Here is a 144,179-nt window from a genome sequence, read left to right on the forward strand (position 1 = left end):
ACCAACACAAGAGAAAGGGAATTTGATGCACGCATAACAACTGGACCTGGGATTGCAGCTAGCCAGCTAGGAGAATGCGAAACATTGAAGAGCAAGAAGGAAACTATCGATCCCGACCACAACTTTGGCATGGTGATGGGTTTAATGATGCCTCTAGATTATATTGAAAAGAAGAAGATTTTGACTTATTGCCCCATGATGTTTTTCTAGATACTACATTGGTTCAATGGCGAGGATTTTTATTGGACCAGAAATGAATGTCAAAGCATTAATGAGAGCAAGATGGGACCTATTCACATAGTGAGCAGCAATGGCACAATGACGATTCATGTTTCTTTTTGATTTCATGCAGTTCAAAACTCATGTTCTTATAAACTTCTTTTGTGGGTAAATATTTTGAACTGCATGTGACTAGATGTTTCAGACGGGAAGGTTGGAGAAGAAGATAGGGTCAATTGAAGCAATTGTCCTCCTCTCATACGACCACCTAACGAAAATATAGACGGAGGACTAAAATTGTCATCGTCACAATAAAAGTGTCCATAAATTCAGTGGCGGAGCCACAATGGGGACAGTGGGGTCAGCTGCCCCCACTCAGCTCTTCCCAGTAATATATATTCATATGTAAAGATGACAATGTAATTTAGCAGCTTAGTTGGTTAAACTTTAGCTATGATATATGAAATGGCATGGGTTAAAATTACACCAATAACACTTTAGTATATTTTAGTTTTAGTTCTACCCATCCTTTTTTGTGAATCATTTAGCTAATGTAGTCCACACTATTTTGCTATAAATATTTTTATAACATTTTTGTGAAACACTTTAGTATATTTTAGTTCTACCCACCCTTTTTGTGAATCATTTAGCTAATGTAGTCCACAATATTTTGCTATAAATATTTTTATAACATTTCAAAGTGTTTTAAAATTTTACCTAACCCAAGTACAGTTTTGGCTTCATTCCTAACTATCATATAGTCTATCATAAACATTTTATTATAATTTATTAATGTATTTGAACCGTATTATAGGTGTTTGCTATTTATGCCCCTACTCATGTAATTTTCTGGATCCGCCACTGCATAAATTGTCTAATTTTGTTATGAAGGACTAAAATTGTCCGTACCACTATAAATCTATGACCAAAATCTTTTACTCGAATTTTTAATGACATAATGCACTTTGAATGAAAAAGATGAAATAATGAGTTACTTGATGAAATTAATGGTTCGAATTATCAAGATAGAGATACAAACAAGTCCTGCTATTTAATAATGTCTACGCTAAAAGATTCTAATTTTTATTGAATTAAGTCAAAATGTTATGTATTGAACCATTTTTTCATTTATATATATTTTTATACTAATTCTAATATGATAATAATATGTAGTTGAGGTCTTTGAGATATACTATACATCAATATAACAATATGTATCTTTTATCACTTATATATGAAAGGGAAAATTATAAAATGTCCACTATTTTATGCACTCCTTTCTTTTCGTCTAAAACCCCATTCTTATATAATATATATATATAAAAGGAAAGTATTTTTCTATTTAAAATATTTACTGAATGGATAAGATTAAAACAAATAGATAATATTATACAATATATTAAAGGATTCCATCTTTAATATATTTCATAACATATTTTAAAATATACAAGAATTGAATACAAACTATGATAAAATATTTGTTATTTGTATAAGTTTGCACAATTTTTATACTAATAAAATAAAATTAATTTATAATTTATTACATTATGTGTCTGCAGTTAATATATTAGCCATACGTACTTAACATATTATGTGTCTTCAATTTATTTACAGGCACACAATATGTTAATTGAATTTTTTTTAGTTTGTTTGATGGATTGAATGGTTGGTTTTATTATTTTTTTCTATAGGTTTACTTTTAAATTTTAGTTTTTTAATATATATATATATATATATATATATATATATATATATATATATATATATATACACACACGCACGTACCAATATATGTGACCGGGTACTAGATTAGCATTATAGATATATTATTTATTTATTGTAAAAACAAAATATAAATTATATAAAAATTATTTATATTATTAATAAAAAATAAAATTTTGTTCATCTCTATAATTTTCAAATACGATAATTAAAATTTACTACTTTATGGAATTGCGAAATATAATTTGAACTATAATTTGTAATTATTTGTATTTATCAATTTTTTTAATGTTGGACATAAATTTTCGTGCATCACGCGTACAAAATGCTAGTATTATATATAAATATTATAATAATTAATAATTTTAACTCCTCAAGTCCTCAAATCTCAACTCCAAGTTTTAAGTCCCAACATTTGGTGTTTTAATAATTTTTATTTTTCAAATATTAATTTATAGATGAATGATTCTTCATCTTGTCATCAACAAAACACTTCAAGTAACACTCCAAGTGAGCCAACTGAACAATCGGTCAGGCAAAAAAAGAAACGTTCAAATAGTAGACTTTCATCAAAACCGAACTGAAACGAAACCGAACTTTTCAAACCGAAACCGAACTCTATTTTAAACCGAATGGTTTAATTTTTTTAAAATCGAAAAACCGAAACCGAAAAAAACCGAACCGAAACCCGAAGTGCCCAGCCCTAGGTGCAACTACTTATAACTATAGGTGCACTTAGTATTGATGCTCAGTGTAAATTTTACATGCACCTATAATACATTTTACATGCACTTGTAATACATTTTACTTGCACTTCGATGTTCAATTATTTACGAAAATGCACCGCATTTTTAAAAAAAATCAGTGTTTCACATCCATTAGATCTGGACACGTGGACGGATATAAGGCATTTGCATATTCACACCAGAGTGCAATTATATATATATATATATATATATATATATATATATATATATATATATATATATATATATATATATATATATATATATATATATATAGGTTTAGCGGGTTTCATGTATGTTGTGTCGATAAGACTCGAAACCTATTAACAAAACATGTCTATCGTGTCAACTCATTTATAAATTGTGTTCGTGTAATCATGTTAATAATTTCAACCCGTTAATTGGAGATTTCATTGGAAGGACTATTTGCACTAACAAAATTGATACTCGTGGACTAATTATGAATGTTGTAGATCAACATTGTTAGTGCCGCAATATTCGTAGGACCAAAAATGGAAAAAAAAAAATGGTAAAAGAAAAAGACCATCATACCCTTACTATAACGAACTAATTTTTTTGGTATCGAAATTTTACTAAAGGACCATTCAAGCTAAGAAATTGATACAAATGGACCTATTATGTAAATTTTAAAAATTGTAGATCGATATTATTAATCAATAGCGTAACATTCAGTGGGACCATAAGTGTAAAAAACTCATGATATAATTGGTTTGAAGTTTTGAGTCCTGCACGCGCAAGCCCTGAGCCCATCTGAGCTATGGCCATAAACAGCGATTAAAATATATACTCCGTATATAGGATGTCAGTCACGATACATACTGTGTTAAAGGAGAGGGAGAGAGAGATTGATAGTTTAATTATTTTAACATCATATATATATGCATTCTATTGATTGATTTTGACTTTAAACAACATCCAAAGATGAGAAAGGAAGAGAATAAACCTACACTACAAGCTAATCACTAAGCCAACCCCCAACTTTTTAATCACTAAATTCGATCTAGACAAACACCTTTCTTTTGTTCTTATGCACACATGACAACTACACACAATTTTTCTTTTTTCAAATACTATCTACTAAACCAGTAACCTAAGTCTCCTATGGGCAGATGATGGATTTCATCATCTGATCTGATCTATCTCGATCACTTCAATTCATTGGCGTCGGCCAGTTTACATGACAGAGCACCCGGGTTCATTTTGAACTACTGGGTAAGCGTAGTAAGGGTGAGGAATTGCATTATGATACTCCCTCCGTCCCGAAATGGTTGTCTCATTTGCTTTTTACACGCTTTTTAAGGAATTAAAGTAAATGTTATGTCATTTCCCAATTATGCCCTTCACTTTTCTTACTTTTGGAAATAAAAGCAAAAGTCATAAGGGTAAATTGGAAAAGTAGAATGATGTTGATGTTCAATTTTGGAAAGAGGACAACATTTTGGGACAAACTAAAAAGGAAAGTAAGACATGGAAAATGGGACGGAGGGAGTATAAATTAGGATGATAAGTGAACGTCACGGTTTGTGGTGCCGGCGTCTCCGCCTTCTTCTCCTCCTTTTTCTCGGCGGAGGCGACGCTTAGAAGCTCCGCCTGCCCCAACCTCTTCCTCAGCTGGTTAGCCAGAGCCACCGCGTCCACCTCCCCCACCACCTCTAACTGCCCCTTCTCATCTTGTATACACGCCGAATCAACTCCTGAGAGGCTTACGGCAATCTTGAAAGCCTTGGCACGAGCCTTCTGGTCCTTCACAGAGATGCCGATCACTACCTTTTGCTGCAAATTAACAAACCCAAATTAAACCAAACCACACTTTTATTTAACAATTCTACTTAACATAAATATAATAAGATCATATACGGAGTATATAAATATATATATACCTTGGCCATTTTTTTTGTTTGGCAGAACAGAGGATTTAGATTTTAGAGAGAGAAATTTGATAGGGTGATTAAGGAAGCTCTACTAGGAGAATTTGAGGATGGAGATATGGAGTTGCTAGTATTATGAGTTATATTTATACCCACCAGGAGCATGAGGGATAGAAAACTCGAGAAGAAATAGTCAGCTAGTCAGTCAACAGGCTACGTAATCCAGCCAACATATTACGTCAACAAACTTTAATTCGTTATATTGGCTCTGTTATTGCGAGACAGAGTATTGTTTATTGATTTAACCACCCAACAACCTTAAAATTATTAGTTGGATTCTCTATTCACATTTCATCGTATGTACTAGAGTTGTTATTGTTGATCAATTTTATTAGAATTGGGTCCACCATAAAAGATATAAAATGGGTGTAGGGAAATTGTAGTGACATCAATTCAAAACCGTTAGGAGTCAAATCCTGATATGCTAGAAAAAGAGAGAATATTCAAACCACTCAGCCAGAAGAGATTTGGTGAGCTAAGGGATGATTTCTAAGGAAGGGAATGCATCCTATTTATATTGTTGAAGGATTTACATATGATTGGCAAACGGACGACATCATGCAACCTTCATTTTTTGTCACACATGTGTCCCATACTATTTTGCTTCCAAGACACTCTCATACATGCATAAGTGGAGCTTCCTGCACTTTAATGTATAAAATCTTGAGTGGCTTGGTGGTTGGAAACTTGTGTTGTTATATACTTGAGGGTGTGGGTTCAAACCTCATGGTAGTCCATTTAATTGACACCTCGCTTAGATCAAGACCTTGAGACTCGTTAAAAAGTCTCTTATAGATTATACCGTACCAAAAACAAAAAAAAAATAATCATTCTTTTCATAACTAAATATTTTAAGAAAAATTACACTTTCCATTCTCAAGTTTAGGAGTGAAGATAAGCAGAATAACATATTAAACTAATATAATCAGAACTGGATTAACATAACGTCAACATTTAATTAATATATGTACACATAACTTTTAAGTCAATAATTTTATATATACTTATTATATAAGAAAAAATGTTGAATATGAACACTTACAAGTACCAAATATTTATGATAATGTACGATGATCATATGTGTTTGGGTTGAAAGTGGTGTGTAAGCCTTACCCCTACGGCCATACCCCTATGTGGTGATTGTGGTGTGTATATAATGTCGAAATCCATCCAAATGTAAGTAGAAGGTCAAAATGAAGCACTTGACCAAGTCTTCCCGGCAGTGAGTTTGAAAGAAGAACATGAATGACCATCTCCGGTAGATGGATGGCATCCCCTACTCGTAGGGAAGAATGCACAAATCAATGGCGCAATTTCGGCCACATAATTACATTAGAGTCATTACTACAAAACTAACCACATCATTCGAAGAAACTTTTTTTTTTTTTTTAATTTTACTTTTTTTTAAAAAAAGAGAGAATAAATTTCATTTTCAATCATTTACTATTTTGATATTGTAAATTTAATCTTACTCTTTTAATTTTGACACATTACATCTGTAAGGCATAATAATGACTATGTTTGTCAACTTGTGGTCCCGTTAAAGTTGTTGCAGCTCGGGGTCACACTAGTGTAGCGGGAGCCCCAGGAATGGTAAGAAAGCGATCTCGCCATTGTTAAGTGTTGGGTTTTTAAGAGATGTTGATTAAAGAGCATGTTCGAGCTTGTATATACTTTATTAAACTCTTGATAAAAGCACCAATGATGAAATTAATTGACCTGGGCGATCCTAATCAACTAAGCCTGAATCGAAAACAAGGATAAAAATAGTAAAGGCAATGAAATGATAAAGACAAATAGCTTGTAATGAGATTCTTTGGATTGATGGTTGTGTATTACAAGATTGTGTAGTGAAAAGAATATGATTTTGTCTATGCTAAAACAATGCTAATTAGACGAGGCTTGGCCAAAGCCACTAAAAAACTCTTAAAAATGAGGCAGGCCTTGAGACCAAGTCAAAGCTCAATTGATTTGGGCAAGGAAACGGACCTTGTGGGTTGCTCGTGATTGCCGACCATGAGTGACCTTCGCCCCTTGCTCGGGGCTTGTTTTTTGATCATCTATACTCCGCTTAACCCTTTGCATCTTGCAGAGTCGACCTCTGATATTATGTGTTTGTTCAATATAATGAGTCATATACGCTTTGAGCCTCTTCTTAAACCGGTTTTGATATATCCATTATTATTAATCTATATTTAGTTAATTTTATTTAGTTTTAACACACACATATATGTATCTATTTCTAATTAATTTATTGATCATAAACTAAATAATGGACACAAAAACAATTGGCACGTGCATTAATATTCGAATTATTACTTTTACAAATTAAAAAAAAAAAAAAAAAAAAAGAAGACAAATATGTTCATATCCTTAACCACATGTTCAAGGAATTAAAAAAAAAAAAAAAAAAAAAAAAGATAAAATAGGTTCTCTATAATTAGAGTCTTTAACTTTAACAAATTATAATTAAATCATTCGAAACTCCGTAAAGCTATCCATCTAAGTCATATTTATCAATAACCAACAAGTTACTGATAAAGTTATGATGACTTGACATGATTTTTGTTTACATGTGTTTTTTATTTTTATTTTAAATTTAATAACATATAATTGAGCTTAGTTTTTTTCATATTTGTCACCATCTCCGCCCAACCATCGTTGATGGTCGTTAGCCACTGCCAACTGCCTGTTGGAAAATAGTAGTAAAATGGCATTTTAAGTGGCTATTTTGTGGTACAATTATTAGTAGGGTCCACTTTCGATTTGGGTCGGGTCAAAGTGAATTCAGGTTCTTCGTAATGAGATGAAGAGATTGATATATTGTACGCTCAAAACAGATAATGAATGAATGAGAAATTGATACTTTCTACAAAAAATATCTTCATGATGCTTCCTGAGAGTTGCTATTTATGTCAGTTTCAAACAATTATGAAATTGAAGTCATGATAAACAAAAGTTGATTAATATTTGCATACAATTTTTATAATCTAGGGACACCAATTACTTGGTTGCTCTGATACCAAATGAACTGGACAAACTCTGATACCAACAATTAGTGTTAGATTGCTTTAAGCATATAATTGTTGTCATCAATAGGTCAAGTATATATGATTGTGAATAATGCTACTATTATTGTATTTGTACTTTGTCTAATCACTTCTTGACATGTGGTAATCACGTGACACGGGTAATTAAAAGTTAACAAGTAAAAAAGTTAAAAATGACTTAGATGTACAATTTTATCGTGTTTGAGTACTTAATTAAATCTTTAAATTTGTTAAATACATTTAGAAAGGAGCAAAGATTGAAATTACAATTTCTTATTTTTTAAATTTATATTTATCATATGTATTCAATGATTCAATTCGATTAATAACGGGTTAAAATATAAAATAAATGGCTAGTATTTTTAAAATAATCAAAATCAAATATATTAATTTCAGTGAACTCTTATATTTATAATAAAAATCAAATAACGATTATATTGAGGGCCTAAATAAGCATGTTGAGTTTATATGAGCTTACACGTATGATGATATTTATTTGAATAAGTTAGTCCCACCAAAGAATAGGATACTTGGTTAATTGGGCATGCTACTAGCTCTATTACATTGTAGTATCTGTTCATATACTTTCTCAACCTACTGAAACACAAAGAGCCAATAACGCCTCCACTGAGGCTCGAACTTACAACCTTCCAAATGGAAGTCCAACCCGGATACCATTAGACCACATAGTCCTGGTAATTTAGTATTTATAAATATTAAGGTTTAGATTTATGTACACATAAAATAAATATTATAAATATAGTATATGATGATTATTACTAAACATAATCTGTTTGTAGTATAATGTTTATGTATATTAAATTTTGTTTTTATATGAACATATAAAATTGAACATTAGGAATCTACTATAAAGCGAATATTATAAATACATATGATAAACATTTAGGTCCTGTTTGGTAAAATGGATGTTAGCTGTTACGTGATTGTGTTAATTAGAGAGTATAAATAGTTGATAGCATTAGCTGATTGTAGAAAAGTGTTTGGTAAATTAGCTGTTAACTGATAGTTATTTGATATAATTTCTTTTCTTAAAAAGCTAATTAAAAAAGTTGTTTGGAGTAGCTTTTTGAATTTTAGCCTTTTAGAGTTGCAAAAAGTTAATTAACCAAACATTTATGTTGGCCTTGTTTGGTAAAATGACTGTTAGCTATTAGCTGATTGTGTTAATTAGAAGGTATAAATAGTTAGGTTGAGAAAGTATATGGACAGATACTACATCGTAATAGAGCCAGTAGCATTCAAAAAAAAATAGTTGATAACATTAGCTGATTGTAGAAAATTGTTTGGTAAATTAGTTGTTAGCTGATAGCTGTTTGGTATAATTTCTTTTCTCAAAAAGCTAATTAAAAAAATGCTTGGAGTCGCTTTTTTAATTTTAACTTTTAGAGTTGCAAAAAGCCAATTAACCAAACATTTATATTGATATTTTAACTAAATTAAACAAGTAATAGTGGTCAAAATTGACCTATAAGCCAATTTTTTACCAAACAGGACCATTGATATTTTAACTAAATCAAACAATCAATAATAGCCAAATAAGCCAAAATTGATTTATAGGTCAATTTTTACCAAATAGGGCTTTAGTTTAGTGTTTAGTGATGTCAAAGGTTTATGTTTGTAAACATAAAAACAAATATTATAAATATAATACATGATAAATAATATTAAATACGATGCAATAATTAACATTTAGTGAAATAAAATCATTTTGGACCAAAATTCACTCTACAATGTAAGTCCAATACACGATATAATTTGCCAATAAATATTGTATGGAAGACTTTGGACTTTTGAGTCGTTAGTGGGCCAAGTGTACAGTAAGTCAAGTCGGTGTGAAACCGCGGTGATTTAGGTTGAAGATTATATTGTGGGGCCATCCTAAATAATTGAAACGTGTTCTTCGCGTTGCCCGTTCGATTAATCAACCTTGGCACCTTGCTATTTAATTCCTAACCCCATTAGAAGACTTTGTGTTTTGTTTTTTTATCAAGTCTACTCTTGTTGATTAAATAAATGTCGCAAACAATAATAATAATGTTATATTCATATTTTTTTTCATTTTTAAAAAGAAATCAAATATGAATTTTAAGTATAAGATATTTACGATAACATCATAAAATATATAGGACCATTACTATTTTAAAACATAATATATGTACACTACAATATTCAAATATACACCATCTAAATTATGATGTATGTTGGTATAATTTTAAAATGGATGAGTATCCCGTGAGACCGTTTCAAAGATCAAGATTTGTGAGACGGGTCAGGTAAATATAAGAATGTAATACAAAAAATGTAAGGGTAATATCAAGAATAAATTATTTGTTACTTATAAGGGTAATACTTTTGAGAGAAAACGTAATATTTATAAATAAAAATATAATATTTAGAAGCTGAATAGTTATGAAAAAATGTGTAATACGAATCAGAGATAAATTAATTGATTGTTACTTATAAGAGAAAATGTAATACTTATAAGAAAAAAATGTAATACTTTTGATGAAAAATATAATACTTTTAAATCAAAATTTAATATTATGAGTTGAAGAGTTACTTATAAAGAAAAGGAATAAGGGTCAAATAGGCCACTCAATTGCACACCAACATGCAATTAGGTCATTCAACTCAAAAAGAATGCAATTGGGTCCTTGAACAACACAAACTTATGCAATTTGACCCAAAATTTACTTGTTTACCTGAATAGGAGGTTACTAATTTAAAAATAATTTTTATTTAAAATAAATATTTAAAAAAAAAAACCGCAGGAGACGAAGAAGTCTTCGTCTCCGGCGGGTCCCTTCGTCTCCTGGCCTGAAACGAAGTTACCTTCGTCGTCTCCGGCCATGGAGACGAAGGGACCTTCGTCCCCAGGCCATGGAGGCGAAGGTATCTTCGTCTCCATGGCCGGAGACAAAGGTACCCCATAGCCGACGATGAAGGTACCTTCGTCTCCGACCATGGAGACGAAGAGACCTTCGTCTCCATGGCGGAGACGATGAAGGTAACTTCGTCTCCAGCCAGGAGATGAAGGGACTGCCGGAGACGAAGACTTCTTCGTCTCCGGCGGTTTTTATTAAAATTGTAATTTATACCCCTCTATAATAGGCCAATTATCAATGTTACCCCTGAATTATTAATGGTGTAAATGTTGCCCCTCAATTATCAAAATGGTATATATATTGCCCCTCCCCTAACGGACATATGGTTAGCCGTTATATTGCACCGTTAAGTAAGGGTAAATAGGTACTTTCATATTTAACTTTTATTTTTTTAAAGTTTCCCATCCTCTTCCTTTTTGATCTTGTTTATCCTCTTTCTCTTTCCTTTCTTTCTAACCAACCCCAGAACTCGTTTCTTTCTCCTTCTTCAAATCCAAAAAACTCAAACACAATCATCAAACAACAAATGGAGTTCTCAAAGCTAGTGTTCTTGATTTTGGTTCTAACACCTGTAGTCTTTGGTACACCTGCGGGAAACTCTAATCTGTTTCCTTGCTAACAACACCCGGCCCTCAATTTTCACCGGCAACAGAAAATGACGGTCCTGAAGAGAATCTCTAACGTTGATGAAGGAGTGTTGGTCGGGGGAACCGACATCCAGCTGCATTTGTTCAACACGATTTGAAGGTCGGAGGTGTTGTTGGATCTCATAACGGAGATAATTTGAGGGTTGGTGTGCTCTCCGAACCCAATCAGGTTTTTCACGAGCTCCAGGCAGGGCGGGTTGTGGCTCAGCCAGAAAACAGAGTTGCTTTGTTCATCCATTAGCAATTTACTAAACATATTCCGAGGATGAATCGTCAACACATTCGCTAATAATTCAAGAATCTCGCAGGCCATTCTCTTAGACTGCCGTCACATATTCATTCACAGCAGTGCTATAAAAATCAAACCCAGAAAAAAAAATACCAGTACAAGAACGGTGAAAAAAATGTTGGCCGGAAAACTCTTGTTGATTGAATTCATGAAATTACCAGAAATTTTCCGACGATAAGCCCATGATGGATGAGAACTTTTGGAAATTGAGTTGTGGGTGACGGGTAGACAGGAGAATGTATTTGACCCTACCGATATTGCCGCAGGCGCCGAAGACAGAGAACTTGGACAAGACCACCAAGGGTGTTGGCTGGTTAGGGTGGGGTTGGAGGAGACAGGAATTTAAGATGATTGTTTGATGAATGTGAAGATGGTTTTTGATGGTTGTGTTGTTGGGAGCTATGGATGAGGTAAGAGAAGTTTGAGTTGAGTTTCTGGTGTCGTCTCTCCTCCAAGTCCTCCAACCGCAACGGCGAACAAAATGGAAAGGGGAAAGGGGAAGGCGGAAAGGGAAAGTAGAAAATAGGAAAAAATAAGTAAATTACCTATTTAACCTTACTTAACAGTAGAATATAACGGCTAACCACATGTCCGTTAGGGGAGGTGCAATATATATACTGTTTTGATAATTGAGGGGCAACATTTACACCACTAATAATTCAGGGGTGACATTGATAATTGGCCTATTATAGAGGGGCATAAATTACAATTTTCCCTTTATTTTTTAAAATTTTTTTATTTTAAATGTATTTATTTTAATTAAAATTATTGTAAAAAAATTATTTTTAAATTTAGTAACTTCCTATTCAGGTGAACAAGTAATTTTGGGTCAAATTACATAAGTTTGTATTGTTCAGGGATCCAATTGCATTCTTTTTGAGTTGGATGGCCTAATTGCATGTTGGTGTGCAGTTGAGTGGCCTATTTGACCCTTATTCCTAAAGAAAATTATAATACTAATGAAGAAAAATGTAATACTTTTTCACTCTTCTAAAGGCTGAACCCAAGCTTAAGGAGTGAAAATTTTTGATATGAAACACAAATTACCCTACATTATAAATCTCATATCAAGAAGTGATAAAAGAAAATTCACACAACCATGCACATATCACAAATATAATTAAAATTAGTAATAAATATCACAAATAATAATAATTTTAGTACTAATAAAAATTAGAATGGAGTTATATATATATATATATATATATATATATATATATATATATATATATATATATATATATATATATAGTGTGTGTGTGTGTGTGGGGGGGGGGGGGGGGGGGAGGGTTCAGGTGCGGGGATGGTTTCTCGTGCGGTTGACGCACCTTAGGCATTAAAACTGCGCACCTTAAGTACACAAATTACGCAACTTAAGCACACAAACAAAGCACCTTAAGAACACAAATTACTCACCTTAAGTACACAAACCACGCACCATAAGTACAAACAAAGCACCTTAAGAACACAAACCACGCACCTAAGGTTTTAAAATGGCTCACCTTAAGTTTCACACAACTGACGCACCTTAAGCATACAAATCACGCACCTTAAGTTTCAACAAATACTCACATTAAGCACAAAACTCACGCACCTTAAGTACAAAATCCACGCACCTTAAGAAGGAAAATCACACACCTTAAGTTTCAACAACTACTCACATTAAGCACACAATACACGCACCTTAAGCACAAAACCCATGCGCCTTAAATTTGACCTCGATGCAAAAATTACCAAATTGTCATTGCGTTTTTTTTTTTTTTTTTTTTTTTTAAATTTTGGTAATCCTAGATGTTGATTTAAGCAAGATCAATGAATCAGTTTTAACCGCACCTGGGCACACCAACCACATTTGAACCTAATTATATATATATATATATATATATATATATATATATATATATATATATATATATATATATATATATATATATATATATATATATATATATATATATATATATATATATATATATATATATATATATATATATATATATACTTATATATACTAATAAGAGCCCAAGAGAGTTAGGCCTATAATGGGTAGAAAAAATGGCGGTCAAATTTTTTAATCAAATGAATGGCTCAGATTGATCAGATTTATTTTTTCCTTAAGATTTCCTAATTTATCCTTAATGAATATGATTATCCGTTAACTTTTTCGTTAAATATTATCTTTTCCGTTAATTTCGGTTAGTTCACCGTTAACTTACTCATTGATTTCAATAAGAAAGATCTTAGGTTCAAACCCCATCCCAATCAAAGTTGACATAATTAGTACTCTATTTTACTCTTATATTAAATTAAAACAAAAATTTAGTAGCTACAATAAAAAAAAAATAATACATATGCATTCCTTTAATTTAGAATTATGTGTCTACAATATAATGTCTTTATTCAAAAAATTTATTTATTATCAATAAATTAAATAAGAGAAATAATTTTTTTTTTTTTGAAAGCAAGAGAAATAATTTCATTAGTTATATTGTATTTATTTTTCTGCAATATAAAAATTATTTACATTCAAATTCATCAATTGATTATATTCGCTACATTGTCCCTACAATATCTTTATTAAAAAAAATTATTCATTATCAATAAATTAATTAAGAGAAATAATTTTATTAGTTATATTATCTTTATATTTCTCCAATGTAAAAATTCTTTACATTCAAATTCATCAATTGATTATATTCACTACATTGTCTATTATCTTTTTTGTGCACTATTTTTTAATTAAATATCAAAATTATAGTACAAAATAATACTATATATTTATTTACCAAGTCTTTTATTAATACCATGAAAAAATTAAAAAAAAATATAATTAATAAAGCAAATCATATTAAGTACTTGAGGGATTTGTTGACAAAGAGAGTATTATATTCAAATCACTGAACAAATTGAAGTGAGAACTACCAGCGAATTATATCAACGGTTGATGACCTAAGGATATACATGTATTTAATAATAATAATAATAATAATAATAATAATAATAATAATAATAATAATAATAATAATAATAATAATAATAATAATAATAATAATAATTGTTTTTTAAAAAATAAAAAAAATAAAAATATATAATTAAGCCAATCATATTAACTACTTGTGGGATTTATTGACAAACAGAGTATCATAATCACACAACAAATTAAATTGGGAAACTATCTCGCAATATCCTTGTTTGGCAATTAGCAGTTAGTTCTTCAATATTAGTATATATTTAATATTTTATGCCCTAATTTTTATTTGTTCTCCCTTATGTCCCGTATTTGGTTTCAACCATACCTATACAATTATTTTATTGACAATTATAATCAATCTTGACTATATTATCTTGCATTTGTAAATTTAGAAATGCCTATTTAAATATGCAAGTTTAACATTCAATTATCTATGCATAAACAATTCCAATATAATCTTGCATTGATATATATACTTTAAAGTACTTATTTAAAAAAAAAAAAAAAAAAAAAAAAAACAACAACAACAACATTGGGCATTATCTCAATCGCGTAATGCGCGTAAAAAACTAGTATAGGGAAGGGATCAGGTGCATTTGAGGCTTCCCGTGCGGTTGGAAGCACATTAAGCATTAAACTGACGCACATTAAGTACACACACACGCACATTAAGCACACAAACAAAATACCTTAAGAACACAACCTCAAGCACGTTAAGTACAACTCTCACACACCTTAAGCACAAAACTCACGCACATTAAGCACAAAACTCACGCACATTAAGCACAAAAACACACACACTTAAGTTTTAACAACAACTCACATTAAGTACACACTCATGCACATTAAGTACAAAACCCACGCACCTTAAGCACAAGACTCACGCACCTTAAGTACAAAATTCACGCACATTAAGCACAAAACTTATGCACTTTAAAGTTTCAACATATCGTACAACAACTCATACAACAACTCACATTAAGTACGCCCTCAACTCCTCAAGCATATTAGGCACAAACCTCACGCACCTTAAGCACAATACTCACACACCTTAAGTACAAAACGCACGCACATTAACATTACACACTCACGCACATTAAGTACAAATCTCAGGCACATTAAGCACAAGACTTACGCGCATTAAGTACAAAACTCACGCACATTAATCAACCGTACAACCACACGGGAAGCACTCAGCCGCACTAGAACCTTTCAAAATATATATATATATATATATATATATATATATATATATATATATATATATATATATATATATATATATATATATATATATATATTAAAACAAAAAAAAAAAAAAAAAAACCAAAAAACAATTAGGACAACTGCTCTCACTGGCCCTCCTCTTCCTCTGCCCCTTAAAAAAAATAAAAATTAAGCAATGAGGACAATTGCTCTCATTGCCCCTCCTCTTCCTCTGCCGCTAGAAACCATTCCGGCCACCTCTTTTCCTTTTCTTTTTTAATAACTTATATGATCTAAATATTCGATCATTTATTTTAATAAGATACTAAGAGGTACGCGAGATCCGAGAATAGTAAGATTTTAGTACATTGGTACATATATATATTAGTGGGATAAATCCAAAGTCATATTCAGCTAGTGAGCTAAGGATACAACAGCATTCATACAAGTCAATCCGAAATCATATTCAGCTACAGAGCTAAGGATAAAACAGCAATATTCATACAAGTCACCATTAGAGTGTTTGAGGGAGTAGACAGCAGACAAATACAATTTATTTGCCGTGATTCAAATGGCGATGACAAATATATATGCCAAAGAGTGTTAAAGGGGTTAGCCAATCAAGATCATATTCACTTCACTATTAACCTCCATTTAAATTAGCTATGTATGTTTTATATTTGGTGGATCAGTTCATTTTAAGCTTATATAAAATATACTCCGTATTAATAATTTTTTTAGAAACTTGATTTTAAAAAAAAAATATAGAAAATAATGTTTAAATTTTATTTTTAAAAAATAATGTGTATGATTTTTAAAAATAATTTATATTGAATGAGTCAGATTTCTTGACTCTTTTGTTTTAGTGAACTCTAAATAAGTTTCTATCCACTCCAACTGAGATTGACATTCAACCTATCAAATTGACTAATTAACAACATGAAAGTGACATAGACAATGAGATGAAAAATGACGGCTTAAATAGTTTTAAGCATAATTAAACCTTTGTATTTATCCCAATTAAAGGGAATCGATTTTTTTCTTATTCGGGTAAATGAGAACATGTAAATTTCATCTAATTATTACAATGGTATATATATTGGAAATTAATATATATTATATTTGTAATGTTTAGACAAATCAAATACTTAAAATAACTTTTCATGAAATTTAATTGTAATATTTTGAATGTAACACCAAATATGTTAACCAATTTTATTAATAAAGTTGCTCTCCTCAAATATATTCTAAAATTATTTTCTTAAGAACTTAGTTGAGGAGAAAATACCAAATCACCTCTTAATAGAGTTTTTGTGGGAGTGTTGAAGGGGCAAGCCTATTGAGAATTCCGATCATTATTCCTCCATTTTATTAATTGTAGATAGCTACGTTTTCTTTCTTTTTTTTTTTTTTTTTTTTTTTTTTGAAAAGTACGTTTTCTTTCTATACACGAGAAAGAAAGAAATTATATGGCCAAACAGCATATAGTAAGACCTAGAGTTCTCTTAATTAGGTAAGTAGATGTCATCGAACGTTAATTAAATGTTAAATAAAGGAATTCTATTGGTTAGCTGTGAGTTGATCAATGCATGCAATTACGAGTTAATAAAAAACTCAAGTAATAATTTTATATTTTTTTCGAAAGCCAAAGGAAAATGTTATTATTAACACTCAAAGAGATAAGAACGGAACCAAGTGGCTTGTAGTCCACTGGTATCCGATTGGCCCCTTATGTGGGATGTCTTAGGTTCGAGCCTTGTTGAAGGCGTACATAGTATATGTGGGTTTCCCCCTTCCTTTGTAAAAAAAAAAAAAGAGATAAGAACGGAACTTCCTTTGTAAAAAAAAAAAAAAGAGATAAGAACGGAACGATACAGCAAGAAGGACATGGTCCCAAGTATTAAAGTCAGCTTGAGAGCCCGCTGCCCTAGCTAGCTAAAGTATGAGTAGACTGGATGGTTCGCTGACCTACTAACTCAAGTAATAATTGAATATAATAATAAAATTATGAAATTTTTGACTACTTGACAGTGATCTTAAATTAAATCAAAAATTTTGTTCTGATCACTTTTGGTATTCGAAAAAACTTTTGTTACTATTTCTGACCATTTTTTGCTTTCAACTTGATTTAAGATCACTTTCAGGTGGTCGGAAATTCCATAATTTCCAATAGTGATTAATGAATATTTGAGAATATTTTTTTCCATAATTTCCAATAGTGATTAATGAATATTTGAGAATATTTTTTGCACGAGATGTTGCATTACTATTTAATTTAATCAATACTATACTATTTAGGGTGTCTTTGGTTCATAGATTTACACATCAAAAATTGAAATCAAAATCATACTTAGTGTTTGGTTGGTAATTTTTTAAAACACAACTATGGGATTTGATTACCCATTTAATTAAAAACCTCATGCCCTAATTAAAAACAGATTATTCCATTTTATTAGTAATATGATTTTTAAGTTTCGAATTACTGATTTTAGATTTTTGTCTTGACTTTTTTTTTTTTTGGTTAATATTGGTGTTTTGGATGTCATTATAATAGGATCAATTGCCTTATTTTTTTTTTTTTTTTTGTATTTTTAAGACATTTATTATCATCTCATACCTAACCAAACATTAATATATTGGTAATCATTTCAATTTCACCCTACTACCAAATATGTAAAATGCTTTTACCAAAATTCATTACCATTGCTAAGTATTTAATTCTTCAGATTTGATTCCTTTGTATGAACCAAACACACTCTTAATTTTTTTTTTTTTTTATCACATTTGATAATTCAGATTTATTTTTTATTACACTTGGTTGTAAATCTTGAGCTGGCTGCTAAATAAGGGGAAGCCGGGCAAATATGTCCTTTCCTATTTACATTTACTAACCAACAACTTCAAAACATTAATTTAAGGATATTCTTACATGGATCAAAAACATTTTAATCAAAAAAATTTTCACTATCTGACATGATAATAAATATCATTTATTCATTAATTACCATGAATTGGACAAACTATTTTGTGTTGAAAAATAAATACATTTATTAATCAAATATAAATTATATTTTGTCAAAAACGAACAGTGAAAATTTTTGGTCCCAATAACATGATAATTCGTAATTTAGTTATCAGTAGCCGCCTACTTTGAAGAATGCATGCAACTGGCCAGGCCAGCAGGATTCCAACAGGTGAGAAAATAATAAATATGCATAAAGGATCTTTGTCGTCAAACTCCAGGATGTGATTTTTAACTTTAAGTGTCTTGATGAATTTTTTATCATATATAGACATGAAAGGTCTTTTACTTTTAGTAGTGGGTGCCGTGTATTAATGGGCTGTATTGCGTTTTCAAAAATAATGCCACAATAGTTTCAAAACAATAAATAAGCAAATTTCCATCTGATGACGAGAGAAATCATAGTTACTGTAAATATTTGAAACTTGAGAGTATGCATAAATAAATGTAGTACAAGTAAATCTATGACGTGCTTAACCGATTAAGAAGACGTTATCAAGAATCAAACTCGTAACTCATTCAGGTATAAGATTGTGCTCCATCCACTTAGCCACCTATTTCGAGGTGATAGGTAAATTTTATTGCTCACAAAAGGCGAAACTTTCTTACCCTGAAAATACCACATCCTGACTTGACATGATAGTGGATGTGTAAATCAAGGTTATTTAGTACTTAGTAGCCTATTAGGTTGGAGGACCAGTGTTTAGTGCCCACTACATTTGTCGGGTGTATGTGTGTAACTTCTACACTATGATTGCCGAGGCTCGTTCATGTATATATTTGCCTATAATCTATCATTTAAGAACCAAATGAGTTGTATGTGTGGGTCGACCATAAATAAATTTTATTAAGTTACTAGATGGTAGCTCATTAAAAATGTTAATTGTATATTTTTTTCTTTAAATTTATGTGTATATTAGTTTGTTTGGATTTTTTAAAGTTTAATATCTTATTTATGTTTTCACAAATAGTTCTAGAGCTTTTTTTTTTTTTTTTTTTTTAAGCAAAAGAATTTGATTATATCAAATTAAGTAAGCACGACAGCTAAAAAATTCAGAAGTACATCATTTCACACCGTACCGTACGCCTCACCCTCGCCCCATTAGCCTTGGCTAGAACATGAGCTGAGTGGTTACTATCTCTCGAATAAACTGGATCTCACATCATACAAGCATGCATGTAAGATCGAACCAACATAAGATCAGTCTATAATATCCCTAGAAAGGCCAATATAAATGCCAATAATTGTTGTGTGGTTATTTTTTTGTGTTTTTATTCCAAAACTCAATGTATTAATTAAAAGTTATCACATCAAGATTTTTATAGGCCCCTAACATGATTCTTGGAATAATATATGAAAATTTGTAAAGCGCAGCACACAGTGATGTTGAAACTGACGTTGTAACACAAACGATCTGTAACGCAGTTCGGGCAAACAACCCTAATCTGCGAGGCACTTCTCAATTTGAGAACTTGCCTAAATCCACTAAAAGCTCAATATTTAAAGTACACTGTTTGGAACCTGAGATTACACAATAGAATGATCTTTCCTACCAAACTATTGAAACCCAATCGTTATGCTGTGCATCCGTATGCACCATGCATGGTGCATACGGATGCCAAAACGACGTCGTTTTATTAAAAAACGCGCGTCTCCCCTTTTAAAAAAATTCAGGTTCGATTCCCAGTAACAACATTATATTGTTCATTCATTCTGGAATTTTAGTTCATAGATTATGGAATTATAGTTCATTGATTATGGAATTATAGTTCATTGATTATGGAATTATAGTTCATCGATTCTGAAATTTTAGTTTATAGATTATGGAATTTTAGTTCATTCATTCTGGAATTTTTAGTTCATAGATTAGATTATGGAATTATAGTTCATCGATTATGGAATTATAGTTCATCGATTATGGTATTATAGTTCATCGATTATGGAATTTTAATTCATATGTTGTTGCTGGGAATCGAACCTGATTTTTTTTTTTTAAGGAGAGACGCGCGTTTTATTAAAACGACGTCATTTTTGCATCCGTATGCACCATGCATGGTGCATACGGATGCACAGCATAATTTGCCATTGAAACCTAAACACATGTACTACTTTCTAGGGGAATTTAGTATCCTATTCTCAAAGACTCTCGTACCTCACAATTAGATGTTGAATGCATGAGGTCTACAATAAAGGACATCCCCTATTTATAGTAGCTATTCCTAACAGATTCGTGAATAACAAACTATTCCTAATCAAAATAGAACTAGAAAATCTTCAACAACAAATCCCCTTAGAACTAGTATTCTTCAATAACTATTCCTCTTAGTACTGATATTCCTTTATAGAACTGGATTCTTTTTGCACATAACTTTGACAAAATACTTTGAGTCAACAATATAGCATACATATTGGAAGGAATTTTTCATTAAATTGTTATTATGTTTTTCCAATTTACAAAGTATATATTTCATATATTTGATGTTTGAACCAAATTTTAATTATGTAAATAATATAGAATTGCATTTTATTCGAAGGCTGATGCTTACGCATATCGTGATATAATATGGACGATTTTCGTGACCTCATCTTCATTCACCGGTGACCTGTCTTTTTATGGCCAATACTTATTTCATTATTATTAGTATAATAATATAATGTTTGTCCCCATTTAAAGTGATGGATACCTTTTACGCGGCATGCAATTATTGCCCAACTAGTCAAAGGTGGCTGCAAGATGTGTGGTTAAACTTAAACTACACGATGATGCATGGTTAAAAGTGAGTTACAATAGATTAATGATCAATATAGGTTAAGGATGTTGCAAGACCACGTTAATCTTGAAATAAAATAATCTTAATTTATAGTAATTCAATTTAGATTCTCCTTTATATAATTATAAAATAAAAAATGAAAAGATGAAAATAGTATAATTTTGATAATATTTTAAAATTAAAAAAAAAAAAGAAAAGGTTTTGATCTACTTTTGAAAGCAGGTTTTGATGTAGTTAGATCAAATTAAAACTAAAATGTTAAATTCAAAAAACTAGTTGGTTAAATAAACTAATAAAATTATAAACCCGGTTTTTAAAAAAAAAATCGTTTTTCTAAATGCCCGTAACAGAAAAATATCAAACTGAATAAAATAAATAAATTTAAGCCTAACGGCAACTATATATATCGACCAAAAGAAAATTTGCGATGCCATGAGTAAGTTGTAATTGATCATCATGTGAAACCGTTTAGTCTGCACATGCATGTATTAACTTCTCTATAAATGTGTTCCATTCGTTGAACAATCTTACTTTCATATCAACATCTCCTTAATAACTTAGCTTCAAAGAAAAATTATAATTTATACCCATCACAAATATGCCAATTATCATTATCACTTAAATTATTAATGATGTAAATATTGCCCCTTAATTTTTAAAACGCGACATGTATTGTCCCTCCCATAATAGGAAGAAGGAGAAACATTGTTGTAGCCTTGTAGGTGGAAGGAGAACAAATGAAGAAAGAAAAATGGAGGTAGAAAAACGTGGTATTCGAACATGGAAAACTGTAGGTAACCACATTTACACTACTAATAATTCAGGAGAAATTGTAATATATGGCACGTTTTGAAAATTGAGTGGTTGTAAAATATTTTATATATATATATATATATATATATATATATATATATATATATATATATATATATATATATATATATATACATACATACATATATTATATGAGAATTGTTAGCCCCGATTACCATTCTAAATGGATGTTCATAGGTTTGAACCCCAATGGTGGGGGCTTAGATTCTTTGATTTTCTAGAAGTGGTCAAAGTGGAGGTCGTCGGTCAGTAGTATACTGTATACACGTTCTGAATTTTGAAGACAGAAGTTCTTCATTAAGTAGTTTAATCAGGGTCTAGAGGAGTGGTTCAAGGTGTACAAAAAAAAAAAAAAAAAAAGCTCTTGGATATAAATTGTAGAGCATTTTATACTCGTAGTGGTAGTCATAATCTTAACTTGACTTTGTGTGCATGATATTGTAAATAATTGTGGCAAAACAAGGGATTCCTTTAGAGTAATGCAACGTATTTATATAATTAAACAACTATTATTTATATATATGAAATACTTGAAAAGGGACCCAAATTACGATGTCGTACAAGACCTCTATTTTTATTGAAATGGCCCTGGTTGTAGGTAGAAGGAGAACAAATGATGAAAGAAAATGGAGGTAGAAAAACGTGGTATTCGAATATGGAAAACTGTAGGTATTTATACTACTAATAATAATTCAGGAGAAATCGTAATATATGTCATATTTTGAAAATTGAGTGGCAACATTTACACCACTACTAATTCAAAAGTGATATTGATAATTGACATATATATGAGACACATAAATTTCAATTTTTCCTATAACTTCAATTTCTTAATCTTTTAATGTAAGACATTCCATTTGAAAATATATTTATGTCAGAAATAAATTACTTCATTAGTGGAGATCATTCGAGCTAATCACAGAAAATCATGCAGATGGGAGGCAGCATGCACACGGTGGCAGAAAATCACAGAATTTGAATTTGTTAAATGAATGATTTCTTTTGATTTCAAAAAAGAAAAAGATTATTTCACTTGAACCCTTGAAGTTTCTCATAGAACACCTTGGCCACATTTTTTGTATGGGATGATAAAAATTTTGTTACCGCAATTTAAACAACAACAACAACAACAAACACTAATAAGATTCTGCAATTGAAGCGCAAACAAAAAAAAGCTATAATAGAACAACTCAAAATGTGAATCAATTTTAAGCTCCAACCCAAAAAGAAAAATTAAGCCCAATAATTTACAAAATCAAGCCCAATCCAATACTATCACTCCCAATACTATCACTCCCTAACGTTTTATATGAGTACCCCCTGTCACACAATCGAGCACGGTGAAAAAACATATAAAAGTACATTATTTTAACTCATAAAGAATATTATTTTATCCCAAAAATTTTATTCTAACACATAAAATACATTATTATAACTCATAAAATATATTATTTTACCTCATAAAGTTCATTATTCTAACACATAAGTAAAACACAAATTTTTTTTATGTCAAAATGAGTAGAATTGTATAAAGAGAAATGACATTAAATGAGCAAAGAAGCAATGAAGGCACAGATCAAGAAACTTCTCCAGAGAAGAAAAGAAAAACTGGGTGTACTAACATCAGATCCTTCATATTCTTGTTACAAAATTAGCAGAGATTTAAAAGACTTGCTGACATTAGTAGCAATAACTGCAAAAACTATTTTTAGCATTCCAGAAAGTATGTCCAAACTATTCCTAGATATGAAGCCTAATAAACATATTGCCAATAATAGATAAGGCTAATGGTGACAGTATTTGTGCAACTAATAAACACATATATTATTGCATCAGATTGATAACGAAAAGTATAAGTTACAGAGAAAGCAATAGGCAAGTCATGGAAATAGCTGCACATAACCAGTTGCTATCGCGATTCCTAAGATAATAATGGGTGGAAGGATTACAAACGCTCCAATGGTTGCGAAGAAAACCGAGTCGTTTCTTTGAGATACCTCATTTAGGTAAGCCTGTCTTTTGATGTTTCTCTTCTGTGAAATGGTTAAAAACTTTGGAGTAAACTTCTTCAAATTCTTACCCAACGGGATGTTGAAATCATCATCTCGCTCGCCAACCAACTTGGCGAGCTGATCACGAATACTCAATCCGCTTGAACCACCATCACTTTCATAGCCTAGTAAAGGATGAATATTAGTATTATTTCTGCACAATCTAAAGGTAAAATAGTTACCAACTTACCATTAAAATCCAGGCTACTTGAAGTGAGCTGTTCCAAGAGATCAAGTTGTGCACGAGCTGAAGTTGCTGACCCTATTTAAAAGGGGTGGGGGTGTTATTTCAACGATGCAAATATTCAAATATGATTAAACCTGTTTCATAGGAGTAACAAGAGAGTATGGCACCCTTTATCTACCTAATTCTACAATTCATATCTTTTCATTAATTAACCGAGATAACCCCAACCAAGTTGGTCAAGTTATTGACTTGGTAATTACAAAATTCTAAGTTTGACTTTCAGTGGAAACAGTCAAAGACCTTTTTAATTTGAGCTGATAAGCTATGAACAACTTAGACTGTATTAGCCTTTGTCAGCTAGATTACAAAGTCAGATTTACCCAATATACACCTCGATAGTGGCAACGAATTTCCCTCCTTCACTCAAAAATATCTCTTCATTTACAAAAAAAAAAAAAAAAAAAAAAAAAAAAAAGAAGTAAAATCTACTATCAAGTGTGGATTTCTGTTTTAGCACCATAAATTTTGATGGCCAACAAGTTGTTATTAAAAAAAAAAAAAAAAGTTGTTATTAACTTGATTTCTTGAATCCCAAATATCAGCTAATAAAAAGTACAAACTATATATGGGTATGGAGAGAGCTGCAACAAAACACTATAAGACCACAACTTGAGACAACAAAAACAAGATTCCAATTTCACACCCAAATACAGAGTATAAACTGCCAACATATCACTCAAAACAAGTACTATCAATTACCAAGAATCAACAAAAACGAAAAACCCAGAGAATTTAACAACTCAAAATCACCAAAAATTGGATCTTTAGACAAAACCCAGCAAGCTTACTGAAATAGATTCTGTAAACCAAACAAGATTTCCTCATTTCCTTAACCAGAAAAGTATCATAAAAATGAGTGAAGAAGTACCAGAGTAATCTGGGGGTTCCTTCTCTGTAACTCCACCTTCTGTCCCTTCAGACAAAGCCGCCGCTCTGGCAGACGATGAGAGCCAAGGCTGAGAAGAACACAGCCTGTTGAGGTCACGCTTGTGATTTGGAATCAAGAAAGAAGGGTGTTTTGTGTGAAGCGGAACTGTGCTGAAATTTAATGCCATGGTACGAGTAATATTGTTCCGGTTCTTCTTCTTCTATTTGCTAGATTTTTTGTTGTGGAAATTTCCATTGGCTTTGAGGCTGGAGATTCGTCTGGTAATTTGATAATTTTTGCCGCCTCAACTTAAAGCGGTGTCCCGAAATTTCCCATCCACAAATATATTGCTTTCTGGCCCCTCCATTGCCTTCCCAAATTGTCACACTGCCACTTGGTTTCTAGTGTCCACCTACATGTTTTACTTGATTCGATATGATTAGTTGATTAGTTTTATTTACCTTGTAACATTCTTTACTTTCAAAATTAAAATGGTAGATCACGATACATTTTAATTCTCATTAACATAACTTTATTAACTCTAATTATTATAGTAGATTTACCTTACGAAATGAATCTCGAGACCTACAATATAATTTATCATAATCTACTTTTTTTTTTCTTTTTTTCTTTTTTTTTTTGTCTACATTCTTATAATTCCAACTTATTTTCAAATCTTAACAACACCATCATTTTAACTAATTAAATAAAAATACCTCAATATAAAAGTGAACAAAATGTACACCATCTCTACTAACATTTCTCTCACATCTACTGCATGTGTCAAGTTTGCAATGATGTAGCTTGCACAGATAGACTTAATTGATTTTAAGGTGGCAGATTATAGATAAGTATGCAATGATGATTACTATAAATATAACTTATAGTTTCATATTAGTAGTAGTAATTGTATTGTTGTTGTCGCTTTTTTTTTTTTTTGGTTGCCTAAAAGAATCCCTCCCGCCGATAGCCATACGATTAATATTCCATCTCTACTGTCAGTACACTAAGTAATAAGGGATTAGCCAAATGATTTGCTCCATTCACATGGGTGGGGATCAAACCCCCAACCCAGGTGATTAGAGCACGTGGCTAAGAACCACGGTGTCGGGGTTCGAATCCCTCCTCGCCCACACCCGGCCCAAAAGGGAAGTAACTTTCCCTTTGGGGGTAGGAAAATCATGATTGGGATAGCGAACCAAATTGGGTGTGGTCTTTTGTCGAAATGAAATGGTTTTTCTTTTTATTTATTATTTATCATGAATGATAAATAGGTTAATCGTTAAACCAGTATGCCAACTTAGCGTATTTTTTTGTTTGACACCCCGTAACTCTTCCTCAGCCAGGCTTGGGAAAAATACCAGAGCAAGTACAAGTATTAGTAGCATAACAAAAAAGCTTTCCTCGTCATTAAAATGTTTGCTCGGAATTCTCGGGAGAATCAATGACTGCATCTTTGATGCATCTGATAATTCTGAATTGGCTAGTTGTAAATAGCCCCAGGGCTATGGAACAAAGGATTATCCCGGAACTAGACCGATGTAGTGTATATGTATTTATGGTTATTTTCAAATCTTGCAGAACAGAATGGGATACGATGAGATAAAATGCAATAGCAACAAAGACAAAGAACGGCTACTCGATTCCATAATTGAATCAAGTCCATGCCGGTTCCAAATTAAAATTATAGGAATGTTATGGTAAAACTTCGTTTGAAACGATGTGGTAGAAAGCAACATGCGACTTGAATGCCATGACCCGTTGTAGATTGTTAGATCCACCATTTGATATAGGAATGAAGATGTTCTTGGCTCGACATCATTTGTTCTGTTCCACGAGAACTCTTGTTGGGTTTTCATCGAAATAGTTCATGATGAAGCTCGAGTAGTTAGTTTTTTTTTTTTTTTTTTTTTTTTTTTTTTTTTTTTTTTTTTTGGGGGGGGGGGGGGGGGGGGTGCGGGGGGAGGGGGAGGCAGGGATCTAGGGTTGATGCCAATCAAAAAATTGGAACAACTTCGTAAACATATCTTCGATATAGAAAGAATCCAATTCGAAGAAGTTTCCAAAAAGTTATTAGACTTGATCAAACTTTTTCGATCCGAAGTGTATCATGCGGGAATCGACCGTCTGTAGGATTCTTTGGTATAAAGAAATTTAAAAAAAAAAAAAGTATGTTGCTGTCATTTTGAATGGAAAGTCTTCAGAAACACCAAAGTAATGTCTAAACCCAATAATTCAAAACAAACTATCAAAGGATCCCAGAACAAGCAAACGTCGTTTTAATTGTCTCAATCACTGGATCAGACGGAAGAATCCAAATTCATTTGATTTTAAACGAGACAAGCATAGGGGGAGTAAAGACCGTTCAAGAAATGAAATTTTCTAATTTATTTGAGAATTATCCAAATTGAGTTATGAAAGTAGGAATGATTTATTTTTCATTTTTATGAAGGAAGAAGCAAAAAATTAAATCAAAGTCTAATTGATTTTTTGTTCTAATTTATAAATTTCATACATAGGCAAAACCTCGAATCCTTCATTTTTCTCGAGCCGTACGAGGAGAAAACTTCCTATACGTTTCTACGGGGGTGTTGCTCGTCTACATCTATCCCAATGAGCCGTCTATCAAATCGTTGCAATTGATGTTCGATCCCGAAGAGAAGGAAAAGATCTTCGAAAATTGAGTTTTTATGATCCTTTAAGGAATCAAACTTATTTAAATGTTTCGGCTATTCTATATTTCATCGAAAAAGGTGCTCAACCTACAGGAACTGTTAAGGATATTTTAAAGAGGTCGGTGGTGGAACTTTGTCCTAATCAAGCGAAATTCAATTAAGGAAAAAATTTGGGAAATACAAAAATAGAAGATCAAAGTTAGACTTATAACTACCCTTTCTGTATTTCCTGCTCTATTTGTATATCTTTTTAAGATTTATAATTGCTTATGTTGAATTCTGTTTTTATATTGAATTGAAAAAGCCTTTATTTCAATTTCATTATGAATGTTTTCTTTTTATTTATTTTTTCATTTCTTTTTCCAGCTACACTTTTTTTTTTGTATCTAGATTCTATAGGTAGTGCCTATTAGGACTATATTATTCATATTAGACTAGGACTATATTATTCGTGTTAGACTAAGATTCTATCTAGCATCTCTATATATTCGCTCATTGTACTTTCAGACATAATTATTGAATACAACACAATTATATTCTCATCTGGTATTAGTTAGCTAGGGTTTTCCGATGGCATCGAACCAAACTAATTTCTTGTAAAGACACAACGTCACCTCGCTTCGTAGCAGTAGCCAATGGCATCGAACCAAGATACACCGTATGAGAAGCAGTCTAGTCAACGACGTGACATTGATGATCCATGTCAAATTTGTAAATGTTTTGGTCACACGGGAGCCAACTGTTTTCGGCGTTATTCAGGGGCTCCAGGTTTTCAAGCTAATGTGACCGTCTCTGGTGATAATAGTGATTCCAACAGTCCTCATCAGTGGTTCCCTGACACTGGTGCTACAGATCATGCTACGCCTGTCTCTTCTGCGAAAATCACAGACGACGTGGTCGTTCCCTATGCCGATCCAACACAATACAAGAGTCTTGCTGGTGCTCTCCAGTATCTTACGGTAACTCGTTCGGATCTATCTTATGCGGTTAATCTATTGTGTCAACATATGCATGCTCCCACTACTGCAGACTGTGTTCTTGGGCAGTAATCTTATATCTTGGGTTTGTCAGAAGCAACGGACTGTGGCACATTCTTCGACTGAAACAGAATACAAGGGACTCGCTGATGTATCTGCAGAAGTTACATGGCTCGTTTTTCTGATACATGAAATCGGCATCCCGCCTGCGTCTCCTCCTCAACTATGGTGTGATAATTTGGGAACTACTTATTTATGTGTCAATCCAATGTTTCATGCCCACACGAAACACATTGAGATTGACTATAATTTTGTTCGCAATAAAGTAGCCAAAAAAGAGTTAGAAGTGCACTTTATTTCAACCAAGGATCAACTAGCGGATATTTTCACAAAGTCTCTGTCGTCTCTTCGTTTTAACTCTCTCCATGACAAGCTTAATGTTTTGGCTAGCTAACCTTGTGCTTGAAGGGGAGTATTATGACTGTATTATTCATATTAGACTAGGACTATATTATTCGTGTTAGACAAGGATTCTATATAGCATCTCTATATATTCCCTCCCTGTACTCTCAGACATAATTATTGAATACAACACAATTATATTCTCATCGTGCCAATACAAGTCCTTTTGTTTTATTTTCATTCATTTAAATAAATATATGAATTATTCATATATTAGTTATTAGGATTTTTTTTTTCATTTTTCAATTGAACCAATTTCAATTGAAAATGGAATTTCTTTTGTTTTTTTATTGGTTTTTTTCTCAACATTTCTATTGACAACAGCGTATCAAACAAATATAATTCATTTTAGTTGTCAATTTAAGTAAAGATAAGTGAAGTGGATCTATTTTTTGTTTCAAAAAATTGTCAATTAGAAAATGTATGTGTGTGTTTTTTTAGATTTCTTTGTTCAACAGTTTGATTGAATCGTTTTTTTTTTTTATTTTTGTTTTTGTATTCGGATTGTATCTATACAGTCTCTAATAGAATTCTCCAATTCTATATTTTTTTCGGGTTGCTAACTCAACGGTAAAGTACTCGGCTTTTAAGTTCGACTAGGATCTTTTACACATTTGGATGAAGTGAGGACCATCGTTAAAGCTTGGAAGACCGCGACTGATCCTGAGGGGAAATGGATGTTAAAAATAGCATGTCGTATCAACGGAGAGTTCTGAGAATATTTCAGTCTTACTAGATCGGTATAAGGCCGTGTTCGAATTCTGAGAACATAACAAAATGAAAATCCTAGTTAGGTCGAATAATGAATAAATGGATAAGGCTAGGGCTTCAATTCAATTTTGGGGAAAGAAAAAGCAACGAGCTTTGGTTCTTAATTTGAATGATTCCCGAGCTAATTAGACGTTAAAAATCAAAATAGATTAGTGCCCACGGCGGGAAGGGGGTTCTCGCCTCACGAGTGGATTCTTTATTTTTTTGTAATGAATCCTACTTATTCTGAAATGGAGATTAGTGTGTAAAAGAAAAAGTATGTTGATAAAGAATGTTTTTATGAAATCAAAAGAGCGATTCGATTTTCAAAATAAAGGATTTCTAACCATCTGATTATTCTATTCTAAAATTCCTATAATATTAATATATAGATCGATGAAATGGAATGGGAGAGTCTAAGGAGAGTCTAGCGAATCCGTTTAAAGTTTACCAGGTTATGAGGTATTTTTTTATTCAAACTCTATTTATTATTACTATATATGAATACCTTGTTTTGACTGTATCGCACTATGTATCATTTGATAACCCTCAAAATCTTATGTCTTTGGTCCAAATCCAAATTAAAGTGGAGGAAATTTAAAGATATTTACAACCAGAGAGATCTCAACAACACAACTTCCTATATCCACTTCTCTTTCAGGAGTCTATTTATGCACTTGCTCATGATCGTTGTTTAAATAGGTTGATTTCTTTTAAAAATACTGGGTATGAAAAAAAAATTGAGTTTTCAAATTGTGAAACGTTTAATTACTCGAATTTATCAACGGATCTATTTTACTAATTCTTCTAACAAAAGTCAAATTTTTGGGCCCAACAAGACTTTGTATTCAAAACTGCTATCAGAGGGGTTTGCTTTTATTGTGCAAATTCTGTTTTCTTTACGATTCATATTAGAGCGCAAAAAAAATATTAAAATCTCAGAATTTACGATCAATTCATTCAATATTTCCTTTTTTAGAGGACAATTTCTCACATTTAAATTATGTATTATATATACTAATACCCTCCCCCCCCCCCCCCCCCCCCCCCAAAAAAAAAAAAAATCTGGAAATCTTGATTCAAACTCTTCACTATTGGGTGAAAGACGCTTCTTCTTTGCATCTATTACGATTCTTTCTCCACGAGTATTACAATTTTAATATTTTCATTACTCCAAAGAGGTCTCGTTCCCTTTTTTCAAAGATAAATCAAAGATTTTTCTTCTTCTTATATAACTATTATGTATGTGAATATGAATCTATTTTTTTATTTCTCCGTAACCAATCTCTTCATTTACTATCAACCAGTTTTGGAGCCCTTTTTGAACCCCCAACCTCATGCTTAAGGAACGAGGTACTGAACCACCACGCCAACCGCATGATTAAGGGACATAACGGTGATGCTTCCATGTGAGGAGTAGTGAATTTCACTTGTCACTCAAAATGTAACTATTAATATATTTTCTTTTCATATCAAAATATTATTCACTTTTCTAAAATAAGCAGCACAATTTCTTACACTATTTGTTTAAAAACAAAACCAACAACTTAAAAAAAATACAGAAAAAAGGAGAAAAAGTTATCCACTGTTTTTAGGAACGAAGAGAAAAATATGCATGTTTACACCAATATTATACTACTATCAAATTCTTTAAAAATATTATTTTCACTGAATTAATACCCAAAATAGTGGTTTTTTTCAATTTCGACCTAAACAACTTTAGTGGCCTAATGTAGTCCCAAACTTTTGTGTATTTTCTCAATTTAATTTAATCATCCGTTTATTATTACGTCAAATTGGTGTTAAATAAAGGAACAATTCAATAATCTCAATATTGGTCTCTCTTTAGTCTCAGTCCTACGAAATGCGAAATCCTTCTTTCTTTTACGAATTACTTCCAGACCTGGGAATCAAATTTTATATTTACTGATTTGAGAGTAATTCTGGCATTTCTGGGAGTAATTCATAAAAGAAAGATGAATTTCGTACTTCACATGTCTAGAAGTAATGAGATGCCACTATTGAAATTATTGAATTATTCCCCTATTTAACACCAAATGGCCGGAATAAAAAACGAAGGGCTAAATTGAAAATGAAAACACAAAAGTTTGTGAACAATAATTGTGACTACATTAGATCACCAAAATCGTTTAGGAAAAAATTGAGAAAAAAAAATTATAGTATTAACTATGTTCTCACTCATAATCAGTAACATGACTATACTTTTTAACTCTTTTTTTTTTACTGATGAAATTAAAAATTTGATTAATGAATATTAAAAGGTAAAAAGAAACTTTAACATTACTCTTATCAAAATTATGTGTATTAAATATGATAATCATTTTTGAAATTGAGAGTATCACATTAAATAACAAATATATGTAATAATAACAACAACCAAATATGGTAATCTGTAATGATAAGATATGTTGTCTCCATTGGATTCTAATTTCTAAAATGCTTTGGGAGTGGTGGTGGGGTTCTAGAGAGAGAGAGAGAGAGCCAAAATGTGACCGTTAGAACTTGAATGCCACTTGCTCAAGTTTCAACTCTATTGAATCTAAGGCATTTCCAAAGTATAATATTATATTATACAGATACCAACTTGAAAATTTTCATTTAATTCAATCAAATTTTATTAATTCGTGATAATAAAAAAAAATTAGTCAAGTGAGAATAATTAATAAATATAGAGATTTAATTATTTAAAACACTTTGCATTCCATTTTCAAATTTTCACCATAAATAACCGATATCCTCTTCACTCTTCAGATCAACGTAATCCAGCCTCCACCCACCTGAATCCCAACATTAAATTTCAAGAATCCGATGTGGGCATGAAGAAACCTTAGAACCCATCGCTCTCCGCCTCTCTTTCTTCCTTAAAGTTCCTTCCTTTTTTTTTTTTTTTATATCTTCTCCGAAGTCTTTCTTAGAGCATTTTGGGCATTACAGTGTGGTGTGAGTAAGTGTATACACAGAAACGGTAATGGCGAAGAGGAGTGCGGAGGAGGAGGTGGAGGTGTGGGATGATGATGTGATTACAATGACTTTGGAAGGGGAGAAGGTGATAGTGAAGGAGATGATAAACAAGGAGGACGAGTCTGAGTCTGAGTCTCATCCATATGCGTTTCATGTATCAGGGCCTCGCAATGTTTCCTCACCCAATTGGAGAGACCTCATTAACTCCAGTTGGTCAGTGCCCATTTTCAGATTTGTTTTTAAATTTTTGAATTTTTTGGGCTGAGATATTGGTATACATACATAATTACATTTCTGAGATTGATATGGTTTTGTGTTTGTGGTCCTAATCTTGGGGTTTTATGGTTTATTGCTGTCTTCTTTGTGTTAATTTTGGTTTGATTAACTATTCTTGTACAAAAAAACTAGAAAGATGCCAAATCTGAGAGTCTTGGTTCTCTTTTCCTTGCCTCTTTATAGAACCATATGAGTGTAGATAGAAGCTACCTATCAGCTCTAAGATTTTATGTTTCAATGATCATATGAGTTTGCTTCTGCTATTTGATCTTGCTTGCACAAAAGAGGGTCAGTATAATGGAGAACAGTTGATGCATTATTTGGGATTTGGTAATTGCAATTTGTCTGTTCTGTTTATGTTTTTTGATTGATCAAGAATCATGGTTTATTGTTGACAGTTTTTTTAAAGGTTTAATGGTGCATCTTATTTGTGTCATGAACTAAATTGAAGAAACTGTTTTGTTTTCTGAACTTTGGACTCCATTAAAAGACAGATCCTCTTCTTTGGAAGCAATTTGATCCTTTAGGACTAAAATTGTGGCATTTACATATACAGGAAGGATGCAAATTATAAAAGGACAGTAATTGCTTGCTTTATCCAAGCAATTTACTTGCTTGAGTTAGACAGGCAAGAAAACAGGAAGGAAGAAAACGAACTTGCCCCGAAATGGTGGATACCCTTCAAGTACAGGCTGGTCGAGACGCTGATAGATGAAAGGGATGGGTCGATATTTGGCGCGATATTGGAATGGGATCGAGCAGCAGCTCTGGGTGATCTCGTGTTCATAAGACCGAGTGGTGCACCGAGAGCTGTCTTGGCTCTACGAGGAACGCTTCTCAAAGGCCCCACGATGAGAAGGGACATTGAAGACGATCTCCGTTTCCTAGCTTGGGAAAGCCTAAAGGGATCTGTCAGGTTTAGCTGTGCTATGCAGGCGCTCAAATCGCTTATTGGCAAATTCGGGAGCAACAACGTGTGCATTGCAGGTCACTCCCTCGGGGCCGGCTTTGCTCTACAAGTGGGAAAAGCGTTAGCCAAAGAAGGTATATACGTAGAGGCACATCTCTTCAACCCACCCTCGGTTTCACTAGCCATGAGTCTGAGGAACATAGGAGAAAAGGCCGGTTTTGTTTGGAAGAGGTTCAAATCAATGCTCCCTTCGGGCTCTGAGGCTCAAACCATCTCTGAAGAAAGTGCAACAAAGCCATTCCAATTTGGCAGCTTAAAGCAATGGGTGCCACATTTGTACATCAACAATAGCGACTACATTTGTTGCTCATACACCGATCAAGATGAAGCACAGAACAGAAACCAGGGTGATAAAGAGAATACAAAACCGTCGAATGGGCAAGTTGCTGCTAAACTTTTCCTGTCATCAAAGGGGAAGCAGAAGTTTCTCGAGGCGCATGGAATAGAGCAATGGTGGTCCGACAACTTGGAGCTGCAAATGGCTCTGAATAGCAGCAGGCTGATAAGCCAGCAGCTGAAATCTTTGTATAGCCTCCCCCCTACCTCAAGACAAACAGCGGCTAAACCCCCCAAGAGTTAGGAGTGGGTAAGAATCCCAGCAAATGACTCATTTTCAATCACATTACTATAGTGTTGTTCATACTAATTCTTGTTTCACCTTATTGATTGTTAAATCAACTGATTGCTGGTGCCTGCTGTCTCATCAATTTTTAATGAAATATTTTTCCTTGTTAGTATGATGCCTTGCACTTTATAGATCATCCTAATAGTTTATACTACCACTTTAGTATGATGTATGCACATTTCGTCCCTTTCTCCAAACGTGAACAATCGTCACCATTTTCAGGCTCGCGATCATCCTTTTTCATTGTCCACCATAGTATCAATATTCTGGTTGATGAGAAAATCTTTGGCCATGATCTTGACAATCGCTTCTGAGTCCAATTCTATCACCACTTTGATCCAACCTATAGCCTTGATTAGTTTAGATCTCTTCCCAAAAAAATTGGCTCTTTGGAGAATGGTTGAGTGAGGCCAGGCCAGCACAGGGGGAATGGATGAAGCAAAAAGTAAAGGCGACTCCACTGGGAATCGAACCCAGAATCTCTGGTTTCGTAGACCAGCGCCTTATCCATTGGGCCATGGAGTCTTGTTGTTGGTATTGATCTCTTTTTTCTTTTAAACTATGTTTCATACACCCTAATGCATGAAAGATGATCCAGTCTAATGTGGAATTTGTATTTAGAATAATGCTTATTTTTCAGTATATTTTTACCTCCTATAATTTCTCCTTGATATTGTTCAATTAAAGAACAACTAAATAAAACAAGGTTGTCTCTTGGGACTAACTTAATTAGTTCAACCTTATTAATTATAGGTAATAAAAATTCTTGAACGCAAAGTGTATAGATAAGAGATATCAAATATATTTTGGGAGAAGAGATATCAAATATATCACAAGAAAAGTAAATATTTGTTGGCGTTGAATGACTAATTAATTTCTATTACCATTTAACTATTAGACTGAGATTTATGATGTATCGTCCGTAGGGATTCATTTATTTCTTTTTGCACATATCATTATCAACGTCACTCACATTAAAATGTAGTTTTTCTTTTCATCCTTGTATATAAACGAAAAAGAAATTCACTTTAAGGGAAGATTAAAATGTTTACCTCATTCAGTTTGCTTCTCAAAATCAACGTTATTTATTTCCAATCAACATTTTAAAGCATTTTGTTACATTAGTGTTGGGCGGAGGCTAGTGAAAGGTCAAGTCCAACACCAGGTGGTCAGGGATAGTTGGGCGGAAGCCTGAAGGGCTAAACCTAACACCCTACTTAAAGTTGCGCATTCGCTATAAGCTATAGTTTTTGGTGTAGTGATGAGCGCTTGATCCTAACATGATATCAGAGTCAGGTCATGAATTCGAGTCCAACACCAGATGACTAAGGGTATTAGGACTTTGTATTCTAGGCACACTAGAATTCATTCTCCCAAAGGGAACTATAATGCATAGTTTCTTTAATATAGTACTTTTTTTTTTTTTTTGAAGAGTCTTAATAGTACTTAAATTTGCTCAACTTATAATAATATATTGGTGTTTAGATCATCATACAATTATATATACCATAGGATCAAAATTAAAGTAAAATTTCATTTTGGATGTGAACTAAGGTTGTAATTAACACAGTAAATTAAAATAAAAAGCGATACAATTAAACTTTTTTTCCATTGATCATTGTGATTTGATCTCTAATACATTTTCCATTGATTAATCGTGGCCAGTGCTAACTGTACTACTGCTTCAATAATATTCCTTAAGCTTTACGAAATATTGCAAAATACGAAAATTGATACAATATGTATGCACACATTTTCCTTAACAAAGAAACTACGCCACACTTTCATAAGTTTCATTGACTTCATGTTAAATTACTTAGCTTAATTAATGTGATTATGAGAGTAAAGAGTGGGCCCATTATAATATCAGTCATTATATTATAGACCGCGGTGCACACATGCACCGCGGTAAAAAACGGCGTTGTTTCTTTAAGTAAAGAAACGACCCGCCGTTATAGTTAACGGAGTCCGCTTGTTTGGTGTATTAGACACCAACTGACACTACAGTATATCTAAACCGACACTGCAGTTATATCAAAATGATACTGTAGTTATAGTGAAATGAAACTGCAGTGTATATAAAATGAAACTGAATAACATTTCACATATTTGAGTGTATATTGTACAATGAAGCTGTAATTATATCAAAATGATCATGTAGTTGTGTTTTAATGAAACTATAGTGTATATAAAATAAAATTAAATAACATTTTCACATATTTGAGTCTATAAATATTGAATGAAACTATAGTTATATCGAAATGAAACTGTAGTTGTATTGTATTAGGCAGTTAGAATTCATAGCCTAGCTTAGCCTGGTCTTCAGCTTATATAGCTAATATTCTGTTATAGCTTATGTATATAAACCCACGCAGTGTATCTCTCAAAGTGTGAATGAAAATATATTTTTCCCAAGATATCCTCTTCAATCTGGTATCAGTTTCAAAGCCATCGTTCCTTTCCTCCTTTTTTTTTTCTTCGATCCTTCATGGCCACTGCTTCCAACAGCAACTCCCAACCGGCCGATTCTTCACCGGCCGAAGACGCACAGGCGATCACCCCCGCTGCCGTTGCAACCACCACACCGCCTTCGAATGTGCTTCACCAGGCACATCACTACGTGTCAATTAAGCTGACCGCCACGAACTACTTGTTCTGGAGAGCGCAGCTTGTGCCGTTTCTTCGGGGACAGAACCTGTTCGGTTTCGTCGACGGCACCTCCACTTGTCCACCGGAATGTGTAGTTGCGTCCTCTGCCGATGCGCCGCCGGTGGTAAATCCTCTGCATGCTCAGTGGATACAACAAGACCAATCCATCCTGAGTATGCTATTCTCATCACTCGCTGAAGAAGTCTTGTACCTCGCTATAGGCCACTGTACGTCGCGTGCAGTATGGGTGGCACTAGAGACGGCACTCGGTTCCTCATCGCGTACAAGGTCGCTCAGCTTGTTGGCTCAACTTCAGAACCTCCGACAAGGAGATTCATCCCCCACGGAGTATCTCAGCCGCGCTCAGGTTCTCGTTGAGCAACTCCATCAGGCCGGACGACCGGTAAGTCTTGGCGAGCAGAACCTCCATGTTTTCAGGGGTCTGCGATCGGAGTACCGTGCGCTGGTGGCTTCCCTCACATCCAAAAGTGCACCGTTGACATTACCTGAAGTAGCTGATCTCCTCTCCACGCATCAATATCTGTTCGCAGATGAAGCCCCGCCGGCGCTGCCCCAGTTTCCGTCAGCTCTCTTCACACAGCAGCCACCAGCGGCGAATCATCCAGAAGGTAACTGCGGTCGTGGCCGTAATCACAGAGGACAACGCGGACGTGGCCAGCGCGGACGTGGAGGAATTCGTTGCCAAATATGTGACATCCCCGGACACACAGCTTTGACGTGCTACCGGAGGTACAGTGACGCTAACGCCATTCGCCCGCCGCAACAAGCCTGGACGCGATCATCTCCTCCACGTGCCAATGTGGCCTATCAACAACCGCCTCAAGAAGATTTCAACACGGCTCCGTTCAATAATGTATGGATTCCCGACTCCGGGGCAAATGCGCATGCTACACCGAATTCTGGGGTCCTACAAGACATTGAACCATATACGGGGACCGAGAACTTGAAGGTTGGCGATGGCACAGGTTTGTCAATCCTGCGTACAGGTTCAGTTTCTATTACTACTCCGTTTCGGTCACTGTCTCTAAATAAAATCTTGCACGTCCCACAATTGCGTGCCTCTTTGTTATCCGTACACAAATTTACACGGGATAACAATGTTTATTTCGAGTTTCATCCTTATTGTTTTCTTGTGAAGGACCGTGTTACCCACCAAACGCTCCTTAGAGGTCCCAACGAAGGTGTCCTATACTCGCTCAATGTGTCATCTCCAACTGCCCTTCTGTCTGCTAGAACGTCAGCTCAAGTCTGGCATAAACGCCTCGGTCACCCGCATAATCAAGTTCTTCGTCAAGTTCTGTCTAGTTGTCCAGTTAATAATTCTGTAAACTCCTTGAATAATGTCTGTACTGCATGTCAAATGGGGAAGTCCACTCGCTTTCCCTTGTCGCAAATTAAGCATTCCACCACTTCCGTTCTTGAATTAATCTACACGGATATTTGGGGACCTTCATCGGTCATCACGACTGAAGGTTTTAAATATTTTGTACTATTTGTAGATGACTATTCAAGATATGTGTGGTATTATCCGATGAAAAATAAAACAGACATTTACTCAATATTTACACATTTTCGTGCCTTAGTCGAAAGATATTTCTCCACTCAAATTAAAAGTATCCAATCTGACCTAGGTGGTGAATACCGAAAATTACACTCGGTGTTTGCTGCTGCAGGTATCTTACATCGACAGTCATGTGCACACACACATGAACAAAATGGCCTAGTTGAACGTAGGCATCGTCATATAGTCGAGACTGGTCTGTCTCTATTAGCCCACAGTCATGTTCCACATAAATATTGGCATTTTACATTCGAATCAACTGTCTATTTAATCAGTCGAATGCCCACCACTGTTCTCCATAATCAAAGTCCGTACTTCTTACTGTTTCATAAGTCTCCGAACTATGCCTTTTTAAAGGTGTTCGGTTGTGAATGCTTTTAGTGCTTGCGTCCTTACAACGCACATAAAATGGAGTTCAGGTCTGTGTCATGTGTTTTTCTGGGTTACCCCGATTCGTTTAATGGTTACAGGTGCTTAGACAGAGCAACGGGGCGGGTGTATATTGCTCGTCATGTCAGGTTCAATGAGGATGTATTCCCCTATCAACACATCCCGGAGCTACCGCAACAGTGTGACACTAATACCGGTCATTTGACGTGGGCATGTGCCCAGATTGCACAACCTGCGGTTAATAGTGCACCACCGTCCCAGCAGGTACATAGACCACCCGGAGACTCATCAACCAGTGGGGCTCAACCAATACACTGTTTGCAGCCTTCGGCGGAAAATGCGACAGATTCCTCTTACCGGCCGACTACATCAACGTCAACTGCACCTCGTACTCGCCGAAAACGCTCCCCTACTCGGAAGCATGTTATGCACCTTCGTGACACAACGAATCAGCAGCGGCGACCTCCCAGAGCCATGATTGCCTCTGTTGACGACGACGAACCGTCATGCCATTCTCAAGCCGTAAGAAGTCCACACTGGCGCAACGCAATGGATGCTGAGTTTAATGCTCTTCTCCACAATAACACGTGGAAATTAGTTCCTTTTCATAATTCAATGAATTTAATAGGTAGCAAATGGGTGTATCGCATAAAACGGAAGTCTGATGGATCGGTCGAACGGTTTAAAGCCCGCCTGATCGCCAAAGGGTTCAACCAGGTTCCGGGTATTGACTATTCTGAAACATACAGTCCAGTCGTCAAACCAGCTACGGTTCGGCTTTTATTAGCCTATTCCGTGTCAAATGATTGGGTTATGAAGCAGCTGGATGTCCATAATGCGTTCTTAAACGGACACATTACTGAAGACATTTATATGCGGCAACCACCCGGCTATGCCGATCCAAACTACCCCAATCATGTCTGTAAACTCCAGCGATCATTGTATAGCCTCAAACAGGCACCCCGGGCATGGTTTACAAGGTTGCAAGAGTTCCTGGTGTCAGTTGGGTTCCGGCCCTCAAAGACTGACGTGTCCCTGTTTATTTATGATTCCGGACAAGTCCGTCTTTATATACTGGTGTATGTAGATGACATTCTCTTGCTAGGGAATGACAGCTCACAGGTGAAGTCCATATTGGAGCAACTCGCCGCGACGTTCAGGATTCGCGATCTAGGACAACCACGGTTCTTTCTCGGCATTGAGGCTTTATACACCAGCGGTGCGGTTTTCTTATCCCAACGACGGTATATGACTGAACTCCTTCGCAAAGCTGGAATGGACTCTTGCAAACCACTCGCTACTCCCATGACCACCACCACGGCAGCGACTGATGGTGATTTGGCGCCATTGGATGATCCGACTCTATACCGCCAGCTAGTTGGGTCCCTGATGTACCTTCTGATCACGAGGCCAGACTTGTCATTTGCGGTCAACTGGCTGTGTCAATTCATGCACAGTCCTAAAGAAGACAATTGGGCTGCGCTGAAACGTGTTTTACGTTATGTGAAAGGCACCCTCTCACTTAGTCTTCGGCTTACGCATGCAGTATCTCCAGTGGTTCATGCCTTTTCAGACTCTGACTGGGCCGGATGCTCGGTGGATAGGAAGTCAACAGCTGATTATGCAGTGTTTCTTGGGCCCAACTTAATTTCATGGGGCTCGAAGAAACAAAGGACTGTGGCCCGCTCCTCGACCGAGGCCGAGTACAAGGCCCTTGCAGATGTCTCCGCTGAGGTAGTTTGGGTTCAGTCTCTCCTCCGGGATCTTGCCTTGGATTGTCCCACAACTCCGGTGCTCTGGTGTGATAATCTCGGCGCAACCTATCTTTGTTCAAACCCAGTATTTCATGCGAGAACTAAGCACGTCGAGGTAGACTATCACTTTGTTCGGGACAAAGTCGCATCAGGTGTGCTTAAAGTGAATTTTGTGTCCACTCATGATCAGCTGGCCGACATTCTCACCAAACCGCTTGCGGTGACTCGGTTCACTGACCTGCGTTTCAAGCTTGGCGTCGTTCTCACTGACCTGCGTTTCAAGCTTGGCGTCGTTCCGTGTCCGCCTTCCGCTTGAGGGGGGTGTATTAGGCAGTTAGAATTCATAGCCTAGCTTAGCCTGGTCTTCAGCTTATATAGCTAATATTCTGTTATAGCTTATGTATATAAACCCACGCAGTGTATCTCTCAAAGTGTGAATGAAAATATATTTTTCCCAACATATCTTCTTCAATCTATTGAACTGAAACTGCAGTGGAGTTTTTTGCACTTTTGGTCCCACGACTATAGTGGCACTAGCAGAATTGATCAACAACTTTTGAACCTTGCAATTTTAGTCCATGACTATTGATTTTTTTGCACAAATGGTCCTTCCGGCCACTTTTCCGTCAAAATTCCACCGGGAAAAAAATTCTCCATTTTTAACAGGGCTAAAATTGACATTTTACTTATCTCAACAATATATATATATATATATATATATATATATATATATATATATATATATATAAGCGATTGCATTTGAGAATCTCCGCCGCTTCTCTCGCCGAAAATCTATAAAGCGAAGCTTTTCCGATGTCTTCGAATGATCCGGCAGGCGTGCTGGCTCCGCCTCCAATGCTGCTACAGAATAACCCAACTAGCCCAGGGAACGCCACGGCCGCTCCACCGCTTACTGACAGCCCTGCCTACTGCAGGAACTCCGCCGCCTGGGGCAGTAGTATGTAGCCCAGTAATATTGTATGTACTATGTAGTCAAATGTTAATTTTTTTTCTTTTTTTTGTTGAGATAAGTAAAATGTTAATTTTAGCCCTGTTAAAAATGGAGAATTTTTTTTCCCATGGAATTTGACGGAAAAGTGGCCGGAAGGACCATTTTTGCAAAAAAAAATCAATAGTCGTGGACTAAACTTGCAAGGTTCAAAAGTCGTGGATCAATTCTGCTAGTGCCACTATAGTCGTGGGACCAAAAGTGCAAAAAACTCAACTGCAGTGTATACAAAATGACACTGAATAACAGGGTTACTTTTTGCGAAAGGGTGCAAAACGGTTGTGAACAAAGAAAATTGAATAAAATATAATAATATTCAAGATTCTGGTTACATGTCAAATATCAATGCGGTGTGGGTACAAGTCTCTGGGATGTCCTCTGATTCTTCAATTGATGTCTTGAACACTCCACCATTGAAGGGCCTCCGGGTTTCAAGTGGCTTGATCTTCAAAGAAGGGCTTGAATATATAGCTTGTTCTTCTTAAAGGGCCTCCGGGTTCAAATGGCTTGATCTTCAATGGAGGTTTGGATCAATAGGCATAGGCATGATCATTAAGGAGGAGAGACTTCTACTTTCAGTATCACATTTTTATGTGATCCTGAATAATATTTTTCTAGATGATTACATCACTTTTCCTAGGATGTATGTGATTACATAGAAATGAAATGCCCTATTTATAGTTGTAGGATAGAGAGTTTTGATAAGCTCAAACTCTTTTGATATTATCTAATTAACAAATTAGATAATATCAATATTATCCAAAATATTCAAATATATTCAAATATACTTATATTGATAAATAATCAATATTTATCAAAATTTAAGTGTCTACAACGGCGAAAAACAAACACCGTTTCTTTTCATTTAACAAAAGGACGCGCAGTGCATGATTGATCATGCACCGTGGTGCATGATATAATTTTCCTTATAATATCTGCATCAAAATTTTGCGTGGAAGAATAATAGTTGGGACTTGGAAATAGAGCAAATTATATCGTGCACCGCGGTGCATAATTGATTATGCACCGAGCTTCAAAACGACATCGTTTTGTTTAATGAAAAGAAACGGCACCCGTTTCGTGCCGTTCTGCAAAAAGTAACTCTGTTATTCAATTTCATTTTGTATACACTGCAGTTTCAGTTCAACACAACTACAGTTTCATTTCGATATAACTACAGTTTCATTCGATATTTATACACTCAAATATGTGAAAATGTTATTTTATTTTATTTTATATGCACTATAGTTTCATTAAAACACAACTACATGATCATTTCGTTATAACTACAGCTTCATTGCACAATATACACTCAAATATGTGAAATGCTATTTAGTTTCATTTAATATACACTGCAGTTTCATTTCACCACAACTACAGTATCATTTTGATATAACTGCAGTTTCATTTGATAATATATAAAATAATACTTGAGGCAGTGTCGGTTTAGATACACCGTAGTGTCAGTTTAGATACACTGTAGCTTCAGTTAGTAATTAACACACACAAAAATGCGCGCTCCGTTAACGGTAACGGCAAAAGAAATGGTACCGTTTTAACCGCGGTCCACGATATAACGACTGTGAAAATAGATAATGAAAGTACACATAGTATTTTACGACAAAATATCAAAATGAAAAGATAGGTGTACTATCTCTATCTCTCATCTCTGCATCTCTGTACAAAATATGCACACTACATACAGAAGAACCTGTATTTTATGTACTCTACCCATAACATGCTCATAATTTCCTAGATCGAACTCTATATAACAACAATAATAATCTGGTTCACAATCTCACCTATAGAATATATATGGTTAAAATTTAATCACAATTAATTAAGTTACAACAATTTTACCTCGCAAATTCAACCAAATAATATTCTTTAGGTGCGATCGTGAACCGGACTGACTCGATCACCTACGTACATGATCGATGGAAGTCTGTATATGTATCTAGTACTGGATTATTGGATAATCATCGTACGAACAACATATGTCGTAATCGAACACAGACAACCCTACTTCTTGTTGAGATATGAATGGAGCGCAGACATCATCGTCGCATGATGAACCGAGAGAATTATCAAAAGAGCATAGATCCGTCGCAAAAGCCCAGGGTTCCAAATTGTTGCGCTCTGGGAACTCATAAACCATGTTGAAAGCCTCTTCCATGCACGGAATATCAACGGGGATTTCATGAACAGATGAATTATTATTGTTGTCCATACACAACTCGTCTAGGGTAGGTTCTTGGTACCTAGGATGATGATGAACAAGATCTTCAAGATTATTATGTGTTATGGGGGTGGGTGGCGTCGCCGGAGATGACACCGGAGAGCCGTTGCCGGTGAGTTGCTGGACGAGAGTCTTGAAGTTTGAAGAGTGTGTGATGTAAACTTTGGGTTTCAAGACTTTGATCAAGCTGCTTAGCTGGGGTTTCTTAATTTCAGCTACTTGACGATGATGATGATGATGATGATTCTTAGATATTTTGATGGATTTCTTGCCCATGGCGGCTTTAGTTTCTAGGAAAACTAGAGAGTTTGTGTGTCTTTCTTGGCCTAGAAATGTATGTTGTGTTTACACTTCCTTGCTTTCATCGAAGGTATCCTATGGGTTATATATATATATATATATATATATATAAGTGTATTCAAATTAGGACGACTATATTATAGAGGACTGTGAGGACAGATGTAGTGGTGTGCCATTAGTTTGTATGTCGTGTGCATGATCGAATGTAGTCGTGTACCATAATTTGTATGTCGTGTGCATAGATTTGTTAATTAATAAAGTATGAGTTCGAAACATGATGTTTACATGTATTCTTGTGTGCCATTGTGTATTAAATTGTGTGCATGATACTAATTTGTCGTGTGCCCATTATCTGTCCGCACAGCCATCTATATATTGATGTCCTCATTTGAACGCAACTATATATATATATATATATATATATATATATATATATATATATATATATATATATATATATATATATATATATATATATATATATATATAGGATTATTTTCAAATACAAACACCCCTTAAAATACAAATCTCCCTTAAAATACAAACTGTGTGCATGTAAGTGTGATAATGTGTGCACGAGCTAATTCCAGATATTTTTGGCAGTACGCTCAGTGTGCATGTAAGTATGTTAATGTGTGCACGGGCTTTGATGGATGGTTGTAATTTTTCCTCCTACGCGCTGTGTGCATGCAAGTATGTTAATGTGTGCACGAGCTTTGATGAATGATTGTGGTTTTTCCTCCTACGCGCTATGTGCATGTAAGTATGTTAATGTGTGCATGAGCTCATCTCAGAAATTGTTGGAAGTGTGCCCTGTGTGCATGTAAGTATGTTAATGTGTGCACGAGCTCAAGTTTTTATTTTAAGGGGAGTTTGTATTTTAAGGCGGTTTGTATTTGAATGCAACCCTATATATATATATATATATATATATATATATATATATATATATATATATAGGCCATGGGCGATCAAATGCTATCATGTTGTTAGGTGTAGTCATATGGTCAATTACAGACCATTAGATTAGATACACCAATGAATCACATAAATCAAGCGCGCACGTTCTCCTACCCAGGGAACTACAAGGGTAAACTCGTCATAGAGCACGGAATAAGGGAAATCACATTGTTGTGTGTTTTATTTGTGTAATTGATGCATTATCAGCCTTAATTACTTTGGTGTATTTGTAGATTTTCATTGGTGCCAAGTTCCGGTGCGGCAATGCCTTCCCGTGTGGTTAGTGCGGCCGACCAATTGTTATACAAATATACATCATCCATGTTATGAAATGCACAGCAAAAAACATACACAAATTAGGTACGCATCACCAAAAATGCGCCATTAGATATGAATAAATACACCATACAGTATTTGGGAATACATTATTGGTGTGTTTCACCGTGGTGCGTTTTATTACACTATTGGTGCATGTTGTCAACACTGTTGGTGTATTCTGGAATCCTGTCGCTATAAATTACCACTGTAATTATCATAACACCACCACTTACCAAAACGCGCGGAAATCCTCGAATCCTCAAAATTAGTCACTGTTGTTAGATTAAACTGATTCAACGACACAGATACAACCACACCGCCACACCTAATGACATGACCACATATGAGCGCTTATATATATATATATATATATATATATATATATATATATATATATATATATATATATGGGTTGACGAAGTTGATGGGGTTGCGGGGTTGAAGTGTAGCAGATCAGAGGTTGCGTAGGTGATGTTGGGAATTTGGACAGAATATGCTGAAAATGATGTTTTCTATATATTTCTTAGGTTAATTACTTAATTAAGACCAAAATATTAATAATAATGTATATCTAATATAAAGTTGCAATACCAAAGACGTTATGGTCTATTGGTACTATATATAGGCTCTGTTTGGCAGAGCTTATTTTAAGCTACTAATAAGCTATAAGCTCTGTTTGGAAATGTTCTTAAAATAAGCTCCTAGCTTAAAATAAGAGCTTATTTTGGAACGCTACTTTGGTTCTGTTTGGCAGAGCTTATTTAGGAGCTTATAACTTATTTTAAGCTACTAATAAGCTATAAACTCTGTTTGGTAATGTTCCTAAAATAAGCCCCTAGCTTAAAATAAGAGCTTATTTTGGAGCGCTACCTTAGGTAGCGTTTCAAAATAAGCTCCTAGCTTTCTAACTTTTTTTTCATCTTTATCCTTATTATTTTAAAGAAATGACATAATTTATCCCTTCCAATTAAAACTCTTTTCTCTTCTCCTTTATCCGCAACTTCCGTCGCAAATATTATTATTATTATTATTATTATTATTATTATTATTATTATTATTATTATTATTATTATTATTACAACAATATTGCTACTTCATTATGAGATGCTAGATCATGATTATGCTAGTAGTTTTATTTCAAAATGTTAATTTTTTTTAAGACAAAATGTTAAATTTTAATATGTAAAGAAACTAATTTAAATTTTATAAAGATGTCCTTTTTAGTCTTTTTACATTTATCATCTTATCAAAAAGCTAATTTTATCAAACACTTTCAATCATAACAGCTAACTTAACAGCTCTTCAGTTTTCAGCTCCGAATATATATAACCAGCGTGGTTGGCGTGAGTAGCCGTACACTCTCATTCCTTAAGAGATGTTTGGAGTCCGAATGGCCTCTCGTATGGAAAAATCAATCTAGCCAGCACTTAAATTTGTGCAAATTTCTTTTGTATTGTTTTTTTCTATATTAGATATTTTGTTGCAAACTTAAATTTATTTGGCACATATAATTTATAAATTTAAAAGTGGTCTATTAAACTCCAAATTATTAGTTGTGTTTTATGTGCCTTTGTTATTTTATATCTAAGTCAATATAAGTTATTAACAAGATGTTGGCCCAGTTTGATAACATAATTAGCTTATCATTCAATTTTGGCTTGTTTGATCACTATTAGTTGTTTGACTTGGTTAAACAGTCAATATGAGTGTTTGATTAATTGATTTTAGTAACAGTTTATTGCTCCAAAATACTAAAATTCACTACTAGAAATTCTGAAATTTCTGACCACTTGAAAGTTATCTTAAATCAAGTCGAAAGCCTTGTTCCGACCACTTTTGTTATCCAGAAAAACCCTTGTTGCTATTTCCGACCACTTTTTGCTTTCAACTTGATTTAAGATCACTTTCAGGTGGTCGGAAATTCAATAATTTTCAGTAGTGATTTAAAAAGCTTCTCAAAGCAGTTTTTTCAATCAACTTTTTGAGAAAGTCATTTTGCATGTAGTCAGCCATCAACTAACAACTAATTTATCAAATATTTTTCTATAATTAGCTAATGCTATCAATAACTAGTCAAACTCACTAACCAAATCAATTAACAGCTATCGGCTAACAACTATTTATTAAACAACTCCATTATGTTTGTGTTTGGATATGATATTTTTATGTTTATATGTGGTAAGGTACATTAGATATTTTAAAATATCTTCTTAAAAAAAATTTAAAAGAACTAAATGTTCGAAATAACTTTTTAGATAATTTAATTGTTATATTTTTATGCTAACATCAGAAATATTATTTAGTTTTCCTAACAAATTGTTCCGAGCTGAAATTATATTCCAGGAGTTTAATAGGCGGAAAACTAACAAATTATCAAGAAAAACGGGAAGATTAATTATTTTCTCATTCTATACCTATCGATCTTTCACGTCCAAGAGATATGAACGCGAGAGAATATGCCAATAATTGAAATTACAAGGACGCAGTTAGTTAAATGTAAACGTTAATTAGTCAATTCTTATGGCTAGATAGGAGAATTTAGGTCGATAATATTGAAAAATATATATTAAAAATGATAAGATAAATAAATTAATTAATTAAATTGAAGTGGAAGAACAATTAAGGCACGCTAAAAAAACTATTTAATAGTTTGTCTTAATATGCTACTTCTTCCTTCATTTCCAAAGTGACAGAGACCCATGACACAATATATATAAAATAAAGAAACTACCAATTTTTCTGTTGTAAATGGTAAGATTGCGTTCATACCGTGGTTTTATACTGTTATTTATGATCATATTTTTAATAGTAAAAGTTAAATTTTTTCTTTAGACCAAGACTATGTGGTCTAATGGTACCCGGGTTGGACTTCCATTTAGAAGATTATGAGTTCAAGCCTTGGTTCTTTGTGTTTTAGTAGGTTGAGAAAGTATATTAACAGATACTACAATGAAACTAGAAAATGAGGAACAAAATTACTTTAATAGTAAAAGTTAAATTTTCTCTTAATGATGAAGTCAATTTTATAAAAATTAGTATAAAGGAAATACCTTAAATCACAATGAGGAACAAAATTAGTGCACGTTAAGCACTCTTGTAGGCGATTAGGATTGAAAATAATTTATCAGAGTTATAAATACCTAATCGATGCTGATATATATATAATGTATGTATTTTATATATAATATAATTTTGTTCGTTTTCAAAATAAAAGAAAAACTCTCCCGACAGCTAGAGCCAAAATTCTTGATTCTGGTATGATGTTTGGAGTTTCTTTTACGGACCGTAATAAGTTCAGTAGATATGCTTTTTACAATGATTATAAAATGCCAGCAACATTATATTTTTTTCCTTAAAAAAATACAAACAAATAATATTGTGCTATACGTTCATTAAGATAGAATTGTTATCTTTAATGAATAAATTAAATCAACAAATGCGATATAAAATAAAATATCATTAATTAATTGAAACATAGGTGTCAGAGTACCTATGAGATTATAGATGACAATTTCAATCTATCTCGCGGATATTCATTCGAATCCATCCTGCATGGATCGAGTTGTTTTTTAGGTGATAGTGGGTGGTGGATCAGAGGTGGGCCTTAAAACATAAACAAGCAGTGGGTCGGTTTAGATTACGGTTCTATGTACAAAACTTGCATAGAATCCCACCCGATCCACCATGTGTGTGTGTGTGTGTGTGTGTATATATATATATATATATATATATATATATATATATATATATATATATATATATATTTAGGTTGCTAATCTGGTGAGAACACTACTTTAGGTGAGGATGTGTAGTCTAATTCACACCATTCATTTTAGGAATTGCACGGTCTAAAAACTTGCACTAGAAACTGCGAAGACTAAAAACAGCCAAATAAATAATATAAACTGCCAGCAGGGTTTTTTTTTTTTTAAATTATTTTTTTTTTAAAGCAATTTTACATGTTTTTTTTTATTAAAAATAAAAGGTTAATTCATTAATCATAAACAGAAATGTTTACAATACAGATCGTTAGAATGACAGTGCATTATTTACAGTCAGACATAGAAACAAATTTCTTAGCAATGTTATAGAAAGCATGGATCGCGGGCTGTACTTTATAAATTTGAAGCCGAAGTTGTTGGATGAACTCGGTGCTTCTTCACAGATCTGGTCAATCTAACATAGCCAAGTCTGACTCTAATGTGACCATTATATCATTCCACGCTTATGAGGAGAACTCACCAAAGAAACAAGAGGAAAACTCGTCAAAGAAACGTGAGGGAAACACTCGCCAGAGAGACGAGAGAAAACAAACTAGTCAAAGGAACAAAGGGATAACGTAGAACAAAAAGAAAACAAAATAAATGGAAAAGATGATAGAAAATCTGTCAGATCTAGAGAGTCTCTGACGCCTTCTCTGAAAAAAGGTTCGGAGATAATCTGAGATCTAACGCTTATTCCTAAAACAGCTAGATGATGGAGTTTACTAATGGCACCGCGCGCCGACTCAACCCTCCATTAGAGCGTCAGCCGGCAGCGGGAGGATGGAGTCGCAGGGCTTTTACAGATGAAAAAGGGAGAGAAAGCAGTTGTTCGGAGAGAAAGCAGGGCCTTTACATGTTATTATCTTGTTTACCTACAAATTGAGCTAATTGTAAAAATTTAAAAAGTTATAGGCGTAATTGCATAATAGTAAGGGCATCCTCAATAGGGGAGATCTTGGTGTGGTTTTTTAGGAGTTTTTGTAAATGTGTTTAGGAAAGAGGAGAAGAGAGGAAAGAGAAAAAAGAAAAATTTTAAATATAAAATTCTGATTTCAAAAATAAAGAAAGTGTCGTAAATTGCGCCAGAAACGCGCCCAGCTAGCGCGTGCACTGCATGTGCTAGCTGGGCGCACCAGTGGGTCTCACGCAAAGTAAAAGCAATTGGCATTAATTGTTGGCGGGTCCCACTTTCTGCAAAGAACCTCATATTTGCACGAATAAAATTTATCCTCTCTCTCTTGTTTCTCTTTCTTCCATGTAGGCATTTGTTACTAAAAAAACATGAACAATCCCCTTATTGGGGTGGTCCTAAAGAGATAAAGGGTTTAATTAGAGTTTTTGTTAATTTATGGGACTAATTGCACTTTGCCTTATAGTTTAAGGGCTTATTTGACTCTTGTTCCTAAATTTTATGTTATCAAGGTTATGGATCATTACAATACATGAAAATACGAGAAATCATGAAATTGATAAAAATTTTAAGACAAACATTATATTCTTCCTAAAAGGTTAAATTTCCAAACCCAAGTGCTCCACATTCTGGACAAAGCATTTGGGAGCAAAAATAAGGAGTACATAATCTTACATATAATAAAGCTATATGGTTGGGAAATAATTAATGTTACAATTAATTACCAACATTATTATTATTACTAGCTATAAATATAAAATAGCCACAACATCTTTTACTATATAAAAAAAAAAAAAAAAGAAGCACAACATTTAAAAAATAAAATAGTTAATTTTTTTCTCGCTCATAACAAAGGATTACATTTATTGAATTAATGGAGTTATTAAATGTTATGATATTAGGATCAAGGATTCTGATTCCTGATTAATAGAAAATATGAAACGATGCAATATTAATTAAATCTCTGACTTTACAATGAAAGTCTATTTGATATGCTTTTGTTATTTATGGTGGTTATTGGGATTACAATATTAATTAAATTTTTGATGAAAACCTATTCGATATCTGAAACAGTGCAATTAATGCAAACCTCTACATATAATTTTTCTCCCTCTCAAATGCTTCAAAGAAATGGCAGAAGCGAGAAGGGATGAAGAAAGCAAATGTTGCGGGCCGTGGGTCAGTTATTGAACTTCAAAATAAATAAAAAAATCATTTAAGCCATAAATAAAAATTTAAATATATATAAATATATATATCGTATGGGTCTTTAATGTTTTTCTGGATGTCTAAACTTAGGACTTTTAAAAGAAAAAAAATACATTTGAATTATCTCCACAAAAAGTGGTCTTAGACTTATAAAATGACATTTGAGTTTATGGAATAACATGTGCATAAAGAATATATTATATAATCATATAAAAAAATGTGTTCAATTAGAGTTTAAATTTACTCATACAAAATTTAAAATTTGCTTTCTAAATTTAATTATCTTAGTTATTATTCGTATTGTGAAAATTATAATATAAATGAAATACAATTAAGAATAAATCAATGTAATTATGTACATAATTAGAGATTATATTAACCATACATAATTTTAATTATAATTTTGTATTCTATAAAAATAATAAATACTTGACCAATGGAAACTCAAAAATATTATTATATTAAACAATTTAAAATATTTTTTTTATTTTTTTATTTTTATTTATAATAACATAATTTTTTTCCCGTGCATCGCGCGGGTGAATTACTAGTTATATCAAAAATCAAGAAATTGGCAAAAAAAAAAAATAACTAAAATTATTCATTCAATTGAACAATTAACTTCCAAACCAAACACAGCACGCAGCAAAAATAAAAAGGATTGAAAGTGATGAATAGGATGATGGCATTTGAAGTTGAGAAATGTGTGACTAGTAAAATGGCCAAGGGGGTGCACTGGGTGGATAGTAGAGATTCTGATAATAATTAAAGTAGGGGTTATGAGGTTGTGGCGGCGGTATTACAGTCGTCACTGCCGCCGGCGCCGGCGCCGGCGCTTGTTGAACTCCGTTCTCCCCCTGGCCGCCATTGTTGGTCGTCACCTCATCATCAGCTTCTGCTGGTCCAAGATGCACTAGTTTTGAGGAACATATCGTCTTCAATTTCTTATCCACAAACACCGGATCCATGTCCCCTATCACTGTCATTTTCTTGTCCCTCCCAATCGCAATAGATTTCACCCCTGCAAAACTATACATAAATATTTATAATTATTGCTAATTTATTAATATATTCAAAGTTCAAGAATGGATCGGAGTATTGTAGTTATCTAGCTAGTTAGTTTTTAAAATGTAAAAATTGAACACCTTTTATCTTTGACACCTTTCCCATGGCCTTTTTCTTGATTTGGCCACCTTCAAATTCCAACTGCACCACAACTTTCTGTCAAAATTAATAACCAAAAACCATATAATCCCATCAAAGTCCAACTCCAAAAAGACTATGCTACTTGTTGATAATGAAATAATACTTAGAAACATATAGCCATAAATATTACTGAATATGAGTAACAAAAAAATTCGATCCATTGATTTTTCTTACATTAAGAACCTAAATTACCACATATCACCTAACTCATCTTTTGAATACTAGTATATACTTGTATATGCTATTTATCTCTAAACATATAATGTATTATATATACACGCAAAGTATACTATATATGGGGATAGGGGAAGGGGCAGTTGTACCCATTGTAGATCCGCCTCTGAATATACTATATAAACAATAAATATATAATCTAACTATCAATTTAAATTTTTAGTTGAAATATAACAAAATTGTCATGAATTATATGCATGCTACCTTTCAATGTTTAAGAAACTAAAATAATAATCAATAACCTATTTACATAACGGTTAATTAAAAAACGTTGAAACCTATTGACATAGTGACTAATGGGTAAATAAATCATAAATCATAAATCATAAATACTAATATGATTAGGATAAAAAAGAATAAAAGAACAGGAGATTAAAGGAAGAGCTGACTGGCCTTCATTGCTGGGAAGAGAAGCTGAGAGAAAAGAGATTTATGCAAGTAATGAGAGTAGAGTTGTGCAAAGGGGATAATGAGGGGGCCTTAGCTAGGTTTTAATTTTTTATATATATAGTGGGAATTGAGAAGATAGAAAGACGAGTATTCAGTATGGAGTCAACTCTAAGTCAAGCAACTAGTCAATACATAAATAGTTTGGGTCACGTTGGCAATTAAATTAAATGTCACTGTCACATGGTCACATGGATAGATGTATTGTCGTAACCATTGTACTATTGTAGATGCATGAAGCTATAATTTTATAACTCAAATAATAACAATATGGGATAACCTTAATAAAATTGGTCAGACAAATTAACTATTAACTCAAATAATAACAATATGGGATAACCTTAATAAAATTGGTCAGACAAATTTACTATTGTTCAAAATCACGTCGTTTTGTTTAATGAAAGAAACGACACCCTTTTCGCGTCGTTCCACAAAAAGTAACTTTGTTATTCAGTTTCATTTTGTTTAATTACAATGCAGTGTCAGTTCAACACAATTACAACTTCAATTCATTTCGATATAACTACAATCACTACTGGAAATTATGAAATTTCCGACCACCTGAAAGTGATCTTAAATCAAATCGAATGCAAAAAGTGGTCGGAAATAGCAAATAAAAGTTTTTCCGGATACCAAAAGTGGTTGGAACAAGACTTTCGACTTGATTTAAGATCACTTTCAGGTGGTCGGAAATTCCATAATTTCCAGCAGTGAGTTTCATTCGATAGTTATACACTCAAATATGTGAAAATTTTATTTAATTTTATTTTATATACAATATAGTTTCATTAAAACACAACTACAAGATTATTTCGATATAACTACAACTTCATTGCACAATATACACTCAAATATGTGAAATGTTATTCAGTTTCATTTTATATACACTGAAGTTTCATTTCAACACAACTACAATATCATTTTGATATAACTACAGTTTCGCTGGGTAATATGCACTCAAATATGTGAAATTGTTATTCTGTTTCATTTTGTATACACTGCAGTTCCTTTCAATACAACTACAATTTCATTTCATTTCAATTGCAGTTTCACTTGATAATATAAAAATAATACGTGAGGCAGTGTCAATTTATATACACTATAGTTTCAGTTGGTAATTAATACACAAAAATGCACGCTCCGTTAACTGTAACGACGCGCCGTTTCTTTACTTAAAGAAACGGTGCCATTTTTTGCCGCGGTGCACGTACACCGCCGGTCCACGATATAACACCTGTCAGATTATTAGCTTGGTAATCACAAAATTACAAAATTCAACTTTAGCTTGGTACGTCATTGTAAAGTGTTTAAACTAAGTCAGAACGTTTATCATGATCAAATCTACCAAAAATTAGTGGATCCATCATTTACCAAACAAGACTTTCGTAGTTTGTATCAATTAATTCATCATCAAGTTAAATAATTATTATATATCACACATGTCATATTATTAAATCTCACAATTAATATAAAAAATTAAAATTCAGAATGAGTGGTCACAAGATCAAATTAAACCCCAATGGTTGGAGCATTGATTCTTTGAATTGAAAAAAAAAAAGATTAATAAAGTATATAAAACAGATATTATATTCTTCCAAAAGGCTGAACCCCAACCCAAACAGATATTATATTGTAAAGACTCATGAGTGTTTCAAAAAAATATTTTTAAAAAATTATAATTGGAGTGTAGTCAATAAGTTTTGATCGCTAATCTCTTAAAATGGGCAAAAACTTGTGTGAGGCTGTCTCACGGATCTTAATATGTTAGACGGTCGAATCTTTGATTAATAAAGTCAAAGATCCAACTCATTAATCAAATATTTGACCCATTAACCAATGATCCGACCCGTCTCACGGATTGAGACTCGTGAGACGGTCTCACACAAGTGTTACCCCTTAAAATAATAATATTCTCTTACCAATTAAGCTATTTCAACCTTAGGTAATTTTTTTTTTTTTTTTTTACATAAGTATAATAATATATTATCTACTTCCAATTAAAACATCTACTACGGATATATATAGGGTGGGGTGGGGTGGGGTGGGGAGGGGCAAATACCCTATTCCCCTCGCCCCCCGCCCTACCCCTTTATCCGCCCATGGCAATATTGATAAACAAACTTATCAAAATTAACATCCATTAATGTTTTAATGAACCTCTTTTATATTCATTAGTATTATGATGTAGTTGCATTACTATTTTAAAGATGAATATTCAATATTATAAATATGAACTATCAATATTGTGAAAATGAACTTGTAATGTTTCATTAATGAGTCTATTTGTAATGATACATCCTAGTTTTTTCTTGAATGTTACTGACTTTATTACATTGTAGTATCTGTTCAAACATGCTTTCTCAACCTAATGAAGCACAAAGAGTCAACAACGCTTCCACTGAGGCTCGATCTCATGACCTCCCACATATAAAAGGTCACTACATGCCATCTAGCACAAGGTGCTAAGCGGATTGTTGGCCAGCTCAAGCTTGGCACTTGACACAACTTTTAGAGAAAATGGGTGATAGAGCTAGGGGCATATCCAAGGAGGGAGGGGGTCAATAACTGCCCACTCCACTATATGTGTGTGTATGTAAATTTTTCAATTTTGTATACTTATTATGAGATTTATAGTGTGTTATGTGAGGTAATAATTATTTTAAATTTTTAATTGATTAATTAATAATTTATATGAAATTTGTTTTGTAATTCAATTTAAAAAGTATTTTAAAAGAAATTTATTTTATAAATGATCTAATTAATATAGTCTAGAATTGAAGTTTCAATTATGCGTCATCGTATTTAATTTATCTAGAAATACATAGAGTTAATCTAATTAAGATAAAATGTATTTATGAATATCATATTAATAATCATAGTATACAATTTTTTTTCTAACCATTTTATAGAGTCACGTAATGGTATTCCTAAACCTATCCTGAATAGAGCCAAATGTGAAAGAGGAATTCGTAAAAAAAAAAAAAAATAAAATAAAAAAAGAGGATATTTTTATTATATATATACTTAACACTTTGTTTAATTTCTTGTATTAAAAAAATGACTAGGGAACATGAGTCAGTTAACACGATTGTCGAATTCTTTTTTCAGAAATCACATGGTGACATATTTTTATGTGAGTATTATATTTAATTATTTGCTTGGGATTTGGTATTGATGGTTATGCGAAGCCGGGCTCTTTATAAAATCGGACGGGAATATGATTAAAATGAGGGAATAAAGAGATAATATTTTATTTTGAGTATTATTAACTCTCTGTTCATAATTACTTTCTCAACTTACTAAAATACAAATACTCAAACCCACAATATTTACAATTGAGTTACGGGTCAAAGGCTAAGATTAGTTTCGCAAATTATGTCGTGGAAATGTGTTCACCATGCTTTGTGAACACGTTTCCAAAACGACGTTGTTTTTTACGGAAAAAAAAAATTAGTTAATGTATTGTTAACAGCGTTTTGCATTCTATGTTTAGATTATTAATTTACATTTATTAAATTATGAATTTTCTGTTATGAGATTATGAATTTAGAGTTATGTAATTATGAATTTTCTGTAAATTCATAATCTCATAACAGAAAATTCATAATTTCATAACAGAAAATTCATAATCTCATAAAAGAAAAACATTTATTAAATTATAAATTTTCTGTTATGAGATTATGAATTTACAGTTATGTAATTATGAATTTTCTGTAAATTCATAATCTCATAACAGAAAATTCATAGGCACTCATAAATATATGTCTGCACATTCATAATTTATGAGTGTTGAAAAAGCTTGCACGAAGAGAAAATGAAACCGTAAAATGTGAAAATAAAAAAGAAAAGTCACGTTGTTAATTAAAAAATTAAAAAAAATAACGGTGTCACTTACAGACACAGTTTCACGACATAACGGTTGAATTAGTTTCGACTACCAATTAGATACATAGTCCATGCAATAATAATTGGAGAAATCATTAATCAAGGTATGGCTGACAGTAATTGCACGACATGGGCTGCACATTTTTTTTTTTTGTTTTGCGCCACTTGCATTTTCTTTTCTGTTGCTTCTTTTTTATTTCGCAGAATACATTTTTATAACTCATAAAATATATTATTTTAATGTATAAAGTACATTGTTCTAACCCTAGAAGATTCATTTTTTAACACTATATAAAGTATATTATTTTGACTCCAAAAATACATTATTCAAACATATAAAGTATATTATTCAAATTCATAAATTATATATTATCTTATTCCAAAAGTTTCATTATTCTAACACAAAAGTACATTATTCTAACTAATAAAATACATTATCTTACTCCATAAAGTACACTATTTTAACACACAAATGACTACAGCAGACACCATTATTAACTAACGAATTATTCTTTTTAATGTTAATTACATCATTTTAGACCATGGTCCCACACAACTGTATGAACCACAATCCACACAATAATTTGTTGGATTTCCCCCTCCCCTTGAAATGTTATGCTGTGCAATCGTGTGCACCATGCAAGGTGCACATGGTTCCAATTCATAATTTCTATACTATAGATTCATAATTTTTAAACCATAGATTCATAATTTCTATACAATAGATTCATGATTTCTATATTGTAGATTCATAATATCTGTACTGTAGATTCATAATTTCTGTACTGTAGATTCATAATTTCTAAACTGTATAGTTATCAAATTATGAACATATAATTCTGTGATTTGTGAATACAGAGTTCAATAATTGAGAAATGAACATCGAAAATTATGAACATAGAGTTCTGTAATTATGAATATAGAGTTCAATAATTATGAATATGAAGTTCAAAAATTATCAATATATAACTTTATAAGTATGAACATATAGTTCAGTAATTATGAACATAGAACAGTGTGCACCATGCATGGTGCACGCAGTTGCACAACATAATTTGCGCAAATTATGCCGTGGAAACGTGTTCACCATGCTTTGTGAACACAGTCCCAAACGCCATCGTTTTTACGGGAAAAAAAAAATTAGTTAATGTGTTGTTAACGGCGTTTTGCATTCTATGTTTATATTATGAATTTACATTTATTAAATTATGAATTTTTTGTTATGAGATTATGAATTTACAGTTATGTAATTATGAATTTTCTGTACATTCATAATCTCATAATAGAAAATTCATAATCTCATAAAAGAAAATTCATAATTTCATAACTGCACATTCATAAATTCATGTCTGCACATTCATAATTTATGAGTGTTGAAAAAATTTGCGTGAAGAAGTAAAACCGCAAAATGTGAATATAAAGAAGAAAAGTCGTGCTATTAACTAAAAAAACAAAACAAAACAAAAAAAGATTGGTAAAAAATAGCAATGTCCGTAAACACTGTTACCGTTTAAAATCGTGTTCACCATGAATGGTGAACATGATTCCATAGCATAACGATTGCATAATTTGCCCCTCCCCTTGCAATAGTTATGCTGTGCAACCGAATGTACCATGCGCATGGTGCATACGATGCAAAACGACGTCGTTTTGACTAAAAATGCGCGTTCCACTTAAAAAAAAAAATTCAGGTTCGATTCTCGGCAATAGCATTATTGTGGATATATAGTTATGAATTTCTGGATATATAGTTATAAATTTGTGGATATATAGTTATGAATTTATGAATATTTAGTTCATTCATTGTAGATATTTACTCCATTCATTCACTGTGGATATATAGTTATGAATTTATGGATATATAGTTATGAATTTATGGATATATAGTTATGAATTTATGGATATTTAGTTCATTCATTGTGGATATTTAGTTCAATCATTGTGGATATTTAGTTCATTCATTGTGGATTTTTACTTCATTCATTCATTCATTCACTGTGGATATATAGTTATGAATTTGTGGATATATAGTTATGAATTTCTGAATATATAAAAATGCTATTGCCGAGAATCGAACCTGATTTCTTCTTTAAGTGGGACGCGCGTTTTTTTTTAACCAAAATGGTACCATTTTATAACCGTATGCATTTTGCAAGGTGCATTCGATTGCACAGCATAATTTGCGCTCCCCTTGCCGACAAGCCCCCATCCTTCCACTGCTGACACTTGCCTTTCCCCAAGCCCAAGCAATTTAACCTCAAGCCCTAAGCCCCGACAAATTATACCATTGATTAAGGTCCGGACCATGGGCCAAAAGTAACAATCAAAATATGTATTTACAATTGTAACATACTATATGTCTACAGTTAACAAATTATATATTGATGATTGATAAATTATATCTTTAATTTATTTATATACATAATATGGATTTTGGTCCATGATATAACAATTTTCAAGTCTCATGTTGGCAATATAATTTATATCATAAACCAGGATCCACATTATATTATGGACTATGAATTGAAACAATAAGGTACAAAATTCATACTTGTAGGCAAAAACTTGTGTGAGACTATCTCACATGTCTCAATTCGTGAGACGGGTCAGATATTTGATTAATGAGTTCAAAGATCCGACTCATTAATCAAAGATTTAATCCATTAGTAAAAAAATCTGTCCCGTCTCATGGATTGAGACCCGTGAGACGGTCTCACAAGTGTTATCTAGATACAAGATTTCATAAAACAAAACACAAAACACATACACATGCTATACTTATTTTTCAAATCTAATTTAGATACATAATTTGTATTTATAGACACAAAATCTTATAACAAAAAGTATAAATTCATAATATAAAACACAATTACTAATTTGTTTAAGCTTTTCACCATGGTAACAACAAAGAGTCCATTGTGATCTCTGATGATGGAGCCGACACCAGTAGTTCTGGAATCCTTGTCCATTGCAGCATCTACATTCATCTTTAGGTACACTCAAGATCCTCTCTCTATCCTCTTGCAGGAATATATCTTCTATGACTTCTTCATCCCATCCAGTCTCTTTTTGCCCCTTTAATTTGTTCCCAAATCTTCTCAAACCAACATATAAATGTGTGTCTGTGTTTTTTATTTTGGGCATAACCCGTAGTGCAAATGTTGTCCCTCAATTTTTCTTACGTACTGTCTGGGATAAGTAATATATGTACAATTTTAAAAATTGATGGGCAATATTTACACCACTAATAATTGATATATTATGAAGAGACATAAAATATAATTTTCTCTAGTATAAATTAAAATTTTCTTCCTCAATTTTATAATCCGAATAACTCTACAACTACCTCAAACTTGTCTCAAACCCGAATGAATGTTATTTGTACCATGGCTTTGACGAACACATTCAGAATAAAATAAAACAACATATATAGATGTGAGCTCACTTAAGACTAAACAATATAATGTATGTTGTTGTCATTATCTATCTAAAATAGTAACATTAATCTTTACAATTAAGTTGCAGAATGTTTAACATAAAAGTTAGTGCTGCCGGCCTCTTGCAATTAAAAATGCCTTCCCTCTTGCAATTATTGCACTTAGAGCCATAAGGTAAATTGCCAATTGATGATAATTACTATACACACACACATACTAAGTGAGAAGAAGCTAGCTGAGATCAGATCAGAGAAGAATTGAAGAATGAAGAAGAAGAAGAAGAAGACTTGGGAATTGCAGATCTTTTTGGGGAGAAACCACAAGGGTATTCATTCAAACTTGGTTGTATTTTGGAAGAAGCAATAAGAGACATTGATGGCATCCACAAAGAGTTGTTCAAAATGAAGATGGAGTACGAGCATGGAAGGAAAACAAGTACACTTGCAGTAGCTTCGACTAGATGTGATGGAGTTGTCATGCCCCAGGACAAAATAATGGTGGGGAAAAACAATGAGTTCCAGATTGTAAAGAAGATGTTAATTGAGCATTCATCAAGGCAACGGGAAATTGTCTCCATCAAAGATATGGGAGGTATTGGCAAAACAACGTTAGCCAGACGAGTTTATGGAGATTCATCAATTGTCTCCCACTTTGACAAGCGAGCTTGGGTTGTTGCATCACAGTATCATAATAAATTGCAAATGCTAACAGGTCTTCTTAAATCAATAGGTTGTGCAGTGGGTAGTGTCACTGAAGAGGATCATCTAGCACAAGTACTATACCAAAATCTAATGCATCAAAGATACTTTGTTGTGATAGATGACATTTGGAGCGTTGATGCATGGGATTCTGTCAAAGCTTGCTTTCCAGATAATGCAAATGGCAGTCGAGTACTGTTGACTACTCGCATTGCAGAGGTGGCTACTAATATCGGCTCTAGTAATGACTTTTCTCATCAAGCACAATTGTTAGATCAAACTGAAAGTTGGAACTTATTTTGTGAAAAGGCAAGCAAATCTAGCTATGCTGAGTTTGAGGTGATTGGGAGACCCATTGTTAAGAAATGTAAAGGATTGCCTTTGGCAATTGTTGTGGCCGCAGGTTTATTTTCCAAACTTCATTTGCTGGATGAGTGGAAGAATGTTGTAGAAACCCTAAATTCATATGCAACAACAACAATTGATGAAGAATGTTCAAGGATACTCTCATCGAGTTACAATCACTTGCCGCACAGTCTGAAGTCTTGCTTTTTATATTTGAGCATATTTCCAGAAGATAAAGAGATCCATGTGAAAGAAATTGTAAAGTTATGGGTTGCCGAAGGACTTGTAAAGGCATATGAGGATATGAGCTTTGATGCGGTGGCTAGAAGGCACATTCAAGAATTCAAGGATAGGAACCTAATTCTTGTAAAGCGACCAAGTATTTGTGGGAGAAGAGTAAAGACATTTAGAATGCACGATTTAGTGCATTCTTTTTGTGTGAGAGAAGCTAAAAGGAAAACCTTCTGCATGTTGTCTATGAGAATGAGTCCAATACCCCTCCTAAATATTTCCGATGGGTAAGCATCCAATCAAGAAGGTTTAACAGACAAACATTATATTCTTCTTTAAAAAACTGTCGATCCATCTTCGTTTTTTGCGGGTATATAGTTTTAAATTCTAGTTTTTGCTGTCTATTAAGAGTACTCTATAATAATATGGACTGTGAGATCGGATATCTTGTCCATTTGAGATACCAGTTGTCATGAGACCGAGTTTTTACCATTTTAGATCCATTTCGTAGTTGGAATCTTCAATCACTTTCAGCTGATAGTACTGCTAAAATGAGCTTTTTAGAGTTCCCACAACTACAACATTTGCGTAGTTACAGAGGTCTGAGTGATTTTTCCATATTTTTTCATCAAAACTTGAAGAGCATTTGTGGGTTGAATCCTGATCAATGCACAAAAGAATTATTTACAAATATTCCATACCTAAAGAAGGTAGAGATTCTATGTGCAGATGGTTGGAGTGATTGCATTAATAACGTTGCCTATTTACACCAGCTCCAGAGTATGCATCTTCTTGGTATATTATTTGGGCGTCCGTTGGTGATTCCAAATATTAACCACCTTGTTTGCTTGAAAAACCTTATGAGGTTGAGGTTTACGGACTTGACATTTGAGTGGAAGGCAATTAATATTTTTAGCAAGTTGCCCAAACTTGAGGTGCTAAGGCTAAGGGGTTGTAAGTGCATTGATGATGAGTGGGAACTATTGGAGAATGAGAATTTCGACCAGTTAATTTATTTGGAAATTGTTTCCATTGATCTAAAGCATTGGGAAGCAAGTGCCTGTCATTTTTCAAATCTTGAGCGCCTAGTCCTTAAACGGTGTCATCAACTGGTAAAGATCCCAGCTGACTTTGCAGAAATTCCAAACTTGAAGTCAATCAAATTGGAATACTGTTTTCCTTCTGCGGTAGATTCTGCCAAGAAAATTCAAAAAGAGCAACATGAGCAAGGAAACGAAAATATGGTTGTCATTGTATAGGCTGGTCTCCCTCCCTTACTCTTTCTTTATGCCTTATTTTTTTCAAACTTGATTTAGTTTCATCATATCCTAATAATTTATTTTCAATGATTCATGGTAGCCTCGATCTCGCAATGAAACATATTTGAGTTGATCCATATTTCAAATCTATCAATGATAAAAGGTATATATGTTTACAGTTTACCTATATGTATCCTCCTTGGCTTCTTCATTTATTTCACTACTCATATGTGAAGGTTATTTGTTTATAGTTTAATTTGGCGATTGGAGATATACTAATAAAATTATAAATTACTTTTGTCCAAAGACGTTGTAGTCCAATGGCACCAAGTTAAACTCTCACATAGGAAGTGGGTTCGGGCCTTAGTGGTGGCGTCTTCAGTACGTTGAGAAAGTGGTTATGAACCGATACTGCATAATTACTTTTGTCTCTTGGTATGCTTTACTTTCGTTTACATAGATCAGATGACTGGTAATAGATTGTCAATTGTTTAGACAATGGTCCTACCGAGTTATTTCTGATCAAACCTCACACAGGTTTGACAATGATATAGATTGACACACTATATTTTTTATATTTATTTTTTTAAAAAAAATCATAATTAAAGATTGAAATATCATTATATTTTAACCACATTTAATTTAAACTTTTCGTAAATGTGGGAATATTGAAACTTTTTCGTAAATGTGGGAATATTGAAAAGGATTTCTGTATTTGGGAGAGCCATACCATACCTATGCTTCAAAGTTTGTCCTTCTCCTTTCACATTCCCCAATCCTTTACTTAGTCAACAAAGCCCAGCTTTCTTTAGTAAACTACATTCCCCACTTCAACTCTTTTTGCCCCTTTAATTTGTTCCCATTTCCCAAATCTTCTCAAACCAAGTTAACCAACATGTAAGTTTGTGTCTGTGTTCTTTTATTTTGGGTATAACAAGTCTTGAGATCAAATTTCTTTGTACGTAAATATTTTTTCTATCTAAAATGCCAAACGATAATATATCGCCAATTCTTCCTATTAACTATTAAAATCATAATATGACCTAGTTGAGTCATATGGTTCAAGAAATCACACTTTGCGTATCAAACTAAACTTTCATCTATTAACTTATAATTTTCAGGATATGATAATGAATATTTTAATTTTTTTAATATGGGTGGAGTTAGCCAATTTATAATAATTAATTAATTAAAAAAAATAAATTTATTAGAAAGCTTTTTGTGAATTTTTTTTTTTATCCTCATAACTTTATCATAATTCTCAAATTGTTTTTTATTTCTTTTTTAATGTATGGGTCCACATATAGGTAATGAACAACACTTTTACTATGGATCATGTAGCAATATGAACCCAAATTATAATAAAATATATATATATATATATATATATAAATTTATTTCTCATTTTCTCTTTTACAAATAAAATTAATGTATGTATAACAAATATATCATCAAAAAACTTTAAATGACACCCACATTTATTTTTATTTCAAAATTTTAAATGAAACTAAAAGTCCATTAAGTTACCACTGCTAGTTTGTTAACTCATTATTATATAATTACAAGTTCATTATGTCATTACTATTAATTCATAAAGTTATTATTATAGGTTCATTAAATAAATAACACATGTTCTTTAAGTCACTAGTACATGTTCATTAAGTCACTATTATACATTCATTATTGCAATATTTACTACTAAATATTCATCACCTTACTACTATAGGTTCATCAAATCACTATTTTAAGTACATTAAGTCACTATTGTAGGTACATTAAGTCACTATTATTATTATTATTATTATTATTATTATTATTATTATTATTATTAGTTTTAATGTTATGACAAAATAGTTACTTTAGTTTGTGCCTTTGGTCATTAAACTGATAGAATTTGTTAACTCTAAACCGCGATTTAAAAAAAAAAAAAAAAAAAAACCCTTATCACTTTATTCATTCAAAGAGTATGCTATTAAATGTCAAACGATTTATGATTTTCCTATTTTATTTGGAGTTGGATGGGTAAATTCCAATAGATTGTGGATTGAATAAGTAACTTTAGGTGATAATAGAAGATTAAAGTGTGTTTGATTCATTGGTTTAAACATAAGGAATGAGAATAAAAGTCATACACATTGTTTGGTTGAAATTTTTTTAAAATACTGCAGAAGTATAGGATTTGATTATCCCTATAATTACAAAAAATATTACCTAATTTAATTTAAATCAAGTATCATTCCATTAATTCAGCATTATCCATCCTCACATTGCAATTACCAAGTATATTTGATTCCCATTCTAATTTCTATTCCTATGTTCGAACCAAACACACCTTAACGGGGCGTTTGGTTGGAGGAAAGGAATTAGGTGGGAAAAGAATTGTAATTTCATGGGAAAAGAATTATATGAGAATAAAGTAAGAGTTTAAATTCTAGTGTTTGGTTTCCATGAATAAAATTACTAGAAATTTCAATTTCAATATTTGGTATACATGGGAATTGAGAGGGAATAAGTATTATAAAGTCCAAAATTCTCATTATTGTTGTTGTTGTTAATCTTAAATGACAAGTATTTCTTGAACCCATTTGCATATTCAATCACAAAAAAAATATAACATATTAAATTCAAATACTGAAATACCACTCATCATCTACCATATCTCTTGAACTAGATATATTATAATAATTTTCATGCAAATACTTCATCAAATGTTAAGTTTCATAAGTTCACATCAAAAAAAAAAATCATAAAAATAAAAGTACACAACCTAATTATACATAATAAAATGTTAAGCTTACGTTTTAAAAACTTACATCCAAAAAAAATATAATAGAAAGGGTTCATCTAGAAGGAAGGCCAGACATCAATTTTAGGTTAAAAAAGAAAGAGATATTTTTGTCTCAAGATTATCTTTTTCTCTTTCCAAAATTTATAGAATTTAAATCCCGGCAGGACATGAGATTCTAATTCTATGAAAATAAAAGAATTGCAATTTCATCCAACTAAACTAAGAAATTTAAATACCTCCGGAATTAAGTGAGAATGCAATTCTAATTCCCTTCGACCAAACTCCCTGTAAATGTGTGCCAGCCAAACAAATAATGACAAAAATAATTAACTAATGTAGCTACGTCAGTAATAATCACCAAATTCAATCTATCTGATTACAAACTAAGTGAACTTCAATAATATTATACGGTAATTGTTTTATTATTATTTTTTTGTTTTATTATTAATATTGATATTGATATAATTATAGTTAAAAAATAATTATATAAGTGTTTTTTATTTTGAAAACTATTTTTTTTTATATCAGTAAGAAGGGGAATACCCAGAGGAAAACATAGTTTTACACAAGAATGTTCACATTGCGCCAAGAGGGGAGACCAAGACCAAGCATGTCATCTTCCAAGCTTCCTCTGATTTCATCTAGAGGGTCATTTAACGATAAGAGACTATAGTCATGGTTGATGGCCAACTTAGCTAGAGCGTCCGCAACACAATTTTGTTCTCTGAAGATATGATTGATCTGCCAGTACTCGAAATGGTGAAGCTCCTGTCTACATGCTATAAGGATGTTGTGTGCGGCAGTGCTAGAGGCACTAGAGGCGCAAAGAAAGTCCACAACTTCATTCTAATCGCTCTCTATGTGAATCCTTTTGATGCCTATAGAAAGAGCGATTTGAATTCCTTTTAGGATTGCTCAAGCCTCGGCTTCAAAGGGTGTGCAAGTTCCTAGCTTAACTAGGAATCCTGTTCTCCATGAACCTGTTGAGTCTCTAAACACCCCGCCACAGCCTGCAGCATGCGAGTCCGCGGCAACTGCTCCGTCGATATTGAGCTTGAGGATACCATCCGGGGGTTTGGTCCAGCAAAGCATCTTCCATGCCAGGTCATTGGTGGGCTGATGAGTGCCTTTCGATCTTGTAAAGGAACGGTTGATCTCGTTGGCTTGAGATGTGATCAAAGCAATTTTGGATTTCAGAGGTGTAAACGAGCTCTTGAATACGGCCTCGTTGCGCCACTTCCATAACCACCATAGGATCACTGAAAAGGTAGAATTATCATTGCAGGGTTTTCTTCTATTACCTTTAGCCTTTAGTCCTTCATCAAGCCAATCGACCAAAGGGAGGTGTCGTAATTGTTCATGGAGTTGTGGTAGGATGGCTTTCCAAACCTCCTCTGCGAGTGGGCAGAATCTTAGAATATGGTCTGTGTCCTCTGTTGTCGTTGTGCAGTGCAAGCAATTCTCATCATCTGTGAAACCACGTCTTCTGCGATTCTGGTTCGTCATAATTCTATCATGTCTAACAAGCCATAGAAAGGTACATATGCGATTCGGCACTTTGAGTTTCCAAATATTGTTCCACTTTGCCGCTTCTGTTGTCTCCGGTGTGCCCAATTTGAAAACTATTGATTCTATTACATTGTAATATCTGTTCATTTATACTTTCTCAACCTGTTAAAACATAAAGATTTAACGCTACCTCTCATATGAGAAAATCATTACATGTCATCTGAACACGAGGTGTTTGACAATTATATAAGTGTTTAATTGCCTGATAAGCAGTTTTCCAAACACCCCAAATCAAATCAAACACTTAAAAGTAGCTTAGTAAATCATCAAACCAGCCAAAATTTATTAAACTAATCAAATTTCAACTCATCAACCATTTACCAAACATAAGCTCTTTTTAATTTTGCTCTACGGATCTTGCGGTGTATCTATTTGGGATTTTGGGGTTTGGAAACTCCTACTTTTTGTCGCAAAGTTAAAAGAAAAAGAAAAAAAAAATGCCATCTTCTGCTCAGTCTTCATGGACCCATTTTTAATTTTAATTTTTGGCTTTTTCTTTACTGTTCTGTGTGTGACTGTGAGAGGAGGTTCCCTCCATTGCAAACCAATCTTTCAATCTAGCTTTCGTTGGTCCTCTCTGCCACATTCTTTACACAACCCCACCAAATCATTTCACCCACTATCTGCTTTTCTCAAATCTGAACTCACCCCCACCCCCACCCCTCTTCCCGCTATACATGTTGGTGTATATGTATGTATGTAGTATGTATCTTTCTCTATCTAGTATCTACCCAACAAGATTAGACTTTTGTCTGGCCTTGTAACCTTGTTTGAGGAAATGTGTTGTTTTTCCTCGATTTTCTCTCACCCAGACTAGCCCCCACTTCTTTCTTCTGCTTCTAAACTACTCCGTGAAATAGTACACTTGCTCTTGGGCTTTTGGTGGCCTCTTTCTGTATTCTATTCCAACTCTGCATTGCCATTGCCATATCTATCTCTATCTATGCTCATTGCCCTCTTTGGGTTCTCAAGGAAGAAGAAAGGGAGGGGGGGGGGGGGGGGGGGTAGGTTTCTTCCTTCTTTCTTGAATTCCAGATCAGTATAGAGGTACTATTTCTTGATTTTCTTCCCTTTCTCCTTTGAATTACATCAATTCTGATCCGAATCTCTGTCTTTTGTTTGCTTTGATGATAAGTCATGCCTTTGCCTTTTCTCTTTTAGTTTTGTTACTCATTTTAGAGGTTTAGATTCCAGGTAAATGTGGTTCGGTCATTTAATTTAGTTAATAATGTGTTTTGAAACATTTGGAGTAAAAATTATTGATTCATTAGCTGTTTCAAGAGGAGGAGGTTTTGCATTCTATAACATTGTGCTCAAGAATCACTGTAAATGCATATGCACTTCCCTTTACTTTGATTTTGATTTACTTCCCTACTTAATTAGAGAAGAATGCTTATATTTGTGTTCTTGAAATCACATTTATAGATTGAAGAAAATTGCACTGATGTATTTGCAGTTTGCTTATTTTGTAATTTGTTTGCATTTTTCTTGGCAATCAGGAGGGCAATTGACTAAACCTGAGATCTGAATTTTCTTTCTCCTATACAATTTGCTAGAAATGTCAACTGGGAGCTTAAATGCTGAATTGTCGGAGAAAACATCATTGTTTGGGATGAAACTATGGGTTGTGATTGGTATCTGTTTTGGTGTGTTCATTGTTGGGATTCTGTGTCTTTTGTCTGTATGGGTCACATTTCGGAGAAAATCTAGGAAAACAGCTGAAAAGAATTCACCTTGTGAAATACCCAATGTTTCCAAGGATATCAAGGTTGACATAATTAGTGCTCCGAGTGATAACGATCGTCCTGAAACTTTGTTTCTAACCATTCGTGATAAATCGAGCGAGAGGAATTCGGAGAAAATGGTAGTTCATTTAGGCAAGAGTAAATCGAGCGATGCTGATATGATTAGTCAATGCAGCTCGCTTTACAATAATGAAATTGGATGTAGTTCAGTGTCGGGGGAGGATGGTGGTTCGGGAACTGTCCCGAAACAATCTACACATGGACTTTCTATGGCGTCCCCTTTGATTGGTTTGCCGGAGCTCTCACACCTTGGTTGGGGTCACTGGTTCACGCTTAGAGATCTCGAGCTTGCAACAAATAGTTTCTCGTCGGAGAATGTGGTTGGAGAAGGTGGCTATGGAGTTGTTTACAAAGCTACATTGAGCAATGGGACTGAGGTAGCAGTAAAGAAGCTCCTAAATAATCTGTGAGAATCTTTATATCCTTTTTTTAAAAAACTTTGGCTCTCGAATTTTCTTTAGCTTATGATCGAACGATGATTTTCTTCACAGTGGCCAAGCAGAGAAAGAATTCAGATCCGAAGTGGAGGCAATTGGCCATGTTCGCCACAAGAATCTTGTGCGCCTTCTTGGCTTTTGCATAGAAGGCGTTCACAGGTATGCATTCACTAGTAAGTGGTTTTCTATATTTATCACGAGTTTTCCAAGCAATTCCTTTGCCAATTATTATGATTTCGATTTACATTTTTCTAAATGTTATTCTCTTTTGCTCATCAAGGATGCTGGTGTACGAATATGTTAATAATGGCAATTTGGAGCAGTGGCTTCATGGCGCTATGAGACAGCATGGCGCACTTACTTGGGAAGCCCGTATGAAGGTTCTTCTTGGTACTGCAAAGGCGTAAGTTCCAATCCATTAAACAAATTTGTTTGCTGGCTCTATAATATTTTCTATAACTTGTTTAAGATGCACTCGATAATCTATTTCTGTATGATTATTGTGTGTTTTGTCCTATCTGCAGGCTTGCGTACCTACATGAGGCTATAGAACCGAAAGTTGTACACCGAGACATAAAATCCAGTAATATCCTGATCGATGATCAATTTAATGCCGAAGTTTCTGACTTTGGACTGGCGAAACTCTTGGACTCGGAAGAAAGTCACATAACAACGAGAGTAATGGGCACCTTTGGGTATGTGATTTCCAATGTCGAGCTTGTAAAAAGAACCTGTTTTTAGTGTTGAATACTTAAAGATTGTTTTTTTATATGTTTGCAGTTATGTGGCTCCAGAATATGCGAATACTGGGTTGTTGAATGAAAAGAGCGATGTTTACAGTTTCGGTGTCTTGCTGCTTGAAACAGTCACGGGAAGAGACCCCGTTGATTATCACCGTCCTGTTAGTGAGGTATTCGACCTTTTCTGATTAGAAGTTTAAAATTAAAATGAACTTTACCTGTCCTGGTGGCATTTATGGTATAACTATTAATGTGCAATCCAACTATCAGCTTAGACTTTTAGTTGAGATGGAGCACATGCTTCAATTTGGTATCAGAGCCAGACCAAAGGTCATGGTATTAAGTAATAATGTGCAATCCAACTATCAGCTTAGGCTTTTAGTTGAGATGGAGCTTCAATTGCACAAGGTATTGATATGTGTCTGTGGCAGGTCAATCTTGTTGAGTGGCTCAAAACGATGGTTGTGAATCGGAGAGCCGAGGAAGCTGTGGATGCTGGCCTTGAAGTCAAGCCCAGTACTCGTGTTTTGAAACGGGTACTTCTGGTGGCACTTAGATGTGTCGATACTGACTCAAAACGGCGGCCTAAAATGAGTCATGTTGTTCAAATGCTGGATAGCGACGAATTCCTTCATCGCGAGGTGCATGCCCGTTTCTAACATCATAATATTAAGAGCTTTTAGTTTCCTTATTTTGTGTTTTTTGCTTAATTTCTTACTGTGTTTTGGCTCATCCTAACATCATTTTTTTTTTGTTTCTTTAATTTCAGGAACGCAGAAAAAGTAGAACAACAAGCATGGAAATTGAACCCGTGAAGGAGAGTTGCAGTTCAGTTGATGCAGAAAGCAGGGTAAAGCAATCAACAGATACATCTGAGACAATTCATAATAGGAACTGACAAACACATGACTCGAGTCTCCGGTGGATAAAATTCAGATCTTCAAGTTTTGCTTCCCGGAACAAACGATTCCTGCCTGGCATAGAGTAACTGAATCGATGATAGCCCACTTTAAATTCCCATCTAGCCGGGGAGGGAGAGATTGATGGTCCACAAATATGCTCCGAGGACCTCGTGCTATCACTCGAACTAAGAATGGTCATCATCGATCCTCTGTCGGTTTTCTAAATTTTCACTGAATCACCAGGCCAATTAGTTCTGTCTCAAACTGGTTTCACTACCTTCTCTATAAAGACTGCAGATCCATTAGCATTTTGTTGGAACAGTTATGAAAGAATGAAATATGATTCATTTCCTGTGAATTATATATGACATATCATTATCTTTACTTAGCCATGTCTATACAATTGAAGTATGTGCTCCATCTCAAGTAAAAGCCTAAGTTGATAGTTGGATTGCACATTAATGGTTATATGCTCAACATATACCCTTTTCTGCTCCCTTTCTTGGGATGAGTAGTGAGCTTATAATTGCACTCAAGGTGAGACATAAACAAAGAAACATCCCTTTTCCTTTTCCTTTTCCTTTTTCTGTTCTTGGGTTTTGGGTGTGGAGGGGACCTGAAATGATGATTGAGATGTTTCTGTTGAAGACCTTTTCTTATAGGCTGGACCTGGACTAGTATTGTATCTAACATGAACAATTATATTTGAATGTCTAAATATAATTTATATAAAAAACTAAATAAACTTGTCATGCCTGCAAAGATCTTAGACTTGTGAGAAGCTTGAATTGAGTTCACGTGTCGAGTATAATTTAATCGATATTGAACCGAGTAAACATCTGACCTTTATTTTGACGATGAAATCCACCATGCATATCACTAGAGTTGTAAATTAGAGATTCAACCTTTTGAAAGAAGAATTGTGAGTTGGATCTGCCTGACTCCTCTGATGCCACCTAGGATGAGTGTCAACAATTTTGACATCTCTGTTCTTAGATGGCATACAGGGAGCCAGGCAGAACATTTTCTCAAACTCACTGCTCCCCCCATTTCTTCATCTCAAACCCATATCCATATAACTGCAACCAAGACAATGCAATTACTAATTGATCTTTCAAAACACACACAAAAAAGAAAAGAAAAAAATACAGGCTAATAAGGGCACCTGGGTCATAAAAGACTCTTTTCAAGTATAGTTGAGTCTAGCTAATAGGAGTTTAATTTAGTATATAATGGTGCATTGAAGTGTGATTGAGAGATATGAGTGGGAAAAGCAGAGGAGAAATTTATAGGAGGGGAGAAGAAGGAAGACAAGAGAAAATCCAAGTGGGAATTGAGTGAGCAGGCCGGCGGCAAAAAAGGGTTCTCCCATGGTGATGAAACCAAACACAGTCCTGTGTTGTTTTCTGGGAATTCATCACCACCTTTGGCTTTCTCTTTCATTCAAATGCCAATCCATTTTCGCCATCATACCTCTCAATTATTTGGGTTATTTTGCATCTTCATCATAGTTTGATTTGTTGGAAAAATTAACATAAAATGACTTTTTTTTTTTGAAAATAAAAGGCTAATTCATTAATCATAAGCAGAAATGTTTACAATACAGATCGTTAGAATGACAATGCATTCTTTACAGTCAGACATAGAAATAAATTTCCTAGCAATGTTATAGAAAACATGGATCGCAGACTGTTTTACAAACTTGAAGCCGAAGTTGTTGGATGAACTCGTTGCTTCTTCACAAATCTAGTCAAACATAGTCAAACCTGACTCTGGTAAGACCATTTTATCATTCCACGCTTATGAGAAGAACTCGCTAAAGAAACGAGAGGAAAACTCGCCAAAGAAACGAGAGGGAAACACTCACTAGAGAGACGAGAGAAAACAAACTAGTCGAAGGAACAAAGGGATAACGTAGAACCAAAAGAAAACAACATAAACGGAAAAGAGGGTAGAAAACCTGTCAGATCTGTAGAGTCTCTGAAGCCTTCTATGGGAAACAATCGGAGATGATCTGAGATCTAACACTTAATCCTAAACAACCGAAGGATAAAATCTACTAATGGCACCGCAGGCTCAACCCTCCATCAGAGCGTCAGCCGGCAGCACCAAGTCGTCTTTACTTCGTGGGAGCAGCTGAAAATGGAAGAGAAAGCGGTTGAGTTTTTGGGAGAGAAAGCGGTTGAGTTTTCTGTATACATAAAATGACATTTTAAACAGTGGTATAATAGGTCTTCTATGAGACTATCTCATATGAGATGTACAATGACAATAAAATTAACACAAAATGACAATTTAGTCTCTCTACTTTTAAAAGTGGTGAAACTAAGGACAATAGTTAACGGTGTTAATATTACTATCAACTTAGCTTATGTGACACGGTGACATTATTATTGCTCAATCATAATATTTATATTCCAACTCATATATTATTTTATAAATATTTAATATTAATTAATTTTACAACTAATATATTACATTAATATGTTCAAAAAAATAATTACAAGCATGCTGACATCAAGTGTCAAAATCTCATTAGGAACATGGTTGTAATTATTTTTTTTTGGACATACTAATTTAATATACTTGTGGTAAAAATAATTAATTTTAAATATCTATAAAGTAATATATTAGTTGGAATATAAATATCATGATGTGACAATGATGATGTTAGTGTCACGTAACCTAAATTAACGGTAATATTAACACAGTTAACTATTGTCCTTAATTGCACCACTTTTTAAAGTATAGGGACTAAATTGAACAAAATTAAATAAAAGTATAAGAACCAAATTGAACAAAACACAATAGTAAAAAGACCACGTAAGTACTTTGACTGACAAAAAAATCAATATACTCAGAGGATTAGAACAATTATCTCATTCAGTTTCAACAGAAAGAGAATACATAAGTGTATATCTAATCCTACCACTAATCTCTCTTGACAAGTAGACTAGCTGTACAAGACTAATTCTAGGACCACACAAATATAAACTATATTACATAATGAAATAATAATAATAATAATAATAGTAACACTAACACACCCCCTCAAGCACAAGGTTCGTGGTTGACAACATTGAGCTTGTCCCGCAGAGCCGTAAACCGAGGTCCTGGTAAAGGCTTGGTAAGAACGTCAGCTAGTTGATCTTTGGTGGAGATGAAGTTCACGACGAAGTCACCCGAGGCTACCTTGTCACGCACAAAGTGATAATCTATCTCGACATGCTTCGTCCGGGCATGGAAAACAGGATTCGCACACAGATAAGTTGCACCTAAATTGTCACACCATAAGCTAGCGGGATGTCCAGTGTGTAGCCCAAGTTCACGGAGCAGAGAAACAATCCAGGTGACTTCGGCCGCGACATCGGCTAGTGCTTTGTATTCTGCCTCAGTGGAGGAACGAGCTACGGTGCGCTGTTTCCGAGATAACCAGGAAACCAGATTACTTCCCAAAAAAACAGCATAGCCACTGGTGCTTTTCCTGTCTACCGGGCATCCAGCCCAGTCAGAGTCAGAGTAGGCGTGGATGGCACTTGAGTCGGAGGGAGTTAGCCGCAGACCGTAACCCAGAGTGCCCTTGATATATCGTAACACACGCTTCACCATTGCCCAATGATCTTCAGTCGGAGAGTGCATAAACTGACACAGGCGATTAACTGCATAGGCTAGATCTGGCCGAGTGATAGTCAGATATTGAAGTGCCCCGACGATAAGTCGATACTGCGTAGGGTTCTCAAAATGCTGCTCAGACGAAGTCACAGCCTGAGTAACCGAAGTCGGTGTAGTGAGCGGCTTGCAGTCCGACATTCCAGAACGACCCAAGATATCGATCATGTACCGCCGCTGAGAGAGAATCATACTGTTACCTGCTGCAATCGTCTCTATGCCCAAAAAGAACCCTGGGGTGCCGAGGTCTCGAACTTTGAACGCGGTGGCTAAACGGCGTAACAGAGACTCGACCATATCTGCATCACTGCCCATCATGATGATGTCGTCCACATAGATGAGGAGAAAAACTTTAGATGCACCCGTCGAGTGGTAAAATAATGACACATCAGTCTTGGATGAGGAAAACCCTGCAGACAACAAATAGTCATGTAGTCTTTTGAACCACGCACGCGGGGCTTGTTTAAGCCCATAGAGCGAGCGCTGTAGATGACAGACATGATCAGGATGAACATGGTCTTCATACCCTGGTGGCTGCTTCATGTACACCGTCTCAGCTAAATGGCCATTAAGAAAAGCATTGTGGACATCTAACTGACGTAGAGTCCACTTGTGCGAGATAGCCAAAGAGAATAATATGCGGACAGTAGTGGGTTTGACAACTGGACTGAAGGTGTCGAAGAAGTCCTCCCCTGCGACTTGATTGAAGCCTTTGGCTACTAGACGAGCCTTATAGCGTTCAACCGATAGAATAATATGCGGATAGTAGTGGGTTTGACAACTGGATTGAAGGTGTCGAAGAAGTCCTCCCCTGCGACTTGATTGAAGCCTTTGGCTACTAGACGAGCCTTATAGCGTTCAACCGATCCATCCGCGGTGCGTTTAGTACGGAAAACCCATTTACAACCAATAATGTTCATGGTAGGGTCCGGTGGTACTAATCGCCAAGTGTTGTTATGCAGGAGGGCATTGAATTCTTGATCCATTGCATCACGCCACTGTGGATGTCCCACAGCCTGGGAGTAGCACGTTGGATCAGTTGTCGCCGTTAGGGCATGAAACTCTTCATTAGTACCCCGGGTCATATGCCTTAGGCGCATAGCCGAAGGTGGGACCGTGGCTCGCTTCCTGGTCCGCCTATGAGCATTTGACTCAATGGCCAATAAGGGTGCCTCTTGAGCCAATGGAACAGGCTCAGGGTCCGGAGTTGGACCCGGTGTTGGTACAATTTGTTGAGATTGCACAGGTGATATGGGTGCTGAAGCCCAAGGTGGAGCTGCAGGTGTAGAGTCCTGCTGTATTGAACCTGTTGCAAAGGGAAAAACATTCTCGTCAAACTGCACATGGCGGCAGATATAGGTTTTCCCACTGACTGGATCCATGCATCTATATCCCCTATAGGACGGTGGGTAACCTAAGAAGACACATGGGGTGGAACGGTACTCTATCTTGTGGCGATTATAAGGCCGCAGATGAGGGTAACATTGACACCCGAAGACACGAAGGAATTCATAGGGTGGAGATTTTTGGTAGAGACGATAATATGGATTTTGAAACTTTAAGACCGAGGTGGGAAGATAGTTGATTAGGCAGGTGGCAGTTTCAAATGCATAGTCCCAATATTGTTGCGGGACGCAGCTTTGAGCAAGAAGCGCTAAGCCCGTTTCGACAATGTGTCGATTACGGCGCTCAACTTTTCCATTTTGTTCATGTGTATAAGCACATGACTGCCGGTGTTCAATACCCAAGTTTTGAAAAGTGGTATGTAACTTGCGGTATTCACCCCCTAAATCTGACTGAATTGATTTGATAGAGCGCGAAAACTGTCGCTCTACCAACAAACGAAACGCATCAAAAATTTTATAGATATCTGATTTTACCCGTAATGGATAAAACCAAGTGAAACGTGTGAAGTCATCAACAAATAAAACGAAATAACGACATCCACTACTTGACACTATAGGAGCAGGGCCCCAGATATCTGTAAACAAAAGGTCTAATACATGATGACTAGAATCTTGAACTGTATCTAGTTTGAAACGGGAGGACTTGCCGAGATGACAAGCTACACACGACCCCAACTCTTGAGATTTATTTTCCTGAACGAAGCAGTTCTGAAGGACTTTATTTTGGACCACAGTATGCGGGTGACCGAGCCGGCGATGCCACACAGCCGGCGTAGCACGGGAACTCACAAACGCGAAGTGGGAACGTGACACGGGTAATTTGTACAAACCGCCCGAGGTTGGACCTTTAAGGAGCGTGACCTTGGTTTTGGAATCCTTCACAAAAAAAGAATTATCATGAAATTCAAAATAAACATGATTATCTCTAGCAAATTTTTGCACAAAAAGTAAAGGTACGGTTAATTTGGGAACGTGTAACACATTTGACATGACCAACTGTTTTGACACGGATGGAATAGATGCATGACCAATCCGCGAGATAGCCAAACCTGTACCGTTTCCTACGCGTAGCGTGTCCTGGCCAACATACTCCTCCGAATTGTTTAACATAGCAGCATCAGGAGTGGCATGTGCAGATGCCCCGGTGTCGGGATACCAAGAATCCGCCGGAGATACCTGTGCCGCAGCGGGATCAGTGGAAACGGCCACATTGGCCTGCGCCGGCGGTGGTGGTGTGGTGTACCTCTTGAAGCAGTAGATTGTCGTATGCCCGTGGGAGCGGCATATTTGACACCGTGGACCACCTCTACCGCTTCGACCGCCCCGGCCGTGGTAATTGTTCCGGCCACCCCTGCTGCCTCGGCGACCCCCATCACCGTGCGACGGACTGCCTCCACGCCCACGGCCAGCGAACAGCGCCGTGTGAGAGCCGGCAGCGACACCATCTGCCATTGATGATCCGTAATCATCAGCAAGGAAGAAATCCGCAGCCTGGAGATGGTCCGCCATTTGCGGTAGGGTGAGAGGAGTGGTGGCGGTGAGCGATGCAGCGTAGGTGCGGTATTCAGGACGGAGCCTGCGCAGAACATACAGGTTTTGCTCTTCCAACGAGAGAGGCTGGCCGGCCTGGGCAAGTGCTTCGACAAGAAGCTCTGCTCGTCCGAGGAATTCCACCGGAGACGCGTTGACTTGTCTCATCGTCTGAAATTGGTTCAACAAGTTGAGGCATCGGGCCTGAGTGTTTGAGCCGAGAGTGGTGCAAATGGAACGCCAAACGTCCGCAGCAGTGTTCCGTCCAACGGCGAGGTGGAGTACCTCATCAGACATCGTCGATTTGAGGAGAGAAAGGATCGCCTGGTCCTGCTGCACCCACACTTTGTACGCCGGGTTGGGAACCGGATCAACCGAGGTGGCGTCGGAGCCTGACTCGCCGGCGGGTGTGGCGGCGATCGTCGGAGATGGGCAAGGAGTGGAGCCGTCCACGAACCCAATAAGGTCCTGCCCACGGAGAAACGGCAGTAGCTGAGTTTTCCAAAAGAGAAAATTTCGGCTTGTTAACTTCATAGAAATAAAATGGTGCGCGCCTTGGAGGGGATTGTTACCGGCCGGGGTTGGTGCACCGCCGGCGGAGGAGGGCTGATCGGAGGACCGGGATGACATGGCGGCTTTGGGTGGTGGGAATCGGAGAAGAAAGGTGGTGGTTTGGCAAGCGAGAAGCGATCAGAAGGATCGGTTAGGCTGATACCAGATTAGAACAATTATCTCATTCAGTTTCAACAGAAAGAGAATACAGAAGTGTATATCTAATCCTACCACTAATCTCTCCTGACAAGTAGACTAGCTGTACAAGACTAATTCTAGGACCACACAAATATAAACTATATTACATAATGAAATAATAATAATAATAGTAACACTAACACATAGGACCTCATATGACATTAACTCTTTGTAGTTACATTTTCTTATTTAATTACATATATTAAAATCAAATGCATTTTACTGTTTATTTCCTATCGACCAAATCAATTCCATCGATTGAATTGTATTATAAATTTAATTTGTATGCATTGAATTTTATGACTCAATAAAAATTGTGCAATTATTTAAAATTATTTTGAAACAATTTTAGTTATGTCAAAATTATAAATAAATAAAACAAGAAGGCAACCCATAAGATTGCAAGGAGGAGAAACATTTAGTTTAAGCAATACGAGTAGGTGTCATGTATTTTATTGATAAAACAAGTCATATTAATTACATAAAAAATAAAAATTATGAGAAATATAATTAATTAAAAATTTACTATATTGAAATCGTTAAAATTACATATATTAAATCCAAATGCATTTAATTATTTATTTCTGCTTTCAAAAAAAAAAATTATTTATTTCCTATTCACCAAACCAATTCCATTGATGGAATTGTATGATAAATTTATTAATTTGTCTACATTGAATTTTATGAATCAATAAAAATGGTGCAATTATTTAAAATTACTTTGAAACAATTTTAGTTATGCCTGAGTTATAAATAAACCAATAAGGCAACCCATAAGATTGCAGGTTTCGTTGTGTATAAACTATAAATAAACAAAGGCAACCCATAAGCTAGACTGTAAGTGTAAAAAAATACAGGTTTGAGAACACAGCGACTCCACTAGGGATTGAACCCAGAATCTCTGGTTTCGTAGACCAGCGCCTTATCCATTGGGCCATGGAGTCTTGATGTTAATTTGAAGCCCTTTATTCTCTAATTCTTAATCCTAATGCACGAAAGATGTTTCAACTAACGTAGGATTTTTATTTATGCATAGAGTTAATTCCATTTTTGGTCCTTGATTTATAGATGGTAATTCACTTTTAGTCATGTTTTAAAAAATATTTCTCTTTTTAGTCTTTTCTCAAAAGGTTGAATCCCCAACCCAAGGGTTCCCTACGCTCCATATTTCTTTTTAGTCTTAATATTATTATGGTAATGTGGCATGACTATTTTTTATGATCTGTCAACAAAATCGTTAAAATTTAATAAAATAAATGGTATTTAGATCTTCAATTATGAAGTTTTTTTTTAAGAAAATCAAAATAAAATATAGCAGGCCAACCCACTTTGTATATATAAAAAAAAATCGAAATATCATTGTATTTAACGACATTTTAACGATTTTGTTGGCGGATGACAAAAAATGGTCATGTCACAATAATACTAGGACCAAAGGAAAATATTATGAAAAAATACACAAAGTGGACGGACACCTATAAATCTATGACCAAAATGAAATTAAAATAAAACACTTAGAAACATAGACACATAGTCATAAGCCCATAAATATTGTTGTATGAAACATAATTAATTTGATAAAATGATTCAAATAGAGAACACATTATAAATCATACATCTTACTATTAATATAAATAAATAGATAAATAAAAGCAATGAGATTCAACCCCATGACCTTTCTTATGTTAAAGGCATAACTTACCATCTTACCTAGCTTATCTTTTACTCTGTAATTGTTTTTTATATTTGTATATTTTATTTATATATAAACATATACTATATATATACAAGGACAAAGATACTATATATGAGGATGGGAGAGGGAGGATTTGCCCGCACTACCTCATTGTAGCTCCGCCCCTGCAAATAATGAATATTTAATACACAAATAATGTACCTTCAATATATTAAAAATTAACATTTATTCATGATCCATAGTATAGTTTGTCTAACACATTATATGACTTTAGTTAATAAATTATGCACCTACAAATAAATTGAAGACACATATTATGTTAATACATGATTTATTAACTGTAGCATGTAGGCACATAATTATGTACTTATTATAATTAACATATTACGTATTTGTCATTAATAAAATATGTATTTACAGTTAAGATATTATTATATGTCTTTAATTTATTTATAAATACATAATTTATTAACTAAAAATATGTTAATATAATCTAAACATTATTTTGAACTAGAATCCATAATATAAGATCAACAATAGTATATGGTATAATTTTCCAAATAAACAAGCCACAATGGTTCAATGGCTTAACCAGAAGTAGAGATAAGCAAAAAAAAAAAAAAAAAAAAAAAAAAAACAAACAAACAAACAAAACAAAACAAAAATAGATCGATCGAAAATCGAACCGTCCGAATATTTCGATTACTAAAGTAAAAAAAATTCAATTATTTCGATTTTTTGATCGGTTATCGATTTTTCAAGAGAAAACAAAAAACCAAAGATTAATCTAAAGAATGAAAAAAATAAAAAATAAAAAAAATCTAACCTCACCGCATTTACCTTTTGCAAGTTCATAGTCTATCACATTAATTTCAATCACTTATTGAATTGCACGGTATTTATTTATTATAATAATGTATAAATATAGTTTATTTATATCTCACTAAATTACTGTTGTACTTGAAAACATTAATTTTAATTGATTAAAAATATTACGATATTTTTTCCTTTAATAATTTAATCTTTTAGTATTAATGAAATAAATAAAATAAATATAGTTATTTTACTAAAAGAAATCCTTTATATTTAACCGATCTAAAATTGTGGGCTTTAGTTATATTAGTTAGGGCATTCCCAATAAGAAAATTTTGTACAAATTTTGAAAAAAAAATAGCAAGGTAGAGAAGAAAAGAGAGAGGAGAGAGAGGGATGGGGTCTCCCGGTTAAAATGAGGATTTTACAAAAGGGATGGGTCCCACTATGGGAGAGAAACATGCGCCTTACGTGCGTAAGGCGTAATTCTCGCGCCCGCATGGGCGCGTAAATAAATAAATAAATAAATAAATATATAAATATATATATATATATATATATATATATATATATATATATATATATATATATATATATTATGGTTGCAGTAAGCGCTAGGCGCTAGTCGGGCACCCGCACAGCGCCTAGCGCCTAGGCGGTCTAGGCGGAATCTAGGCGGGCGCCAAAAAATCAGTGGTAGACTTGCAGTTTGACAATTTTAATGAGGTTGTTTTCAAAATTTAATCAAATAACATATCCAAATAAATGAATTAATGATAATTCATAAGTCATAACATCAAAACAATAGTTTAAAAAAAAAAACATTAAAACAATATTAAAAATTAAAAATACTCAAATACTTAAATCATCCAAAGATTCAGAGTATCAAACTAGTCTACGAGTGTATATATGTCATATTATATATATGTATGCACGCACACACACACATACACAATTAATAAAAAAATAGGCCAAGCCGATCGGGTTAACTCGACCGAAATGGACGAGTTAACTCAACTAACTTAGACGCTAGGCGGCCAAATCGGCTGAGTTAGGCGCTAGGCGGGCGCCTAGAGGGGAAATCGCCACGGTCTAGAGACGCCTAGCGCCTAGGCCCTAGACCGATTTTTATAACCTTATATATATATATATATATATATATATATATATATATATATATATATATATATATATATATATATATATATATATATATACACACATATTCAAATTTTAATTTTTTTTTCTCCTTTCCCATTTTCTCTTTTCTAACCACACCTATAAAATCCCTTCAAAATCTTCACATTATTGAGGATGCCTTATAAAAGTTGGTGAGTCGATTATATCAATTATAAAGGTTGATCCATGAATTATCTACATCTACATCTACACTTTTAATAAGAGCGAATAATGTTAGGCCCTTAACTGGAACAAAAAAATGTCGGTCCTATTGTTTCTTAAAATGAATGGTTAATATTATTTTGATTTTAGTAATTTTTAATGATTTTCCATATTTACCCTCGATTATATTATTTCCTTCCCTAAAATAACCCTAAATTCCGTTAGTATAAACTTTATTAACGGAATATTCCGTTAACTATTTATTATTCTTAACATACTCATTAATTTATATAAGTAAGGTCTTAGGTTCGAACCTCATCCCGATTAGAGTTGGCATAATTTTTAAACATATATTATGAATATGTTAAAATGTATTAAAAAAATATATCATTCAAAAAAGTATTAAAAAAATATATAATATAAAATTAAACATAAACTTTGATAAAGTAATTAGCCCGATTAAATACATAGCATTCAAAGTTGAGCATCAAAGATTATAAATCGGGAACTTTAAAAATCATTTGATTTTCTTGATTTAAAAAAAAATAATAAATTTAGGTTAAGTTTTTTTTTTTTTAAAACGTTTAATTAATCTTCTTTTGATTATTTAGAACAAACTTAATATTTCAATTATGCTTTTGCATTATTAGAATGATTTAGGTTATTATGGTATTAATATTTTTTGTAATTTTTTTTATAATGGTACAATTGTACATTACTTTACAAATATTATACTATTATTTTTTTATCAGATAAAATTGTTCTTACATCATTGTCCATATTACAACTAAAATCTCAGTCATATATGCAACAATGCAAATCTAAAGCTTTCTACACCATAATCTCATTGCATGATGAATCCCTCTATGCTGCCACCAGTAACCTAATGGCACATGACAAACTACCAACAAAAAAATAAAAAAGAAAGAACATGTTCAGTGCATATAGCCCTGACATGGCATCACAACACTTATAACCTGACTCATGCCTTTAGCAAGATAGTCTAAGGTGGGTTTGTGCCTATAGCATGGTAACCGCTAGGCCTGTACCTTCAATACAATGACCGGACACTCGTTGTGCCAACCACCAACATTTTCTTTTCCACCAATCACATCTCATCTTTTCTCATCATGGACAATCAATCATAATCAATCAATGATCATCAACAATCACCAATCAACAACGTGCACAACAACAGTAGTGGCCACGACTCAATATCAACAACAACCGATACACATTAACACATAGCAAGGGGATGATCAGGGGAAGAGCACAACAATCATATTTTCACATTAACTTGTTTGGGTTGACTTAGCGTTCTTGGAAGTTCCTCAGGGGCTCGTAGGCAGCCAGCCTCGCCCACTGAAGATGAAAACAATGACAATGCTACCCAAAAGAGAATTATGAAGAATTAGAGAAATTTAAACTAAAAATAGTATTTATTTAGACTATCATTTTGAAACTAAGTATTTAAACTAGAGTTATTACAAAATTGCAAACATTTATTTTAGTGACAATTATAATCAATCTCTCATATATTATTTTCAATTTATATACTTTAAATTATCGATTTAAATAAACAAATTCAACATTTATTTACCTACGGATAAACATCTCCTATATAATATTGCATTGATATACTTTAAAATACTTATTTAAAAATAATCATTGGGCATTATCTCATTCGCGCAAAGTACATGAAAAAACTAGTATCAATTATAAAAGTTAGTCGGTCAGTTACGAGAGTTGGTTAAAATTTCGGTTATTAACCAAACTGACCGACCCACAGATGAAGAGCGCGGTTCTGACTTGACACTTACCAGTTCTCAATCTTTAGTCTTCAGTGTCGTTTCCGAACTCCGAAGTCCCAACTCTGACCTAATCGGCTAATCCAATTGTCTACACATTTCAGCAAATAGGATTATGATTCTGAATTGGACTTCTCCTGCATTTCTTCAATGGAGGCCTCTACTTGTTCCAACCACCACAGCGTGCTTCGCTTCTTCTAAAACCCTCAACACAGACCAGCTCCGGGAACAGTTGGATCATCTTCACAAGGAAGCCGACAAGACAAGGGCCAAAGGTACTTAACCCCACACTCTTCCAGATTTTTCTGAATTCTTGATGTTCTTGCTTTGTTTCGCTATCTCAAGTTTTAGCGGATTTTGGGTTTCCCCGAACTTCGAATAAAGTTCATATCTTTCTTGTTGAGTTTTACTTGCTTATCATGTGTTTGTAAAATTGTCTGAATGGGTTCTTAGAAAGCTCAGAGAGGATTGTGACTTGTGAGTCTGTAATCTGTATGCTTGGGGCGATGAAAATGCTATATCTTGCAATTTGTGTATACAAATTACTTTCTCCTTATTCAAATTTCTGTCATAATGTTGCGAAAAGCATCTATTAAACAGTACTCCGAATCACTTGTATTTCTGCTGAAATGAAAAGCTTCTATCTCTGTTTAAATGTGCACTCTGGAGTGGGAAGTGGAAAGTGGAAACTAGACCCCATGCGCTCTTTCACGTGGGAATGCTTCTCACATGACATCATGCTGTTTTTTCCTTCAGCAAATAATGCAAGATTGAGGCTACTAAGGTTGTCTGAAGCAGCAGATAAGCTTCGAAGGCAAGCCGCAATTAGTGTTCAATCTGGAAAGGAGGATGATGCCAGGGAGATGCTAATCCAAAAGAAGAAGGTTATGCAAGCAATGGAGAAGTCAAAGAATCGCATTGAATTGCTTGATGAGCTTGCTGCAAAACTTAACGAGGTACAATTTACTGATTGGTTGTTCTCATTGTTGAAACTGTGAAGTTACCAGGATTTAACATCGTATAATCACTCTATATAAATATTTTTTCATAATTTTAAAATTTCCAAACTATTGCACACATCCACAATCCTTTGTGATGATATAACAGTTTAAAGTTCTACTTTGTACCTATAATGAACTTTAGTGGTTTTCTCCCTCTTTCCCCTTCTCCATCTGCAGTGGGGGGATTTAAAAAATTTATTTCCTACCAATTTATTCTTTTAGTATCCGTTTTCTAATTAGAAAACAAAAAATCTCATTGAAGGCAATAACTATGAGGGAGACGCAGCTGATAGGAAATGTTTCTTTAGACCTTGAAATTGAAGCGGAAGATATTCCTAGTGCTGTTAGAATAGTTTCTCCAAAAGAGAGAGATTGTAATGATTCAGACGAAAATCAAGTCCACGTCCAGGATGCGGTTGAAGTTAGTAATGATCAAGAACTGCAATATCTCGATCACAGTGTAGCAGACCTTGAAGCTGATAACAAGTTGAATAATAACGAGGAGGCATCGGGTAGTGGGAACGCATGGAATGAAGCTGACAGGGTTGATAGCTTGAAGGGAATATCCTCATATGAGGACTTCTTGGAACATATTGATCTAAAGTTGAAAGAAATTGAGGATGAACTAGTCACTGTTTTGAGATTTTCGGGCTTAGTAATTGAAAGCAAGGAGAAACTAGAAAATTCAAAGATACAACAACTGCTGGAAATATTCGATAGTGTTCATCGTGTCAGAGAGAGGTAATCTTCAACCAAATCCAGCAACTATTTCCCCTTAGTTTCTTGTTGCCTACCATTTCCATGAATTTTGCTAAGCATTATGCTCCTGTTTGGTAAAGCCTATCATCCATAGTCTTTGCCAAACTTGTAGAAAGTGGATTATTTAATCCATAATCTCAATAATCAAATTAAATAAGCTTAACCAAACAGGCAATCTACATGCTTCACTTGTTTGAAAAAATGTCCTAACATTTGCAGAGTAGAAAGCATCATCCAGAGAAAAACGGGTATCAAATGAAGCTCATCTTGGTTCCCTCACGACGTATATTCATTGAGGTCACAAGGCACAGATGTTTTAGCTGAGGACTGCAATCCCCCGACAGATAAGCAAAAAAATTTCATAAATGAAATATACGTTTTTTTTCTGCACTCCTGCTATATTTATAAATTGTGTTTGTTTATAATATTTTCCAGAAAGTATATATGATCAGGATATAAACAATTAATTTTTTTGTTCATATCCGCTAACTGTAACTACTTTGGGTTATAACAGATAACGTTTGTTGTTATGAATCATTGCGTGAGAGTCTATGGGGTCGTTTATCGGTTACTTCGTTTATCTGTTTTTCCATTTAATGAGAAATTTGGTTTGAATTCTTTTTTGTGTGCTAATGTCTACTGTATTTGAGATGTTATGACACAGCAACTTTTGAATTCTGTAACGTACGTACTGGTATGTTACATTTTTAATTCTCTCTCTCTCTCTCACTCATGACTACAATATTTATAACTTTTTTTTTTTTGAAGAACAACGAAATTATGCATTAATATCAGAAAAGAGAGAGCTACAAATGAAAGGGGGAGGTTCAAGGAACCATTCCACAATATTTATAACTTAATTATCCAATATACCCTACATTTTCTATGAGCAAAACTGAAAATAATTTACAATGCATTTGAGATGGACATGATTGACATATAATTCTTAGTTAATATATTAAATATATTCTATTAAATTTGTATGTTGGTCAAATAGGAATCTTTTTGAAACGGATAAAATACAGTATTCATTATCTATGATTTTTTTTTTTTTTTTTGAGGAAATCTATGAATATAATCTCTATTAGAGTTAGTGAGATTCTAGGGTCAATGCAAATTAAACCAATAACAACTAATTCATCTTCTCCCAACTAATATGTATAGAATTAGCAAAGACATGAATAATGTCAGGGACAAAATTAAAACAATTCAATTCAAAATACGGTAAAAAAAAAAAAAAAAAGGTTACTAACAAAATATCAAATATCATTAGGATAAAACTGTTTAGTTAAATATAAAATACATTATAAATCAGAATAATAATATTTTTTTAATATTCAATATTTTGAAATTACATTTCAAAATATCTCATTTCATCTGACAATTTTTTTTTTATATATAAATTGCATTTAAAAATATAACACAAAGCAATCATTTAAAAAACTTATTATCACGCATAACACACTATAAATCTATCAAATTAACACACATTATAAGTACAATTATTCAACTAAGAATAAATATCAAATTTTGTTATCTATCACAAATTGATTTATATTATAAATCTCACAATTTGATATTATACATTTTACAAAATTTCGAATCACAAATACAAATATACAATTAAATAAACAAATATAGAATTGTATTTAAAAATACTCAATAATAAATAAATAAATAAATTTCAGTCGGCACCACCATATTATGACCATATTTTTAACATTTCAAAATGCACGACGTTTATCAGAAGTGATTTTGCCGAATTCCGTAATATGTATAAGCTCCGTGACAATCATAACTTTTTGAATACCGCGTGATTCTTAAAGATTCGTTAAAAATCTTAATTAATCAAATACCACCCGACTTTTAAAAATCTTGATTAAATACCCCTTAACTTTTAAAGACTTCCTAAAAGTTTGAATTGTATACCTCCAATTCCAAACTTTTAAAATTCATAAAAATCTTTAAAGGTTTATAAAATTCATCACTGAATACGCCCCCTTAAACATTGACCAATAAATGTAAATTAAATATTAAATTCTAAATTTAAAATGACAATCATTTAATTCATTTCTTTATTAGGATATACCAACAGGCATTAATACTATTTGGAGCAACATATATACCATATATGCATCCACCAAAATTCTCCCTACCTCCTATTCTGGTATATAATTCTTCTTAAATCAGAACACATTAAGAAGAATATCAAGAAAATATATGTGATTTCTTTCAATTTCTTCTTTAATTTTATTTTCTTTTTTGACAGACAACACGAAAACATCACGGTGACAACATCAAAATCTTCTTCTTCTTCTTCTTCTTCTCTCTCTATATATATACGCACTTGCAGATAAGTAGAAAGCATAATAACAGATTGGAATGGCTTCTTCTCCCACTGTTATTTTCCCAGTTTTTATGTTCATCGTCTTCTTCTTGAGTATTGCCAGTGCTAAACGTCACCTGCCACAGAAATACTTCAATGTCTTGGATTATGGTGCTATTGCCGATGGAAAGTCGGAGAATAGTCCGGTAAGTTTATAACTCGATTTTAAATTAGTTGAAGATTAATGTAGCTATTATTTCAAAAAAAAATAAAAATCCTATGAATGTTTTTTTTTTTTTTTGGATCAAAAGGAGGGGTACACCAAAAATCCTATGAATGTTAATATCATATTGTTATACACATGAAAATATTGTTGTTTTAATATTTTGTTTTACATAAAAAAAAAATCCTTTCTTCTTTACATCATGTTTTGTTTTCGAAAAAAAATAAAAAAAATAAATTTATCAACTCTGCATAAATGGTGAAATATTCAATTAATTATGTGTTTGATCTAGCTATAATTTATTCAAAAATGTTTTTCTTTAAAAAAAAAAATCTCGATTATTAAACTTATTGATTTTTTTTTTTGTCTTTTTTTTTTAAAATAAAAAATAAAAATTATTTTTGTAGTATTTAACTATCATCCAATCTTTTTTTTTTTTTTTTTTTTAAATTTGTGAGTGTTATTTGTACCTTACTAAATACTCCGTACTATTTACCCATGATATAATACTACTGTAGCAGATAGATGGTGTGACAAACTTTGGTAGTTTTCATTGTTTCCTCGTAACGTAAGATTTTCAGATGTATAAAGAAGATAAAACGTTTAATTATAATTATTACCCAATCTTTCTTATTTAAGTAATATAAATTATGCAAAATATTATGATGGTTAATATACCTGTTCTGAAAAAAGATTTTCAAATATAAAGAAGGTAAAACGTTTAGTTATAATTACTACCCATTATTTCTTATTAAGTATTAACTTTTAAGTAATTTAATAAATTATGCAAAATATTATGATGATTAGAATACGTGTAGTTACAATTATAAAAGTTACAACGATAACCAAAATACATTGATATTTTTACATTTTCTTTTAATAATAGAGATAAGAAGTTTAATATGATAAATAGATATTGACCCAAAGTGTGTTTATTGAGTTTTAGACTTTTAGATTGGTATGCGTTTAAAAATTTGTATATGTATTGAGATCAAATTGGGTTTGAAAGTCTGTTTCAAAAAAAAAAATTGGGTTTGAAAGTCTTGGTCAAGCGACATAGCTGTGATTCTTTTAAATGGGAGGTTACATGTTTGTTCGAATCTCAGTAAAGATATTTAACTATTTCTATTTCAATAGTTTGAGAAAATATATATAGGATCTTTATCTAAATTCTAACATGATTTAGTTGTAATTTAGGCATTTTTGAAGGCGTGGGAGGATGCATGTAGATACCCTGGAAAGAGTAGGGTTTTGATACCAAAAGGGACATTCAAGATTTGGTCGACGACGTTTTTGGGGCCGTGTCGGGGGCCAATTGCGTTTGTAATCAAAGGAGTTGTTAAGGCTCCGACAAATCCCGGAGAGTTCATGAACATGAACACGTGGCTAGGGTTCCGATATGTGGATAGGTTGTCGGTGAACGGCGGTGGCTATTTGGATGGCCAAGGCCTTGCTGCTTGGCCCTATAATGATTGCTCCACCAATCCCAATTGCTCTCCACTTCCCGTTGTAAGTTCACTATTTTTTTCTTTCTTACAATATTTTTCACAATTCAAAACTGGAAAAATTGCATTTTTAGTAATCTAACTATACCCGTGGTATAAATTTAGTCTTTAAGTTATACGCTTAACCATCTTAATCTGCATTGAATGTCGACTTTAGTCCTTAAAATGACCAAATCAGTCACTTTATTAAGTGACAAATTAGTGGTGAAAATAATCCCTTGAACGACTAAAATCGCAAGTTAGTGAGTTAGGGTTAAAAGATGGTCACGCGATTAAATTTGTATCATTGGTATAACTGAATGATGAAAAATATAATTTTTCTTGTGTGAAGTTGAATACTACATTATTATTGTATCATTTGTTATATATAACTTGTCATTTTTTGTTTTTTTAGACATTGAGGTTTGACTTTGTGACGATGGCAAAAATAAATCATTTGAGATCAATAAACAGCAAGAACACCCATATCAACTTGTTCGCATGCCACAACGTAAACATCAGCCGCATAAGGCTAACCTCCCCCGGCGACAGCCCCAACACCGACGGAATCCGCATCGGAGCTTCCACCCACATCAAGATCTCCACTTCCGTCATCCAAACCGGCGACGACTGCGTCGCCATGGTCACCGGCTCCAAAAACATCCTCGTCCGCAAAGTCACCTGCGGCCCCGGCCACGGCATCAGCATCGGCAGCCTCGGCAGGTCCCGAGGAGACTTTGTCTCCGACGTTAAAGTCATCAACTGCACTTTCATCGGCACGCAAAACGGTGTCAGGATCAAAACCTGGGCCGCCGGTTCCGTGCCCGGAACGGTTTCCAATGTATTCTTTGGTTACATTTCTATGCAGAATGTCAACAACCCCATCCTCATTGATCAAACCTACTGCCCCGGCCTTTCTCATTGCAGCGATTTCGTAAGTCCAATTACCATTCTATATCTATCTAATTAATAATCTACAACTTGATTGGCTCGAGTGACCGTGACTCTCATCTCTTGAAAGAGGTTGGGATTTCAAATTCAATTTTGTATGAAAAAAACCAATCTGATCAGTACTTTGCCTCTTAATTGGATCAGCCAAATGCAATGTTGCAAAAATCGCGCCTAGCGATTTTTTCAACATTGGCCAAATGTGAATCGGGATTAATCTGAGTATGGTATGGATTTAAAGGTACCTCTTACCGTTATGACATACTCAGATACCTTGTGGTCTAGCAAAAAGAAAATATCTTTTTTTTTTACAAGTTTAACTCATAACTGGGTGGCCTATTGGCTTTCTTGGTTTGAGCGGGTCAGTTGTGGACAACTTAAACTGGTTTATTACAATTCAAGAGATGCAAAATTTATTTTGTACTGCACACACGCTTGAGCAGCGATTGTGGGTTTTTCTTGTAACTAAAAAAATATTAATATACTTTTATTTTTGAATGAGAGGGGGAACAGTCGTCACTTGTTAAGATAAAAGGCGTGACATTTTACAACATCTGGGGGACGTCGTCTTCAAAGGTGGCGGTGGCCTTGGAGTGTAGTGCAAGGGAGCCATGTCAGAACATTATCCTCAACAAGATCAACTTGAGGTACCATGGCCGAGGAGGGCCGGCGATTTCGGAATGTTCGAATGTAATTGGCAGATCTTATGGGAGACAGTACCCTCCCAGTTGTGTGTAGGTTTAATTTGTTGACTCTCGATATTGATTAGAAGATCCAAAGTATCAACTTTTAATAATAACTAGTACTCCACCCGTGTGTTGCACGGTATGAAAATAAATAAAGAAATTCATAAATAGTTAAATAATATATATATATATATATATATATATATATATATATATATATATATATATATATATATATATATATATACTGGTATATAGTTACACATAATTGTACATATACGATTGCAAAAATAGTAAATAATTAGTAAGATCACCCAAATAATATGCAATTTATAACAAAGATTTAATAATATATAGTTGTTATAAATTATTAAACACTTCTTTGTACACAACATTAATCGTTGAAGAAGCACACTTTTCATCTTCGTTGCAAATGAGTAACTTAAGCCCTCTTGGTGAACTGACTCTAGACAATGCAACATATAGCTGGCCATGTACAAAAACAGGTTTTCTTAGAAGTAGGCCAACAGTAGAAAGCGTTTGTCCTTGACTTTTATTTATTGTCATTGCATAGGACAGCATAAGCGGGAACTGCCTCCTTTGAAATTTGAAGGGCAATGTACTGTCAGATGGTGTTAGGGACAGACGTGGGATCAGAACTTTGGAGCCTGCTGCATTGCCAAATAAGAGCTTTGCTTCAACAACGTGGTCTGCTAATCTTGTAATAATTAACCGTGTACCATTACAAAACCCAGCTGAAGGGTCAATATTTCGCAACAACATAGCAGGAGACCTAATCTTCAATGTTAAGCAATGATTTGGTAACCCAGAACATTTTAGCCCGTTCAATAACTCCGGAGTGTGTAACCCAGCCACAACATCAGAGGTACTCTCAGTGGGGCAGACCGAATCGGAACTAAAATAGGTCCTACACTCGGCAACATTCAAGTTGGTCATGTACGCATTAACTTCGTCTACAACTTCAAGAGTTGGTGCCAAAATTGCTCGACTAATTAAATAATCAGCGTCATGTTGATGTTCTCGAAACATAGGAAATGTACTTTCCACAATTCCTTGGATTGGATCACCATTTGTATGCAACAAATTCTCATGTGGAATGGAAACCTCTACGTCACCATGCATCATTTGGTCCACCAGCTTCACCATCACCGATTGAAGCAATCCAATTAGCAAAAGTAGATAACTCTTGCCTTTCATCATCAGTACCAACACTCTGCAATCTCAAATTCTGTGTCAATCTCAAAACCGTACAATGAGCCCACAAATACGAAGAATTAATAGCAGCACCAACAATATCCTGTCTACCACCCCTTGGTATCACTGGCAATATTTGGCGGAAATCACCTCCTAGTACAACAGTCTTCCCTCCAAATGGTAAATTAGGACACAATGGATTTGTAAATCGTAACAAATCTCGCATGGTTCTATCTAATGCTTCAAAACAGTGTTTATGCATCATAGGAGCTTCATCCCAAATAATTAAACTACATTTGATAATCAGTTCAGCTAAATCACTCCCCTGTGATATATTACACGTGGAATCCTCATTCACAATAATCAGTATTGCAAATCGTGAATGCGCAGTGCGCCCTCTAGTCATTAATAATGATGCAATACCACTGGATGCCACATTTAGAACTATCTTGCGCTGTGATCGAAGTGCAGCCGACAAAGTGCGCCACACAAATGTCTTCCCAGTACCTCCATAACCGTAAACAAAAAACAAACCACCTGTTGTACCAGAAACAGCTCCGATAACTGTGTCGTAAACATCTCTCTGCTCGGTAGTTAACTTTGCTACCATGTCATCATGTTCATTGCTCAGCAATGCACAATCATATGACAATTCTTCTAACAGTAATCGATTATGAGAATTAGCCAAGCTAGACAATTCAGGAACGGGCATACACGGGTAATCCCCCAAACTCTTACTCCATGTCGACAAAAGTTTCTCTAATTCAAGCAGACCATACTCCTTCTTCACATCATCTGGTAATAATAAATCTATATATAATTTTGAAACTAATATTAATGTTTAGTAGTATAAAAATGTTATAATCAATAATTATATCATACAATAGATAGTTTACACTACAAAAAAAACACAAGAATAGCGACGGACGAATTCCGTCGCTAAATAGTGAAAATCCGTCGCTAAAGTATTTAGCGACGGATTAGCGACGGAATCCGTCTGTCACAAAAACCCTCCTCGCTAAAAGTTAGCGAGACAATTTTTTTCCGTCGCTAGACTTAGCGACGGAATGCTCCGTCGCTAGCCGAAATATATCCATCGCTAAATGCCTTTCGACGACGGATCCGAAGACGATTATTGCGAGCGAATAATGATGGAATAGTCCGTCGCCATAAGTAGCGACGGATATGCCGTCGCTAAAGCAACAACAATTTCGTCGTTAAAGTGCTACTACTATGCTCCGGCGACGAGATTTGCAACGACTTAGCTACGGAGTTTGCCGTCGCTAAATATAGCGACGGACATGACCGTCACTACCGTCCATCGTTAATATAACGACGGAAATTATCCGTCGCTAATATTTTATTATTATTTGAATTGAATGTGATTTAACTACAACTTAGTGACAAAAATATCCGTCGCTAAATTTAACTACGAATTTTTTGGTTGCTATTTCGTTACCTTACTATCGTATTTGTCCGTCCCTAAATTTTGAAAATTAATAAAACAATTGTACCCACTAATTAATATAAAAAACATGCATTAAGCCTATAATATAGTACTTGAATAATATAATTATAAAATATATTTATATTATAACATTCAAAGTGAATAACAACAACAATGTATAGTAGTATTATGTTACATCATTAGAACCAGTATCAAATATACTAATAAATATAATCTAATCATCTCCTAAGGTTTCATCATTTGAATTAGCCGAATGTTGAGCTTGAGTACTTAGATTGGATAACATGCCATTGCGACGCAACTCATCCATCAAACTTGCAATTTGAGCTTGCATTTAAACTTGCATTTGAGTTCTTTCAGCTTGCATTTGAACCTGCATTTGAGTTATTTCAGCTTGTAGTTTATCCGGTACTGGTACCCACGGGCGGTTTATCCGGCAAATAAAGAACAAAGGTAAAATGCAGACAAAACAGACAACAAACCTTTTTAATTTCTTCTTTCTCTTCTCTTTTGATGATGAATAATAATTATCCTCTGCAACTTAAACAAGTTCGGGTTCCTGCAGATTCAAGTAAATAATTGAGTCTGCAAAATATTCAAGTAAATAATCATACTCTCATATCATCGGATCCAGATATCAGAAGTGACTCTCATATATCAATCCATTATTATCATCATCATCTAGGAAGTGAAACCAACCAATGTGTTCCAAAATGTACCAGTTATAAGAAATTTTTTAAAATACATTCATGTATATAATCTTTATTCTTTTTTAACATTCTTCCAGTAAAGTTGACAGCACTGTTCTTTTTGAAGGTGCGCAAACTAATGAAGAGAATCAGACAAAAACCAAAACAGATCCCCTCTTAAATCTCTCTTTCTACCCAAAGCCTAAAAGCCCCCCACTACACCAACCATCTATTCTATTCTATTTTCTCCAACCCATCTCTAACAACAATCAAATCAAATCATGAAATATGAACAAGCAATTGCTTCAACCCTACACTCCACCCTAAGGGTGCCCCCCACCCCCCCCTTAGGATGGATATATACAGCCAAGAACAGCTAGAGGCTCTCATGATATTGTTGGCAAAGGGACAGACCCTTTGCCATTTGTTATAAACTATTCAAATTGAAAATCAATCACAATGCTCCATTTGACTTCATATTTCTGGCCTTTGCATTTCCTTGTTTTGACTGATCTTACTTTTGCTTCTCCTTCAATATTCAGTGTTGAAATATGATTTTTTTTTCCAGGTTTACTGCTCTAAACAATCTGTTATGTGCAATATAATCGATATATATTAATTTTTTTATAAAGGACTTGTTTGATTACAGATCGCCAGTTGAATGACCTGCAAAGAACTTTTCTTACCTATATTTCAAAGGTTATGTATTTATTGCACATCTCTTTCTAGGTGTTTTTGAGCTAACAAGTGATAAACTGAGTTTTGAGTGGACAGACCAGTGACATCTTGCACCATACTGTTAAACACTTCACTTTATCAAATCAAATATATATATATATATATATATATATATATATATATATATATATATATATATATATATATATATATATATATATATATATATATATATATATATATATTATCACACAATGGATTCTCAAGAAATCCTAGTAAAGAAATAATTAACAAATTACATTAAAGAGACGGTATACAACAAGCTCAATTGAGATGATAATAACAAGAATCGAACATATAATATTTTACAACGAGAATCATACTCTATTTATTGGACCGTCCCTTCTAGAAAATAGTTTTAAATATTGTTAAATCAAAATTAGTAGAAGATTAGAAACTCCATATGTATGAAAAGAAAATAAAGTATCAGTCCTTGTATAGGAGACTGGGAACATTACCATCACACCACCCACCCTTCACCTTCTCTCTCTCTCTCTCCACTCAATTCTCTTGATTTTGAAAGAAATAAACAACTGTGCATGTCTCGATCACAACACACAACAGCCCAGTATTTATTTCCCCATAAACACATGGCCTCAAACTCTAAAATAACAAACTTTGTTTAGATGATGTAAATAATAGTGATCTGATCTGATTAACTTCTAAAATGATTAACTTGTAAATAATAGTTCTGATCTGATCTTGACACAATTTTGTACCAACAAGATAACTGTGTGCTGCATAATAAAGCGAAAATGACTTTTAAAACCGAATTAGAGGCAAAGTTTCATAGCAGAGGGCCTAGAGGCTTTTCAGAAAAGTCTCTAGTTAAACAAGCCCTACCTGTATTCTATCCAGAAGAGACAATATAGCTTAAAGTTAGAATCTAAAAATTATCCAAATACAGATTCTAACTCTGTATTCTAACTCTGCCCATTATTATACAGATTCAGAACACCAAACCTGCTCACCTTGAATTGGTCAACAAAAGTCACCACAATCTCCCTTGTTTTCTACTCCTATCTACAACAATCTCGTTGGTTAATCTCCCTTGAATTCATATCTTTCAACATCATAATACTATTAAAAATTGCAATTAGGCCTAATTCAATACTTGGCTTTCAGAGTAAGATAAATAAATACGCTTTAAATACTCAGAACAACGAAGACCCGACCTATTTTATATCAGAAAGAAATGGAAAAGCAACGACCAAAAGAAACGAAAGCACATTTAATTGTCGAACTCCATTTCTGTATTTCAATGGCGTTTAGAAATTGGTGAGCAAAAGGGTATAAATTTGTTGTTCTCTCGACATTGGGATTTACCTGGACAAATGGAACGCCGGAGATAGGAGAACGCCGGAGAAGCTCCACACCCGGTACGGAGGGAGAAGACAGAACCGCCGGAGACGCTCCACACCCAGCGAGTGGTCGGCAGTGAGAGGCAGCGAGCGGTTGGCGGTTGGAGGCAGCGAGCGGTCGGCGGTCGGAGGAAACTAACGGCGATGGGCGGTAGAGTAGGGCTAGAGCTCTGAGCGGTGAATTTGTTAGCAAGAGGCCGTCGAATGCAAGAGGCCGGTAGCTAGGGCTCTGAGCGATAATTACATTACATATGTTAAAATCTTAGTAAATATCCTTAGCGACGGACGAATATCCGTTGCTAGATATATACTTTAAAATCAAATAAATAATCTTAGTGACGGACACCTATCCGTCTCTCTCTCTCTCTCTCTCTCTCTATATATATATATATATATATATATATATATATATATATATATATATATATATATATATATATATATATATATATATATATATATGATACCGATAACTAATATTAGCTACGGAATGTGATCCGTCGCTAACTTTTCCATGTCAAATTTACTGAATAAGTTTAGCGACGGAATCTGATCCGTCGCTAGCTTATATATGTTAAGATCCAATAGCTTAGCGACGGAATATGATCCGTAGCTAGTTTATGTATGTTAAAATTCACTGGATAAGCTTAGCGACGGAAACATATCTGTCGCTAGCTTATAAATGTTAAAATCCTTAACTAAAATTAGCGACGGACATCAACTTCCGTCGTTATAATATTTTACGAAATTCGCGCGTCATAAATCTAGCGACGGATATACATATCCGTCGCTAACTAGCTACGGAAATATAAATCTGTCGCTAAAGATAGCTACGGATATGTATATCTATCGCTACAATATAAACAAAAACCACATTGATGTTGTAATATCTAGCGACGGATTCCATATCCGTCGCAAGGTTGTAGCAATTAAAATAATCAAGTAAGACCGCGAAAATTTCGTCGCTAATCCGTCACTAATCTGTCTTTAATTTTCGCACCAAAATTTACCGCTAAAATTAGATACGTATTTAACGACGGAAATTTTTCGTCGCAAAATCCGTCGCTAGGCCGTTGCTAGAGTTTCATTTAACAAAAAATTTAAAATCTGTCACTAATTCGTTGCTAACCACTAGGTTAGCAACGGAACATGTCCGTCGCTAAAGCCATCGCTATATTCGCGTTTTTTTATAGTGTTAATTAGGCATTTCGTGAATACAAACTTACCTGGATTTTGTAACTCTTGTCGCTGATTGAACTCTGCATCCTCACACAGAAGTGGCCAAACAACATCCCAAATTTTTTCAGGTTGGCGTAAACAATTAGACGTTAACAAAGTCTCGAATAAACGGCGAAGAGCTGAGGCAGTGGACCAATGGCTTGCTTCAAGTATTGCATCAACATATTTCTTCTCATCACAAATCAAACCACGAGCATAACACGCATCACGGAAACATGAATATTGAATCCCATCAACATTGCGAATCTCTTCAAAAGATATTGGACCACGAACTAAATTCAATAAACACCTAAGATAGAAGATCTCACCAGTACCAGGTGGCACATAAAACATACGGCCTATAGCAAAACCACATCTTCTTGGTTGCCATTCACGTTCTTTTCTTTTCCACACAAAATAATGAGGCATTTCTCTATAGGTCAATTCCCTAGCTCGGGGATACCTCTTATTAGCTTCAAACCATGCTAAAAACATACTACTCTTAATTGTTTGTCTTTCAAGCACATTCTCAATAGATAAGTCATCATAAAAAACAATGCTTTGTTCATTCGGCAGATGGAAGCTTAACTGTTCTACAGAGGGATTACGGAACTGGATGTCATAGCTGAACAAACGCTACACAGCTTCACACGGAGAAATATATCGGCAATCATAATACATATTAATCTCATCAATAACTTCACTACTATCTTCAGAATTAGTGCTCTTATAAAACTGGGCAGTAACTCGGTCATTGCCTTTGTTGACATATTTAAACAAATATTTTATTGACTGAGATTGACTACACCACTCAACATTAATGTGTGCTCTATACTTCAGCAGCAAATATCTATTGTGGGGCACAACAAATCTATTATCCAGCTCAACACCACTTTTCATAATTGTCCTGTCATCATCCTTACGCCTGTAAATAGGGTAACCACTGGAATCAATAACTGAAGATTCCATAAATTTCTTTGGGAAGTGTTTTGAACAACGGTCTTTAACCATGCACGGAGATTTTTTGTTGGCAACACCACATGGACCGTGTATCATAAACTCCTCAACAGCTTGGTAATATTCTAAATCATCATCCATACTTGGAATCTCGGCTGAAATAATGGAATCGATATTATCACTGAGCGCGTTAGCATCAACACGATCAAGGAACAATAGTATGTGTGCATGTGGTAACCCGCGCTTCTGAAATTCAACAGTATAAATCACTGCAAACAAAAGCGGAAAGATAAGAAAGTGAATAGAAAAGTTAACACATCGCTAGCGGATTGTAGATTACAGACCTGCCAAAATTTTACCGAAAACAGTTCCTGAACGAAGCTCTCTTATTAAGCAATCCAATTTCATTTTAAAAACGCGGCACAGAATATCGGGCCGGTCTTATGGTTTTAATAGCCTTTGCTCTAAAAAGCGTTGTATTTCTGGCCATTTTGGATTACATGTAAATGTAATGAATAAATTTGGATAACCAATCCAAGCACAAATTGCCATTGCATCTTGATAATTTTGAACCATATACCGTGCACCACCCGTAAAGCTAGAAGGTAAAACAATTCGTCGACCTTGAGTTCCAGGTTCAATTTCCCCACGAGTCAATGCGTCAAACAAACCTCTATAAGATCCACAACACAGACTCTGTTGATGCATATGGACATACAACAATCTCCCAGATTCCACCATCGTATACCCATCGACTAAAAATTGTTGGAACAATCTTTTCGCAAATAGAAATGTTGAAATCTCACCACATCGTTCATGAATACGAAATGATAGGTATTCACGAAGAGAAATACTATGCCTTCTTCCTGTATGAATATTTTGTTCAACATTAAAAGGAATATCTTCTCTATAACCATTTTCACCATATGGAAACAGAATTGGATAATGAAGAGGGAGATATGCTGGATTAAGCTCACTAATTCTTTTTAGCACACCCGATCTTGTTTCTATCAATATATCTCGCTGACCCGACGTGGGATCCAGATCACCAACAATGATAGCTGCAACCTCTGACACTGTTGGCAAATTATATGTTTTGGCATCTTGGTTACGCTTCCCTATCAATTTCATCCTAACTTGCACAGTCGGATTGGTAACTATTACATCGCGAGCCATCCGGAATGATTTTACCAAAACATTATTTTCATCCAATGTTAATTGAAGGTCAGCAACAATATCTTCATCTAGTTTGCTGAGATCATTATTCCCCCTAAAATTCAAAATATATCGATATCACTTTATAATTATGTTTGTATAATTAAAAGAAATAATATTTATTAATAAGACATAATATACCTGACAGAGTTCAATCGATTACACATCTCATTTTCAGGGTCATGAATGTATAATTGTGCAAATTTAGGTCGATTTCCTTCAATAGGTAACAAACTACCCAACAAATGAAAATTTTGTCCATTCAACCTAAAAATTGGAGGCGCCCTCCCTGTATTCACTTCTTTGTCAATACGACCTCCCATAGATGTGAAGCTAAACATGTTATTATACGATCTTATATGCTGCAAAAAATGCTTGCTTCGTGCACACGGTTTGAAAAATAAGTCAAGAATTATTTTTGGTGAAGCATTCAACATCGGCAACTTAATTTTTCCATTAGAGCAACAAACTGAATCTCTCGGGCCACCATTCACTTTTACCTTCTTCAATCTCTCTTCCGACCAAAAAAATGCACTACAATGAGTACACTTAAAAATCGGATCTCCAAGGTCAATATACAACTCTACAATAGAATAAATCAATTAATAAATAATTAAGATATACAAATCAACAGAATAATGAACCAAAAAAAAAAAAAAAAAAAACAAATAAGCACCTAATAATATAATATTGATTAGACCCATTGAAGGAATAAATATTTTAAACTAATTGAACTAAATTATTAAATTCATTTATTTTAGAGTCTCTCTCACACACACATATAAATAAATAAATAAATAAATAAATACATACATACATACATACATACATACATACATACATACATACATACATACATACATACATACATACATACATATATATATATATATATATATATATATATATATATATATATATAAGTATATATATTGACAAACTTAAAGCTCAATAGAAACAAATTTAAACAATAAATTACTTTGCATAATTATTAATTTAAATTTGACTCTATTAAATTTATGACCCATAAATGTTAAAATTATATATGATATATCTTGTATATAATTTCAATTTAATCTTTAAAATTTTAACATCAGACTTCCAGAATATAAATTTCACAAAATTAGTAGATATTAATATATATGGTCACAATATTCTAATCATAACATTTATGGATATAATAAACTAAGTGTTAACTTAAATTCGTTTAATTATCATTCTAATACTTAGTTTTTTACTATTTATTACATATACATATGATTACAATAATATAAAAAAATTATACGGAAAGCTTTAAACAATTTTGATTTTAAAATTCAATAAAATACACAAAATCATATATACATATTCAATAAAAAGAACACGCAGAAATAAATATATTCAATTTACAACAACATAATGTTGACATCAACACATTACAAATAAATCTAAATTTAATTACACAATAACACCATTTAAATACACCCAAAAAAGGTCATGGCTAAATGTATTTAAATAAGTTTTTCCATTGGTATTATTGTATTTATTATAAAACCCAACAATTATAACAAAGTCATTAATAAATAATTTTAAATAAAAAAAAATTAAAATGCAAGCGTAGATGGTAAGCGCATTCACCTCCGGCTTCCCTTCTCTCTATCACATTTCTCATTCTAGAAACTCCAGTTCAAATCTAACACCCCATCACCATTATCAACCAAGCTTTCCGTCTTCCCCCTTTGAGTCCTTACCGTTGGCCAGAACCCACAGACTAAAGGGCCCAAACATTGAACATCGAAAACTCTAGCCTACAAATCGTCGATCAGAAAGCTCTGGTTTATAACAAACAGAAAGCTTCGCGATCTGTCTTCTCCGACTCTCATCTTCTACAATACTACCCTCCATAAACACAAAAATCAATCATTTATACTACTCAGTTCAACATGCATACCGGAATTACCAAAACCAAAAACCTATATACTCCAAATCGTCGACTTCTACTACACCGAACACCAAAGGCGAAATTCATACCACAGAGAGCAAGAATCAGCTACGATCGTCAGTATCAGTAAGGTAAAACACAATTTTAACAACTTCCGTTTTTGTTTTCAGACTTTAATTAAGAACTTTGTTGTTGTTATTGGTTTGATAGTTGTCCAAATCCCCTGTAGCATGTTTAATTTGTGTATTTGAATCGTGATGACTAATGAGCATCGTGAATCTACTTGTTCTTCATTTTGGAATACAAAAAGTATGAATGTGAAAGAAATTGTTATGTAGGTAAATCAGCTTAGCTTTTTTAGCTTATATTACCAGTGTGGACGGGTGCTGATAGCCAATTCGTGTTAACTAATTTGTTATAATTGCTTTATTATCTGATTAGTTGACAATATAATTATTAAGTGACTCTGGACATGTTTACCTTAATTGCTTTACATATATATAGAAACTGAGTATGTTTCAGCACATACATATAAAGAACTACAATTTATATTGCAGATCGGAACATAAAAGCAGAAAAGTTGAGGCAAAGTTTTGCAGGTCTTAATTTATTTGCTAAACTTACAAAAAAGGAAAACATGTATGTTAAAATAATACCTTTACTTTCTTCCTGCAATTTTCTTTTTCCACATATGGTAGTTGATCCTTTCAATTTTTTCATTATTGTTGCAATAGTTTGTTGGAGACCTGCAAAATTTGGGTAGTGAATGAATTGAATGCATGTAGATGCTCTGTTTAAATGCTATGCATATATAGTTAGGAAATTGAATAGAGATGAAAAGAAGTCGCTATCAACAAATAGTTACATAGCCAAACCTTACAATCAACAATTAAGCTTGATAGAAGCTATAGGTGTATTTAAAAACAATTTGTACCTGTATGTATTGAGTATTGTGCATCTTGAATTTGACTGAAAATTTTATATGTGTTTGTTTGTTTTTTGTTTTTTTTTTTTTTGTTTTTTTTTGTTTTTTTTGTTTTGAGACAGTTCTCATTTATTTTACCCAATACTAATTACTAATGCTTTTAAAATAGAGGCAAATGATGAAAAAAGGAATCTGATGCCATTGTTTTATATTGACAACAATCAAATTCTTTTATACTACTACTTGATATATTTAGCAATTTTATTAGGACTTTGCAGTGAAAAGTATTCAAAAGTTCATTTATTAAATATAAATATATATGATTATGATTATAAATATATTTCCAGAAATTTACTTTGGAAGGGCATTAGTATTTTGAAAATGTGTTATAAATAATTTGAAGCATTTATTTGAAGCATTGCAAGAAAAATGGAATTATAAATTTCTGGATTCTAGACAAATGAAATTATTGCTAGACAAATTTTAATTTTTTTTTTTTTATTTTAGATGTACTCCTACTAACTATTTGAAATTAAACATTAAATTTTATAAGAAAAAAACGTATTTGATACTTTTTTCCCAATTACTTGTGAACAACTGTATGTATATATAATTTTTCAATATTGTTTTTTTCTTTATAGAGCCCTTTTTTAAAAACATTACAATTCTCTTTCCTTTCCAGATTCGATTACTTGTATACTTTGATGCAAAACTCCATTATGTGTTTGGATTATTTATTTGAATACTTCTCAAATACCTCAATGGTGTGTACATTAGGTACTCTTGCTAATACAGCTTCCAAAAGAGCAATCACAAAATAGGAAAATAGACTATATCTATTTTCTAAGAGTACATTGTAGCTTAAGCAATTTTCTAGCCTTAAACACCAAAAAGGAATAGCAAAAAACAGCAGCCAGTCAACACTTAGTACTTCTACATTACATTTAAAAAAATAGAATAACCTATTACTTTTATTCCTTAACCACCACTTCCTTAGCCTTCTTTGAAGTCCCAACATCCCCAAAGTCTTTAAATAGAGACATCTTAAGAGGCAGTTAAGAAATTGAATAGAGATGAAAAGAAGTCGCTATCAACAAATAGTTACATAGTCAAACCTTACAATCAACAATTAATGCTTGATAGAAGCTATAGGTGTATTTAAAAACAATTTGTACCTGTATGTATTGAGTATTATGCACCTTGAATTTGACTGAAAATTTTATATGTGTTTGTTTGTTTGTTTGTTTGTTTGTTTGTTTTTTTTTTTTTTTTTTTTTTTTTTTTTTTTGAGACAGTTCTCATTTATTTTACCCAATACTAATTCTAATGCTTTTAAAATAGAGGCAAATGATGAAAAAAAAAGGAATCTGATGCCATTGTTTTATATTGACAAAAATCAAATTCTTTTATACTACTACTTGATATATTTTAGCAATTTTATTAGGACTTTGCAGTGAAAAGTGTTCAAAAGTTCATTTATTAAATATATATGATTATGATTATAAATATATTTCCAGAAATTTACTTTGGAAGGACATTAGTATTTTGAAAATGTGTTCTAAATAATTTGAAGCATTTATTTGAAGCATTGCAAGAAAAATGGAATTATAAATTTCTGGATTCTAGACAAATGGAATTATTGCTAGACAAATTTTAAATTTTTTTTTTTAGATGTACTCCTACTAACTATTTGAAATTAAACATTAAATTTTATAAGAAAAAAAAGTATTTGATACTTTTTTTCCCAATTACTTGTGAACAACTGTATGTATATATAATTTTCCAATATTGTTTTTTATTTTTGTTTATAGAACTCTTTTTAAAAAACATTACAATTCTTTTTCCTTTCCAGATTCGATTACTTGTATACTTTGATGCAAAGCTCCATTATGTGTTTGGATTATTTATTTGAATACTTCTCACTGTATAGGTTAACTGCAATTATTAGCTTCTAATCATAAGTAGGTAATTTTACATTAGAAAACTAAGTAGATTACAAAGATCTTACTGACTACTACTAAGGATAAGTACATTAGGTACTCTTGCTAATACAGCTTCCAAAAGAGCAATCACAAAATAGGAAAAAAAAACTATATTTATTTTCTAAGAGTACATTGTAGCTTAAGCAATTTTCTAGCCTTAAACACCAAAAAGGAATAGCAAAAAACAGCAACCAGTCAACACTTAGTACTTCTACATTACATTTAAAAAGATAGAATAACCTATTACTTTTCTTCCTTAACCACCACTTCCTTAGCCTTCTTTGAAGCCCCAACATCCACAAAGTCTTTAAATAGATTCCTCTTAAGAGGCAAAACAGCACCACTAACACCTACACCAGGTTCAATGTCATCTAAGCCACGAAACTTTTCCACATTGACACCCTGAGAACCACCATCCAGCTCAACACATTCTTCATTATCAGTACCAAAGCATTCCTGTAGGAAATAACATTAGGGCCAATGAATAAGACCATAGTGGCAAAGTTAACCAAACAATGATAGAAGAATATACCTCAGAACTGAAATCACCATCATCTTCCTCATCTAGAAAACCACCTACATCACCTGGACCAATGGTTGGTTGTGAAATGCCAACTGATAGACTCGAGCAGTACTGTGTAAGAGATGCTTCATCCCTGCAAATCCTAAGTACTGTGAATGCGGAATAGTAACTCTCAACCTGCTCTTTCTTCATAGCAATCAGAAACAGCATTGACATGCCACGCAAACACCCTAACTCAGATGGAATACAGTCATTCCCCTACAAAGTTTTAAAAACAGAAAACACATGCACAGCCTATTTAGTGAATTTTCACCATTTAAGCACATAGGTATGTGACATAGAAATACCTACCACTGCATACTTAGCCTTTAATTCACCAGCTGACAAACCAACCAATTCCGCACATTCACGATCCCACATCAGCATAGGAGCATCACCAGTATGATCAGCAACACGGACAATAAGCCTATACCTCACAACTCCCTCATGCCAAGAACTCTTACACCCAGCACAATACATCATACCACCATCAGAAGCAAGCTTTTTCTTGCAAGAATTACTCTTGCAAGAAATGTAATACCCGTCACTTAAACTCTCTACATCAACAATTATACCTGCCACCCAATACTCCCCTAGTTGCAAGTAAGATTGAGTTAAATAAATAAAGTAGGAAAAAAAGGCCAGTAGAGAGAGAAAAAAAAAAAAAAAAAAAAGAAGAAGAGATCAGATTACCTGTTTTTTAGAGTATATATCTTGAATAGAACTGACTACCACATTTTTAGGATGCACAGCAATGCCAAAACTACCATCAAACAATCTGGTTTCAGAATCTATACACCGTAAAGGTGTATGATTACTGGTAAAGCTAATAATAAAGAACATGTAAATAAAAATTAGTAACACACAACTGAGTTATTAAGCAGAACACTAAAAATAGATTAGAGGAAAAACTAACCTGCTCCTTAACTCACGGAATTCTTTGCATGAGTGTGTGAAAAACAGTTGAGTAGCATCAAATGAACTGCAAATGCGCACTTCACCATCTGAAAAATAAAAGTAGTGAATAGGACATAATTTTGATTGCAAAATGACCAGTTTTGCCTATTTATTCTAAATTGTTTATTTCTGACTATTTCGGGCATATTATAAATGACTGTTTACTTATGTATCACTGTTTATTAATTGTTGTTTACTAATGAGTGCAACAGTCTCATGTGTTTGTCTGTTTTTTTTTTTTTTTTTAATATTCAGAGCCAGTTTGCATTTAGTTTACCCATTAGTAATTACTAATAACTATTCCTATTAATGTAAAATAGAGGGAAATGGATAAACCAAAAACATAGAAGAAGTAAATAGAGATATAACTCACTGTCCATGAATTTAGCTCTGCAGAGCTGAATCAACAGTATAACTGGATCCTTAGCAACTGAGTTGAAGTATGGAATTAGTTGATCCACATGCTCATCCCACAATGTACACTTAATCTGCCTCTGACTGCATACCATTTTAAAACCAGCAGAAAAAGCATAAGATAGAAGTTTCAAATCAAAATTAGAGAGACAAATCAGAATTAGGATTCAGACCTAGAATCTTCAAGCACAAAGTCAATTAGTCTAGCCTTCTTCCCTGCTATTAGCTTCTCCACTGGAGAATATATCTCCACAATACGACCAAGGACATCTGAATTTAGAAAAAACAGCATAGTAGTTAAATAAAACATAACATCATAATAGAGGTAATAAATCATATTGACTTTAGAATTTTTATTTTAATATAACCTATCGAAGACTTTCTCATCAATTCCCTGCTTTGAAAGTATGTCTTCAAAACTCTTGAAGCGAAACATTGTTTTGGGAAAATTCACACACTTATATTCCTTCACAAGTGTATCGTGTTTGATCTTCATCATGTAACGATGAGGGCTTGTTTTATACTTGAAGAAGTTAGTGATGCATAGGAAGTTTCTAATGCCATACACTTTACCCTCCTTGAATATGTTCTTATATTTTGCCACAACATCCTTAGGTATATGGACATGGATGAACAGACCCTGTATTTAGAACAAAAATGGTAAACAACAAAGTTAGATATTAAAAATATAAGAGGTGCCAAACATAAGAATAAGAATTCAAACAATGGTAGATATAGATATAATTGACAAACTTCTTGATCATGAAATATACATTCTTGACTTCTTATTAACTTTTCGCCTTTGTTTTCAGTAACAACGTAAGAACGCACACAACGCAACCTTATAGCCTTTGAAGTTTGCTGAGGATGAAGCTGACCCCCCACAATAAACTGGCCAGACATGATGACACTGCAAGGCAGAAAACAAAGCATTAAACAGGATCTTTGACAACTTAGATTTCTATTTGAATTGCATAAGGGATCAGCAATCTCAACCTTGTAATTTACCACACTTAGCTTTGTTTTTGCATTGAAGCTCAACCTCACAATAAGCACGTATTTATAGCCGAGGAAGTGAGCGGGAGCAATGTATAAATAATAATAGAGTACATGTACTTGTAAGCAATCCCATACCCATCCACACTACTTTTACACGCAACCCAATCTGATTACAACACTAAATATGGAGTAGATAATAGCTCACTCCCATAAATTGTAAGAGTAAGATCACAACTATCTTATCACAATCTAAATAGGCGGGAGAAACAAAATTTTTGAAATCAGACTTTATAAGTTAAAGGAAAACGACGCCGTAGAATATTGTGGCTGAAAAACAATTTTGATTTTTTTTTTTTGATAAGAAGCGGCTTCCTTTATATATATATATAGATATTTTGCAATGTTGTACGTTTTTTGTATGAACCACATAATAACAATTATTTTAATATATTACTCCCTCCGTCCCGTTTTATGTGTCGATTCGATTAACGATACTTGATTGAAGTTATTTTTTATTCAATTTTTCATAATATTAAGCTTAGTATCAGTATACAAAATTTATATATTTAGCAACTACACTAAAAGTATTATTAAATACCAAAAAAATCAAATTTAAAAAGATAGTATGACAGATAAAGTGAGACAGACTCCCTGTATAAACAAAGATAGTATTGGAAACTTGAAATTAAAGCTTTTATTTAATTTCTGTGATATTGACGGAGAGTACATTGGACAGTTCTACCCCTGTATCTGGTAAACTAACATAGGATAAGGTATAAGAGAAGTCATACATTGAATGATTATAATCTGTAGAAGTTACAATATTTTTTTTTTTTTTGAGAACTGAAATTAAGTAAATAAAAGACTGGAGCTTTATGGCTTTGATGAATTTGTGGATCAGCCCGGAGGACTGGAGTGGAGTGATCTATGGTTTTGATAAGTTCTTGGGTGGTGCCCAGGAATAGACCTCTGCAGGGTGTAAAGCACCATTGGTGAGGAGATTCTGTGGCAAGCCATAGATGTCTGAGACCTCAACATTTTGATGGGAGTGATGGTTGTTTTGGTACTGCTGATTGGCGGCAGAAACCACTTGATCATCGTGTAATGGCAGCCTGTCGAAAGTGGCGTTCAAGAAAGTGGCGGCCATGATCACCACGGGCCCAGAGGCGATGAGTGCGCCGACGACGCAGCCTCCCACCACCTGCCCCTGAGCCCCGGCTAGGTAGATGGTCAGCCCCGTGACGCCTGGGGGTGCGGGCGGGGGGAGGATGGAGCCAAGCAGAGACAGGATCTCGAACCTCCCGTGGAGTGTCACAATGGCCCCCGAAGAGGCCGGTTGGCGGAGTGTCACGTTGGTCACACACCCCGTGGCACTCAGCACGGAAATGCCCCTTTGCTTTCTCCTCGCAAAGTTCACTAGGCTTTCGTTCACATCGCACCCCGAGCTTACCTCCATCGCGTGCGCTTTCAGGGCATTCGCGCTGTCCCTCGTAATGATGATTGGCGGTTTGGGCTTGTTCTTCGACCCTGCTGGCCGGCCCCGAGGCCTCCTTATCGCTTCTCCTACCGGCACTGCCTTGGGCAACTTGGCAGTAGCTACAAGTTCTTGGTTCTGATTCACCACCCTCTCAGCACCAGCCATTTTTTCCCCACTTTGTTCTTTCTTACTTGCAGAAAACTAGAGGCAATGCCGATCTTGCCTCTGCAATCTGCGATTAAGTAGGGGATTTTACACATAAATTTAATGCAGAACACAAAAGAAAGGTTGGAAATTAGGAGATGGTTAAGTAACACCAACTTCAAATAATCAAATTTAATTATTATTAGCCTAGTGTACCAATATTTCCCCTCATCCTAACTCTTAACAGATCTTCCTTTCATGTTAATTGCCTTCATCAACAGACAATGATAATTCTTTAATTTATGTAGTGTAGTAAGTTTGAGAACAAATAAACTAAACTTGGTGCACTAGCCCTTCAGCTGCCATCACTCGAATTAAGCATTATCACATTATTAAGTTTGCAGATTTTACCGAGTCTTTCTTCAATTTGCAGTGTCCTTTTCGGTATGGTGACCTATTTACCAGAAATCAGATCATACATATGAACATGAAAGTATGAAACTATCATCTATCTAGCTATTTCTTTGAAATACTATTGAATAATCAAGTAATATTGAGCATTTGAGTTTAGAGTTTTACCTCGTTTATTAAGCAACAATCTCCCCAAGGCCTTCGAGCAAAGATTGAATTTCTTGGAGTTCAGAATGAAACATTCCTCCGGCTATAAACTCGTGAACTTCCCCGTTCACTTCTATTAAACTGCAACCTGGTTGCTTCTTTATCTGCTTCTCCTTCATTGAGATTCTTTCGTCTATTGCGCTCTGGTAATCCCCCGAGGCTGCATACATATTAGACATTGAAACATAACCGCTGCCCTCATTTGCGTCCAACTCGTTCAAATTCCTTGCAGCCCATTTTGCCATTTCCAAGTCTCCATGAGCCCGACATGCTGACAGCAGAGATCCCCAGATAGCGGCATCAGGCTCCATTGGCATACTTCTTATGATCTCTTCTGCTTCTTCAAGTAGCCCCGCTCGGCCTAGGGTGTCAATTAAGCAACCATAGTGCTTTATTGATGGTTCAATCTCATACTTCTCTCTCATCGATGTGAAATAGTATTTTGCTCTCTCTACCAAACCCGAGTGATTACAGGCTATCAGAGCACCAATGAAGCTCACAGAATCGGGTTCAAGATTTGAAGATTCAAGCCTTGAGAACATCTGAATTGCTTCCTTCCCAAATCCATTGTTCGCTAAGCCCAAAACCATCGAGTTCCAAGAAGATAATCCTTTGATTGGGGCTGTCTCGAAGGCTTCTCGAGCCATCTGAACACTACCACACTTGCAATACATGTCTATAATTGCTGTGACAACTATGACATTCAAATCAATCTTTTTCTTCTTGATATAGTTACAAACCCATTCCCCTTGTTCCAGTGCTCCTAATCGAGCACACGCGTTCAACAGGCTCACCAATGTAAACTCGCTAGGCTCGATATTTTCATATTGCATTCTCCTGAAGAGTTCCAATGCCTCAACCCACTTCCCATTTCTAACATACCCACTGATCATACTATTCCAAGAAACATCAGTTCTTAGAGGCATTTTATCGAACAGCTTCCGGGAGTCGTCAATTTCACCACATTTAGCAAGCCCCATAACCATAGAATTCCAAGTCACAGCGTCCACAACCTTATCCTCATCAAACAACATCCTCGCTTCACTCAAAAACCCACAACTAGCATACATGTGAATAACTGCGTTTCGCACATATGTATCCAAATCCAAACCTAATTTAATGACTCTTCCATGAAGCTGAGCTCCATCTCTGGCCAACCCAATTCTGGTATACGCCTTAAACACCGAGGGATAAGTAAGCCTACCCGGTTCAACGCCCGAATTCACTAACATATCAATGAACAAAAAGATTGCATTTTCAGGGGCTGAGCTTTGAGAAAAGCCTCTGATCATAGTGTTCCAAGCGAAAAGGTTTCTGATTTTCATCTGATTGAAGAGTAGGAACGCATAGTTGATGTCAGAGGCAGGGGATGTAGCAGAGAAGGCCAAGACTCTGCTAGCTGCAATGGGGTCATTGATTAGGCCAGTTTTGATGAGCTGGGCATGGATCTTCTTGAGGTCTTTCATGGAGGTGCATTTGTTTTCCAGCATTGAAAGGTATGGCTGCTCCGAGATGAACTTTGAGATGGAAGGTGATGATGGAGCGACTGCAAAGAAACATGGTGCCATTTTGTGTTATGATCTTTTGAATGCTCAGGATGTTTCATGAAAATGGGAATTCTTTGAAGAGTGAGAATATTAAAGTTGCAGACTTTGTCTTTATGCTCAAGAACAAGATTCACACTCTCGTATACACAAATGCATATGGATAAGGTGTCTACCCAAATTTTGGCTGTATCTTAAATTAGCTACGTAAGGGCATCTCCAATGCACTATTTTGAGGGAAGAAGGGAGGGGAGAAAGGGGGGAGAATTCATTCGCCGGAGAAAACTGTCTCTCTAGAGAAAGAGAGCCAGGCGCATGGCCAACAAGCGCCATATTGACACGTAAAGCTATCCCCCACGCCCCACCCTTTGTTTTATGGGTAACACTTGTGTAATACATACCAATCAAATTTTATATTAACAAATTTGGAAATAATTCGTAAAGAAAGAAAAATTTTACACTTTGCAGGCCGGGAGTAAAGAGAGATCAATATTGAGATTATTGAATTGTTTCTTTATTTAACACCAATTTGATGGAATAACAAACGTAAGATAAAATTAAACGAAAACACAAAAGTCTAGGACTACACTAGATCACAAAAGTTGTTTAGACCGAAATTGAGTTGGAAAAATGAAGGGAAAAAGTGAGCTTTGTCCCACATTGGTTTGGGAAGAAGATTTGACCAGTGCTCAAACGTCAAATAGTAGCACGTTTTATCCTGGGAAACCTAGGCCACAACGCTCCTAGCACTTTTGGGAGGTGGCAAATAAGGTCTTAAGGAAAGAGTGACCTCTTGACTCGCGCTAAAAATCCTATACCCAAACACGAGCCAATCTCCTTCTTCTTTCGATTTGGATTATGCTTCTAAGCAAAAATCCTCGCTACTTGATATAGTCGTTGGATTGGAATTATAATCAAGAGGATTATAAGTTCCAATTTTGGTTGATATATATTGCTATATCTTTTTCGTAGATATATATGTATATATGACCTTTGGACTCGTTTTATATATATTCGTGTGTGTGTGTATATATATATATATATATATATATATATATATATATATATATATATATATATATATTTCGGATATATATATCGAATAGTATTTTATATATTTTCTTATGTATATATAAATACTATTTTGAGATATTAAATCGACTTTGGTTCATTATCACCAACAATGAGTTCACTTTTGACTGCTTAGGGTTTAACATTTACAGTTTAGATTTAAAAGATGATAATTACAAAAATGTCATTGCATTTAAAAAAAAAAAAAAAATTGATATGATCCGTCTCATTTTTACAAATATAAAATTAAAATTGATTCTTAGTTTTCTCTTAGGGGGTGTTTGGTTGGATGGAAAACATTTTCCATAGAAAATGTTTTCTTCAAAGTGAAGGAAAATGTTGGTTTATGTTGTTTGGTTGGATGGAAAACATTTTCCATTGTAAAATGGATTCCTCAAAGTTGAGGAAAATGAATTCTTTGCAAAGGGGTGGAATTTTGTTTTCCACAAGGATTGGGAAGAAAAATAACATGAGTGTACCATTTTACCCTTATGAAAATTTCTTAATTACATATACACCTATTTATTCATTCATCTTTTTAAGGGCATGTTGGTCTTTATATTCATTATTCCTTATCTTTCTAAATCCAACCAAACAATGGAATCCATATTCCCAGTAATTTCATTTTCACCAACCAAACAATTGAATCAATTTTCCTGGAATTTATTTTCCATGGAATTTCAATTCCATTTCTCTTCAAATAGGGTTTGTTCTCATTGGATGCTAAGTGCCTAAGTCTTTGTGTGTGTATCTGTTTGTATCAACTAGGGGCGGGCGTCGGTTCAGTTCGGGTGACACCCGAATTTTATTTCAAATATCTGAAAATTTTAGGTGATGTTTTTGACACCCGATATATTCAATTTGGGTGAAGTTATTTCAAGTTTATTTCGAATTAGTTGGATATACCCAAAATTTTATTTAATTTGTATCAATTTTGAATTTTTTAACAATTTAATTGCTCCGTATATTTTTGTATTTATATTTTTCGATATACTATCAACTAAAAATAAGACAAATTACTAATTACTAATTAAGAGACTTTTGAGAATTAATATATTATTAATTATGAAATACATTTAAAATTAAATATATAATTTATATTATTATATTTATAATAAAATTTCGATTAGTTCATATTTTGGTTCGGGTATGGATAAATTTTTAACACCCCATATCCGAACTAAATTCGAATATATCAAATTTTAAAATATTCAAATTGATAACTATTCGGGTTCATCCAAAATTTAAAATTCAGTTCGAATTTTGGGTGGTAGTTCGGATAATTCAAATTACGCCCACCCCTAGTATCAACGTGATAAGCTTAACCTCAAAAGGCGGGTGAATGCGATAAATAAATATTGGGAAGTTTTTTTTAAAAAAAAATAAATAACTAGTATTTTCACCCGTGCGATGCACGAAATGGAATTGTTGTAATATATTAAGAATATTTAAATCGATATATAATTATTTAAGAGTTAATTTCACCAGAGGTCGCTTATCTTTCCTGACAATTCCAAATTTAATCATAGACTATAGTTATTAATTATTACTATTTATTCTATGTTATAATTCTTACGTTAATATTTTTACTATTATTATTAACACTTAATTACTTTTAGATATTATTATTACCACTTATATTATTATTATTAGTTTCTTTTCAAATTTTGTTAGTATATAATAGCCGTGAGGCACAATAATAATATAACCATAATTAAATATTCTTGTATTATATTCCGTGAGTTACAATAATAATATAACAATAATTAAATATTCTTCAATTCTATATTCTTCTAGGATTTCTATTACCATCATTAATTATTCCCTAATTTACCATAATTAAATAATTTGACCAATTATAAAGATAGATTATTAAATAATGCACGGGACAAATTTTTAATTAAAAATTTTAAAAATTCATTAAAAACATAAGGTTCTCATATTTTTTTCTTAGAAACTATTTAATAAAGCATTTTTTTTAGAAATTGGTGGGACAAACCGCCTACAGCAATTTGCGGTGGATAGATTTCAAAAAAATACGCGATTTCAAAAAAAAAAATTGTCCAAAACGGACAACTAAGTCAAAAGTTATGCCTTGCCGAACTTTTGACACTTTACAACTTTAAAAAAATAAAATAAAAAAAATTAATCGCCGATTCAGCCGGCGAGGCGGCCGCGGAGGAGGCCGATTCCGACCTTCCTCACCGCGGCCAGCGGCGCGATTTTTGCAACACAGATATATAGTATAGATATAGATTAGAATAGGAATAGTATTACACAATTTTATAATATTAGAATAGAATTTTAACCCAGAATTATTGTACGAATGGGAATGTAGAAATAAATATATTTTATTAGGAAGAGAGATTTTTTAGGAATTGGGCGAGAAGTTAAAATTTCAGGATTTTGTTTTTATATATAGTATAGATAATGGATTCAAAATAAAATTTGATTTCGGAAAATATTATAATATATATGTTTTTTAAAAGCAATTAGTTTGAGCGTAGTATATATTCATGAGAAAAGGGTCAATTAGCCCCTTAAACTTTACTCCAAAGGTTAATTAGGTCCCTAAACTTTAAAAAAGTGCAATTAAACCCTCAAACATGTCAATTTAGGTCAATGAAGTTCAATTTCAGCGACGGATTCCGGCGACAAAATCCGGCCACCGTCGTCAGATTTCGGCCATCCAGCCGTCTTCCACTGGAGAAGACGACTGGACGATCGCCTTCTCCAGTGAAGAAGACGACTAGATCTGGTTGTCTTCTCCAACGAAGAAGACGATCGGACGGTCGGAATCTGACGACGGTGGTCGGATTTTGTCGTCGGTCGCCGGAATTGAAATGATCTGTAATAACAGGTTATTTATTGGTTTTTGAGCTTCATTGACTCAATTTGACATGTTTAAGAATTTAATTACACTTTTATATAATTTAAGAACCTAATTGACTTTTGAGATAAAGTTTAAGGGCATATTTAACCATTTTCTCTAAATTCCGAAATGGTATTAATTACAATATACCTACCAAAGTACCAATGTATTGTTTGAATAAAAAGCTGGTAGGTAATGCATAACAGTGGTAGAACGGAGTGAGAGCAACCACCAAGTGAATGTGAATTCCAACTGCCCGTGGAGTGGCGGACCCTTCGATCAAAGAAGAAAAAAGAAAAAACAAAACTGGTAGATAAGAACCAAACAATAACAGATTCATTGAGACACTGTTATTGTCACATTCATTTATTTGATGATGACATGAGATGGGTACAATACATCAATGCTTAATGACGTGGGCACGTGGCACCACGCAGTACATACCATAATCTAAATTTTATAAACATGCCTCTAACATATTTATATACACATCCGGCATCCGTTCCATTTTATTTATCTAATTCGATTAACAAGAGTTGAATGAAGTTATTTTTAAAAAATTTTCATAATATTCAGTTTTGTATTAATATATATAAAATTTATATATTTTAAAAACTACATTAAAAGTACTATTAACACACACAAAAAAATTAAATTAAATAAAAATTACTAAAGAAAAATAAGCAATGAATAAAAAGTTAATTTGACTAATAAATAGTAAATTTGATACATAAAATGAGATAAAGGAAGTACTTTAATTAACCTATACGCAAAAATTATGCTCCACTCACTTAACCACCCTTTTCGAATAAATAATTATTGGCTAATTGCATTTAACAAAATATGGAGTAATAACAGAGTTAGCATTGACAATAAAATTAAAAATATAAAATGAGCTCCTAATAAAGTTTGAACTTGTGTACACCTTCCTAATGAGCTCCAATGAAGGTCTATCAAACCTATTTTTCTTTTTGTTTCTCAGAGAAGGTTTACTTCTTTTTTTTTTTTTTCTTTGAAAACTAAAAACAACTTATATATTAAGCAATCGAGAAAAAGTGTTGAATACACGAAAGAATAGGAACATGCCTAATAATAAAATCATACTGAGATTTGTGACTTGTGTAAGAGCATCCACACTAGTGGATAATGTGGGGAGAATGCAGCATTAATTCACTCCATTCAAGTTTATAGCTAATGTGGGGGAGAATTAATTAGGGAAGAATTCATCTGCAAAATAGGAAATAATGGCAGAAAAAGAGGAAGAAAAAAAAAAAACATGGGGCTGCTGTGCGCGTTTCGCGCACAGCAGCCCGCCCACGCGGGCGCGTCAGGCGCGCCTGACAATTCTTTTTTTTATTTTTATTTTTTTGCTTTTGTTTTTTTATTTTGGTTTTTTTTTGTTTTTTTTTTTCATCCCCTTCCCACATTCTCTCTCCTAATCACTCTTACATTATCCCTCAATTCTCCCCAACTAATGTGGATGCTCTAAGAGCATGGGCCACCACATTCACTGATCTACATATAAAATAGTAGGACACTGACTCAAAATACCTAGCCAACCTACGACACGTCAACACCCCTCAATTACACAACCAGCATAGGAATAGTTGGGGGGACGAAATATTTAGTAGATGACAAATATTGAAACAATTGAGTTAAGTGAGTTAATTTTTTTTTTTTTTGAGTACTACTGACTCTATTACAATGTAGTATCTGTTTATAATTACTTTCTTAACCTACTGAAACATAAGTTCATGATCTCTCATCTCGAAGAGTCACTCCGTACCAGTAAACCACAAGTTATTGGCAAGTGAGTTAATTTAAATCTCATCAATTTTATGAGCTACAAAATTTGGGAACCTCAACTTTAATAAAGAAATTGACATTTGAAAAACGCATAGGGTCCCTCGTTCCCTATATTCCTATATCCATTTTTGAGCCATTCATTTCAATTTCATCCTCAATTCCTCTTATTTTATTCTATCTTTTTTTGTTAAGACATATAAGTGTAAGCCTTTGTCTCTTCCCCTGCTCACATTTTAAAACCTCAACATGGAGGAGACACAAAACCACCATTTCCTCCGCCCACTCCACCCACCAACCACCGCATATTCCGACGGCTATACCACCGGAACCACGCCGGAATCTCGAAATGACTTCAACAACTTCAGTTTCCGGCTGGTCTTCATCGCCTGCATTGCTCTAGTCTCCGTTTGGGCCACCTATGAAGCTTCCAAGGGGTTCTCCATTACCATCATCAACGAAGCCGCCGGCGACACGTTCGCCGGAAAACGCTTCCACCTCTTCTACGTGTCCAACGACCAAGCCATCCGATTAATCCTCGAGAGAAGCGAGTTTGCCGAAAATACCCTTTACCCGCCGAGTGATCATCACCCCAAGAAGACCATCAACCACGTCACCCTCCGGCTGTCTAGCCGGAACTTATCACGTCCGGCGACGACCGTCTCCGGCGAGCGCGACAGCGAGTTTGTGATTCATCTAAGCCCTTCAATTATGCACGAGAAAAATTTTAAGCATTCAATGTTTTTAGCAGTGCAACGTGGCATGGCACGAATATGGCTATGGGACGGTCAAGGTAACGCTCCGGTAACTCTTATAAACGGTGTTGTTGACTACATTTCTTCTTTAGCCGTCAATGGTGGAGCGCCGGCGGCGGCGGCGGCGGGTGCCGAGTTGCCGGAATATTCCGGCTCCGGCTGTTGGAAGGGTACCAGTGATCCGAGAACGGTGGCCGGATTCTTGAATTATTGTGAAGGGAAGAGAGAAGGGTTTGTGAGAAGATTGAATCAAGAAATGAAAAATAATTGGCATGAGAACATGGTGGATGATGCATTAGGGGGCATGCCAGCTAAAACTCTATGCAATTCATATCATTCTTCTAGACGATTCTCTACAAGCTCTATATAATTATCTCTTCTTGTTTACAATGCAATTTCATTTATTTTTAAATTTTTAAGGAAAAAAAATGGTTCATTAGTTATATTTTAGGTATAGATCAGACTTAATTGATCTATTAATTATTGTCTTAATTGACTCTTGAGTGTCTATTTTAATTTGGTCCCTCAATAATAATTATGGTATTCTTTAAGGAAGAATCACACTTTTCAATTCATCCCTAAATTATACAGTAATTGTAGAATTCGTCTCAAAGTGTTGATCGTGTTCACTTTTTACCCTTAAATTATCATTAACGTTACAATTTTTATCCTTTTATTAACTTTTCGTACTCACTTTTCGTCCCTGAGTCATAATAAAATTGCAAATTTCGTCTATAATATTTAGTTAGTAAAGGGACGAAAAATACAACGCCAATGATAACTTAGTTTAAGGAAAGAAAGTGCAATCCCCCCCCCCCCTCCCCCCCCCCCCCCTTTTTTTTTTTTTAAATATGATGTTAGGCCTGGACGAGAAATTAATAAAAATATGAAACTCAAATTAATATGTTGAATTATAGTGTTTGGTTGGAAGAGATTGTAATTTCACCGAATTGTAATTATCTCATTTTGTTGAATTGCAATTCATACTTCTCCATATATGTATGAATTGTTGATTCAATCATTTTCTCCCTAATTCCTTCCTTCTTTCCTTCCAACTAAACGACAATGAATGTATTTGTCAAATAACACGAGAACATTAAAAACATCTATATAATATAAGGAAGCTAAGTGAAATCAAATTTTATTTACTTCTTCTATTGCTTATTATTATTATTATTATTATTGATTTTTTTATTTAAATTTAATAAAATGTTTACAAAAATGACCAAAACCGACATTGTATTTTAGAAATAAATAAGAAGCAACATTTTTTATTTTAGTGATGACAGGGAAAAGAGAATTATTTGTGTAGATGAATTATGAATAGGGCCATGAGGGTGTCAATCAATTGATAGCATGGGTCTACTTTTGCCTCATGTGGCCTGAATAATAATAATAATATAATAATATGTCCACATTGCTCATTTACTTATCTACCACATGGAATATAAGTATTAATTAAGGCACTTATTTAATGATCAGATGGCATCAAATGGCAACAAGCTAAGAATGTTAAACACTACATACCGCAAATCTTGAAGAGCAAATCAGTTTGGTTGGCGTGAATGGTCATGCATTATTATCCTTTAAGAGAAGTCAAGAATTCGAACATCTTCTCGTATAGAAAGACTAATATGATTAGTAATCTGACCAAAAATAAATTATGAAGGGCTCAGAAATAGAATAAAAAAAATTAGGGAGCAACAATATTCGGAATATATGCACAAGCTTGGAAGAAGAGACATCCAATTCACATCTACAAATCCGAAAAGGATTGCCTTTTTTTTTTTTTTTTTTTTTTTTTTAATTATTTAACTTTATAGCATTATTGTTTTGCAAGTTGGAATACGTATATAACATTGTAGGTAATGATGTTACGAATAAAAATAGTAAAAGGTAATTATAATTCAATAAAAAAAAGTTTGGTAGCAAAAAAGAAGTTTAAATTTTCTTAAGAATTTATAAGATGAAAAAATTATTCTCATATATTGTGAAGCCTTAGCTTTGACTTGAGAAAGTTCAAGTCAACTATGATGATTCCTTAAAATCAAAGAAAAAAAAAATACAAGTAGGGGTGTGTTTGGTTCGTACATGGTGTTGGGGAAAATTGCAATGTCAACGCACGATCTGGAAGCCTTTTAAGAAGCACGGACACTATTGGTGTATGGTTGAAAAGAAATTTGTGCCGTGTTACAATAACACTACCTTAAAAGCGTTATTTGCCCGGTAACGGTGCAGTTAGAACCCTGTCACGCTTTCGACAGGCTACACAGACCTACTACGGATAGCTTGCACTAGTAATCACGTAGGCGAACCTCACTATTGCTCAGACTTGAACAGGCAAGCACGGAATTATATATTATAATATCTATTATATAATATATATTAGTAACGAAGAAGGAATGAAGAAGAAAATATTTCTTCTTGGTGTGTTTTAGACAAATGAGGGCTGCCCCTTTTATAGTACAAGACTAAGAGACATTCAGCCAGCCACATCCACACACTAGCGCAATTCATGCTGCCACATAACTATGTCCGTAAATGATGTCCTTTGAATGGACTATTTCCAACAATCCTCCACACATTCAAAGCAGAAGGCTAGGAGGCAACAATGTCTGAGCAATACAAATGAGTTGATCTTAATGTTAGTGTTTGAGAACTTGAACTGACACGTAGTGACACTGAGTAATTTTCTTCCCGGAAGTGATGTGAATCTTGAACTCACCGGTTAGATAAATTTTGAACTCGAATGCACACACCAACTCAAAAGGCAGGTCCTACAAAAGTCAAACTCTTTGACTTCTTATGAACACCCTTAGTATTAAGGAATGTTACGTCTGTCTCAAATATAGACTTCTACTATACCCTGTCAAAGTCTATCACAACATAGACTTTTAACTCTGACAAGTCTTACAACATTATAGATTTTTACGTCTTGTGAAGTCCATCTCAATACAGACTTTTAACTCTATCAGGTCTATCTCGGTATAGACCACCATTAAAGGCTTATAGAGTAGTTAAAGACATAAACCAGTTGTAAGTCTTTTCTTTCTATCATAGGCACTGTTATTGGCAACGCAAATGACAGTTTGTGAATCACAATATGGTGAAGGTGTTGGACACCCCACAATTACACGGTTATCACCATGTTTCTTAGCCACTCGGCTTCTTGGGATAACCCCATTATCTTTCATAAGAGGCGGTTAGCCCTTTTCCACTCAAGTTAGGGATCTCTTTAGATCTATCTCAACATAGACCATCCCAATTGAGTATAAGGCACCAAGAGCATTTTGTACTCATGTCATTATGCGGTGAATTCATTAGGTTTGTTTCAACAAAACCACCCTTTCTCAAAGAGTTATGAATTCATTAAGAGTTGTAGCTCAACCTCACAAGTACACACACTATTGGAATGACCAACTAGTGTACTATTTTGTAACTCTTTTCATGGCTTCGTTTGACCACAGAAGTGGGATCCACCACGAATTCATTACCACTTGGACTTTAAGTCCTTCCAATGACTCAGTTACTAATCCTCATAATTAGCCCTCAAGTAAGTTGATTCTCTTGACCAAACTTACATGCACTTTGACGAGTACTTCGTTTACTCGTAAATAATCCCTTGAGATTTTCATGTTTAACATGAAACATTCTCTTTCATCATTATTCTCAATACCACAGAGAAACTTTTGATGAAAATATAAGGAGTTTATTACCCCCCAATGCAACACTTGCAAATATTTTTTGTCAAATGTATTTGATCTCTTACCCAGACTGATCTTTGGTGCCCAACATTGGCTCCTTTGTAGACTGAGTTTGGCCGATTTGCTTTGTAGAGCATTATAGAAACTTCGCACTCTGCCTGATACAAGCTCAACAATTGAATATATTTCACCAAACTTGGTTATCTCAATTGACCACAATTACCCTTTAACTAGGAATTATAGGTATTTCAATATGACTCAACCAAGAGTTTAAATAATATATATACAAATGCTCATGGTTAGTAAGCCATAGAAATAATGTTGTCCACATGTTACATCAAGTTGAACAACATAATCACAAAATTCACATCATATTCTTATAAGAAATTAATCTCATACGCAAGGAATATGTTCGAGCTCATATTTACTCGGAAATATCTCTCAACAATGAGACTTCAGAGTTGCCACTTGCACAATTTTCTATTCCCTTGAGGAAAAACTCATATAAAGCACACTACAAGAAAAATCACAAATCACGACGGAAACATCGCGACAGAACGTAATTCGTTGCCGTTTCGCGACAGTTTTTGCGACGAAACGCGTTTCGTTGCGATAATGCAACGAAAATGGTGACGAAATTACATTCCGTAGTTTTTTTTGGCGCAAAGTGAGAAAAAAACCTGCGAAATCTTGGCGCCCAAATTTTGGTGACAGATTTTGCGACGGAATGGTGTTTCGTCGCCAAATTGGCGACAAAAAAATGCAACGACTAATATTTTCGTCGCGGTTTTGCGATAAAATTGGCGACGAGAGTGAATTCTGTTGCGATTTTTTGCGCAAAGTGGGAAATACTCCCGCATAATTCTCGGTGCCAATGAATTGACGACGGAGGATGACGACAAAAATTGCGACGATTATTTTTGCGTCGCGAAAATATTTAATTTTTAAAGTAAATTTTATTTTCGCTACAGAATAAACGACGAAATCAATTCCGTCGCCTATATGTTGACATAGTGGTGACAGAAAATGCGACGCCCAACATGTCTGTTGGGCTATGGCGATGGAATCGGCAATAGAACTCATTCCGTTGCGAGTGTTGGTGCAAAGGGGGGAAGTGACGTCTAAGGTTGGCGACAAAAATTGCGATGACCGTTTGTTCCATTGCGAAAATATTTAACTTTTTAAATAAAGTTTATTTTCGCTACAGAATGGAACACACAGAATCAATTCTATCACCAATATGTTGACACAGTGGCAACAAAAAATGTGACGGTCTACATGTCCGTCACACTATGGCGATGAAATCGGCAACACAAATTAATTTTATTGTGATGTTTGGCTCAGAGAGATTTGACGACAAAGGGTAACGACATGAATTGCAACGGTCGTTTGATCCTTCGCAAAAATATTTAACCATTGACCAAACAATTAAGCACACTTATATTCTTATTATACACTTATTGTCACAACAAAAACTTTTACAAATATCAAACATTTTAATGTTAGTAATTCATTCAAATAATTAAAAATAAATAAATAAAAGTGATGAATCACTCTAAACGCTCTGGTAAACGGAGGCTTAGTTAATGAAGTGAAGTAATAAATACAAATAGAAGACTTAGTAGTGCATTACTTGGTGTCCATTTAGTATTAAGTTTGAAGTAGGCAACATTTGGGCCAACTATGCAGCCATCTAGATTTTGCGGCAAATAAAATCTGCAAAATAAAATTTTATTCATGCTTAAATTATCACAACATATAATTAAAATGAAATATCACTTTCAATCCAACTTACTATTTTCATTTTTTTTATGGATTCTATTTTTTATTTTTTTTCGTTTTTAGAAAACGATTATACACTTCATTCTACTTTTACACCTTCAATTATTGCACTATCTTTTCGGCCTCTCATCTATATATTTACCTATTTTAATTTTCTTGTTGGACATTAATTTAATCATGCATGCAATGCACGTATTATAAATTTATAACTAGTGTGTGTGTGTCTGTGTATTTTTTTATTTGACCGTTAAACAAATTTTCACCGAATTGTACACACACACCTAAAGATAATAATTAAAGTTTAAGTGAATATTTAAATATAATAAGATTTTAATCATACACAAATATGAAAAATAATTAAATATTTAATTTTTCTCAATTAATTATTTGAAAAGTATATCTTTTGTAATCATTAATCCAAAATGACGCCGTTTTATAATTTATACATATACATATATATATATATATATATATATATATATATATATATATATATATATATATATATATATCGGAGTGTAATTTAAAAAATTAATCCTTTAATAATTAAAATTTAAAATTATAATCCAAAATCCCTAATAGAGTGTATATAATATTGTAATTTAAAATATTAACTCTTTCTACACCTACAAATTTAATAAGAGCCAATAAAGTTAGACACTTTAACATGAACTAAATACATAGCGGTGAATCTTGAAAATTATTTTCTTGCACTTTTTTAAAATAAATTTAGGTTAAGTTTTATTTTTTCATTTAATTAATCTTCTTTTGATTATTTAGAACAAGACAATATTTCAATTATGTTTTTGCATTATTGGAATGATTTAGGTCATTATTGTATTAATATTTTTTGTATGTATTTCTATAATGGTACAATTGTACATTATTTTACAAATATTGTACTATTGTTTTTTTAACGGACAAAATTGTTCTTACATCATTGTTAGACATGCGCGACCTAACTACAAAGTTGTGGATCAGAAATACATCTGAACATGGACTCTAAACGGTAGGACCATTGTCCAAAGAATTGACAATGCCCATATATATAGCAAGGCAAATCTAAAATTTCTTACACCAAAATTTTATTGCATGACGCTGTCCTCTATGCTACCACCAGTAACCCAATTGCACATGACGCACTACCAATAAAAAAGAAGAGTACAAAATACTGAATATGAAGACAATGACAATTCTACCCAAAAGAGAATTAAGAAGACTTAGAGAAATTCAAACCAAAAGTAGATTTATTTAGACTATTATTTTTAAACTAAATATTAAGACTAGCGTTATTATAAAGTTACAAAAATTTATTTTAGTGACAACTATAATCAACCTTTCCTCTATTATCTTATCATATATTTTGAATTACTGATTTAAATAAACAAATTCAAAATTCAATTAGCTATACATAAACATATCTTATATAATCTTAATTGATATGCTTTGGAAGTACTTATTTAAAAATAATCATGAGACATTATCTCATTCCCAAACTAGTACCAAATCCTAATTTTCTAAAATCTAAGTGAAACCCAAAATCAAAATCCTAGACAACTCCGAATTTCCGGCGACGCTACGGATCGTGCCTCCTTGCTGCGATCTGCGTCGCTCCTCCAAAATTTCCGGCGACGCTACGGATCATGCCTCCCTGCTGCGATCTGCGTCGCTCCTCCAAAATTTCCGGCAACACTTTGAATCATGCCTCCTGCTTCAGTTCTGCGTCGCTCCTCCTGCTACGACGCTGAGTCTCTGTTGCGACGTAACTCGCTGCTGCCAACGCCGACACCGCTTGTAAATCTAGGTATTTCTTTGATTTTTTGACTGAAATTGATATTTTGGTTTGGTAGTATCTTTGATATCTTTGGTATTTTTATTCCACGACGGTAATAGGCGACGAAAAATGAGTTTCGCAACGGAATATTTTTTCACACAATGGCTACGGAAGGTAATATTTCCGTCGCCAAAATCAAGACGGACTCGCGACGGAATAATTTCCGTCACCTACTTTGCGACGGAAATTTCCGTTGCTATTTTCCGCAGTCACCGCTCACGACGGATTATTTCCGTTGCGAAATGAAATACGACAAGCCTGGAGACTACGGAATAGATTTAGTCGCAAAAATGCAAAATTCCGTCGCAAAACGCGATTCGCGACGGAATTTCGTGTTTTCGCGAATCGTGATTTTTCTTGTAGTGGCATTCATAGGATGCATATCAATATTACTATTGCAGTACTTCAACAATTTCTATTGCAAGGCTTTGATTGTTCAACAACATATGAAAGTCAACCTCATTTCAGGTAAAGATCAAGTGGCTTTCTAATTAGCCTGCATGATCAACACCCTACTTCTTAAAAACTCCCAGGTCGAGTGGTGAAACCGAAGTTTACTTAAAAACCATCTTCCTAGACAGAGTGTTCAAGAATGATGACTTTTCCATGTTCTCACTAAATTACAATTGAAGCCTATGATATATGCTCTTATTTTTTTTTATACAAATAATTTTAGTAAAAAGTTTGAGCAATATCTATGCACGAATTATTTCAATCAATGTCATTAGTATTCAAAATACTAAAGAAATAAGTACTACTAAGTAATCAAAATCTAGACAGCTCAACTAGAATTCAGTACTAAGATAACCATACTTCATGCGAACCCTTAGAACTAGAGCAAATATAGTTACTCAAAATAACTATTTATTTAAAGAGACTCAATACTCATCTTGCTCTGTCAGATTGACTTTTGCTAGTTTTGCCCTTGTGATGGTAGCACTGGTGTGCTCGGTGTCCTTGCTTTCTGCACGCAAAACACCTTCCTTTAAACTTCTTGATTTTTCTACTCCTTTCGTTGTAGACGGTTCTGACACTTTGATTTTCAGTTCCATTGGCACCGTACTCATCTGACAGTGATTCCCAAATGACTTTTGCCGAATCTTGTTTGACATAGACGTCGAACAAATCGTCATTCATTTGTGACAGCAGGTATCCTCTGGCTGCCGCATTGTCATTTCTAAATTGAATCAGAGTTACACCCGGTTCTTGACCCGGAATGTAATCTATTTCAGGACTGCTTTCTCTCGATTCTTCACCCGGAGTGTAATCAGGTTCATGGTTACATTTTGTAGCACCAAACGGAGAGAACACTGTTGGAGTAGGTTCAGGTGCAACTGAATATAGCACGTAAACCAACTTTAATTGTTTTAAGAAAATATGCATTCTTTGAGCCCACCTATTGTAATTTTTCCCATCGAGCATAGTGATCTTTGATAGATCGGGTATGACATAAGGTGCCATAACGCTAAAGGTTGACTGTTGCACAAATAATGCTTTTAACTGTTGGGGAAAATTGCAATGTCAACGCACGATCTGGAAGCCTTTTAAGAAGCACGGACACTATTGGTGTATGGTTGAAAGGAAATCTGTGCCGTGTTACAATAACACTACCTTAAAAGCGTTATTTGCCTGGTAACGGTGCAGTTAGAACCCTGGCACGCTTTCGACAGGCTACACAGACCTACTACGGATAGCTTGCACTAGTAATCACGTAGGCGAACCTCACTATTGCTCAGACTTGAACAGGCAAGCACGAAACTATATATTATAATATATATTATATAATATATATTAGTAACGAAGAAGGAATGAAGAAGAAGATATTTCTTCTTGGTGTGTTTTAGACAAAGGAGGGCTGCCCCTTTTATAGTACAGGACTAAGAGACATTCAACCAGCCACATCCACACACTAGCGCAATTCATGCTGCCACATAACTATGTCCGTAAATGATGTCCTTTGAATGGAATATTTCCAACATGGGAATTGGAATCAGAATGAGTATCAAATACTTGGTAATGGTAATGGTAATGAGTTTTGGTGAAAGTATTTAACATGTTTGGTAGTAAGGTGGAATGAGAATGTTTACTAATAGTAGTGCTTGAGAATGAATAAGGACATGAGATCATTATTTTATTTGGATATGGATTTTTCAATTGATGGGGTATTCAAAATCCATAGTAGTGTTCTAAAAACCTATCAACCAAACAATAACAATCACTTTCATACTCATTCCTATGGGCAAAACCCATCAACCAAACACACCTTAAGGTTCTTTTTATTCCAAGGTAATTGAAAAAGTATAATGGCACTAAGGTTGGATTCCCATATGAGAAGTCGTGGGTTTGAGCTTCAGTGAAGGTGACATTGACACTTGAGAAACTAGTTTATGAACAGATACTACATTGTAATAGAGTTAGTTTCAAAAGAAAAAGTATAAAAGTTATTCAATTACATATTTATCTTTTTTATGCTATATTTATATATATAATTTTTATAAATATATTGTGCTTGCTACTACTTACATATTTGATGAAAGATAACACTTCACCATTAAAGATAAGATCTCAACTGACAACTGAAGATTGTAATTCATAAAAAATACAAATTTTCTCCTATACGTATTTTATTAGCAAATGTAATTGACGGGATTACGGGAAAGTAACAAACAACCTCTAAATGTACTTTCAACTTGTAAAACGTACTCATGTCATAATTTTATTAAGAGAATAAAAGAAATAAATAAAAATTGTTACCAATAACATTGTTAATAAAAAATAAATTATGAAGATATGACCACTCATTTAAAGTGGTAATCGGGATGCGATTACACTATATGTCAGGTGGGATGGTGCAAGCATATTGGAACCCAACTTGAAATTTAATTTGTGACGTAGTAGACAACTGGAATTGGAAACGATGACGATCGGTGATTCAATGTTTCATGTTCTTGTTCCAATTTTGGTTTCAACTATATATTTATTTTTTTAAAATGTAAATTATATTTTACAATTTATTAAAGTTGTAAATTTTAAGGGAAAATTGTAATTTATGTACCGTTTTGAAAATTGAGGTGCAACATTTACATCACCAATAATTCAATAATCACATTGATAATTGACATATTATGGAGGGACATAAATTACAATTTTCTTACATTTTAATTATCAAATTATCAAATTATAAAATAAAATAAATTATATTTTTTGTCTAACATTTTTCACAAAATTTAATATTTTTAAATAAAATAGAAAAAAATATGTACAATACAACGTTAACACCTAGGTATCTAATTAATTAAAATATAGTCTAAATTTAAATTATTTGTTATATGATGATTTTAATAAATATGATAATTAAAGAATAATTAAAATTGATGAGTAACAAAAAATGTTCAATGAATAATTAAATATAACAAAAAAGTTTATAAAGATTAAAAAGTTTAAAGAATAATTAAATATAACAAAAAAAAAAATCAATCTAATGATGGTGCATCAAAGAAACAAATTAAATATTGAAAAACAAATTTAGTTGAGGCATAACATATTTAAATATAAATAAAAGGAATGAATCAAAAGTAGTCTTTTTTTTTTTTTTTTTTTGAATGCTACTAGCTCTATTACATTGTAGTATGTGTTCATATACTTTCTCAACCTACTGAAACATAAAGAGCCAATAACGCCTCCACTGAAGCTCGATCTCACAACCTTCCAAATGAAAGTCCAACCCGGGTACCATTAGACCAGATAGTCCTAGTGAATCAAAAGTAGTTTAAATCTCTTATTTTTACAAATATATAGAGGTATTTTTCATCACCTTATCGTCTTAGTTGTCATGTACCTTTTGTAATTATTAAGTCATATCACATATATTTTTTGAGTCATATCAATATCACATATATAGTTGATTGCTTCATGATACATCTTATATATTATGCCACGTCAAATATGATATGCCTTTTTCTTGAATGGTGTGGGGCATTTGTAAATTGTAAGGATAAGGAAGAGTGTTTCTTTCACCATTTTGGACGAAAGGCCTAAAACCACTCTCCAATGGAGTCAAATTTAGGGATGTGCATAATTATGTAAAAAAAATTGATTAATTGATTAAATCGAAAAATTTCAATTAATCATTTTTAATAGAAATATTTCAGTTTGGTTAATAGTTAAAGATTTTTAAAAATTTCAGTTAATGTAATTTTGTTCAAAAGTATCTACTAATCCAATTACTCGATGGGTTAATTAAATTAAAAAGAGTAAATACCTAAAATGGTCCCTCGACTATAACTAAATTCACAAATTGATCCTCGACTTTCAATTTCAACCAATTAAGTCCTTAACTTTACAATTTTGACACGATTTAGTCCTCCATCTATTTGACCATTTGTTGATTGTGATCGCGATCTCTAGAAGAACCTTCAGCTCTCGTCGGAGCACGTGGAGGCCTCCAGGATGACATTGTACTGGTTCGGAAACAAGTCGTCTTAATCACTCTGGTACGAACTCAACTACATTGAATCTAAAGGGAGGATGAAGAAAGGCGACCGGATTTGGTAGATTGTTTTCGGCAGTGGATTCAAATGTAACAGTGCGGTCTGGAAATGCAACTGGAACCTTAAAAACCTGACGATGGACCATAAAATTATATATATATCCTCAAAAATCACAGTCAACAAACGGTCAAATAGACAAAGGACCAAATTATGTTAAAATTGCAAAGTTAAGGACTTAATTGGTTGAAATTGAAAATCAAGGACCAATTTGTGAATTTAGCTATAGTCGAAGGACTATTTTGAATATTTACTCAATTAAAAAATACTAAAGAAAATAAACAAAGAAGAAATAATTAATTTAATTAATGAATAGGAGGTAGGATAATATTTTTCCCATACTAACAGTTTGTTATTATAGGAAAAACTTATCTTAAATTTCATTGCTGAAGGACGAAGTTGAACAGGGGCTCCAAATTGTAACTCTAGGGTTCAAAAGCTCACGACAATTGGTAACTTTTCTAAAATGTTTCGTGTTTCTGTATTCATATTCGATTTTTAATTGGGAAATTTTTGTATTTAATCACGAGGCTTTTGTAAATCTGGACTGATTTTGGTTTTATACAACTTAGAAGCTGTATTTAGTATTTACTTGAATTTGCATTGTTTTGAGGTGATAATTGCTGCATATTTTGTGGTTAGATAATCTAGGTTATCAGGCAAAGCTTGCCTACTTGGTTTGTAGCTAAACCTAGTCGAACTGTTAAGTATAACATCGTATCAGGAACATCATATCCATGGTCCGATCCTCATGTCTCTGCTGTCGTTGCGCTTCTTAAATCCGGACATCCTGACTGGAATGGTGCTGCTATAAAATCTGCTATTATGACAATTGGTATATATATATATATATAGTAGCTTAAAGCTAAACCATAGACTGCAATAACATCTGCACTAAAACTAATAGATTTTCATACTACCTGTGTACATATAGATTTTGTAGGAATTCATGTTTTTGTTTGTTGGAAAAAAAAAAAAAAAAAAAACATGTTTTGTCCTTAACTATTGAGACTTAGTATATATATTATGTTCAGTTTTATTCTAGCCTATTCTTTTGGTTTGCTTAGTCTTTGTATAGGTTGTTATAACTAGTTCCTTTTTCCTCTGGTTGTGTAGTCTATATATTCTGCCTCTTTGCTATGAATAAACAAAGCCTACAGTTCCTACATGGTATCACAGCCAATCCTCTAACGATATTTTGTTTTCCTATCGGTCCTGTTTTATCGTCTCTTTTCCCATGGCTGCTACATCTCAAACAACCATTGTACAACTCTATGCTCCAACCCACTACCCAATTAAACTTAACTCATCAAACTTTCCAATTTGGAAAAAGCAAGTTGAGTCCACACTCATCGGACTTGACCTTGTGGGTTACGTTGATGGCACTAAAGTTGCTCCGCCGAAATATTCCGATGAGGCACAAAGAGTCCTAAGCCCAGCTTATACAACCTAGTTCAGACAAGACCAGATTATCCTTAGCGCTATTTTAGGGAGCTTGACAGACACCCTGCAATCTGTAATTTCCTCTGCATCATCTGCCCGTTATGCTTGGAATCGTCTCTCTACCAGCTGCGCCGCATCCTGTCGTGGTCGCATAGTCTCCCTAAAAGCTAGACTAGCAAAAAATCTAAAGGGTAACCGATCAATTGAGACTTATATGCGGGAGATGCGAGCTATCGTTGATGATTTAGCTCTTGCCCAGAGCCCTATCAGTGAAGAAGACCTTGTTGTCCACATATTCACACAACTTGGTGACGAGTTCAATTCCATTGTAGCTGCTCTTCGCGTGCGCACTGAAGCTATTTCATATGGAGAATTATCGGATGTACTTACAGATTATGAAGAATTACTGAAGGACAATGAAGCTGCCACCCAGGTGTTTATGCCAACGGCCAACGCGACACAACGACGGTTTAACGGCCTTCCACCATCATCAAACATTGGTGTTGCTGAACTAACATTTCAGGGCTATAACCGGCGTGGCCGAGGAGGTTCGACAACGTCAAACGACAGACAGAATCAATGGCGTCAAAATGGCAATTGCCCCAATCGTTATTGCAAATCTTGTGACTACCCAGGGCATGAAACACGGTTCTGTTGCAAACTTGCTAAATTTCTGAAAGAAAACTCCATTACTGTTCTTGAACCCCAACACTCCGGCCATTCATCTCTTATGGTCAACACAACATCTACCACCGCGATGCCAACGCAGTCATGGATTATGGACTCAGGAGTTTCGCATCATACTGTCACTCAACCCTCATCTTTACAAAATGTTTCAGACTACTCTGGACCTGATGAGATTTTGCTGGGAGATGGTAAGTCTCTAAACATTTCACACATTGGGACTGTTCCTTTACCTTCTACAAATAGGTCTCTGATTCTGTCTTATGTCCTGCGTGTTCCCAAATTTCAAAAATATTTAGTGTCCGTGTCTAACATTCCTTCACCTGTGCATGAATCCTCAGTTGCGTCTGAGTCATCCCACCCACCTTCAGAATCTACAGATCCCACCTCCGCGTCTTCCCAATCCTCTCAATCATCCGACCCTTGTCTGCCATCATCACAGACCCAACCTCCACAACCCTCCCTTGTGTCTTCTCCATCTCCTGTACACTCTGATCATCCCAGACCAAAGCGGCAAAGGCGTCAAAATCCAAAATACTTTAATGATAAGTTTGTAAATGCGACAACAGTACATCCCATTGCTGCTTCTATTGAACCATGCATTTTCAGTCAAGCTTTGAAAAATAACTTGTGGAAGGCTGCCATGTCGGAGGAGTTTAATGCATTGGTTAGAAATTCCACGTGGGAGCTAGTTCCTCGTGTCTCCCATTCAGTTGTTGGCTGTAAAGTGGGTTTTCCGGGTCAAACGACGAGCTGATGGTTTTGTAGATAGGTTTAAGGCACACTTGGTTGCTAAAGGGTTCTTACAGGAGCTTGGTCGAGATTACTTCAAGACATTTAGTCTGGTGGTTAAGCCGGTGACTATTCGTGTTATACTTACTGTTGCTTTATCGCAAGGGTGGTATTTGCGGCAATTGGATATTAATAATGCCTTTCTCAATGGCACCCTGTATGAGGAGGTCTATATGGAGCAGCCAGCGGGTTTTGTTGATCAGCGTTTGCCCAACCATGTTTGCAGGCTACAAAAGGCGATTTATGGTTTGAAACAAGCTCCGAGGGTTTGGTACTTAGAATTGTCTAAATTCCTAATTTCCTTCGGTTTCAAGAAATCTGTAGCTGACTCTTCCTTGTTTGTTTATTGTGCTCATGGTGTGGTCTTGTACTTTTTGGTGTACGTTGACGATATCATTCTTGCAGGTAATGACACTGGGTTCATTAGTTCATTTGTGAAATGTCTTGCAGATCGTTTTTCTCTTAAGGACTTGGGTTCACTTCATCATTTTCTTGGTGTTGAAGTTGTTCCTACGTCTAATGGGCTATTTCTGTCGCAAAGTCAATATGTGGCTGATGTCTTGGAGCAGTTTGGTATGACGGGGGCGAAAGATGTATCCACACCAATGTGTTCCACCACAGTCTTATGTTCCGATGACTCCCCGGCCTTTGACGCCACACTGTATCGGCAAGCTATAGGGAGACTGTAGTATTTGGCTATTACCCGTTCAGAAATTTCTTTTGCGGCCAATCGTTTAGCTCAATATATGGCGTCCCCTACTGAGCTACATTGGCAGTCTGTGAAGCGAGTTCTACGGTATTTGAAGGGGACGATGCATTTTGGCTTGCATTTTTCTAGGGATAAGCCTTTGTCACTCGTGGCCTACTTTGACTCGGATTTGGGGGGGGGGGGGGGGGGGGGGGGGCATCTTGGACGATGGTCGCTCTACTACATCTTATGTTGTGTTCTTTGGTTTTAATGTTGTGTCTTGGAGGTCTGCCAAGCAACGTTCAGTGTCTCGGTCTTCCACAGAAGCTGAGTATAGGGCACTAGCAAATTCTGTTGCGGAGGTCATGTGGATTCAGAATTTGTTGACCGAGCTTGGGATTCGGATGCGTGACTTTCCAGTGCTTGTTTCTGATAATTTGAGTGCGTCTTATGTTTGTAGGAACCCGGTTTTTCATTCCTGGATGAAGCATTTGGCGCTTGATTATTTCTTTGTGCGTGAGCAGGTCTCTTGTGGTTTATTACGTGTGCAACATGTTCGGTCTTCTTCTCAGATTGCTGATCTTTTGACTAAGCCGCTTGGCCGTCGATTGTTTACTGCGTTTCGAGACAAGATTGGCCTCATTGATGGTGCCCCAATCTTGCGGATGCTTATTGAGACTTAGTATTATGTTCAGTTTTATTCTAGCCTATTCTTTGGGTTTGCTTAGTCTTTGTATAGGTTGTTATAACTAGTTCCTTTTTCCTCTAGGTGTGTAGTCTATATATTCTGCCTCTTTGCTATGAATAAACATCAAGCTTACAGTTCCTACATTTAACTAGTATGTGTTTCTAAATCCAATGCCTTAATTACATGGTGTTGCAAATGCTATATTCTTAATTCCCCTAATGCTTAATGCCGTAAGATCTCATTAACTAATGCTTATTTGCTTGTTTCTCCTCATATTTATGTTCTATGTGAAATTGTTATCCGACATGAAAATGTGTTTGGCTTACTTTCTTCTCAGTAAAGCATGAAGCTTAAATAGTTATATACTTATATTGAATTGGTTTTATTCATTTGGCTCATATTGAGCTTATGTTTATTTCATATATGTGTTTGTGTTGTCTGTTTGCATATAAATTCTTAGTAGGAATTCCTAATTTTAAACAGATTGAACTGAGGTTTAAGGAACTGATTGCTTGACGACATGAAGTTTATTTTGTCCTAAGTCCTAACCATCTCCATCTTTGTGTCATTCTTTACGTGTGAAGATTTTTTTTTTTTTTTTTTTTTTTTTTTTTTTTTTTTTTTTTTTTTAAGTTTGCTCTAGTACATTATATTGTTATACTTTTACTGCAAATCATGCATTTTTGAGTTGAATATTTGCTCTGGTAATTTGATGCAAGCTTTGGGCAGCATCTGTCATTCCAGTTGGAGGCCATTGAAGGCATTCTCGGCAAATTATGCTATGGACCCGTATCCACATGTGCATGGTGGACATGCTGTACATGCATAATTTTTTGTAGATTCATAATTTTTATACTGTAGATTCATAATTTCTAAATTGTAGATTCATAAAATTTATAATGTAGATTCATAATTTCTATACTGCACATTTATAATTTCTGTACTGTATATTCATAATTTCTGTAATGTAGATTCATAATTTCTAAATTGTATAGTTATCAAATTATGAACACATAGTTATCAAATTATGAATCTACAGTACATAAACTATGAATGTGCAGTATATAAATTATGAATCTACATTATAAATTTTAGAGTAAATACCCAAAATGGTCCCTCGACTATAGCTAAATTCACAAATTGGTCCTCAACTTTCAATTTCACTCAATTAAGTTCTTAACTTTGCAATTTTGACACGATTTGGTCCTCCATCAAATTGACCGTTTGTTGAACGTGATCGACGATCTCCAGAAGAACCTTTAGCTCTCGTCGGAGCACGTGGAGGCCTCCAGGATGACGTTGCACCGGTTCGGAAACACGTCGTCTTCTTCGCTCTGGTACGAATTCAACTACATTGAATCCAAAGGGAGGATGAAGAAAGGTGACCAGGTTTGGTAGATTGCTTTCGACAGTGGATTCAAATGTAACAGTGCGGTCTGGAAATGCAACCGGAACCTTAAAAAACCGACGATGGACCATGAAATTACATATATATCCTCAAAAATCACAGTCAACAAACGGTCAAATAGACAGAGGACCAAATTGTGTTAAAATTACAAAGTTAAGGACTTAATTGGGTGAAATTGAAAGTTGAGGACCAATTTGTGAATTTAGCTATAGTCAAGGGACCATTTTGGGTATTTACTCTAAATTTTATGAATCTCGAGTATAAAAATTATGAATATACAGTATAGAAATTATGAACCTACAGTACAGAAATTATGAATGTGCAGTATAGAAATTATGAATCTACATTATAAAATTTATGAATTTACAGTATAAAAATTATGAATCTAGTATAGAAATTATGAATGTGCATGGTGGACACGGGTCCAGGGCATAACGCTCCGGCATTCTCTAATCCAGTTCGATGGGGTTCTATTTCTCATATATATATATATATATATATATATATATATATATATATATATATATATATATATATATATATATATATATATATATATATATATATATATATATATATATATATAGGCGAGTTCAGGTGCGACAGTGTCTTACGGTGCGGCGATTTCTTACGGTGCGGCAACACCAATAGTTCAACAAATATGCGCCATCAACGTTAGGAAAATACACCACACAAAACAGAGTAAACAGAGCCCCGCATCACCAAACACACACCATTAGGTGTGAGTAAAAACACCATACACTGTTCGGAAATACATCATTGGGGGTGGTGAGTTATATGGTGTATTTTTTTGAGTCTGTTGTGTATTTTGTGATGTTTTATTGCATTTCATTGGGGTGTGTTTTTATTACACTGTTGATGCATATTGTTAACACGGTTGGTGTATTCTGAAATTCCGCCGCACACGACCGCACGGGAAGACCCCGTCGCATTTGAACTTTATTATATATATATATATTCTCCCCCGCCCGCCATGTATGTCTAACTTGTCATTTTGTTATTTCCTAAGATGTATTTGTTAAATTTCCTACTAGTGCAAAAACTCAAGTCTCTCATACCGGGACCATAAGACTCTCATCCCTCTTGGTTCTTGAGAATGTGCGTAGATGGGAGCATTAAATGTTCTTAATTTGGCTAATTTAAATGATGCATTGATAGTTATACGTGTTGTTTGATTAAGAGTTAATACTCAAAATAGTTTTTAATTAGAATGATTTTACTCAATTTCGTCCTAAACGATTTTGGTGACCTAATGTAATCCTCTACTTCACAAGCCTAGAAGATGCCAAGGCCGCCAAGGACGCGTTCCAGGGAATAGTGCTTCGCGTGAATCCTCTTAGGATTGATGATGATGATTTGTCTCGCCATTCTTTGATGGTGATGATGATTTGGCTCTATTGGTTTTCACTTTTTGATAATGGATTTGTTTTTTTGGATTTGTAATCAAATTTCATTTGTTTTAACACTTTGGGTGGAGTAAAAAGAATTACATCATTGAAATTATATAATTGACCCTATATTTAACACTAACTTGACAGATTAACAAACCGAGGACGATAGTGGAAAAATACAAAAGTCTGGGACTACATTAAGTCATCAAAATTGTTTAGGACGAAATTGAGAAAAATCACTATAGTCGAGAATTATTTTGGGTATTAACTTAGATTGATTAATCTAGTACTGTTGAACTGTTGATTGATTAATTGTGTTAGATAAAGTTTGGAGTAATGTGTGATGTTAAATTGAATTAATGTTTAAGTGCAAGTACGTTGAAAGTGTCGAATGTACACGAAAACAAATTGCATTATAAATAAAATAATATATTTTTTTTTAAAATAAAAATTGGCATATGTTCTTAGCATAAACAGACACGTAGTCTCTCCTTTTCTTTTTTTTTTTTTTTTTTTTTTTTTTTTTTTTTTTGAAAAAATTCACTTTATTTCGACAATATGCGCAACAGACGCATAAATAAAGCGGCCCTTTCTACGTCTGCCATAACTCAGATGCAGAAAGGCCTTTACAACAGACACATTGCTATTTTTGTACTAGTGTGGTAGTAGTGATGGTCGTGGTGGTGGTGGTGATTGGTGATAGTAGTAGTGGTGGTCGTGGTTGGTGATAGTAGTAGTGGTGGTTGGGGAAGCAATCATGGTGGTAATAATAATCTGAAAACTATAAAAGATATGAGAAAGAAGATAAACATTGGAAAATATAGCATCTAGAAAATGTCTTTTGACTAGGAAGACATTTTCCGCTAAGTTATATCATTTTTCCGTTAACCATAATGAATATTTTCCCTTTGACTTTATTTTCCTTGAATATTCAAACATAGGAAAATTCAAAAAATGACTTTCAAAAGTTATTTTCTAGGTTTCCAAACGAACCCTTAGTTGCTCAATATAATACTTTTAAGTAGACCTCAAACGGAGTTGCTCAATATAATACTTTTAAGTAGACCTCAAACGGATGATCTTATGATTGATAAATAATTGTGTAGTAAATCTTCGCTTTGGCAGAAGTCAACCTGCAAATTGTTTGTTAACTAGTTTTAGCATATCTAACATAGACAATTGTTAAATCTTTGCAAGCAATTATCGAACAAAGTTATCAACTTCGCTTGATATATAGTATGATTAGCTAGCCAATAACGGACCTTGTAATACAAATGTTGAGGTATTCAATATATGTTTTAGCATTTAACTAAGACATGAAGCATAAGAACTATCTAAGTCGGCATACAACATATCCCCTCCGTGCAGCAAATCTAAGGTCTACTAATAGAAGTACATATGATAATATATCATAATATATCAGTACAAGAAATATGGAATGTCTTGTGAGAAAAAAGAGTTCTTGGCACAATTCTCAAGACTCCTGACATCAAGATATGTTCGAAAAAGGCTGCAATGTTACTTTAATGGGAAAATAATCATTTTCACCTAAAAAGGTATTGGACTTAGTCCAAATATCAAGGTGTGCAATGTAAAAGGAGGGCATGATATATTTTTGGGCATTTACGTCTCATTTACTAACGAGAGAATTTCTCTAATTCTTAGAAATTTTGGATAATTGGAGAATATAAAACAGAAAACATGCTTACTAGCATAATTTTTCATTTTAAAAATTGAAAACATTTTCTAATAAAAATTGGAGAACTTTTAAAAACAATTTTTTAATTGGAGAAGAGAATCTATATCATCTATTTGGCTATAAATCATTATAATCACATTCTCACTATTATCTAGTTACATATTTATTCATTACTATGATTACATTCGTTATTATCTTCTTTTACTTATCACCATTTTAAAATATTTTTTACTCACATTTACTTATATAAACATAACTTATTTGTTTACACTTAAAGTTAGACATTATTCATATTATCACAATTTAAACTTGAACTCTACACTAAGTTTTAAATTTTGATTTGATAAGTTATATACCCCGGGTCCGTACCATCGCTTATAGTCAGGTCGGGGTTTCGCGGTTCGGTTCTTGACCTACGGGTCGGGGTCAAAGGTGACGGGTTAAACCCGAGATGGGTCAAACCCGCCACCTCGGTGGCCCTATAAAAGGGCCAAAGGCCCTTCGGGTGGAGGGGGGGGGGGGGTCCCATTTGGAGCCATGAGCTTTCTCTCTCCCTCTCTCGGCTCCCTCTCCCTTCTCTCTATAATATAGACAAACATACAAATATTCATATGAATAAAAAGACCACTTTCATCTATTTCTTGTGTTCTTCCTTTATGGATTCATATACATATATATTCATTTAGTACATACAACCCACATCCGGGTGAATTAGTACTATTAAATGGCGCTGTCCGTGGAAAAGGCTACGTTCCTATCATCAAGCAAAGAGCAAGGGCTACAAAAGTTCTGGAAAATGAGAGGAAATCTGGAATTTGCAAGCGATCGCCAAGTTCTGGAGTTGGAGGTGGTTCAAACCCAGGCACTCGGATTACCAGACGGGCGCCCCGACCACTCCACCATTCTCTCTATTCTTGCCATTTGGGAGATTCACTAGAATTCATATTTTTCTTTTGGCTTCCAGATTTCTCTCAACATGCAGCCTGAGTTGTCATCTTCATTCAGCTGCATCATCGTCTTTCTTACAGGTTATTCCGCCGTTGATAAACGTCCGGCGAGTAATTTGTTATCTCTTTTATTTTGTAGTAGATGTATATAGGTTTTATCATCTGTAATTGCATCCAATGTAAACACCCAGTTCAGCCTCTGTATCAGATGCGAACTCGACATCATCATCATCACAATTCGTGACTTCAGTTTCGGACCCCTCCCTAAACGCTCTGACTGGAATTCCGGCGTACTGATCGCCGTCGAGTTAAATGGAGGGCATGTTGGTAGAAGGTCGTTTCGGCTTGAAGGAAATGCAGCGAATGCATGCAACCACCGTGACCGCCGCCAGCTTCTCCATCGTCATCATCTTCGTTATGCACCACCGGCACCCTCCGCCGCGATGCCCGCACTGTCGTCGGCATCCGCTTATCAGCGTGCAGGGAAATGCAAAAGTTGAAGTCGCGTCCCGAAACGGCAAGAATCAACTCAAATCACGAGTCAGAGATGAAGCCGAGATCAGCAGAGCTTCTCATTGTCGCCGTTCGTTGCTGCCTAGGAAAGCTTATTGTAATGAAGCTGTAATAGCGCAGGCTGCATGTGGATGATCCAGAAGAGCTCCATTCGTAACAATCCTATGCTTTTTCCTGTGTATTTTCTTCTTGTTGTTCATAAAGAAAACACAAGAAGAAGGTGGGGTAGAGGGGCAAGATGGTGGTCTTGAATTTGGAAAAAGTTGAAGTCCATTTTGCATGCAATGTGATTAGTGGAAGGTGGCGGTGAATTGAGAAAGCCAAGACAGTGGAAGTATTGAAAGTGGGAACATGTTGAGTGCCTCCTTCTGACACTTGTCTGTGTTAAGTTGGGGCTTCCCTCTATGTGGTAAATAGCTCAATTTGGACCAAGCCAACAAATATTCACTATAATATTTGATAGCTTCTTGAGGAAGTGTTTCTGACAATTATTTAATTGTCATGGGGATGAGATATGGGTAGAAGTTGAAGGGGTGGAAGTTTTGGAGAAAAAAAGGGATGAAGTTGATGGGATGAGATTTGAAGATAATTTCCCCTCAAATTGCACTCTCCCCCTTTCTCCATCTTATGTCGGCAAAGGCATCTATAAAAGGGGATGTTTTGTTCTCATTTATTTATCACCACATCATTACTTCTACAACACACCATATTCCATTGGTTTTGTAAGGAGAGAAGAAAATTAATTCTCTATCCTTTCTTCATCATTCGGCTGAAGTAGTAAAAGAAAAAAAAAAAATTCTTTTTCTTTCTTTCTTTTCGTTCACGGCGGCAGACACCAGCAGAAGGAGCATCAACTATTTTCTTCTTCATTTTGGCGTTATTTTGTTGTGGGTTTGCCTAGATCTTTGGGGTAATTTCTTCATCAAATATTTGTAGAGGTCAGTTGTTTGTTCCAGGCATCTTTTGGATATTCTCGTAATATTTGTATTCTATTCACCTTGCTCGTGGTGGTTGAATATTTTGAGTACGAGATATTATTCCTTTTTAGACCTGTGAACGTGATAGATTGTATTTGATGATTTTTAGGGTGTTTGGCTGGGGTGGTAGCCAGCAACTTTGTACCCAAGATTTGTTCTAGTGGAATATTGTGTTGGTGGTGGTCCGTGGTTTTTCCCCGTGGTTTTGGGATTTTCCACGTAAATCTTGTGTCCCTTGTGTCTGTTATTTATTTTGGCTATTTTGTACCATCTCGTATTTGCGCTCTTGTCGGTCCTGTGATTTTATTTGTCACAGGTAGTGGGATTTTTCCCAACAGTCTCCCATACAAAAATCATCACCGACTAATGCAGTAGCTGGGCAGATGTCCGGTCGTAGTTGATGAGATCCGAGTTCCCGATCGCATCAGGTGAAAAATAAACAAGCATGAGTGTTTGAGAGAGGTCATCGATCGTACCGCCGTTGATCATGTCTCCGGCGCACGGTCTCATAGACCTCTTAGATGGACGTGTTTCAAGACTGGAAGATCATGAATGTTATTCCTAAATTGCACGTTGTATTAGCCATAGCTAAATGTATTAGGATTAGCTGTAGGTTTTCAATTTGTAAGTTGCATAAATTTTAGTTGGGCTATACCAACACCGATCCTATTGTAAACAAATAGTGTTATGTATTATGGATCGGGACAGAGCCACGGCCGGCGTTCACACCATTCCCGGTTGACTAGCCTGAACATCATCGCAAGATTTTTTCAAGCTCCCGATCGAGTTAGAGAGCGTCAGATCAATTGCTGATGATTTCCCGAGCCACCCGAATATCAGCGCCCGGGCATATTTACACCGTCCAGCCATCTTAGGTTCCCTGATCGGAAGGTATGGTGGTCGGCAGTTCCTCATGTAGATCTTACCGCAAGTCTGCAAACATAAACTCCAGTGTATTTTCCATAAGTGAAGTGCCTCTGAACGAGATGAGTTGCATGACTTTCTGGATTGATCGAGCTTCTGAGCTTCGCTTTGTTTCCCCGAAAGAGACACTCTCCACGCCGTTTAGGCAGATAGCTCTCTCCGCCAGATCAAAGTGCGTCTTGTTGTGCAGAGTTCCCGAGCGGATGGTCGGTGTGCTTCGTCTCGAGCGTGAAAGACCACCGATCAACCGATGACTCAAAACATGACGATCTCGATCGTTTCTCAAGCTTTGCTTCAACCATTCAGAATTAATTACTCAAAGCTTCACCAAGCTTTCTAAGACCTTCCTGAGCACAAAGCAGTATACGAGCATGCGATTCAAGCCGGTGGCTTCGCCTCAAGAATCTTCAGAGGGTATCGGCGAGCACAATTCTGGTCGACTACAAAAATGATCGGCTCAGTTCCCGATCGTTTGTCAAAGCACAAAGAATAATTGTTCGAGCCTCGCC

The 144,179-nt window shown here is 34.3% G+C and overlaps 15 protein-coding genes and 2 non-coding genes across 24 annotated transcripts; 6 read left to right on the forward strand and 11 right to left on the reverse strand.

Annotated features, from left to right (window-relative positions):
* Positions 1-3,553: 3,553 nt before the first annotated feature.
* On the reverse strand, positions 3,554-4,687 carry LOC109150616 (heavy metal-associated isoprenylated plant protein 39-like). Of its 3 annotated transcripts, XM_019298576.1 has the most exons (4): positions 4,589-4,687; positions 4,198-4,481; positions 3,839-3,954; positions 3,554-3,633 (listed from the first exon to the last, which is right to left on the reverse strand). In XM_019298576.1, the coding sequence occupies exons 1-3, from the start codon at positions 4,595-4,597 to the stop codon at positions 3,882-3,884; spliced, it is 366 nt and encodes a 121-aa protein (XP_019154121.1). In that variant the 5' UTR covers positions 4,598-4,687; the 3' UTR covers positions 3,554-3,633; positions 3,839-3,881. The 3 variants fall into 3 exon arrangements, with proteins under 3 accessions (XP_019154121.1, XP_019154119.1, XP_019154122.1); XM_019298574.1 differs by lacking the exon at positions 3,554-3,633 and having other exon boundaries at positions 3,836-3,956; positions 4,200-4,481; XM_019298577.1 differs by lacking the exon at positions 3,554-3,633 and having other exon boundaries at positions 3,836-3,956; positions 4,190-4,481.
* A 19,336-nt stretch (positions 4,688-24,023) lies between these two features.
* On the reverse strand, positions 24,024-25,812 carry LOC109150617. 2 transcript variants are annotated; one of them, XM_019298579.1, is made up of 4 exons: positions 25,500-25,812; positions 24,575-24,646; positions 24,166-24,509; positions 24,024-24,123 (listed from the first exon to the last, which is right to left on the reverse strand). In XM_019298579.1, the coding sequence occupies exons 1-3, from the start codon at positions 25,684-25,686 to the stop codon at positions 24,214-24,216; spliced, it is 555 nt and encodes a 184-aa protein (XP_019154124.1). In that variant the 5' UTR covers positions 25,687-25,812; the 3' UTR covers positions 24,024-24,123; positions 24,166-24,213. The 2 variants fall into 2 exon arrangements, with proteins under 2 accessions (XP_019154124.1, XP_019154123.1); XM_019298578.1 differs by having other exon boundaries at positions 24,113-24,509.
* A 7,287-nt stretch (positions 25,813-33,099) lies between these two features.
* On the forward strand, positions 33,100-35,328 carry LOC109150369 (GDSL esterase/lipase At4g10955-like). Its single transcript, XM_019298277.1, has 2 exons — positions 33,100-33,558; positions 34,178-35,328. Exons 1-2 carry the CDS (start codon positions 33,353-33,355, stop codon positions 35,169-35,171), a joined length of 1,200 nt encoding a protein of 399 aa, XP_019153822.1. The 5' UTR covers positions 33,100-33,352; the 3' UTR covers positions 35,172-35,328.
* Positions 35,329-35,668: 340 nt separating this feature from the next.
* Positions 35,669-35,741, reverse strand: TRNAR-ACG. Its single transcript has one exon. It is a non-coding gene; the product is annotated as a tRNA-Arg (tRNA).
* Positions 35,742-52,968: 17,227 nt separating this feature from the next.
* Positions 52,969-54,209, reverse strand: LOC109150469 (heavy metal-associated isoprenylated plant protein 13-like). Its single transcript, XM_019298378.1, has 3 exons — positions 54,134-54,209; positions 53,446-53,521; positions 52,969-53,321 (listed from the first exon to the last, which is right to left on the reverse strand). The coding sequence occupies exons 1-3, from the start codon at positions 54,137-54,139 to the stop codon at positions 53,011-53,013; spliced, it is 393 nt and encodes a 130-aa protein (XP_019153923.1). The 5' UTR covers positions 54,140-54,209; the 3' UTR covers positions 52,969-53,010.
* Positions 54,210-61,916: 7,707 nt separating this feature from the next.
* On the forward strand, positions 61,917-64,042 carry LOC109150443 (putative late blight resistance protein homolog R1B-16). The gene is made up of 2 exons (XM_019298353.1): positions 61,917-63,070; positions 63,295-64,042. Exons 1-2 carry the CDS (start codon positions 61,917-61,919, stop codon positions 64,040-64,042), a joined length of 1,902 nt encoding a protein of 633 aa, XP_019153898.1.
* A 4,804-nt stretch (positions 64,043-68,846) lies between these two features.
* LOC109150354 (probable receptor-like protein kinase At2g42960) lies at positions 68,847-72,641 on the forward strand. 3 transcript variants are annotated; one of them, XM_019298256.1, is made up of 8 exons: positions 68,847-69,446; positions 69,899-70,610; positions 70,696-70,800; positions 70,922-71,044; positions 71,166-71,336; positions 71,422-71,551; positions 71,813-72,077; positions 72,129-72,191. In XM_019298256.1, the coding sequence occupies exons 2-7, from the start codon at positions 69,958-69,960 to the stop codon at positions 72,038-72,040; spliced, it is 1,410 nt and encodes a 469-aa protein (XP_019153801.1). In that variant the 5' UTR covers positions 68,847-69,446; positions 69,899-69,957; the 3' UTR covers positions 72,041-72,077; positions 72,129-72,191. The 3 variants fall into 3 exon arrangements, with proteins under 3 accessions (XP_019153801.1, XP_019153800.1, XP_019153799.1); XM_019298255.1 differs by having other exon boundaries at positions 71,813-72,078; positions 72,125-72,183; XM_019298254.1 differs by having other exon boundaries at positions 68,851-69,446; positions 71,813-72,022; positions 72,151-72,641.
* Positions 72,642-75,334: 2,693 nt separating this feature from the next.
* On the reverse strand, positions 75,335-76,495 carry LOC109150444 (uncharacterized mitochondrial protein AtMg00810-like). The gene has a single exon (XM_019298354.1). The coding sequence runs from the start codon at positions 76,493-76,495 to the stop codon at positions 75,335-75,337; it is 1,161 nt and encodes a 386-aa protein (XP_019153899.1).
* A 4,014-nt stretch (positions 76,496-80,509) lies between these two features.
* Positions 80,510-80,582, reverse strand: TRNAR-ACG. The gene has a single exon. It is a non-coding gene; the product is annotated as a tRNA-Arg (tRNA).
* A 4,683-nt stretch (positions 80,583-85,265) lies between these two features.
* Positions 85,266-87,590, forward strand: LOC109150361. 2 transcript variants are annotated; one of them, XM_019298267.1, is made up of 5 exons: positions 85,266-85,571; positions 86,053-86,252; positions 86,560-87,039; positions 87,206-87,215; positions 87,283-87,590. In XM_019298267.1, the coding sequence occupies exons 1-5, from the start codon at positions 85,412-85,414 to the stop codon at positions 87,378-87,380; spliced, it is 948 nt and encodes a 315-aa protein (XP_019153812.1). In that variant the 5' UTR covers positions 85,266-85,411; the 3' UTR covers positions 87,381-87,590. The 2 variants fall into 2 exon arrangements, with proteins under 2 accessions (XP_019153812.1, XP_019153813.1); XM_019298268.1 differs by lacking the exon at positions 87,206-87,215 and having other exon boundaries at positions 86,560-87,038; positions 87,276-87,590.
* A 1,488-nt stretch (positions 87,591-89,078) lies between these two features.
* On the forward strand, positions 89,079-109,759 carry LOC109150371 (exopolygalacturonase-like). 2 transcript variants are annotated; one of them, XM_019298280.1, is made up of 5 exons: positions 89,079-89,588; positions 90,803-91,114; positions 91,505-92,023; positions 92,542-92,784; positions 96,856-96,867. In XM_019298280.1, exons 1-4 carry the CDS (start codon positions 89,439-89,441, stop codon positions 92,773-92,775), a joined length of 1,215 nt encoding a protein of 404 aa, XP_019153825.1. In that variant the 5' UTR covers positions 89,079-89,438; the 3' UTR covers positions 92,776-92,784; positions 96,856-96,867. The 2 variants fall into 2 exon arrangements, 1 of the variants encoding a protein (XP_019153825.1); XR_002049138.1 differs by lacking the exon at positions 96,856-96,867 and adding an exon at positions 109,735-109,759 and having other exon boundaries at positions 89,080-89,588; positions 92,542-92,839.
* LOC109150445 (ATP-dependent DNA helicase pif1-like) lies at positions 93,084-93,680 on the reverse strand. The gene has a single exon (XM_019298356.1). The coding sequence runs from the start codon at positions 93,678-93,680 to the stop codon at positions 93,084-93,086; it is 597 nt and encodes a 198-aa protein (XP_019153901.1).
* On the reverse strand, positions 93,856-99,841 carry LOC109150446. The gene is made up of 2 exons (XM_019298357.1): positions 99,421-99,841; positions 93,856-94,733 (listed from the first exon to the last, which is right to left on the reverse strand). The coding sequence occupies exons 1-2, from the start codon at positions 99,839-99,841 to the stop codon at positions 93,856-93,858; spliced, it is 1,299 nt and encodes a 432-aa protein (XP_019153902.1).
* On the reverse strand, positions 100,049-101,907 carry LOC109150447. The gene is made up of 3 exons (XM_019298358.1): positions 101,726-101,907; positions 100,870-101,639; positions 100,049-100,638 (listed from the first exon to the last, which is right to left on the reverse strand). Exons 1-3 carry the CDS (start codon positions 101,905-101,907, stop codon positions 100,049-100,051), a joined length of 1,542 nt encoding a protein of 513 aa, XP_019153903.1.
* Positions 108,506-110,986, reverse strand: LOC109150448 (AT-hook motif nuclear-localized protein 16). The gene is made up of 4 exons (XM_019298359.1): positions 110,312-110,986; positions 109,187-109,255; positions 108,919-108,985; positions 108,506-108,615 (listed from the first exon to the last, which is right to left on the reverse strand). Exons 1-4 carry the CDS (start codon positions 110,984-110,986, stop codon positions 108,506-108,508), a joined length of 921 nt encoding a protein of 306 aa, XP_019153904.1.
* A 5-nt stretch (positions 110,987-110,991) lies between these two features.
* On the reverse strand, positions 110,992-113,444 carry LOC109150332 (pentatricopeptide repeat-containing protein At2g42920, chloroplastic). The gene is made up of 2 exons (XM_019298227.1): positions 111,545-113,444; positions 110,992-111,053 (listed from the first exon to the last, which is right to left on the reverse strand). Exon 1 carries the CDS (start codon positions 113,149-113,151, stop codon positions 111,553-111,555), a length of 1,599 nt encoding a protein of 532 aa, XP_019153772.1. The 5' UTR covers positions 113,152-113,444; the 3' UTR covers positions 110,992-111,053; positions 111,545-111,552.
* A 5,537-nt stretch (positions 113,445-118,981) lies between these two features.
* Positions 118,982-120,118, forward strand: LOC109150370. Its single transcript, XM_019298278.1, has 2 exons — positions 118,982-120,030; positions 120,067-120,118. The coding sequence occupies exon 1, from the start codon at positions 119,123-119,125 to the stop codon at positions 119,996-119,998; it is 876 nt and encodes a 291-aa protein (XP_019153823.1). The 5' UTR covers positions 118,982-119,122; the 3' UTR covers positions 119,999-120,030; positions 120,067-120,118.
* The last annotated feature ends 24,061 nt before the right edge of the window (positions 120,119-144,179 follow it).

This window comes from Ipomoea nil, unplaced genomic scaffold, assembly GCF_001879475.1.
Source record: "Ipomoea nil cultivar Tokyo-kokei standard unplaced genomic scaffold, Asagao_1.1 scaffold2279, whole genome shotgun sequence".
Taxonomy (NCBI): domain Eukaryota; kingdom Viridiplantae; phylum Streptophyta; class Magnoliopsida; order Solanales; family Convolvulaceae; genus Ipomoea; species Ipomoea nil.

Bases quoted from the DNA above. Each gene is read 5' to 3' on its own strand.
- LOC109150617 (XM_019298579.1), bottom strand. From the start codon at position 25,686: ATGGCATTAAATTTCAGCACAGTTCCGCTTCACACAAAACACCCTTCT. The intron at 24,647-25,499 runs GTACTTCTTCAC...CCTTTTAAATAG, and splicing joins GGAACCCCCAGATTACTCTG to GGTCAGCAACTTCAGCTCGT. The intron at 24,510-24,574 runs GTAAGTTGGTAA...ATCCTTTACTAG, and splicing joins AAGTAGCCTGGATTTTAATG to GCTATGAAAGTGATGGTGGT.
- LOC109150616 (XM_019298576.1), bottom strand. The intron at 3,955-4,197 runs CTCCCTCCGTCC...ACGGAGGGAGTA, and splicing joins ACTTATCATCCTAATTTATA to TCATAATGCAATTCCTCACC.
- LOC109150332 (XM_019298227.1), bottom strand. From the start codon at position 113,151: ATGGCACCATGTTTCTTTGCAGTCGCTCCATCATCACCTTCCATCTCA.
- LOC109150371 (XM_019298280.1), top strand. From the start codon at position 89,439: ATGGCTTCTTCTCCCACTGTTATTTTCCCAGTTTTTATGTTCATCGTC. The intron at 89,589-90,802 runs GTAAGTTTATAA...GTTGTAATTTAG, and splicing joins GAAAGTCGGAGAATAGTCCG to GCATTTTTGAAGGCGTGGGA. The intron at 92,024-92,541 runs GTAAGTCCAATT...TTTGAATGAGAG, and splicing joins TTTCTCATTGCAGCGATTTC to GGGGAACAGTCGTCACTTGT.
- LOC109150444 (XM_019298354.1), bottom strand. From the start codon at position 76,495: ATGAAGCAGCCACCAGGGTATGAAGACCATGTTCATCCTGATCATGTC.
- LOC109150443 (XM_019298353.1), top strand. From the start codon at position 61,917: ATGGAGTACGAGCATGGAAGGAAAACAAGTACACTTGCAGTAGCTTCG. The intron at 63,071-63,294 runs GTAAGCATCCAA...TCCATTTCGTAG, and splicing joins CTCCTAAATATTTCCGATGG to TTGGAATCTTCAATCACTTT.
- LOC109150469 (XM_019298378.1), bottom strand. The intron at 53,322-53,445 runs GTGTTCAATTTT...ATAGTTTTGCAG, and splicing joins AAAGGTGTCAAAGATAAAAG to GGGTGAAATCTATTGCGATT.
- LOC109150446 (XM_019298357.1), bottom strand. From the start codon at position 99,841: ATGCCTCATTATTTTGTGTGGAAAAGAAAAGAACGTGAATGGCAACCA. The intron at 94,734-99,420 runs GTAAGTTTGTAT...TATTATTACCAG, and splicing joins ACAAGAGTTACAAAATCCAG to ATGATGTGAAGAAGGAGTAT.
- LOC109150369 (XM_019298277.1), top strand. From the start codon at position 33,353: ATGGCGAAGAGGAGTGCGGAGGAGGAGGTGGAGGTGTGGGATGATGAT. The intron at 33,559-34,177 runs GTCAGTGCCCAT...TTACATATACAG, and splicing joins GACCTCATTAACTCCAGTTG to GAAGGATGCAAATTATAAAA.
- LOC109150370 (XM_019298278.1), top strand. From the start codon at position 119,123: ATGGAGGAGACACAAAACCACCATTTCCTCCGCCCACTCCACCCACCA.
- LOC109150448 (XM_019298359.1), bottom strand. From the start codon at position 110,986: ATGGCTGGTGCTGAGAGGGTGGTGAATCAGAACCAAGAACTTGTAGCT. The intron at 109,256-110,311 runs GTCTATTCCTGG...TCTGCCTTGCAG, and splicing joins GTGCTTTACACCCTGCAGAG to TGTCATCATGTCTGGCCAGT. The intron at 108,616-108,918 runs GTAAAGTGTATG...TTCTAAATTCAG, and splicing joins TAAGAACATATTCAAGGAGG to ATGTCCTTGGTCGTATTGTG.
- LOC109150354 (XM_019298254.1), top strand. From the start codon at position 69,958: ATGTCAACTGGGAGCTTAAATGCTGAATTGTCGGAGAAAACATCATTG. The intron at 71,552-71,812 runs GTATTCGACCTT...TGTCTGTGGCAG, and splicing joins ATCACCGTCCTGTTAGTGAG to GTCAATCTTGTTGAGTGGCT. The intron at 72,023-72,150 runs GTGCATGCCCGT...CTTTAATTTCAG, and splicing joins ACGAATTCCTTCATCGCGAG to GAACGCAGAAAAAGTAGAAC.
- LOC109150447 (XM_019298358.1), bottom strand. From the start codon at position 101,907: ATGGGAGGTCGTATTGACAAAGAAGTGAATACAGGGAGGGCGCCTCCA. The intron at 101,640-101,725 runs GTATATTATGTC...TTTGAATTTTAG, and splicing joins AATCGATTGAACTCTGTCAG to GGGGAATAATGATCTCAGCA. The intron at 100,639-100,869 runs GTAATCCAAAAT...TTTTGTTTGCAG, and splicing joins TTTATTCATTACATTTACAT to TGATTTATACTGTTGAATTT.
- LOC109150445 (XM_019298356.1), bottom strand. From the start codon at position 93,680: ATGACCAACTTGAATGTTGCCGAGTGTAGGACCTATTTTAGTTCCGAT.
- LOC109150361 (XM_019298267.1), top strand. From the start codon at position 85,412: ATGATTCTGAATTGGACTTCTCCTGCATTTCTTCAATGGAGGCCTCTA. The intron at 85,572-86,052 runs GTACTTAACCCC...TTTTTCCTTCAG, and splicing joins CGACAAGACAAGGGCCAAAG to CAAATAATGCAAGATTGAGG. The intron at 86,253-86,559 runs GTACAATTTACT...ATCTCATTGAAG, and splicing joins TTGCTGCAAAACTTAACGAG to GCAATAACTATGAGGGAGAC.